Genomic DNA, 144,179 nt, shown 5'->3' with positions numbered 1-144,179 from the left:
TAAAGCCTTCTTCAGTATGACATAACAAATAACAGTAAAAAGACAGAAGAAAAATCCCTATATTTGTAAGTGTGGCAATCAAGCCTAATGTCAGTCACCTAAATTTCGTAAAGGTGCTTATTCAAACCTGGGGAAAACAGACCTCCTAATTTAATAATCCATTTTTTCTCCATTCAATTTAGAATCTCATGCCAACCAGCAGTTTTAGCTCTATTCTTTTTGATCTTATCTATAATTATAAAGAAAAAGCTGGCATTGGGGTGTTTAACTGTATGCTTATGTAAGGCATTAGTAAGATGTTTATGTCTGATATCACACAAGTGTTCTTCTATCCGAAACTTAATTGCCCTAGAAGTTTGTCCCACATAAAAAGCTGAGCAACTACATGTTGCCAGATGAACCACCCAATTGGTTTGACAATTCCCAAAGCAAGAAATAGCGTAAACCATGCTTGTATTACTACTACTAAAACTGGTAGATTTGTTAATGTTAATACAATGCATACAATGACCACACGGGAAACATCCCTTTAGGTGGTCCCCTAAAAGGGTAGATTGTATCATTGGGCTTAAAGGGCACTGTCCCCTTTTATAATGGTTGAAAATGGATCCCAGATTCCTGCCCTTCCTGTAGGAAAACAAGCATTTGTCATGCAGCAGTGTATTCAACCTATCATTTGCCTTGAGAATATCCCAATTATGTTGTACACTATTGATTAATCTAGCAGTATTATGTCCCTAAGTAGTAACAAAGTGAATTACCTGGTTGGTATTAATAGCTCTAGATTGATATTCAAGCAAGGGCTCTCGCTGTATGGAATCAGCCGTGTTCCTGCATGTAACACATGTCCTAACTTGTAACCTCTCTGTAAGAACCAGATGGTTAAATCATCCCTGAATTTTTTATAAGAGCTGTCATCTGAACAAATGCGTTTGACTCTCATATATTGAGATTTAGGAATGTTCTTACAAATATGTGGTGGATGATAGCTGGTGGCATGGAGGAATTAATTATATTGGGGGTACGTATGGTAAACTTCAGATTTGAGAGTGTTGAACAATTGTTTGGTAACTAATACATCAGAAAAGTAATCTGATCAAAACTGTAGTTAGCCGTAAAGTAAATTCCCCATTTGTTTTCATTAAGATAATTCACAAACTCCTGAAGGTATTCGGAATCCGACCACCATACCAACCAGCAATCATTAAGGTAATGCCTCCATATGTCCATGTCCTGTAGAAAAATGTTGTGTGAACTGTCATATATTAATTGCTCTTTAATGTAAGCCATGAATAAGTCGGCATATATGGGGGCAAATGATGCCCCCATCGCCGTACCTTTAATCTGTAAGTAATTAGAATCACGATAGAGAAAAACATTTTTCGTCAGTGCATGTTCAGCTAAGCCAATTAATAAGGTGTTAAATCCAGGGGGATAAAGTTCAGATCTATCAAGCCAATATTTTAAGGCCTCAATACTGGCCCAATGTGGGATGTTGGTCTACAAACTTGTAACATCTAAACTACATAATAACCAGCCTGGTTCAAGCTGGGACTCAGAAATGATCTTCAAGAATTCAGTGGCATCCTGAATTCTAGAACGTATATACTTCAACAAAGGTTTTAGGTACTTAGTCAAAAACTGTTACAATGGTTCGGTCAGGGAATCACAGCCGGAAACTATTGGCCTGCCTTGTGGATTTTGTAAATTTTTATGTATCTTGGGCAGGAAATAAATGTATTGTGGAACAGGATCATAGACAGTCAGATGATGTAATGTTTTATTAGAAATAATGCCCTCTTGTTCAGCCAGAGCCAGAAACTCATCTATTTGTTTCTTGAAGGTGGGTGTAGGATCAAAAGGTAAAGATGTATAGTGGCAAACATTAGAAAGTTGCCACAAAGCTTCAATATATTTAGCCCAATCTTGAACCACCACTGCTCCACCTTTATTGGCAGATAAAATAACCAACTCATGGTTTAACGCAAGTTCTTTAATACAATCAGATTGGATCTTTGAGAAATTGTCAGGGCCAACATGATGTTCCCTAGAGAAAAAGTGAATATCTTTAAGAACACTTTTCTGAAACAACATGACATTGGGGTTCATCGGGGGGTTGGAAGGTGGATTTGTGATAATAAAATTAATCCTGGGAATCAGTAGAAACCTTATCATGGAAAAATAAACGTAAATTAAAAAGTCTACAGAAAGATATAACATCTTTGGCAAAATCATCTTCAGCAACATAAAAAACAGGAATGAATGATAATCTTTTATTGAGTATATCAGTATGTGTAGATGACAAGAGAAAAGAAGAAATGTTTAAAACATTCATATTCATTATTTCTGGGCAAACATGCGTAGTAGACTTTCCATATCGTATACCCCATTTGTGTTTCCTTCCTCCCCTCTTTTGTGAAGGTCTAAATGGATGTTGTTCCTTTTGGCTATGGGTGAATCTGTGGTGCCCTGCACATCTGATTCAATAACAGAGGAAGAATCCTCAGCTGAAGTATCATTACCCGAGGCAGATTTTTTTCAAAATAGAGCATGGTATGCTTTTTTCTAGAAACGAATTTGGGTGACTGCTGAAATCTAACATGCTTGGCTGTGTTCTTAGAGAAAGGATCTCCACTAGTGTAATCCACTAAAATCTCTATGGAACTTTTTTCTTTTTCCTTTCTTTCAATAATTCATGTATCATAAGCTCTCGGGTAAGTTTTTTAAAATTTGGAGAAAATTGGGGTTCTCCCTCAGAAAGTTTAATGGAATCAACCATTTTAGTGATTTCCAGTAAATCATGGTCAATGGTTCTTTCATAATGGCCCGCCAGGACCTCAACAAAGTCCATGCTTGCTTTATGTTGGGCCACCCCCCAAGCTTTCATCAATAAATTATCACTGTTGTGAACTAAGGGCTGTACCCTAACTCTCAAACCTCTGGGCATAATGTCTTTGTGCATGTAAGCTTTGAATAGCCTTAAATGCCATATATTACTTCATAATAATTTCATACTCTTGCCAAGTTGTATAAATTGTGTTGTTAAAGAATTATCATTTGGTGTAGATGTACAAACATTTTCACCCGGGTTATTACTATCCAAACCAAAAACTGTTAGATCATTCCAGTCAGAAGCTAGTCCTTTAAGTAAATTGTTAAGATCCATATTAAATAGCTGCCAGTGTAGCTCCAACAAAAGGAAATAATTAAATCCCAATATTGAGAAATAATATTAATCAAAGCCACCCAAAAATGAGTTGGATACCTTCAGCATTCATAGAAATAGATAAATATCAATGTCTATATGTCCATTATAATCATAAGAACCAATTCTTAACAGTGGACACAAAAAACGCAGATATTAATCGAACTGAAGTTATTAACCAAATAGCTGAGCTGAGTCCTAAATCAAAAAAACAGACAATATCAGCCTTCAGCTAATGTCTGTGTCCAGTTATATATAACTTGGGCAGCATCTACAAGCTTCCTCTCACTAAGAGAGACATAGTTGCTTGATCAGATGTTAGATATAGGTACTTGACCACCATTGGTGTGAATGGTGCTCATGTATAAACTTATTTGAGGGCTGTTACACAAAGTGGCAGTCGTTGTGCTCTTCATCCTATACTTATTTGTTCCGCTTTATGGATGAAAATCATGACTTTTTCATTAGGGTCCTTGAATCAGGTCATGTGTTTTGGTGTATATAGCTGAGGTAGCCATTAGTCCTCCAGTTACCTTTACATTCATAAATATCTTTAACTCACCATGCTTAGACACATGGGGTTTGCAGGTGGGGGCTATTTTTTGAGATTTTTTTCTGGCATACAACATCTTTCCTCTGCAAACCAAAAGCATTGTGTTATCACAGAATATATTTCTCATTGATTATCTGTTTGCCTATAAAACACATTGACTGATAATTGCTGTGTTTTATTCACACATATAATTGTGTTTCCATTGCAGTTTGTAGAATTTGGACTTCATTCTGTTGTTCCCTATTTATTGCAATGCCCACAATCTCCCCCATGGAGATGATACTCACCATTATATATTTTCTTCTTTTCAAGCAAGCATGCCTCCAATATATATATATATTGGGGACATCCACAGTCTAATCCCTGGATATCAACATCACCATTGCGTGTCTTGCTCTTCACAAAACAACATGGCCACAGTGAGCCAGGCTTACTTCTGGCACCTGATCATAGGCCCTCCATATTGCAATGTAACAACTACATGGCACACCTCCTTGTATGAAACACAAATATCTTCATTTCTTCTCTTCTCCCGCATCTATTATAAGGTTACTTTCCAAACAGTATACACTGCCACGTTCCTTATATGTTTGCTATTTCCTCAGGCTGAGATTACACACAGTGGATGCTGTAAATACAGCAATGTACTCTAATGTAAGCATTTCAGCAGTGACTGCTTCTTTTCTATATGGGTACCTACCACATCTCACTTAGACCACAGATGTGAACAGAGGCTTATCTAGGACCCAGTGACACTGCTTGATCTGGTGGCCCTTACCTCTATGTTGAGAATCAAACAAAAAATAAAAGCCCCACTCTTCAAACTCCTGATCTGGGGCTCTTTACCTCTCTCCTAAGATGCACCTGTTCCAATGTTTCTCTCTACTTAGTGCAACAAAAGAAAAAAAAAGTCTTCTTAAAAAAAAGTAATAAACAGCTTGTTAAAGGTAATACCATTCACGAAGCATTGAAGCAAGTGCTTCAGTCCTGACTACAAAAGCAATATTCCCAGACCAGCATTCAGAAATGCCAATATAGAAATGAATGAATGAGCGACTGATCAACATCTACCGATTGCAACCACTAACACGTTGCACTTGGAGCTGTGGGCCCCTTCAACCGATTGCAACCACTAACACGTTGCACTTGGAGCTGTGCCCCCTTCACCCCCACTCTAGCTAGACTTGCAGACGTGACATTAGAACAGTTTTCAAGTCCCCGAAATGTAGTCCTGCTTCCAGGTTATCCATTTCATCTCTGTTTCACAGAGTCCTTTCACATTCTCACATCTGTACCTAATGCTTATCCCTGGCAAAAGTCCTTTCAATTCTTTTTGGATTTTTGCAGAGTGGTTTACCTTTTTTCCCTTTTTGTTCATTGGTGAAAACTGGTTACTGGATAAAGTTAATGTAATGCTTTCACTGTCGAATGCATTTTTTTAAAGAATATGCAAGTTGTGAAAGCATTATGATCAAGCTGTTCAGACTAAAATTCACTGTTTTCATTTTAAATATCATTAAATTGTTTAGGCATCATTTCAGGAAATTAAATGTCAGATATTCTCTATATCATTAAACACATTTTATTAACAGTTTTGCCTTAATAGTTTGCTATCAATGAGAAATGAAATGGTTAGATTCACATATCAAGCTTTCCGAAACATTCACTCTGTATATCAGTATGGTGAAAGTAAAAGACTGACATGTGACATTTTGCTAAAAAATAATATTAGTGTGTTCTACACTGTGGGTAATAAAATTAGCCTTTGTAATGGCTCACGTCTTGAGCCATACAGACTTTTAATAGAGTCCCTAACCTGTTCTAGTGAATCAATACTCATACATAAAAGAACCATATTTGTGTCCTGCATTCTATGAATTGTAACACAAGAAATCAGAATTTGTATTCCTCGTTTCCAACCTCTGCGCTGTCTCTTAACTGTTCTTGCTCCGCAGGCCATTGTGCATAATCTGGATTGTTATATATTGAAGGTTTGGTGCACAGGTTTCACTAATTACTTTCCTGATCACTGCAGAAAGGTTTCAGAATGAGAAAAAAAGTATTATTTTCAATCTGTACAATGTCAAAATGATATCTACATTTTAGCAGTCTACAATTATCAAGAACAGATTTAATATTTCTGCTCGAAAATATATTTGTTATAGGCTGCTATGTCATTCTAAAAGGGTTAATTAATCTTTATGAGAGTACAATTACATAACTCCAGTAAAATGTGAATTATGACATTGTAAATGTATTACAATGCAAATAAAAATGTCTAGTTCTTGGACTTATTACAAAAGCTCATGTTTGCTTCTGATTTAAACATCTGTAGCAGTAGGACATCACAGAAAAAGGCAGATCTAGTTGTTATGTAATGTTGGTCTAATCCTGCTAAACAAAATCATATGGTGAAAGACCTTTAAAATATTGATCCATTCAAGAAGGAGAATTATTACTTTCACACATTGTTTTCTTGTCTTTTTATATATGTTCTCATTTTCTTAGGTACTTGCTTGGCTATTCATCTGTGTGGATCATAAAAAGCCTAATCTTACATTCCAGGGGCGTTTTTTAACCCTAAAGTGTTGAATACAAATACCCAGATATGAGCTGAAGAAGAGGACATTTAAATGTTTCACCTGTCCATGAGGTTGAGAGTTGTTAAACCAGGGTGAATTTGTGGTCACCCATCCATTCATCCAAAATATATTTGAACAGAGCATGAATAGAACTTTGCTTTATGTGGAGTGGAAGATGATTCCACAGAAATTATATTCTTTGTGATCTGTACCTCTCCCTTCCACATGTTCTAGATCATTCCTAGAGAAAAGTTATAGGTTGTCATCCAATTATCAAGGTTTAATTTGAAGGATGGTAGACTTTCAGTTTATTTAATCTGCAGGGGGAAGTTTTTTTTTTTTAAGATGTGAGGTAAATGACATAATTTTGTTGCTCTATCATGCTTTATTTATGTATTCATGGATATTAAAGTTCCAACCTCTAGTATTCATAAAAGAAACATTACCAGATATGATTTTCTATGAGAAACGCTATCAATGAGGTAAAACCCATTCACTTTATATTAAACCAAAGTTAGGGAAGACACACATCAGTGTATGCAGTTAAACAGAATAGAAGTTGGAACATGTTGACTGATGCCTGGAAGTTAAACCTTCTCATACTTGAAATTATTAGTGACATGACTGTAATTTGATGTTTTCACACCACATTCTCATATACACTGCACAATGAGAGAGGGAAGCAGAGAGGGAGAAACAGAGATAGGGTGAGAAAAAGAGAAGGAGGGGCAAGACAGAGTTTTAGTTTAAATCGAGGCATGTGATTGGGTCTTGATTTGTAAGGATCTTCACTTTATTCCATTCATTGTTTTTCCCATCAGCTGAGCTACTCCCAATGGGTAGCTTGCATACATAAGCAAACAGGCCTAAAATGATTTTTACTCCCTGCTGTTTGCATTTTGCACCATTGGATTTCTGTCTTAGGAACATGTATTTATAACGTTTTATAGGTTCTTATGTTCATAGGTAAGTACTAGTTAGACATTCAGCAGACCATTACAAACCTGCTTTATATTCTGGTTATATGATTTGCTCCTGGCCTCAGCATCATAAACATGCAGTGCTTCTAATATGCAACAAACTAGAGGAAAAAATAGTATTTATAATACCCAAGCAGAAGTATATAGCTTTATAGTTAGTTAACTTTTCTACATATAGAAGAAAATAAATATATTCATTATAGACAGTATTCATTTATTTATTTATTGTTTGTCTATCAGGCTGTATGTTTGTTCCATCATGCTTTGCCACAGTAATCATTCCTGTCCATTCAGAAGCAAATGTCTATATACTCTCTCCACCCCCCCCACCACCACCACACACACACACAAACACACACAAGTAGGAACTGTAGCTTTAAAATAATTATCATTGATGCATATCAACATTATATATTTCTATGTTTAGGATATTCCTGATCATCGATTGCTATGTTAAAATCATGTGTGCAAAGCTTGCTGTCAGCAGGTCATCTTGAATCATGAGCTATACTCTCTTCCACATCATTAAATATATGCCACATTATACTACACTACATAATTATAGCATATATTAGTAGCTGGCAACATGTTCCCTTAACCCCTGTTCTTCTTTTTAATGTATATATAATATGATATAACACACACACACACACACAAATATATATATATATATATATATATATATATATATATATATATATATATATATATATATAAACTGATTTGTCACATAAACAGTCAATGATATTGCAGTATTGAAAGGGGAAAGAAGTTAAGAGGGGTGGCATTCTTCAGATAACCATTATCAATAAAATTACTATTTATGGCAGTTTACCTGTAAGTTATCTGATGTTTTTTCAACAAATATTGTGATTCAACTGGATGCCCCTCTTTTTAAAGTTACTACTGTTAGACTAATAAATGGTGAGGTGGATATGAAGATAAGGGCAGTGGTATACCTCAATCAGATAAATGATGGTGGTATTTCATTACTGCAATTTAAACATAAATAACCTAACACATTATAAGCACACTAACTGACTACATTTCCCTCGCTTGCTCAATGAGGTATTTTTCAAATGTGAGCACATATCTAAATGGGTAAGCTTAAGCTTTAGTCATCAGTGTGCCTACATGTCTGTTTCAGCACTTTTCCAATCCAGTGTAATATGAAAAAATGTTTATCAAAAATTGAATATATTACTTATAACACGTCATTTAAAAAATAGCAAATTTTCTCAAAACATATTATTTTCTCATTTCTATTTATTAAATATTGACTGCTATTCTTTATATTTGCTTTAATCACCCCCCCAAAATGTGCATTATTACTTATGTGGTAGAAATGTTAAATTGTGGCGTCTATCATATACATAAAAATAAACAGCAAAGGAAAGTACATATATACCTGTGCAAAAATCAAGCAAAGTAGCAGAGCCTTCCTTATGAAAAAATATCTATTGATGTTGGGCAGACAGTATATCAACTAACTGTAAAATGTCTTTAAGTGGTATACAAATTCAGTAAGAAGAACAAATTAAATGTTAAAAAGAAATCAAAAGAAAATTTGACATTTATTTAAAATTCATATTAAATGAACCTTTGAACTCTGTACAATGAAGAACACATGAAGTATTTCACCTGCTGCTTTATGAAGATGGGAAGCAAAATCATAAAAACTATATAATAGTCAGATATAATTTGCCAACCAAAATCAGTAAAAAAAAAAAAAAAAAACAGGCTTTTTATGTGCCTTTCTGACATCACAAAGTAAACTCTTAACAGGCAGTAGTCCTTTTAATTTAGCATCATGATTAAACTGGACACCTTCCTGAAATATAAGAAATGTTGTTGTGTTTGACAGATAAATTGGTTACTATGTGATCCATCAATTCAGAAACAGACTCATAATGTTGAATATACTGCTGATGTCTCAAATGCCAAGAGAGCTAATTGTCTGGCCACGCCGCAGCACAAGTTAATAGTAAATATTTCCAAAGGTTCATGTTCATATTTCAGCTGAACGTAGCTGTATCTGCTCATCTTTGCAAGGAGAGCCAAGTTCTGGAAAGTTCTGTCACAATAAATTAAAAGCCCTCTTTTTCTGCTATGATTTACAATATAGTTACTGCCTGCTTAGGCATTGTTCCTAGTCAGCAGTGTTGGAGTCAGCAAGGACAATCCATAACTGTAAAGATTTCATGATTATATCGCCACTGTTTTTCTCCGTTGTAGTATTTATCAATAAATATTCAATTAATGTTTCCATACGATAAAGATCTATGACTGTCTGATAGGAATATACCAGCAGGATGAATGACACTAGTTTGCTTGAAGTTAATACTATGCAGCCAGTTATTGTCTTTTGCCAAATGATTTTTGCAGAATTGCCTTTTCAGCTGTTTTTCTTACATATCTGAAAATAAAAATATATAAGCAAAATAATATCACCTGCCTACTTGCTGATTGCCTTTGTAAGAAAATGAAAAGTTAGAGCAGAATGTATTCTTCATTTCCTGTCATTGTTTTGCTTTCTGATAATAGGAGAAATACAATTTAGAACCAAATGAAGCCATATTTGTATCCATTCCTAACAGAATGAAAGGTGAAAGAGATGACATTTAGCTACAAAACTAACATAAATGTAAAATACAAAATACACTGTAGTGTAAACTATGGATCGTGAATTTTCAATTCAGTAAGGCAGTATGAAAAGGTAGCTGTTTATCTACAATGTAATTTGAAAATGTATATAGTTTTAAGACTTTTAAAAAAGAGGAAGTGTCGATGATTATATTTCTCCTATACTGAAAATCGCAGTCAAAACTAAAAGCCTAATAACATCTGGGATCATTCAATAAAATGCACAATTATATGCTTGTATGCCAGATTTTGTTTTTCTTGTTGTGCATTCAGTACAACTACACATAGAAGACAAAAATAACATACTTGTATAATTACCAGCTGATGCGTGCATAAACTACAGGAAGAGTTTCAAAAAGAGCAAACTGTAGGGATAAAGTGAGTCAGATTGTAGCATGTCAGGGCAATCTGTCACAAAAACTAAACTTTTATCTCTAGATTGTGTTCTGTATGGCATCTATATTGGTGTTTTAGTGAAGGTTCCAGAAAGCATTCCATATTTCCCTCCTGACAGTACAAGCCTCTGCAGAAGTATAACACTTTAGAGAGAGAGAGAGAGAGAAAGAGTGCAAGAAAACTATAACTAATTTAAAAAAGGATGTAGTAGAGGTCAGGGATCCCGATACTAGTTTACAGTACAAATATGTACCTGTAGAAGAGAGCCAGATATTGATTTAAGGAGTCAGACTTCCTGACTTCAATGTGCACTTTGTGTGATCACACGTGGTCTTAATAGTAGAACGTACATGGCTTTTGCAAATAAAAAAATCGCTAAGAAAGTGTATTGTCAGGAAAGGAGCCACCTGTACCCCCAAATGGGCATTTATACTCCCCACCTCCTGCTACTTCTAGATACCAGCCCCAACATTGTTGCAAACTGGGGAAAGAAGAAATCCTTAAGAACTCACAATCTAGGTCTTTAAAGGTGTATCCAGAATTTCATATCACCGACTATACATTAGAATGTCAGTTATTAGTTTCTCACTTAAAGTCTTGGCTCCATAGTTGCTATCTTCTCCAGCTGAAGAGATGAAGCATTTTTTTAGCATGAAAATAAGGAAGAAGTTGTTAGTGGTGATACATTAATTATCATGTATTTTCTTAAGTTGGAGGAGAAAGAATAGAACAATATGGTTATCTGCTGCGCCTTTTTTAGTAAGTGAAAGTACAACTGCACAACAGGTTCACTGAAACATCCTAGCTGAGTATAATATAATTGTAAGCAAGCAAGTCAGCTATAATTTAAATAGGCATGTGTTGGTAGCTGAAACAGAGGAAGTGGTTCAATATACTGCTGGATCTTAACCAAAAACCCATTGTATGAACTTATAGTAACAGTATGGCATGGGTAGGTATGAGCAGTACTTAGATAGCTAGCGCGGTTAGACATTGAGGCAAAAGTAGAAGAACCCTACAGCCTTTGTTGGGATTATCACAATACTATGTTCTGCAGTCGAACCCTCAAGTTTTCTGAAATGCAGAGTTGCAGTGCTCACTTAAACAGAATGCATCAAACCAGATTTTCATTGCCTGTTTTCTGTAACCCTCAACACCCCTTTAATTGACTTGGCTTCTACACCTGTATATTAAATACTACTACTGTAACCTCTGTCTTCACAAATGAGAGCTAACCCCATTTCATTTTAAATGAATGGCTCAGAGCAAAAATAATTCATATAAGCAAAAAATCACAAAAAAGAGAAAAAAATCATATTATCATCAAGTACAACCCATACCTAACCTAGTCTTCTTATATGTGTCTTTCAACCCACAGCAACAGATGGAATTATTTTTTACAAAAGTCCATTTATTGTTATGGGATGAAAGTGGTCAACTCTTTTTTGGAATAAACCACATTTTCTTGTGAAGACCAGTGGAAGAGTTCCTTTAGTACATGGTACCTGTTACTGAATTTGCCTCATATTTTTACGTTTTCCCGGTCCCCTTCAATAATACACATCACAACAAATGACATTTGATGACCTTTATTAAATTTCCATAACATAGCTTTAATCACCAACTTTATTGATCACAACTATTCATGATATTATTCTAAATACAGCATAACATCCTTGTAATGTTAATCTGGGCAGTGTACCTACTGCCCCAGTAAGCAGCGTCCATACCTCTACTCACCTGCATTACTTATGAAGCAGCATCCCATCTCACTTCATACATGAATCATTGTAATGGTAATCAGGGCAGTGTACCTACTCACCCTGCCCAACAAGCAGGGTCCATACCTCTGCTCGCCTACTTTACTTATGAAGCAGCATCCCAACTCACCTCATACACCATCCATTGAATTTACCTTCCACTAAATAGACACCATCCTTACCTTAGCTTGCTTATCTATTCAGCAAGCTTCCTCCAACTACTCACTTCCTTTCCCCAGATCCTTGAAATGAACATCCAGACATCTGAGGGGGAACAGAAGAGGTCAAGCCTATCCCTCTTCTTCGCCTCCCCCCACTGATAAATAACCCTAATCCCCAACAATGAAAAGAGGGAGGGTGGGTGGGTAGCAAGTTCACGCCAAATGTGATTGCTTGACCCAACTACACTAGACTAAACCTCTTAAGCCCCTCCCCTTCATTATCTCATTTCCTCCCAACCATCCCTGCCTCCACTTAACCCTTTCAGCTCCCCAAACCACTTAATTCCCCCTAATATTAACCTAATGTCCCAGTACACCCACTCCACATTCCTGGAAACACTGGGAAACATAAAGGTCCTTCCAAACACCCTGATATTGGGTGATTTAATTACCCAAACATTAACTGGGAGAACTACTTAAGTACGAACTCCCTTGCCCAACATTTCCTAGAATTTATAAACTCAAACACCCTGGATCAATTGGTCAACAGCCCCACCAGAGGTAACAACATATTGGACCTGGTCATCACCAACATGGGCAACCGGTGTTCCACACCGGGGGCCAACCCCTCGCTGGTTAGATCTGACCATAAACCAATCACTCTGGATATCCACATTCCGCTACCACCCCTGGTCAAAGAAACCACTGTGAAAAACTTTTCAAAAGCAAACTTCACGTTACTTAAGACCGAGGTGGGAAGTTTCAAAGCCCCCATGCTAAAGGATAACGCTGTCCAAGCTGCAAAATCCTTTACTAATGCACTCTATGGGCACCTACAAGAATGCATGGATCGTGCTATCCCAACCAAAACCAAGACTCACTCCTCCAAGAAAAGGAAACCAGTCTGGTGGACCCCTGCCATAAACAGGCTGTACAATAGAAGGAGGAAACTAGTACAGGAAAGAGTAAAATCCCAAGAAGGGAAGACATCCCTGATCAGTATCAGTAAGAATCTATGTTCTCTCATAAAATCATCCAAGGCTAGCTTCAAAAGAAAAATTGCCATGGACTCCAAAGATAACCACAAGTCATTCTTTAGCTATGTCAAGAATCTAAGTGGCAATTCTAAGATCTGCTCGGAGTTAGTGCAGAATGGCACAAAATACACTGAACCGACTGATATAGCCAACATCCTGGCAGACAAGTTCAGTGAAAACTTCACCCCCCTCTCACCCCCAAAAGGGCCCATAACTATACTAGAAGAATGTATTGCCCCTGAAATTACAGACACACAGGTTAAAACAGCTCTCTCCAAAGCCAAAAACACAGCATCAATGGGACCAGACGGTGTCCCAGGCTGCATCCTACACAAGCTCAAAGATGAACTAACCCCTCACCTAAACAAACTGTTTAAACTCAGCCTCTCCACAGGCTACATGCCCACTGAGTGACGCACAGCAACGGTTATTCTGCTCCATAAAGATGGAGCCACAACGGACCCTGGGAACTATCGCCCTATAAGCCTGACTAGCTTGGTCTGCAAATCTATGGAGCACATCATCATGGATCTCATTAACAGAGTTGTTGGAAACCTCCAAACACTGGCCCCTACCCAGTTCCACTTTGTTAAGGGCAGATCATGCCTCCTAAACCTGGTGGACTTCTTTGAGACAGTTACCAAGGCTATAGATGAGGAAAAGGTGGTCCACACAGCCTACGTAGACCTCGAAAAGGCATTCAACACCATTCCCCACTCAGGTATTATAGACAAGCTCACCAGCCTGACCATAAACCCCTATGTCATGAGATGGGTTGCCAAGTGACTCATGGACAGAACCCACAAGGTAAGAGTTGCAGGAGCTAGGTCTGATTTTAAACCGGTTACAAGTGGCATTCCGCAGGGCTCAGTCCTTGGACCCCTCCTGTTCGGCATATACATCTCAGAGGTACAGGCAAGCACAGGAGGACTATGGCTGACCAAGTTCACAGACGACTGCAAACTAGGGGCTATAATTGACTCTCTGGCTGACACAGACATCCTCCAAAAGGGTCTCACTGAGACAGATACCTGGTGTCAAAACCATGGCCTCAAGCTAAATGCCAAAAAGTGCATAGTCATCCCCTTTGGAAAAAACAAAGTACCCACAAACTACCACATAGGTGGTAGCCCCATACATATGGAAGAAGTAACAAGGGATCTGGGGAACCAAGTAGATAGTAACCTCTCCTTTAATAATCACATTGTCAAAGTGGTTAAGAAAATCCTTCTATATGGCCCACCTAATCACAAAAGGGTTCGCATCCAGATCGAAAGAGGTCATTTGGCCCCTCTACGCATCACTCATCAGACCCATCATAGAGTACAATGCCCCATTTGGGATGTACCTTACAAGACACCTACAACAACTGGAAAGACCACAGAAGTTCCTTACCAAGAGGATCACTGGCCTCAAGCAGATGCCCTATGCAGCTCGACTGAAGAAACTCCAGCTGTACTTGATTGCATACCGCTTACTCAGAGGTGATCTCTGCCTGACATACAAGGCCATGTCCAACCTAGAATTGATGGACATGCTCCACCTAAAGAAAACCATATCCCCTCATGCCACATGCTCCAGTGATCTAAACCTCACCACAACAATAAATAGGACATGCTGGAGGGAAAGATTCCTGTCCCAGAGACTTCCCATGCTCTGGAACAAGATTCCAATCTACATTAGGCAGAGCTCTTCGCTAACCCTCTTCAAGAGAATCCTTGACGAGTGGATGGGAAACAGAAAGTTTACCCCAGGGATCACTTCAATGGATCTGCTGGACAGAGGCACAGGGAACTAATCTGAGGGGGCAGTGAAAGCCAATACATTCTGGCTAGGCTTATAAATGCCTTCGGGCAGATAGCCTACTACCTATCTATGAACCTATGAACCTATGAACCTAACCCTCCCCCCATGAAGCTGTCCCAGGACAACTTAGTTTGTTGCCAAAATTCATTTGTCCCAGTCCCCTTCAATAATACACATCACACCAAATGACATTTGACGATCTTTATTAAATTTTCATAACATAGCTTTGATCACCAACTTTATTAATTATAACTATTCATGATATGATTCTAAATACAGCATAACATCCTGGTAATGTTAATCAGGGCAGCGTACCTACTCACCCTGCCCCAGTAAGCAGCGTTCATACCTCTACTCACTTACTTTACTTATGAAGCAGCATCCCATCTTACTTCATACACCAATCATTGTAATGTTAATCAGGGCAGCATACCTACTCACCCTGCCCAACAAGCAGGGTCCATACATCTGCTCACTTACTTTACTTATGAAGCAGCATCCCAACTAACTTCATACACCATCCATTGAATTTACCTTCCTCCAAATAGGCACCATCCTTACCTCAGCTTGCTTATCTATTCAGCAAGCTTCCTCCAACCACTCATTTCCTTTCCCCAGATCCTTGAAATGAACATCCAGACATGAGAGGGGAACAGAAGAGGGCAAGCCTATCCCTCTTCTCCACCAACCAGCCTGACCAGGCTGTTCCCCCTCCCTTCTACCCAAAATCATTCAGTCCACTTCCCATAAAGGGAAGGGTCAAGCCAAACATCATTTGGTGTACCCATCATCTGTAAAGCACCTTGGAATCCCGTCATAAACACTTTTGCCATACCATCACTGAAACACACCCTAATGAAACTAAATAAAGTAGGATTACTGTGACCCCGTTGTAACACCGGAACATCCACACCAAAAGAGCACATACCCTTTTATAAATTCTGCAGTCCTATGAATGTCATGACTACTCATTCCGTGGGATCCCCCCACTCCCCCCAACTGTCCCTACCCATTACCCCCTTGGCCACCCCCCACCTACCTCTTCCTTACTTGCCCCTTATACCAATACAATAATCGGCTCCCACTAATTGACCCAAAGCTCTATGTCTTAATAAGGTGATTACTCAGACCCACTTTGAGTTCCATTCAGGTGGCAAAACATCCAACCTATCAAAACGTTGCCTTTCAGATCCCCTTTTCAAGCCACCACATGATGTTTTCTGCCCTTCAGCAATTTCTGTCAATAGCTGCTGCCACCTTGAGCTCCCCATGTGTAGCCTCTTCGCTCACTACTGCTTCCATCATCTGCAAATTCACTGTGTATCGCCACCCCTGGTACTCGGCACACCACCATCTACCATGAAAAGGAGAAGAGTAAACCCTCTAATATGTAACAAAAAGGCACCATCTTATACCCACTTATTCCAAAGTACAATCGCAGCATTCCAAGACCCCATCTGCAAGAAAGAAAAGACATGTAAATCATCCAAAATACATAACCCCCATTCCAAGACATCTTCAAGGACAACCTATCCCACCAACACGGGACAGAATGTGCCACTGCCACTCACATCTATGACAAAGCAGCCATAAATTAAGCTATGCTTCCAAAGACCCTAGCAAAAACCCCAGATACAGTTAACTACCAGTCGAGTATGTTAAACCAACCCCCACTCATGAAGGGACCTAGCAATATCCACACCCTGGGTAACCTTCAAAACTCGGGGACACCTTTAAATGTTAGTGCTGTCAACTTGGGACATTGACAAATCAGAGCATATGAATTAATATACACTTACTGAAGTAAAACACCCTATAACTCTTATTTATTGAGTGCAACTCACCACCTTCCTCCAGAATTCACTAGCTTTAAAAGTGACTAAGAAGTCAGGAACAGTGAGGAATATGCTTGAGAGACAGAAACGGAATACTGAATGACATACCTGGGTATGCTTCTTTAAGGCAGTTTTGCAACGCAGCACATATAACAGCCATAATAATTAAATTGTATTGTTAAATCTTTCACTGATGAGTTGACAGGATTTTATAGTGCTTACATTTTAGATCAGGAAAATAAACATACAGTTTCCGAAATCATGTTATTTTAACCTAAGCCCATGAAAATTTAACAATGTTTACTGTAATAAAATAGAACTCTGTGTCTGATTTGGAAGATTATGTGAATTTTTTAGTTCCTTTCCGTAATATCTATTTACAAATTGTAATGTAAGGTAAACTATGGCCTTCTGGAATCCTGGCTATTGTATACTGAGATCTTGGGCTATTGTATATTGAGATCTTAAGTAAAGATTGTGATTTTACATATTAATTTATCATCGTCTTCTTTCGGCTCTTCCTGTTAGGGGTCACCACAGCGGATCATCTGTTTTCATTTTTGCCTGTCCTCTGCATCTTGCTCTGTCACACCAACCACCTGCATGTCCTCTCTCACCACATCCATAAACCTTATTTTAGGCCTTCCTCTTTTCCTGTTACCTGGTAGCTTCATCCTTAGCATATTTTTCCCAATATACTCAGCATCCCTCCTCAGCACATGTCCAAACCAATGTAATCTTGCCTCTCTGGCTTTGTCTCCTAACCTTCCAACTTGGGCTGACCATCTAATATACTTATTCCTGATCCTGTCCACCCTCGACACACCCAGTGCAAATTTTAACATCTTTAACTCTGCCACATCCAGCTCTAACTTCTGCCTTTTTGTCAATGCTGCTGTCTCCAACCCATATAACATAGCTGGTCTCACTACCCTCTTGTAGACCTTCCCTTTCACTCTTACTGGTACTCGTCTGTCACAAATCACTCCTGACACTCTTCTCCACTCACTTCATCCTGCCTGTACTCTCTTCTTCACCTCTCTTCCGCACTCACTGTTACTTTGAACTATTGATCCCAAGTATTTAAACTCATCCACCTTCGCCACCTCTACTCCTTGCATCCTCCCATTCCTCTATCCTCCCTCTCATTCACACATAATTTATACTAAATCTAAATAACATGATTAGGGAGTACTTAATTTGCCAGAGAACCACATAGCTATGAAAGCAGAGCAAATTTTTGTAGCAAAATCCAGACATGCAAAGTTTCCCATTACTACACCCTGTCAATGAAGAAAGCGCGCAACCCCCCCTTCCTATAAGTGTCTGTGTGCACTGCATGACCGAAAACTGAGAATCATGACCTGCTCCCAACAAAGAAACCCACTTGCCATATATTTCCTCATTTCCCCACCTCCTTTCTCCAAATGTCTGTTTGTCCTACTCCCATCACTCCGTGCGCATGCCACAGCATCACACCCAACTTTGCTCAAGTACTACCCCAGAGGTAGAGTAACTGCTGAAAGCCATAGTGCCATTACTTAGGGGCCTCATGGTCTATAAGGCACATGAAAGAGTCGTAACTTAAAGGTCTTACCACCTGAACAGGTTTCCATCAGCCTGAAACTCAGTTAACAGTCTTTACTTCTAACATTACCTTTAGTAGTCTGCCAATAATATGCCAGTCAACAACTGTACGAAAACGAACCACCATACACAGTAAAATCTGGACATTCTGCAAGAATCTGGAGAGATGAGATACTGCCAGGTCCCCACTTCACACAGAAATCACCTTTCCTGCCACTTCGGCAGCTCTTGTGACACACCGCCATATTGATAACTATTCTGAACTTTAATCGCACTTTGACTCATGAATAGCATGATTCCAGTTGTCCCACAGAGTATCAGTGTCAAATTATGCTGACCTGACATTAGCTTGCCCTGCCTCCCCAAATGTACTTAATCAGTATATATTCAAATATCCTGCCTTTCATCAGTTTGATCCAGGCTATCTACCAGTCAGCAAACCCACATAGCTCCACCCACCGAGGCAACAGATCAGATGCAAGTCACCCACGGACCTGTGGCTCACAGCAACATCAACCCAAATGTTGAGCACTGCCAGCCCTCCAGGAAAAGTATTTTTTTTTATTTTTTATTTTCTTTTTTTTATATTTATCTGATGTCCCTCTGACAATGAAGCATGTACTACCTGGAACAAACACAGTCAAACCTGACAACCACACCATCCCTTCTTGTGCCTATATTCCGCCGTTGATACTTGTACTAAAATTTCCAATGCTAATGTATATATGATCCCTCCACCAAATATTAAACTCTCAATGAACCTGCCAAATTAAAGCACATCAATAAGTATGCACAATACACATGATACTTGGCAAAGAAAACACTCAAGCAAATGACAGTGCTCCCCCCCTGCCCAACGCATCGTCCCTCCAACCAAGCCAATCTCCACAAATGGAATGCCTCTCTCAAGACAAAATGTCCTCCCCAACAACCAGTGACACAAAAGCCCAAAAAAGATGTGAACCACCAAGAAAAACCAAAGCAGAATGCCACCCTCCAAATCTGCTTGCAATGAAAACACACCTGACCATGATTACCGACAACCCTTTAGACAATCTATTTAGCATTGTTGATTCAAAGCAAGTATTTACCAACTGACAAAAAAAATTCACACATACCTTCATTTTTATTTATTTCAGTGACAGAAACTACTGATTCAGCACTGTATGCTTCTGCTGTCAACCACAAGAAAGAAAAAAAACAGAACAAGTCACACCAGTCACAACAGCAATCACTTTCCTGCCTCCAAATGCAGTCCCCACACTCTTCACAGCACACATGCTGAATCCACCATTATGTGTGCTTCTGCTGTCAGCCACAAGAAAGAAAAACAGAACAAGCAGCAACACACCATTATTCAGGGGCATCTCCCACCACCCAGCTCATCCAACTCAACGGCCGGCACCACTCCCGAGACTGTCAACCCCCCCTGCCATCCCGGCGCCACCAATGAACTGCCAGACCATTTATTAACCAAACAGTGATGGTGAAAAGGGCCAGCGCAATTCTCCAAGCAAAGAGAATCACGCCACCAAAGTAACAAACCCCAATCATTGACATGCAGCAGGATAGATTTAACTGCTGAATAAACAAAAGGAAATCAGGAAATGGAAAGGACCAAAAGAAACCATCTTCACTGCAAATTTTTTTTTTCGATAATATACCCTCAACATGCAACTTATGGCAACAGGCCATCTCATTCTGCCCACCAAGAACTAGGGGAAAACCAGCCAGAAACCCCACGCTGCTGTACCTAAACCAAAAGAATCCAAATGACACGCACACCCAAACGACCCCAGCAGATCAATACTACACCACCTACCGAACAAAGCATGAGGTAACTGCCATGAGAAACCACTACAGAAAGCATCTGTTCCACCCCTCCTCGCCAATGGCTATCGTCAATCCTTGGCTCTGCCCACTCCAAACAAATGCCACGACCCCTTAAGTGCTTTCCTCCAACAGGTCCTCCTAGTACCAGGATTTTTTTTTTTTGACAAAATTGAGACACTGTGGCAACTACACATCCCCACCTTGCAAGTGACACAAAAAACACAGTCATCCAACTCACCATGCATTACCTATCAATCCACAGCCAGATTACTGTCATTCAACTCACCATACATTACCCACCAGTCTACGGCCTACTTGTACCCCACAGGTCGTCGCGGACGTAGTACTTGCAGTAGCAAGTTCACGCCAAATGTGATTGTTTGACCCAACTACACTAGCCTAAACCTCTTAAGCCCCTCCCCATCATTATCTCATTTCCTCCCAGCCATCCCTGCCTCCACTTAACCCTTTCTCCTCAACCCACTTAACTCCCCCTAATATTAACCTAACTCTCCCCTCATGAAGATGTCCCATGACAACTTAGTTTGTTGCCAAACTTCATTTGTCCTTCATACTTTTTTGTTATGTTACTTAGGTTTACAATTAGTCACTGGTGCCAGACATTAAATGTTTTATACTTCATTTTGTGCACAAAATTAATTTTGATATAAAACCATTTTTACAAGTGAACTAGTACAATGTTTAAAAACTGTCCCTGTTTTGGACCTTTGCCCCCCACACCATTATTTTTGGCTTTGTCCATATTTCTTGAGAAAAGAAGTTGACAGTTATGTTGATATGCACAGTATATAAATGCAGTTATTTACATTTATTAATAATACATAGCTACCTAAATTAGATTGTCATGTCTTCTTTACCAAAAATATTGTAGGGAAATCCAATATGGTATCATGAAGGTGAAAATATCTTCTCTAAAACTATAATTTCTGTAACCCATTATTTTGTTCAATGCAGTTGTAGTATTGGTTTACTGTAGCAAAAGTGAGTATATTGTTGCATGTGAAATGACCATAAGTCAGTAGCAATTGAACAAAAGTTAACTCTAAAGTATGCTCCAACTTTATATTCTTTCCATTCTGCAGTTTACTAATTTATGAGATGGTCACAGAGTGGGATATGGTAGCTAATTTTCTTTTGGCAAGTAAGAAAGAGACAGCGAGAGAGAGTAGGAGAACTATGCAATGAAACTATGCAGTATGTTTGATTGTGGTATGCTTGTTTTTGTCTAAAAGTCACTTTGGATGTTTACCTGCATAAGCTCTTGCATGCTAAAAGTTTTTGACAGTACTGGCAATAATGATCTATTTTCTCCTTTTTTTATGAAAATAATGTTAACTCGCAGATTCCCTCCTGGTCTGCCTGTAGCCTGATAATCATTATATGAAAGGCTGCTATATGCAAATAACACTACAGGATGTAAGCTTATGTTAAACATTTACAGATTTTTTTATCATTTCTATATTGTAAAGAAGAGAAAAGATAATTTCATTTCTGAGTCGTGATGAATCTTTGCAGTTTACAAAAAAATAAATCATGGTATGCAGTAACACCAAGCAAAGAAACAGAAACATGTAAAGAAACTAGTGAATGTAATTACTGACAATGTGTAAGTTTTGGTTAAATTTGTTCCTAGAAAGGGCATACCCCCATATGACACCAGATAATTAACTTTGCCTGTTTAGCCAACCCACTACAGTGTTTTTTCTCTGTTGTGTCCCACTCTTGGAAGTACAAACCACATCTGTTGTTGCTGTGAGTGACATGTATCTGGAGGTTTTTATAAATGTTACACTGGTTAGGCACTGAAATTTTATACTTAAGTACAAAAAGGCAAGGAACTTCATGTGTATCAGTACATTAAGATAGTCATATGATTTATAGGTTTACTCAGGAGGGTATAAAAATATATGCATTTTAATAAAGTAAGTTTTATTAAAGTGAATAACTCCTTTATACCAATTTCTGTGCAAATGTCTAGGATTATTATAATTCTGTTATAGCTAAGAGCATTACAGCTTTAGACTTGCATGTCTCTTTGTCTCAGAGATTATACTTGGAAAGAGGGTATTGCATTTTATAAAAGATTTTTATGCATTTTTTTGTTAAAACATTTAATTACCCTCGGGGAATATATACCACAAACATGGACACTGAAGGGCTTCAGCAGACTTGAGCACCAATGCAATATTGATGTTCAGAAACTGAATGCTGGTACTGCTGATTCTGATCCCTGACACCTTGAACCTAGGCGGCTGCCTCTTTTGACCCACCCTAGCTATGCTTCTTGGGCAAACTGTTAAACAGGACTGCATAACCCCAAAGATTAGTTAAGATCCAGGTGATGGAGGGGTTTAATATGACAATGACAAGTGCAAGTTCAGCAAAAACAAGAATTTTGAACCTCATTTGGTTGATTTCCTTATCACTGACCTGCAGTACTGTGAGTGTTCAGTGTAGCCAATGCCAGTGTGCATTCGCACATATGTGATTGATATTATGGTGACAGATCGCTGTACACCATTATGGTATTTTAGTTTGCTGGTTGGGATATTTTGGAGACACCCTATTGGTTATCGCTATCAGTTGGGTAAAACAACCCTGTATTTCTAAAGTATTGTAGCCAAACATTCCATTGTGCTGCGCTAATGATGCTATAAGAAGGCTGAAACATACATGCCCACAGCTAGTGGGGTTTGGCTTTATTGGCCTGAATTTGGGCAAAAATTGACTATAAAAAAGTCATGGATGTTCAGAATTGCCAAGTAGCTGAAACACCTAATGTCCTTAAAGGGTCATTTCCATATATGCCATGGTGCCTCTAATAGAAGAGGTTTAAGGAATCACACAGTGGAAAGTCTAGCCTTGCTAAATTTTTCTTTTAGTTTGTACTGATTGGGTTTGTCTGTCTGACCATTTTACTAATTGCTTTACTTTGCAGTACTGCACATGGAAGAAGATGACAGTGTTCCCATTTTCCTCCATTGCCAACGCAGGAACACTTCTAAATAAAAGCAAATTCAAGACTGGTTCTAGTGCAGTATCACTGTCCCCTTTTGCTTATAGAAACCTAGAGTAAAACAGGTCTCCCTAATACTTGGGACCAAAAATACTTGTGAGTGAAGTATGCACGGAAGAAGATAAAAGTCCTAGGAGATCATGATAACAATCTAAGCCCACACGTAACCAAAAACAAATGGAAGAGAGAGTGTTACAAGCACTACTTGGAAGGATGCATAAAACTTACATTGAATGTAGTGATGGTTACAAATGGCACTATCTCCATTGAATGTAGTTATGGTTACAAATGGCACTATCTCCATTGAATGTAGTGATGGTTACAAATGGCACTATCTCCATTGAATCTAGTTACGGTTACAAATGGCACTATCTCCATTGAATGTAGTGGTGATGGTTACAAATGGCACTGTCTCCACTAAATGTAGTGATGGTTACAAATGGCACTATCTCCATTGAATGTAATGATGGTTACAAATGGCACTATCTTCATTGAATGTAATGATGGTTACAAATGGCACTATCTCCACTGAATGTAGTGATGGTTACAAATGGCACTGTCTCCATTGAATGAAGTGATGGTTACAAATGGCACTGTCTCCATTGAATGTAGTGATTGTTACAAATGGCACCATCTCCATTGAATGTGGTGATGAATACAAATGGCACTACATTGAGTGTAGTGATGGTTACAAATGGCACTGTCTCTATTGAATGTAGTGATGGATACAAATGGCACTACACTGAATGTAGTGATAGTGCCACTGTCTCCATTGAATGTAGTTATGGTAACAAATGGCACTATCTCCATTCAATGTAGTGAAGGTTACAAATGGCACTATATCCATTGAATGTAGTGATGGTTACAAATGGCACTATCTCCATTGAATGTAGTGATGGCTACAAATGGCACTGTCTCCATTGAATGTAGTGATGGTTACAAATGGCACTATCTCCATTGAATGTGGTGATGGTTACAAATGGCACTACATTGAATGTAGTGATGGTTACAAATGGCACTGTCTCCATCAAATGTAGTGATGGTTACAAATGGCAATATCTCCATTGAATGTAGTGATAGTTACAAATGGCACTATCTCCACTGAATGTAGTGATGGTTACAAATGGCACTATCTCCATTGAATGTAATGATGGTTACAAATGGCACTATCTCCATTGAATGTAACGATGGTTACAAATGGCACTATCTCTATTGAATGTAGTGATGGTTACAAATGGCACTATCTCTACTGAATGTAGTGATGGTTACAAATGACACTATCTCAATTGAATGTAATGATGGTTACAAATTGCACTATCTCCATTGAATATAGTGATAGTTACAAATGGCACGATCTCCATTGAATGTAGTTATGGTTACAAATGACACTATCTCCATTGAATGTAGTGATGGTTACAAATGGCACTACATTGAATGTAGTGATGGTTACAAATGGCACTATCTCCATTAAATGTAGTGATGGTTACAAATGGCACAATCTCCACTGAATGTAGTGATGGTTACAAATGGCATTACATTGAATGTAGTGATGGTTACAAATGGCACTATCTCCATTGAATGTAGTGATGGTTACAAATGGCACTGTCTCCATTGAATGTAGTGATGATTACAAATGGCACTATCTTCATTGAATGCAATGATGGTTACAAATGGCACTATCTCCATTGAATGCAGTGATAGCTACAAATAGCACTATCTCCATTGAATGTAGTTATGGTTACAAATGGCACTATCCCCATTGAATGTAGTGATGGTTACAAATGGCACTACATTGAATGTAGTGATGGTTACAAATTGCACTATCTCTATTGAATGTGGTGATGGTTACAAATGGCACTACATTGAATGTAGTGATGGTTACAAATGGCACTGTCTCCATTGAATGTAGTGATGGTTACAAATGGCACTATCTCCATTGAATGTAATGATGGTTACAAATGCACTATCTCCATTGAATGTAATGATGGTTACAAATGGCACTGTCTCTATTGAATGTAATGATGGTTACAAATGTCATTATCTCCATTGAATGTAATGATGGTTACAAATGGCACTATCTCCATTGAATGTAGTGATGGTTACAAATGGCTCTATCTCCATTGAATGTAGTGATGGTTACAAATGGCTCTATCTCCATTGAATGTAGTGATGGTTACAAATGACACTGCATTGAATGGAGTGATGGTTACAAATGGCACTATCTCCACTGAATGTAGTGATGGTTACACATGGCACTATCTCCATAATTCTCAATGGCCAGCCTGGAAACATGACCAAGTTTGTCAGCCACCATTAAGGCAGATGCTTTTCTGATAGCAGTGAGCACTGTGCTAAAGTACTGAAACAGGAAGTTAAAAATGATATTAACTCTGTACCTAGTGATACCCAGTGATATGCCTTACCTTCAGTTATATTGCTACTTTTGCTTAAATGTTTGTATCAATGTCAAAGAAATTATTCTGGCTCATCCTAATGTGTTTAGAAGAAGAGTTCCCCATCAAGGGTAAGTAGATGTTTTTCATTATATTTACCCTGTTCTCTGTATATTTGATATGATAACACTGAGTGTAGGATATCTGCTCAGGGTTTTAAAGTGCAACAATGATGTATGCAGGTCTGTATGAATGTCTGTCTGTCTGTATGTCTGTCTTACAGATTACCATTTCCCTTTTTATACTGTTCTGCACTAGCAGCACACTGTACTCCTCCTAACTTCTGAGTGCACACTATCTGTTCAGGGTTATGGTATGCTTAAGGTATGTATGTATATATCTATATCTATATCTGTATATGTATATATATATATATATATATATATATATATATATATATATATAGTTATATATATATATATATATATATATAGTTATATATATATATATATAAATATATATATATATATAATTGCTGATTATAATTTACATATCTGCATGGATGTACATCTCTTCATCTGTTTGCCTGAATATGGCTCGCGATAACAAGGGGAGGGTTGACCCATGGGAAGAAAACAGTTTAGGTTCAGCATGCATTTAATCTGTCACTGATTAAGATAAACAATCTGTATAACAAATTGAAATGCATTATGTTTAAAATGTTTCTTATTGGTATTAAGAAAATCAAAAATTCTGTAAACTGCAAGATTAAAGTGATTATATAAAGTGAGCATTGTGATATTCTCTCTTTAGCGAGAATAGCTGTGTCATGTATCTGTTTTTACTGGTATTTGTGTTACTGTTGAACTGTAGCACATCCTGGCATCAGAAATATGTTGTGTAATGGTTTTCTAAAATTAACTGTGCATGACAAGTTCTCGCTTTGTATCCTGATACAGCAGAAATCTTGAAAGGTGCTCTGAATGACACATGCCAGGTTCTGGCACTACTGTGAAAAAACAATCTTGCTTTAATCGACAAGTTACAACTGAGGCTAGGCAAACATTTTCATCAAAAATTTTAGAAGCTTGTATTAAATAGCTTAGACAGATGAAGTAAGGAATCACCTTCTTGGTGGCTTTCCTCAGAATGTGGGCAGATTAAGCCTGCATACTGATACTAAAGTACAGAATTAGTCTCGGGCGACTGCTTTATCCCGCACTATGTCACTTCCTGGCAGGTGATAACGATGCATCTATATGTCTTCAGCTGCAAAGTGAAAAATGTCTACTGCTCCCACAAGCAGCTGAAAAGTAGTCTGCATTCTTGTTTCAGAAAGAAAGCAAGAGTATCTATTGAACAGAAAAGATTCTCACTCCAGATTCCTGTCCCTTTCATCTTGCTGCAGTGTTTTTCAAAATCATTTAGACATAGCAGCACTTATCTCATTCCTGCATTTCTTTTGCATATGACAGTGAGAGAATACCCAAAGATAAAAGAACATTTATTAAGAAATTTCTAAAAACAATATTTTTTTGTCATTTTCTAAAGGGAAGACAGCTTGGGGAAGTTAAAAGAATATCTTGAAATCATTATCAGTGTAAGAAAAGTAACTCATTCACAGCAAACAGTCAGTATTCTCAGTGAGTTATGTTTCAAAAGTTTAAACATTACATTGTGACATTATGCTCTGCTTCCTACTGAATAACTCGTACCAGCAAGAATAATATAGTGGAATTATACTAGAAAAATAAAAGAAAAACTCATTAAATGGTCATTAAGAATACAGACTGACTTGCAACCTATAAAATGAAGCATGAAAATAGTCAGCTGGCAGGATTCAGAAAAAATTATTTCTTCCCCACTGTCTGGGCAACTCCATAGTGGCCAATAGTGTAACAGTGATAAGTCTGCAGTTAGTGTTCTGGTACACCAACCAACCTGCACGTGCTCATGCAAATATACACACACACACACACACACACACACACACACACACACACACACACACACACACACACACACACACACACACACACACACACACACATGGCTTCAAAGTACTTACTTGCTGTGGGGCTAACGACCTTGCTTTTATTACAGAAGTGAATGAGGTCACACTGTCAAATGATGTCGTACACTGTTTTCACGTCCCTGCCTAAACAGTGCATTAGACTTAATCTTTGAATCATTCTAGTCTTCTATTCCAAAGCTGAATAAGTGGCTGGGGAAGAACACATGGGTATTTTGCATAAGCCACACCCCTGTACAGCTAGTTTGCATGCGGTGTTTGCATGTCACATCAATGTAAATATAACAGCCTGTGCCTTCATAACACCATTATAGAATGGCTATCTCTGAATCATTCAGGCATAACTGAAAACCTGTGTAGGACAAAACCGTGTAGTGCCTTACCTTTCTAAATCCAAGGCTATAAATCACTAGTGAGTCATTATATCCTGATTCTTACAAATTACTTTGGGGGGGTGATACCTGCTGATCTATAATAAAATATGAGATGCAGTTGTGGAATTCACCACTGGGATAAACAAGATGAGACTGAGGTACCTAATACTAAAAACGAGTATCAATATTAGAAATAAAATGTGACACATAACACTGCACAGTGACTTCCACAATTATGGAATATGCATCCCTTTGTTATCAGAAGAAGGTAGTCATTAACTTCCTACAGAAATAATCTTGATGTATAGATACATTGCTAGCTAGATAGATAAATATACACACACACACACACACACACACACACACACACACACACACACACACACACACACACACACACACACACACACACACACACACACACACACACACACACACACACACACACACACACATCACTGTTTATTTGTACTAATTCTGGGATTGCACAGTATTGGTAATTGTGCCTATTCCCCAAACATGAAAACTGTCTGATCTCAAATTCTTGTCATCAACTATCTGCTCAGTCAACCAAATTCTGTCTACTAAACAGATGTTTAATAAACCAATGTTCAGCAAATATCTGTCTATCTATCTATATGGGTCCACTATGTAATCTCGAAATACTGAAATCCCAAATTTAAGTATTTTGAAATTACATAGTTAAAAACTCAAAGTTCCAAACCGGCAGAAGTGCGAAATTCAAAATCCCAAAGCACAGAGATGTTGAATTTCTGTTTCCGCTGGTGCGTTGTGTGGATGGATGGGTAAAATTTTAGGTAAGTATGTATGTGTAAGTGTGTTGGTTAGGGGCTTTAGTGTGTGTTGTGACTATGATGTGTGTGTATGAGGGACTGTAAAATGTGTGGGTGTGAGTTTCGTTTGTGAGTCTGTGCGATCTCGGAGTTAGAATATACAAGTAGGAGAGGTGTGGGGGGGTGCAGTGGGGCTTGCTCCCTTGCTTATCTGTAGTGTAGAATCATTTATATGACTGTAGGGTGGGAGTTGTGTGTATGTTTATGGTGTGGTGCATGTGTAGCGTAACTTCGAGATTTTGAATTTCGCGGTTATGCGGTTTTGGCAATGTGTGTTGTGTTTGGGTTTTCAGCTATGTCATTTTGACATACTGAAATTCGGGATTTCAGTATTTCGAGATTAAATAGTGGACCTATATATATATATATATATATATATATATATATATATATATATATATTTATATATACATTTATTTATTTTATTTATTTAACCTTTTTTTACAGGAAAAGTCCGACTTGGAACAAAGCCAATTTTCAGCAGAAGCCTGGGGAGAAACGCTCCAGACGCATGCCTTTGTAATATATATATACACACACACACATATATATATATATATATGCCTGTGTGTGTATGCATGCAAGAATCCAGATCCTTGTAGTGAGGTACAATGATTTTCCATCCTTAGGGGGTAAGATTTCTCCCAGCCTTAAGAAAACCATTAAACTACAGGGAAAACTGGACTTTTTGACCATCAAAGTTGCTGGCTGAGACTCCATAAAAACAAGAAAAAGAACCACTAACTGCTGTTAATCTCACTTGAGACTCCAGAGTAATCAAGGACATAAATTATTTACAAATTGATACCGTTATTAAAAATAAAAATAAATAACTAGAGGAGCACTTTTGCATTTAGCAGATCTTCATCAGATCTGGTAGGTGAGAATAGAGTAACGCTAGCAAATAAAATGACCTTACATTTACGATAGGAGGGGATCATTGCATGAGAATGGAGCACTATGTCAGCACATAAACAGACGATATACTAAGGTCAGGGGGGGTACTGTGTTGATGATATGTATTATGAGCACTTAAAAGTATAGAAGGTTTGGAACATGAGGAGGACATTAGCTATGAGAATGTGTTTCATTTAAAGAGGACTGAAGGTGGGAAGTGAACCTCTCTAAACTTATGTATATACTTTCCAAAAGATACGAGGTAAGAAAGAGGCTATGCTAGGTAAGAGCATTTACTTTCACAGTCCACAGGGGGTAATGAGCTTAGCCTAAACATGAGCATATATTTTTATTTTGCAGGGGAGGCAGGAAAAAGGGTGATTTTGTTTTTTAGGATCCCAAAAGAGTGAATATAGGAGTACAACTACCATACATATGCATTTTTAAATTTATGCTGCCTATTAAGCAAAGGAAAGCATAGGATGCACATGCAGTGTATGAGATGATCCATGGCAAGTCTGCATTGCAACTTGCTCTGATGATGGATTAAACCAGAATCATTAACCAGAATAATGATTTCTGTTACAATACCAGGACCCTAATATTTTTTACACTGTCAGCAACCTGCGCTGCCTAAAAAGACCCATGACAAGTATACATAAAATAGCTTAAGCTGTATATTTTTATGTTATTTTTTATTTATATCACCAACTGTTTAAGTCCACAGATATATAAAAAAGTGTCATTTTATTTATTTTTTTATTTTATTTAACATTTGTTGACCGGGAAAGTCCGACTAGGTTCCACAGATCCTGTTTTCAGCGGAGGCCCGGGGAGAGAAAAGTGGGAGGTAGGTGTTAAAATATATAAAAAATATGTAGAATACCAAATATTTATAGAAACAGTGATCTTATATTTAGTATAAGATAAAATACATTACATATCTGTTTTATTAGCCATTCTTTGGCACAGATGACTGAAACCCTGATAAAAAATCGAATGGCCTGGGATTCTGTAATGGATCTGGGCACTAGAAAGCTGTCTGGTGGGGAGGGTATAAGGCTCTAGTGTCAGTTTTCCCATTGCAGGAAGAGGGTTGTGATTTGTTTCTACTAGCAGAGGCCAGAGAATATCAGATTTGTCAGACAGTTGAGAGACAATCATTATGGCCTGCTACAAAGTACAATGCACTGAAGCCCATAGTGGTGCACTGAAGCACTCAACCACTACTGGTGTAATTGGCCTTGCCATAGCACTGGACATGTTGCCATACCATCATGGAAAGAGATCTGCTGCAAAAGTATAATGCATAATGCCCCATGGATGACAAAGATGGTGTCACACACTCATTAATCTCTAAGCTTCTTTTTTATGTCTGTGAAATTAGAGCTTTCCTGTTCAACATTATCGCTATATCCCAGGTTTGCTCCAGTCTGGTGGATAATTTTCAGAATTGAAGGGGATGGAATGCATGGTTGCAAGCCAACAATACATGCACAAAAGCATCTGCATTGTTGGTAATTGTGCCTAATATCCTAGTGAATATTTCTGAAAGAAAGTAAAGGTTAATTCTTGGTGACTTCAAAATTATTTAGCAAGGAACACGTGGCTGTTGTAAAGGAACTCATTTCTCTCTCCATTACTTTCATGCAGTGTGACAGGAGTTTAATACAGTTATACTGTCCACAGTTGTAAATGCCATTTTTGTTCTTGTACACTGGCACTAGTATACTTATTCTCCAGTCACCTGAGATTTGTCTTTGTGTCTATACTACTAAGAGTACTTTATGGAGACATTTCTCTCCTAACTCACACAACAGCCTAATCCCATCTGTTCATATCTGTCTTAACTTTATCTCAGTAGCGGCTGGTGACTTCAAATCAAAGGGGGGCTGCAGGAGATTGCTGAATGGGTGTGGTTAATAGGAAGGGGTGCAGCCAACTAGAAAGGGGAGGAGCTATGCTCAAAAACCACAAAAACTGTAACTTTAATTAAATACGCTGCCCTGGGTGCCAAACTGTCATTATGAGAGTCCAATCAAGACAAAATGAAGTGCAGAAGAAAAAAAATATTTCAATGCATTGGCTGCATGACAGCTTACTTAATATCTAGATGGAAACAAAAAGGTTGTGAGGCATGAAAAAATGAATTACTTTTTAAATACATTACTGGAATGCCAGTCATAGGTTCAAAGGTTGGTACTAGGCTATCGGCCCTAGGGCCTATACAAGCCTAGCCATAACAATTCCCTGGCTATTTCTTCAAAATCAAGTATAAGAAAAGCACGCAGCACTCAACTCAAACCACTTCTCCTTGCACTGCAGTTCTAATTATAATTTATATTCAGCTTTATAAAAGTACCAAGTAGCATGCTGAAAGTAGCAGTCTTTGTGATACCCCCAATTGTAAAAATGTATCTTATCCAAAAAAGACCTGCTGACTGACAACAACTATCTACTTGTTTAATGGGAAAACATGATCAGAGTAAAAAGTGAACAGCAAACAAGAAACAGGTTCAAGATAAATGGCTTAAAGGATTACTGCACAGATTGTGGACCACACATGACAGATTGGCATTCTGTTTAGTTTATGGGTAAAGTTTATGGGTAAAGCCTGCAAGGATGACTGCAAGTCTCCAACAAAGGTAATGAGCTTCTTAAAATACTGTAATACTGTCCTTTATTACAAATGCTATTTTATGCATTTCAATACCCGAGGTTTATACATTATCAATTTATGTAAATATTCTCTGCCTGGCAACAACAGAAAGGCTTTTAATGTTGGCAGTTCTTTAACAGTATGCTTATTAAAGCTTACTTGCATCTTACAATCTCAGACAAGCTTACCTGATGGTCATTAAAGCATTGCTACTTAAACACAGAGCAATAGGCACTTTCAGAATAATAATAAGCATAAATCAACATTATACAAATATGACAGAAACCAGAACATTCTGCAAAATTAAGGACAGATGAAAAGCCACTGTGGTAGTACTTGTGTCTACCTTGGATGGGGGGATGCTCTGCACATATAAACTGCATAACCGCTCCATGCCTTGCTTGCACACATCTAGAGTCACTACATGGGGGAGTAGGGTGCAAAAAGTATGTCACAATTTGAAATGTCTCTGGCTGACTGTGATGGCCCTTACACATTTGTCATACCGCTCAACCTCAGAGCAAGAAATCTGGACAAAGCCATACATAGAAATGGGACAAAGGCCCAACAATAAGGACAATTTTTGAATATTGCACTTATAAACTTAGAAAGATAATACATTAGTATGAATTTTCTAAAGGGTATGAAATCTGAAACTCAAATGTCTGTCATTATTTTCTAACTTAAGTCTTAAATGATTTGCCACTAATTTGACAAAAAACACAATTATATGAAAAACAGACCAAAAATGTGATGCAAAAACATAAAATGACCACATAATACACAACTGGGAACCTGTCAAAGAAGGGGCACTTTTTTTAATATTAGTACTGCTAACTTGAGCAGCTGATAAAATAAAAGAATCTATATGCATTTCTGAAATAAAAGTAATCTATAACTCTGATTATTACAGTTATTTATTAGTTGTAAACCCTCCACATTGTCTTCCAAAATTGCCATTTTGTGTAGGGATTATTAGGGGAAGAGCAACATTTTGAGCCAAAATTGGGGACAGTTGATAGGTTTGGATATGCCTAATTCTATAAAGCAATTTATTTGCATGCACTTCTCAACCTGTTAATGAAGGAAATATGGTCAAGGCCAAATATATTGGGGGAACATATAAACAGTACTAAAAATTGCTCTTGTGTAAACTGAGCCAGATGATAGATTAACAGGTCTTGCTTTCGCATGCATTTTTCTGAAGGTTATGAAGTCTGAAACTCAGTGTCTCTCATTATTTAGTGACTTAATTCCTAAATGATTTGCCAGAAAACCACAAATTTTATGAGGAACAAACCAAAAATAAGAAGCAATAATTTGGACAGTTGAGAGGTATAGTTCACCCGGAGCTGTCTTTGAGTTTGCCGCCCTTCCCCCTCAAAAAATCATGGTCGAATAGAGCCTCCTCCCTGCAGCCATTCCAGTGAACCATTACTTGGCTATTTCACTCCATTTACCATAAACACTAATGTGCATACTGCTTTATTTCTGCGATGATTTGGATTTCATTTGAAAGTTTTATTTTGCATTTTACATCGCAAACACCAATAGATATCTGCTAAACAAATCAATGCAGTCTCACAATGAAAACAGACTTAGCATTAAAACGTCTCTGCCCTTGAAACTCACATTAATTGAAACAGCATTGAAACCCACATTCAAAGAAAATACATTTTGCCAGTGGCAGATAAAGATTAACTTTGGGTATGGGCTGTTTTCAAATTATAGGCCCCTTGTACACGAAACATACACATGCTCTTTCTTACACCTTCATGATTGTATTAAATTATATTCCTTGTACAATACAGTACAGTTTTAGAGGGCATTTTAAATTTATTGTTTTGAGCATTTTTCCAGTAAACAATGAAACAAAATGCATGCACCAATAATGACAAAACAGCCCAATTCAGAACATTGTCATCATAAAAGTCTGCTCAAACTTCTACAATCCACCAGTATCAGTAAATATGCACAATCTCTGAAGAAGTAAAAGTCATCCAAATAATTCCACATTAAAGAGATCCGTAACTAATGAAGAGGTTACTGCTAGCAAACAACTTTATATTTCATTGTTTCATCTACAAATAAAGTGCCTGTTGCCCTTGAGGAATAAATTGCTTATGCTACACTAAAAACATGATACACTAGTAATATTGCAATAGGGAATGTATGGCAAACTGATAACAGGTTCATAGTTACTAGATATCTTCACCAAAAGGAGTGCACTATCCACCCCATTTGCAACACAGTATAGTATCAGCAATGCACCTACCTACTGTGGGAGTAGAACCCACAGCCTTCCGCATCAAAAGTAAGTACACTACCTGTTGTGCTATTAACAATCCAAGCAGACTCACCATAAGCAGCACTAAACTTTTGCTCCCCTGCAGCTCTCAGCTCCTTGTAAAATCTACTCAACAATCAGCTGTATCTCTGAACTTTGCAGCACAAGAAATCTGGAAAAAATCTGAAATGTATTGGGGGGGGGGGGCAAAAGCCCAAAAACCAGGGACACATTTTAAACACTGCTTGTACAATGTTGGAAAGTTGCTAGAATAAAATGCTGTGTTACCGCCATACATTTCACTGCCAAGACTTGAACCCAGGACCCTGTGCAAAAGAGTCAGACCAACATACCACTATGCCAAATCAGCTGTTTTGTGAAAGAGAGGAAGACTGAAACTTAAATGGCTACCATTTAGTGAATTCAGTTCTCACCATAGCTGTCAACCTCTTAGCACAAAACACCCGAGCAAAGCCAATAATGGGGAAATACAGCCCCCAAACATATTCAGTGAATTCAGTTCTTACCATAGCTCTCAACCTTAGCACACAAAACTTAGACGAAGCCACTAATGGGGGAATACAGTCTCAAAATAGGGGGGAATACAGTCCCAAAATAGGGACATATTTCAAATATACATCTTATAAACTTAAAAATTGCTAGAATAAATGGTTTTGTGTTACCATGTACTTTCTGAAGAATATGAAGTCTGAAATTCAAATGTTTGTCATTTTTATTTATTTAACAGTTGTTAACCAGGAAAGTCTGACTTGGAACAAAAGCCAGTTTTCAGCAGAGGCCCAGGGAGTAACACTCCAGACACATGTCTTTGTAAGACGGGAGGACACCAGAGCACACCCACAAAAACACAGGAAGGACATGCAGACTCCACACAGAAGGCACCCTAGCCAAGAATCAAACCTGTAGCTGTCAGGCAGCAATGCTACAATTGCTCCATTGCACTACTGACTTTGTAAGGACACAAAAATACAGAAACCACAGATTTTATGAGGAACAGAACAGAACAAATATGAGGGAAAAATCTGCATTTTTTTTTTTTTACAAATGGTGGTGGGTAGGGAATCCAGGCTCTTGACACCTGGGCCCAAGGTACAGGGTTCAAGCCTGTTGTCTACCTACCACCCTATAGCACCTGGGGCATTATACCCCCCCCCCCCCCCCCCACACACACACACACACACACACACACGTATTCCTTCCTTCATTTCCTCAAAGTTAAGTCTGTAACCTTGTAGTATCCAAGCAAGCATGTCTGAAGTCTATACAATGCATCCACATAATATCGAAGCAAAGCCTGTACAATGAATGCTTATCTTCTGTAAAATGCATCCACCTTGTAGCAAGCAAGTCCTTCCATCCAAAGTCCGCAACGACAAGATGTCCTTCCTGCAAGAGCAGGCTGGGTGCTACCCAGCCTGTGGACATTGCAGTCTGATCCCCCTTCAAGTCTATGCAGTTGTAACTGCATAGACCTCTGGGATAGTGCTGCCGAATGCTCTCTTCATAATCCGGACTGCTGGTGAGACAGTCTGGATTCTGTGCGCATGCTCCATACTGGTTCACCAGCAGTCTGGAAATGCTGTGAGTGTGCATGCGGGGTTCTGTGACTCGTTTTATTTTATTTTATTTTTTGTTTTTGTTTTTCTTTTTTGTTTACGAGCTGCCCCTGCCTTATCTGAGCCTGCGGCTTTCCCAGACTTCATTTTCCTATAGTTTATAAAGGCTGAACCTTTCAAATCTTATAAAAGTAGCTGAGGAGATTATTGATCTTCATTGGATTTAAATGCTTCCTAAAGCCAAACCTTTCTGGTCTCACATATGAAGTATAACACTGGCCTCCATAACCACATGGTTAATACTTTAGCCATTATGCCAACCCCTCCCCCTCACAGGCAAGTACTAGTCTAACTGCCCCTGTGGGCCATTTTAAGCCTAGCCAGTTTCCCTTTTATAAACATCAAGCCCTGTATTTTGTGTCTGTGGATTAAACACTTTTTGTATTATTTTACCTATTATCCTGTTTATTGTTATCTTTATTCAATGATTTCACTGTACTTGTGCATAGGCCATATTTTTTAATGTATCTTTTGTTGATCAGGTTATTTGCACTAGGGTTATGCAGTGTTTTTAAGGGAAATGTGAGGAAACATTTCGATAATTTTATCATACCAGTGCTTAGTAAACAACAGCTGCGTGTCTTCTTTAATACTATTTGCTTAAGTTAAACTTGCTGATTTCTCAGAATGCAATTCTTCTAGCATTCTGCTCAGCTATTACTTGTATTTATATTTAGCATCTACTTAAAGAAGCATGTTGAACTTGATATTAAGGAAATGCATTTTATCTGAAAACTAGTGGAACATTAATATTGTGCAAAAAGTTATGCAAGTATGGAATAAAATGGCAAGTATGGAATAAAATGGCAGAAATGTTCAAATGTTTTTTGCTTTTTTATGAGTTGCTTTAGATTTCTATCACTCACTATCACAGACAAATACCAGCCATATGAACACTGTATATAATGCAGACTGTTTATGAAAGTAAGACCATAATTAAGTTCCCCACAGACTTAAATGAACACATTCTGTTGCTTGCCAGGGCTGTATTTTAATATAGTCAAAGTTATAGGTTCCAGCTGTACTGATTCCAGTGTCCACAAACTACACGCTGGTTTCAGCATTTAATTTCCTATGAGCAAGACCTTATTGATTTCATTCTGCCTGTTTGATGTTTATGAATATTCTGTATAAAATATGTGACAGCAACAGAGACCAGCATTAAACATGCAGCAGTAAGTTAAATGTCTAACGACCATGACTTTTGCTGTTGTGGACCAAGAACAACTATGCCAAATGTAGTTTCTTTGCTTATGGCATATTTTTTCACCTGAAATTATGTTTTGTTACAACATGCCATTCCTAATCAATGCATTTGCTTCCAGACACTAAATTCTGTGGCTGTTTCAGCATTTAATTTTGTAAGAGAGCTGCCATACATTTAGATTCCTAAGTGCCTGTCACTTCAACTGCGGAACCTACTGAATTAAAGTAACAATCATGCAGTCTATTGTAATTTCACAAAATTCTATTGCTGTATTACGAAACAGTCATGCTTTAAATAAATATGAAGATATTTTAATGGCAGGTAAGGCATACAGTAAATATTGGTTAAAGTAAATTTTTATTCATTTATCTTATGAGATGAATGAAATCCCTACTTTTCACTTGTCATAAAGGCTACTTTGTAGATAAAAATTTAGTGGCAAAACATATAAAGTAAAAGAAGCAAACAAGACAGAAATTGTCACAATTGCCAGAGAGCCTCACCTTGTCTCTTACATTCATGTTGCTAACTTCATAGCTAGATGGTAAAATTCCAGATTTTGGTCTTGATGCCCTGGGATTGAATGTTGATCATTGATCGAAGATTGAACATTGCCAAACCTGACTGGGAGAGACAGAACAGTCATTTGACAGAGCTTTCTGTGGCCTGTCTCTGGGGCAGTGTAGGGAACCTTTGTTACAGGTCCAATGTGATTGGAAAGCAAGGTAGAGCTTTTGAGAGGTTACATTTATTTTTCTTTTGTTTATTTATTTGTTAACTTAGCAAGTCTACTGGATGGATGTCTCTCTTCAGGATGACCCAAGAGCACTATCTATTTAAATGATTGCTCAAAGTCAAATATTTTGTCAGTAGAAATTGAAAGAATCAGAGCCATGTCTACCTGATCCCTCACAAAACAGAAGACAGGCCCTTGGCATACCTATCAGGCTCTTAGAGCAAGAAATCTGGACATAGCCACAAATAATGCGGAGACAAAAACACAAAAATAGGAACACTTTTTAAATATTGCTCTTGCAAACTTAGAAAGTTGATAGAATAACAGGTTTTGCAATAGAATGAATTTTCTGAAGGATATGAAGTCTGAAAATCAAATGTCTGCTATTATTTTCTGACTTCAATCCTCACATGATTTGCCAGTGATTTGCCAGAAAACTTGAATTTTATGAGAAACGGACCAAAAATATGAGTCAAAAATCTAGATATCCTGTGCAAATCTGGACAGTTGAGAGCTATGCTCCTTCAAAATGCCCATTTTATTTCCATCTCTTCAGTTTTTATGGGCATATACAGAGAACAGGAACATAAGAACTATATGACAATTAGCCCTGGTTGATAGAAAGAGTCAATATGGCCTCTAGGCATCACAAGCTGAGTCATGAGCAAAAAGAAAGAAATAAAATTATATATATATATATATAGAGAGAGAGAGAGAGAGATAGAGATGTTTTTTGTACTTTGACAAATGTATGAATATTCTACAAAAATGCCTTCATTATGTCATGTCATATAGCTCCCTCGTTAGACAAAGAAGTGGACTGGTTTAGTGAAACAGCCCATAATGCATAGGTAGATGTGGGAAGTGGAGCAGACTGACATATTTTGTTTAAGATTTATGAGATGTAGTCAGGTAGAATACCTAGCAATGTGAATGATTAATGCTATTTACCATGAACACCCAACTTAGAAGTCCAACATTAAGGAAACCATTTAATCTGCTGCATCTTTGTAGCATAGTGTGGCCACAGTATCATAACTACATCATTAAGATGAAAGACAGATTCAATCACATTTAACTGTAACTTTGTAGTAATAGCTGAAAAAAAGCTTCTTAAACCTTACATTTATTTTTCATGACTGATGTGCAAGTTATTGCTCTTGACCATTTTTTGTCAGGATTCAGTGTTTGCTGCCAGAGAAGGATATATATCAGAGATGATCTATGAATGAGAGTGAATTTACAAAGGCTGTGGAACCCATTCAACCGTTTGAAAGTCTTGGAAGAAGTGATAACAGCAAAGCAGCACGTGGAGAGCATTTTATAAAACACAAAAATGTTAAGGCATTGCCATAACTTGGAGATTTTAGATTGGGGATAAAAATGAGATAAAACAATGAAATGCTGCAACTCTGATTGCCAGACAGAACATATTTAATGAGGACACATACTAAGATTTCTGCGGCATTGCATCTAGGATTTTGTTCCACTACGAGACTTTGTTTTATTTCTTTTATTTTGTTCAAAGGTCATGCCCAACTGTTGCATGTCTTCTGTCACACAATCCATCCTTCTGTTTTCTAGATGCCTACTTTTCCTGTCTTCCTGCTTGTCACAAATCTTCACCAGAATGTCTTCTGCTTATTAGTACATGTGTCGAGGCCCCAAACAACTGTCATCTGTTCTTTTTTTACTTTTTCTGCAATTGACGCTAATTTGGATACTGCTCTAATGTCCTGATTACTTCATCAGCTCCACAATGCACATTCTACTACCCATCTCAGGCACTTTATCTCCATCACCTCTAGTTTTTTCAAATGCTTTGCTTTTACTGTCCAGATTTCTATACTATATCGTAGTACTGGTCACAACATTGTTTGTGTACCTTACTTTTCAGCTTTTTTGGCATTTTTCTGTCATAAATGGCCTCTGACACTTTCTAGCACTTGGCTGCAAACCCTCTGATTCTAGCATTGACCTCCTCATTAAGACTTCCCTTCTTTTCAACCATCCCGCCTAGATACTTGAAGCTATTAACCTGTTCTACTATCTTCCCTTCTGTCTCAATTCTCAGCTTCTACTAATTTTTCACATTTGCTGCCATTACAATTGTTTTAACTGTACTCAGTTTCATCCCACATGCCTTCAGTTTTGCATTCCGTTCCCCTGTCCTTTGCTGAATTTCTTGCTTAGGGTCTGCTTGTAATGTCAAATCACCTGCATGCAACAGCTCTGTTAATCTGTCCCTCTGACTCATTTGCTAATGAAGTCCATCACCAGTATGAACAACAGTGGACTCAGAGCTGAATCCTGATGCACACCCACTCCCACTGGGAACCTCTCTGTGAGCCCAAACACTCTTTGTACTTGAGTCATTGGGTCCATGTACATAGCCTGCATTTATTCTACCCATGCATCTGGGTATTCAAACCATTACAGGACTGCCCACATCAGCTTTCTAGGGACTTTGTCATATGCTTTCTCCAAGTCAAGGAATGCCCAGTTGGATTTTTTCCTGATCTCTAAAATCTTGTCAACTATCTTTCTGTATCACTGCAAACATTGGGTCAGTTGTGCTGCATACTGATCTGAAACTGAACTGCTCCTTTCCCATCTTACATTGTACTACTCTGCGTATCCATTTATCAATCACCATCTCCAGAACTTTCATGCAATGTGATAGGAGTTTGATGCCTCTGCACTGCCTACAGTTGTAGATGTCCCCTTTGTTCGTGTACACACTGGCATGAGTATGCTTATTCTCCAGTCATCTGGGATATGCCTTAATCTCCACACTGCTATGAGTACCCTCAGCAGCCATTTCCTCCCTATCTCAACCCATACCTTTATCATATCTGCTGTGACCTCATCTGAGCCTGCTGCTTTCCCTGGTTTCATTGTCCTTAGTGCTGATCTTACTTCAGTGACTCCATTGTCATTATGTGTTCCCAAAGTTTATATGGCTTTGGGATTTCCTTCATGTTTTAAACATTTTGACTTGTGGTATGTAGGCAGTTACAGTTATTGCAACATGTTCAGGAAATATGTGAATTTAATTGTATATTTCCTGTAAAGGACGCCAAACTTAATTGATAAGTTCAGCTGTACTCTTTTGCCATACTAGAAACACAATATTCCTCCTTTGGGTGAAACGTATGTATGTATGCATTCAGAAATAAATCTAGTGTGTGTGCAGTCTGGGCCATAAAATTAACTTTATAAATAAATAATGCCAGTTAAATGATATGCAAACGGAAAGTATTAATTATCTATTTCACTGTCTTCATCTGATACTTGGTAGAAATAATGTCATTATTTTTATACCTTTTCAAAAAGCAGTTGAAAATCTGCACTGACTAAATAATAAATTATCATGGTTAACATGCTCTCAGTAAGCTGAAAAAAATGAATGGCAAAGGTGAATATATCACATTTAGGAAAATGATAAGATCTAATAAAATTGCATATTTATTTTGGAAAAGTGACTGCTGATATGACTTGTTCATATGTTCAGGTGGGTAAAAAATTGTAATGATGACAAAAGGATTTATTTGTGGCTAACACATGAAATGACTGAGTTTTTTTTTCCAGGCTGTGAGTAATGACAAATCATAACAGTCTCATGCAGCTTGTTACATGCATGTGGATCCTAAAAGTTTTTTAATTATTTATTCACTGTCTGATGACCAAGTTAGTGTACTTGTCCATATAGACCTTTTCCAGTCAGGAACAAAGAATACATTACAAAAAAGAAATATGTACAGTTTTTTTAGAATGCATTGCTGTACAACTGCATAGAATATATTGAGCTCTAAGTTGTCCATATACATTGCGTTTGCCTTAGCACTTATTGCCTGGGTGACTCACTAACCTGATTAAGAAATGAATAAATTAGTATTTAAATTAAGTGGCAGGATTCACAAAGAGCTCAGCCATGACTGGTAAACTGTGGCAAAAAGGGCCCTTACATGCAGTCAGAAAAAAGAGTAATCCAGGGCCACATTAACTGCAATAAGAAAAAAACTCCTCTGGGATTCACTGATGACTATACTACACTGTTCTGAGTGAACGGACAACACAAGCATAACTCACCTTCTTCCTCCTAATTTTAGTTTTCCTACTGATTTTCTTGTAGCCTTAAAGATCGAGGGGATTTGTAAAGGTTACAACAAAGTGCAGACTACATGTGCACTTAGTGTAAGTTTTCTGAGTGACAAGGAAGAACAAAAATGTGGTAGGAATGTTGGTGAATACGTAGCATGTACACTTAGTGTACACTTAGTGTGGGCATGCAAGGAAAACACCTTAGAACTGCAGAACCAAACAGGCACAGTATGACACAGCAGCTGGAGAGTACAAAATCTAATAACAGTTAAGCACTTTTTCCCTCTTCAAGGGACTTCCTCAGAACAAAAGATACATCCCCAAGCAGCCCTTAAATAGCATGCGAATTAAAACAATTATCCAATAAGTTAGTTAACCACAAAGCCACATCATTTAAAGGAATATATGTACAACTACAACAAATATATATGTACAATTACATAAAATACAAAAAATATTGTGTTAAAAACGAATACTTGATGCTAAAATTCATGAGGAATGTAAATAATCTATCCTATAATATTCTTCAATTTTAACACACGTGTAATGGCAGTACACTCATTAATGCCCGGGTACTCAGTTGCATTTAGATGCAATTGTCATTTTAACTCACAAATATCTAGATGAATGTCCATATTCCTACACTGGGGATCTTTTGCCACTTGTTGTTTGGCCAAAATCTTAAACTTGTGTTCACTAAACTCCTTTATATGTCTACTCAAAGCATTAGTCAACCTACCATGCCTGATGTCTAATAGGTGTTCAGCAGCTCTATTTTTAAAGTGCCTGCTGCTTTTCCCCACAAAGAATATGGGGCATTGCTGACATTTTATCACACAGATACTACATTGAGGCTACAACAGTTGAAATGCCCATTAATAAATATGGAAGCGTTGTTTAACTTAAACTGGTCACCAGTTTCCAATACATGACGGCAAAAAGTGCACATTCCACACTTTAAATTCCCTTTATTTCTATGCTTGGACAGATTGTTGGCATAACCAGCTATCTCCAAAATATTCTTAAAGGATTTGTCCATCTTGTAGACAATTTTTGGCATTTTGCCAGCTCACTGTCCTGCATTGTACTCATATTTCAAAATTTCCCAGTTGTTTTGAATTATACCCACCACATTATCTGTGTCCAAATTAAAAGTTGTAATAAAGCTCACGGAATAGTTATTTTCCATACCTCATTCCCTACTCTACAGGCTTACACTTAATCCATTTCCATCTGCTAGAATTGGCTTGTAAAGGCCAATTTTACATTTATATTGGACTTCATCACTTATTTTGTTTAGCATTTCTTGTGGGTACCCTCTCTTACAAAACAACTGTTTGATAAAGGACAATTCACTAATAAATTCATTTTCTATGGTCACCATCCTGGCAGCCCATACCATCTGCCCTTTCACAACTAATTTTTTCTGATATAGCGGGTGCCAGCTGTTAAATTCCAGGTAGGAATTGGAAAAGGTAGGCTTCCTATAAATGATCAATTTCAGTTTCTTGTTTGCTTTACTAAATGTCAAATCCACATCTAAATAAGTGATGTGTGTTTCACTATAACTATATGTAAATTTCAAAAAAAAATCACTGTGGTGTTGATATATTCAATAAATTGTTTACGTTCAAATTCAGTACCCTTTTAAACAAAGAAAAAATTGTCCAAAAATCTAGTATAATACTGAATTTTACTGTAATATGCCCCTTCCATTATGTATTGTTGTTCCCAGAAGAACATAACATAGTTAGCAAAAATGGGGGCACATGTCACCCCCATTGCAACTCCTGTTACCTGTCTATAATATTGTAATTCAAAATAAATATAATTGTTTTTTTTAAAACAACTTCCATCAAGGTAACAAACTAATTTATGTCATCCTGGTCATATATTCCAGTCTTAAATAACTGGGTCTCTAACCATTCACAACCTTCATGATGGGGAATCACAGAAAATAGATTACAAACATCAGTAGTAAAGTACAGTTTTGTACCTACCATAAATGTAGATGTTCGAGTGTTCACACTGCTGCAGTCATCACACTTGGATTATCCTGCCATTAGGCAGTCACGCAGTCGGCCAGAGTTCCAAAGTCTTGGTCCGGCGTCGGTTGCTGTCGCTTTTTCCCTGACGTCAGTGTGCCAGGGGTATATAAGTGGCATCCAATGCCATTTTCTTCAGTTTTTCTTGCCCCAGATGTCAGGTGCCCCCAAGTAGGTGGGCAATACATATTGCCAATAAAACATGTAAAGGAAATACAAGGAATATCTTCAGTTACAAGCAAATACACCACAAAGGTTGTACCAGATGGAAAGGTATTGAAAAGTTCAGCTAGGTCAGAGGGGATGGAGGGAGGGTAACCTGGACTGCAGCAGTCTGAACACTCAAACATCTACATTTATGGTAGGTACAAAACTGTACTATGTTCATCGTGTTACATTGATGCAGTCATCACACTTGGGTAGAATCCCAAAGCTAAGAATGGGCGGTGGAATTAAACAGGGTTTGGAGAAGCTAGCAGGCCCTGCAGAACTGCAGTGGCAAAGCCAGCTCTGGTTTTACAGTATAGAGGTAAGTGGTAGTGCTTCGTGAAGGTGTACACTGAACTCCAAGTTGCAGCCTCCAAAATATCCTTGGTTGGTACCCCCATGAGAAAGGCAGTTAATGTAGCTGTAGCCCTGGTGGAATGGGACCTAATGCTAGTAGGTACCAGTTTCCCATGATGTGTGTAGCAGAAATGGATACAATGTCCTATCCATTTTGAGATGGTCTGTTTTGAGATAGCTTTTCCTTGTGATCCTGCAGCATAGGATACAAAAAGCTGGTCAGATTTTCTGAAATCCTTAGTTTTATCCAAGTAGTAACGTAATTGCCTATGAATGTCCAAAGAGTGCAGGAGCCTTTCTCCTTTGTTCTGGGGATTTGGGAAAAAGGTGGACAAATGAATGGTTTGGTTTAGGGCCACACTGGAAACCATCTTTGGCATAAAGGTAGGGTTAGTTCGTAGAGCGACTCTGTCTTGATGAAAAATGAGGAAAGGCTCCACTGCCATTAGGGCCTATAGCTCTGAGACTCTTCGTGCTGAAGTTATTGCTAGCAGCAGGGCAGTTTTAAATGATAGAAACTATAAATCAGCTGTAAAAGCTGGTTCAAAGGGTGGTAGTGTAAGCTTTTCCAGAACAAAGTTGAGATCCCAAGTTGGTGTTTGTGCTCTCCTGGGTGGTCTTATGTTCTTAGCCCCTCGGAGGTACTGTCTTAGCAGTGGATGTGAAAATATAGGAGGATCCGTGTTGTAGTGAGCTGAAATTGCTGAGGCGTGGATCTTAATAGATGAAAAAGAAAGTCCTTTGTGTAACAACTCAGTTAAATATTGTAGAATCTGAGGAATGTTTGGAACAAGGGGAATTTGGCCTTTAGCCTGGTTTCAGGCGCAAAATCTTTTCCATTTGTCTGAATAGGCTTTACTGGTACTGGGCCTCCTGGCCTCCAGAATGACATCCATAACAGCTTTAGAGAGAAGTGTTGGCTGGTTGCTTAGGTAATTTGCCATGCAGCCAGATTTAAAGTCTTGAGCTGACTGTGTAGAATCTGATTGTTTTGCTGCGTGAGCAGGTGAGGAATTTGAGGCAAAATCCATGGTGGGCCATGAGCCATGATGTCCTTCATGGATGCATCTGCAGTCATAACAAGTGGGTTGTCCTGTCGTCAGGCAGCCCTGCAGTCGGCCGGATTCCAAAGTCCGGGTCCGGCTTCGGCTGATGTCGCACTCCACCCGACGTCATCTCTGGTCGTCTTCGGGTATAAAAGCATCAGCCGACGCCATTTTCCTCAGTCTTTCTTGCCGCGTGGCGCCCGAAGCAGAAGCTGTTCGCAAGTGCCGGTCGGTCGGATCCAGAGATTACTTCTACCGAATACTACTTCGAAGACTTCTAAAGCTAAGTACCCCGTTGGGGACTCTTTCTTGCCTCAGCCGATGTCAGAAAAAGTTAACAATTGTTTAACCTGTGGGAAACAAATACCTCATAAAGATTTCCACTCTTACTGTTTGCCTTGTTTAGGCCCAGCCCACGACGTAGCAGCCTGTTCGGCCTGTGCCTCTTTCAACCGACGAACGCTTAGGCGTTGGTCGGAGTTTGCAGAACAGTTTTTCGGTTCTGATTTTGCGTATATTATGCCGTTGGATCCTCCGACTACCCAATCTACCAAAAAACGCAAAGATAAAGACCGACACTCGCGGTCCGCGGTTTCGACCGAAACCACGGTAAAGCAAATCATGAGTGCCTCGGTTTCGGCCGAAACCGAGAAAACTGATCAAAGTACAGCTGAAACTATTCTTACAACTGAGGCCCCTGCTACAACTCTTGAATCGACCTCAGAATCTTTACCCACTATGGTGGTTGACTTATCAGACACCATCCCCTTGGATGTCTCTACCCCAGCACGTGGTGCTGCTAGGCCTCCAGCAGCCATGTCCATTAAGGCCTTCGCCAGGGCTAAAGCAGCCAAGACTACTAAAACAGGGCCTGTTAAACCCCCCACATCCAGGCCCTCTTCTAGTTCTCAAATGCTTACTTTGGCAGAAGATTTAATTTCTTTAATTAGAGGATCTCAATCTCACCCAGACAGGGCCTCTCAGCCCCCAGAGAAGAGACCTAGGGCAGAGCCCCCTGAGCCAGTGTCTTCTGATGATTCTGCTGATGAATCAGACATAACTGACCAGCCAGAGGCTCCCTTCTCCAATTTTGAAGATTCTGATGCTGAAGAATCCATTCCAGCTGCTTCCCCACCAGAAGAATTCTCCTTTGGGGAAACCTTGCATGCCATGCGAGAACAGTTCCAATGGCAGCAACAGGATTTTTCAGACTCCAGAAAAGACTTAGGACCTTTCTGCACCTCCCACAGCACAGGCCCTTAGCTATACCTCCTGTTCTCTCTGTGGTGGATGATGCTTTCAATGATGTTTGCTCCGCTCCAGATTCTTTACCCCAGCCCCTGCCAAACCAGACAGATTTTACAGGGTGCCAGATACTCATCACCACCTTTACAAGGCCCCTCTTGCAGACCCAGAAACTATATCCCAGGGTCCCAAGGCAGTAGCAGCGACCACAGCTAAAACCCTATTCCCTCTGAAAGGCAAGCAAGGTCTTTAGACAGATGGGGTAACAAGGTCTACACTTCAGCTACTCTCTCAGCTAGAGCTTCAAACTGTCAGTTTCACATGATACAATACCAAGAGTTTATGCTTGATCAGTTAACTAAAAAACTAACCACTGATGAATCTCTTGATAAGAAATATGTATTAGAGATGGTAAATAACATACAACAGGTTAGCAACCATTCCTTAAAATGTGGCTATGATGCACTGGAGGCTTCATTTAGATCAGCCATGACAGGCACAGTGATAAGAAGGCATGCATGGCTAAAGGAACAAGCTTTACCGGATCATGTTAAAGCTAAGTTGCTGGATGCTCCTATGGACAAGACAAGTTTGTTTGGTACACCTGCCCAGCAGGTTATGAAGAAAATGGAAGAAAAGGCAAAATCTGTACAAACTGTTAAAGATTTCCTGCAGGTTCAACCCCCAAGGTTTAGCAGGAACTGGCCTGCCAAAAATTGGTCCTTTCCTGACTCCACAAAATTTCAAAGGGGCAGGAATAGACGTTCCAGAGGCAGAAACCAATCCAGAGGAGGTGCCTACAGAGGACGACAGTGGCAAGGTAACAACAGAGGCACAGACACAGCCACTGCCACTACATCAGCACAACCACAGTGACTTAATCCTAAATCCGCCTACCAGGGAACTATTAGCAGCTCCTCTAGGCGGAAAGTTAACCTTATTTTCAAAGAACTGGCACTACATAACAAAAGACAAGTGGATTTTACAAACCATAGATCAAGGTTACCGGTTTCACTTCCACACTTTACCAGTAAAAAGGGGAATGCCAAATCTACCTCCAAATCAAAAAACAGAGGCTCTACGCCAGATAATGGAGTTAGCAAACATGAGAGCTGTGGAAAGAGTGCCAACAGCAGAACAAGGAAAGGGGTTCTATTCCAGACTATTCCTAGTTCCAAGAAAGGAAAAAAGTTGGAGACCAATTCTCGACCTGTCCACCTTAAATACTTACATCATTGTCCCAAAATTCAAAATGCTGACCCTACAGCAACTTCTTCCCATGCTGGGCAAGGAGTCTTGGCTGGTAACTCTAGATCTCAAGGAGGCATACCTGCACGTCCCCATTCGACCAATCTGCAGAAGATACCTCAGATTTCTTGCAGGATCAGAGCACTATCAATTCTCAGCATTGCCCTTTGGCTTATCTACTGCGCCCAGAGTATTCACAAAATGTCTGGCATCAGTAATCGCCCATTGCAGACTACAGGGAATTCAAATTTACCCATACCTGGACGACTGCCTGCTACAAGGGGACAACAAAAGCAAGCTGACAACAGATTTACAAAGGGTCATTCACTTGCTACAAGGACTGGGATACACAGTCAACCTACAAAAGTCAAGGCTGATACCATCCCAAACAAGGACATTCTTGGGCGCGGAATTGGACACAGTACAACAAATGGCATTCCTGACTACAGAAAAACAAAAGAACTTCCTCTTTACTTCTTGGCACTAACAAAACTGAACAAGTTAACAGCAAGAAAAGTTCTGCAGGCTTTGGGCTTCATGGCATCATGCATAATCTTGGTCCCATTTGCCAGACTACATATGAGGAAACTACAATGGTACCTAAAGAATTTATGGTCCCAACACAGACACAGCCTAGAAACAGAAATCCCACTAATTCCATGCTTAAAACAGGAGTTCCTATGGTGGGCTCAGGCATGCCAGTCAAACCCAGGCCTACCCTTTCGCAGATGTCAACCAAGCCAGACCATCACAACAGACGCTTCAGACCTAGGATGGGGGCACACATGCTGGACAAATGCGTGCAAGGATTGTGGACACAGGATCAACTTCACCTGCACATCAATCTAAAAGAAATGCTGGCAGTAAAACTGGCAATCCAAAACTTCAAACCATTTCTCAAAGAGGGCCAGTTGATGATAAGGACAGACAACACCACAGTCATGTGGTACATCAACAAACAGGGAGGCACTCATTCATACCCCTATGCAGAATGACCTTGGAGCTGTGGACCCTGGCACTCAGCTACAACATTCAGTTACAGGCAATATTTGTACCGGGGAAAGACAATACTCTAGCAGACATATTAAGCAGAACCACTTCGGATGCCCACGAATGGAAGCTGCACCCGGACATCTTCAAGACCATCTCAAAGAAATGGGGAATGCCACAGATAGACCTATTCGCATCACCTCTCAATCACCAGCTCAAAAATTCTGCACAAGGACATTCCACCCACTAGCATGGAAAGTGGACTCACTCTCCTTCAACTGGAAAGGCCTAACAGCATATGCATTCCCACCTCTTCCCTTGATACACAAGGTACTACTAAAAATCAAGGAAGAACGTCCAAGGATAATCCTGATAGCTCCAAACTGGCCAAGACAACACTGGTACCCACTACTGAAGAGCATGTCTCGGAACAATATGTGGCCAATACCCTGATGCCTTTGATGTTAACTCAGAACAACTACAGCATCATACATCCGAACCTAAAAACCCTGCAACTGACTGCATGGAACATCACATAGCAGCAGCTAATCCAGAACTTTCCCAAAGAGTTAAAGACATTATTCTTGAAGCACGCAGACCTTCAACAAGAAGGAACTATGCTGGAAAATGGAAAAGGTTTGTCATTTGGAGTACGGAAAGAGGAAAAGATGTGTCAAACATAGATATGCCTAACATTCTGGAGTATCTGGCCGAACTTCTTCATTCAGGCCTGTCCTACTCCTCCATCAAGATACATGCATCAGCTATTTCAGCAGAATACAGCTTTGATCCACCTGTTTTTCGCACCCTTTGCTCAGGCAGTTCCTCAGAGGAATTAAGAGTGTAAAACCTCCAAGGAAACCACCATTACCAGCTTGGGATTTAAACTTTGTGCTAGAAAAGTTGACACTATCACCCTTTGAACCAGCAGCAACTGCAGACCTACAACACCTGTCATGGAAAACTGCTTTCCTACTGGCAATTACTTCAGCAAGGAGGGTTTCAGAACTACAGGCCTTAATGGCAGTGCAACCCTTCCTAATCTTCCACCAAGATAGAGTGTCCATGAGGACTAATCCTACATTTATGCCCAAGGTGGTATCCAGAGTGTCTTTAAACCAGGCAATCCACCTACCTACCTTCTTTCCCAACCCACAAAACAGAGGGAAAGAATACTGCATACCTTGGATGTACATAGACAGCTACGCTACTACTTGGACAGAACAAAAATAGCAGAAAGACTGACCAACTTTTTGTAGCCTATGCAACAGGAAGGGAAGGAAAAGCTATTTCCAAACAGACAATCTCCAAATGGATAGGAAATTGCATACGATACTGTTACTCCTTCCATGGAAAACCAATTCCACAGAACATAAGACCTCATTCTACAAGGGCAACAGCCACTACCACAGCCTTCTTACGAGGAGTGGCAACCAAAGACATTATTGAGGCGGCTACTTGGACCTCCGTGCATACATTTGCCAAGCATTATAATTTGCCTCTATATTCCAGATCCCGAGCAGGGTTTGCCACTGCTGTACTGCAAGGGATCCTAAACACACCATAATCTACTTTTATCCTCCTCCCTAGTTGGCTATGGTATTCTACCCACTTGTTATGACTGCAGATGCATCCATGAAGGACATAGTATAGTTTTGTACCTACCATAAATGTAGATGTCCGAACTGGATAGCATCTGCAGTCAGGATTACCCTCCCTCCTTCCCTCTGTGGTACTCCTAGGGTGTTTACCCTCCTAATAGCTAGCTGTTGGGGGGGAGTCTTTTATGGTGTATTTGTTTGTATATATGTACATACATGCTTATTGTTGTGTTTACCTCTATCTATTTGGAAACATTGGCATCTATCCAAATTTTAGCCTGCAAGAGGGCTACTGGCATCTGGGGCAAGAAACACTGAGGAAAATGGCGTCGGCTGATGCTTTTATACCCGAAGACGACCAGAGATGACGTCGGGTGGAGTGCGACATCAGCCGAAGCCGGACCCGGACTTTGGAATCCGGCCGACTGCAGGGCTGCCTGACGACAGGACAACCCACTTGTTATGACTGCAGATGCTATCCAGTTCGGACATCTACATTTATGGTAGGTACAAAACTGTACTTTCCTTAGTATTGGAAACCAGTGTTGGCATGGCCAGTCTGGAGCAATGAGTATCATTTGTGGCCTCTCTAATCTGACTTTCAGCAGCACCTTTGCTAGAAGAGGCAGTGGAGGGAAGGCATACACTGTTAATGTTTTCCAACTGAATGAGAGGGCGTCCACTTTCCAAGCTAGTGGGTGGAATGTCCTTGTGCAAAATTTCCGAAGTTGGTAGTTTTGGGGGTTGGCAAACAGATCTATGTCTGGGCTTCCCCATTTTTGAGTTATCATTGCAAATACTTGTGGATCTAGTTTCCACTCGTGAGGATCCATGATGTTTCTGCTTAGATTGTCTGCCAATGTGTTTTTTCTTTCCTGGCAGGAATTGTGCTTGTAGTTGAACTTGGTAGGTCAGTGCTGTGTTCCACAAGGTCATTGCTTGCCTGCATAGGGGGTAGGAGTGTGTGCCTCCTTGCTTGTTTATGTACCACATTACTGTGGTGTTGTCCGTTATTATTAGTAGTTGTCCTGGATGTAAGAGGTCCTTGAAAGCTGTTAGGGCATTTTGTACAGCTAGCATTTATTTTTGATTGATATGCAGATGCCTTTGATCTGTAGACCATTTGCCCTGAATACACTGTCCTGCCATGTGTGCTCCCCATGCATAATCCGATGCATCTGTTGTTATAGTTTGCCTGACTGTGGGTGGGGTAAAAGGTTGACCCTTGTTGAGGTGACATGCCTGAGCCCACCATAGAAACTCCTGTTGAAGGCAGGGAATGAGTGGTATTATTGTTTCCAAACTGTGGCTGTGCTGACTCCATACGCTTTTCAGGTACCATTGTAATTTCCCCATATGCAGTTTTGCAAATGGTATTAGTAGTATGCAAGATGCCATGAACCCCAAGGTCTGCAGAATTTTTCTTGCAGGGAGTTGGGTCTTTGTTGACAACATTTTGAAGTATTGAGTCAGCTGTTCTTGCTTGTCTGGCATGAGGTAAGCCATCTGGGCCATTGTATTTAAGCTGGCACCCAGGAATATTATGTTTTGAGAGGGCACTAGTTTTGATTTCTTTTCATTTACTGTGTAATCTAGGCAACTTAATAGGTGTTTGACAAATGCCAGATGCTTTAAAAGAATGTCCTTGCTTTCTGCTTGAATAAGGCAGTCATCCAGGTATGGATATATTTGAGTTCCTCTTTGTCTGCAGTACGCAATTACTGGTGCCAGGCATTTTGTGAAGACCCTGGGCACAGTAGATAAGCCAAAGGGCAGTGCAGAGAATTGATAATGAGTTGAACCTGCAATAAATCGGAAGTATCTTCTGCAATTTTGTCTGATAGGGACATGCAGGTATACCTCCTTGAGATCCAACGTTACTAGACAAGCCTTCTTGCCCAGCATGGGAAGAAGCTGTTGTAGTGTTAGCATCTTGAATTTGGGTACTTGCAGATAAGTGTTTAGAATGGAATGGTCCAGAATAGGTCTCCAGGCTTTGTCCTTTCTGGGAACTAGAAAGAGTCGTGAGTAAAATCCTTGTCCTTGCTCTTGTGTAGGTACCTGTTGAATGGCTCTCATGTCCATGAGAGCTATAATTTGTTTTTGAGCCTCTGCCCATTGATTTGGTGGCAGGTTTGGCATTCCTTTTATCCTTGGCAAAGTGTGAAATTTGGAATCTGTATCCTTGTGAGACAGTATTTAGGACCCATTTTTCTTTTGCGATGATGTGCCAGTTGTCTGCAAAAAGTGCTAGTTTTCCTCCCAAGGGAGCTGCCAAGAGAGATTTGCTTGGCAGTCTGAGGGTTGAGTCATTGTGTTTGTCTTCTGACAGCTTGGGGCCTGTCTTCTCCTCCTTTCTGGGTTGCGGTACCCCATTGTCGAGACTTGTAAGGGCCTTGTGACTGACCTCTGCCCCTTGGGCGTCTGTATTTGCCCCGATGTGGTCTGTCAGAAGCTGGAAAGGACCAGTTTTTTGTTGGCCAATTTCTGCTGAAACGAGGGGGTTGAACCTGTAGAAAATCCTTGACCGTCTGCATAGATTTTGCCTTAGCCTCCATTTTCTTTAAAACCTCTTCTGCTTTTACACCAAATAAAACATCCTGCTGTAAAGATGCATCCAATAACTTTGCTTTAACATGATCAGGTAGGGTTTGTTCTTTTAACCAAGCATGTCTACGTATGACAGACCCAGTCGCTGCTACTTTACAGGAAGCCTTCAATGAATCAAATCCACATTGTAAAGTATGTTTTCCCACTTGTTCAGCTGCATGCAACAAATCTTGCATTTCTTTGAAATTAGGCTGCTCTGAATGAGTGATCATTTTTTGTTTTAATTGAGACATCAGGTATTGCTGATATTTCAGCATGTGAAACTGGCAATTTAAGGCCCTCATAGCTAGAGTAGCTGAGGTATATACTTTCTTTCCCCATCTGTCTAGTGCTCTGGAATCCCTTTCAGAGGGTACAGGATTTTTAGCAATAGAGGCCTTAACCCCTTTGGGACCCTGGGAAATGGTTTCCAGATCAGCAACAGGGCTTTTATATAGGAATTTGTATGAGTCAGGAACTCTGTAGTATCTGTCTGGTTTGGCTGGTGCAGGAGGTAGAGAGTCTGGGTTAAGGCTAGATTCTAGGTAAACATCATCCACAATGTCTAACATGGGAGGGATAGCAAGAGGTCTGTGCTGGGGTAGTAAAAGGAACTCATGTAGCCTTTTCTTAGAATCAGAGTAATCCTGGCCTTCCTAGTGGATATGTTCCCTCATGGTATGTAAAGTTTCCCCAAAAGAGTAGTCTTCTGGGGGAGATGCTGAGAGAATAGACACTTCAGCATCAGAGTCTTCATAAGGGGGAAAAGAGTATTCCTGTTCCTCAGAAGAATCTGAGGAAATTGAGACCTAGTCAGAGGACGCATAATCCTCCTCCTGTCTTGGCCTTTTATCAGGAGGGGGATGGGAACCCCTGATTAGGGTAATTAAATCTTCAGCCATCTTAAGCATCTGTTTCTTAGGCATGGGGCCTTGTACTGGAGACTGCTGTACAGTCGTTTTTGTTTTTAAAGGAGTTTTCAGCTTTGCATAAGATTTGATGGTGAGTGTAGTCGGTCTGAAGACACCTTCTGCAACTGAAGGCGTTTCAGCTGCACCGGAATCTCCTTCTGCTCTGGAGTCAGAAAGGGCTAAAGATGAAGGCTGCGGTGGCCTAGTAATCTCTGCTTGGGAATCGGAAGCAGTCTGAGGTTCCAAATTATCGGTTGTCAGGGGCTGCGTAGGTGCCTCACTGAAAACTGGAGAACCATCAAATGGCCCAGCAGAGGCTTCGGAGTCTGGTTTGGGTCTCGGCTGCCTGTCCTTATCCTTGCATTTTTTATGCATGTCGGTCATCGGTTGTTCTGATGGCATGGTATAATTAAATTTCCTACCAAAGTAATGTTGGGTGAAATCAAAACGACATTTAATAGTTCGTTTATTAAACCTAGCACAAAACCGACAACCTGTGACGTCGTGGTCTGGGCCTAGGCAAGGAATACAATAAGAATGAAAGTCCTTATGAGGTATTTGCTTCCCCCAAAAAATGCAATTGTTAAGTTTTTCTGACATCGGACTGAGGCAAGGAAAGGTTCCCCAATGGGGTACTTAGCTTTATTGAAGACTTCGGTCTGAAATTCGAATTGAAAATCTCAGGAGTCGGCCGACCAGCACTTGCGAACTGCTTCGGCTTCGGGCACCGTGCAGCAAGAAAGACTGAAGAAAATGTCGCCGGGTGCCTCTTATATATCCCTGGTGCACTGACGTTAGGGAAGAAGCAACAGCAACCAACGCCGGACCAAGACTTTGGAACTCTGGCCGACTGCGGGACCGCCTGATGGCAGGATAACCCAAGTGTGATGCAGCAGTGTAACATGATGAACATCCATAATTATATTCCCATCTAGTATCAACTTATCCAGCCTTTCCAGGAATTGCCAGGAATCCTTTGTTATATATGGAAAAACAGTCATCCCTTTTTGTAGGTAAAAATCCAAATACCTGCTAATAAAGCAGGTTTTGGATCTCTTACCATCCACTATTGGTCTGAACTTCGGGTTATTTAAGCCTTTATGAATTTTGGATATTCCAAATATATTTGAAACCATGGAGTGTTCGTTTATCATATAATTAAGTTCATCTTCATTTATCTGCCCTTAATATAGCATATCATCCAAATATAAATCTATCCTTATATATGATATATGTATTTCATTTAAAGACACCTCTTCATATGTTCCATCCATTAAAATATTATTCATATAATATCAAATATTAAACGAAATACATATATCATATAAAAGGATAGATTTATGTTTGGATGATATGCTACATCAAGGGCAGATAAATGAAGGTGAACCTAATTATATGATAAACAAACACCCTATGGTTTCAAACAAATTTGAGATACCCAAAATCCATAAAAGGCTTAAATAACCCAAAGTTCAGACTAATAGTGGATGGTAAGAGATCCAAAACCTGCTTTATTAGCAGGTATTTGGATTTTTACCTACAAAAAGGGATGACTGTTTTTCCATATATAACAAAGGATTCCTTGCAATTCCTGGAAAGGTTGGATAAGTTGACACTAGATGGGAATATAATTATGGTTACTATTGATGTTTCTAATCTATTTTCTGTGATTCACCACCATGCAGGTAGTGAATGGTTAGAGACCCGGTTAATTAGGACTGTAATATATGACCAGGATGACATAAATTAGTTTGTTACCTTGATGGAAGTTGTTTTAAAAAACAATTATATTTATTTTGAAGGACAATATTATAGACAGTTAACAGGAGTGCAATGGGGGCAGCATGTGCCCCAATTTTTGCTAACTATGTTATGTCCTTCTGGGAATAACAATACAAAATGGAAGGGGCTTATTCTAGTAAAATTCAGTATTACACTAGATTTTTGGACGATTTATTAGTTGTTTGGAAGGGTACTGAATTTGAACTTAAACAATTTCTTGAATATATCAACACCACAGTGAATTTTTTGAAATTTATATATAGTTATATTGAAACACACATCACTTATTTAGATGTGGATTTGACATTTAATAAAGAAAACAAGAAATTGATCTACTACCTTTTCCAATTCCTACCTGGAATTTAACAGTTGGCACCCGGTACATCAGAAAAAATCAATTGTGAAAGGGCAGATGGTACGGGCTGCCAGGATAGTGACCATAGAAAATTAATTTATTAATAAATTGTCCTTTATCAAACAGTTGTTTTGTAAGAGAGGGTACACACAAGAAATGCTAAACAAAAATAAGTAATGAAGTCCAATATAAACATAAAATTGGTCTTTAAAAGCCAATTCTAGCAGGTGGAAATGGATTAAGTGTAAGCCTGCAGAATAGGAAAGGAGGTATAGAAAATAACTATTCTGTGAGTTTTATTACAACTTTTAATTTGAACACTGATAATGTGGTGGGTATAATTCAAAACAACTGGGACATTTTGAAATATAAGTATAAGTAGGACAGAGAGTTGATAAACTGCCAAAATATGTCTATAAAAAGGACAAATCCTTTAAGAATATTTTGGAGACAGCTGATTATGCCAACAATCTATCCAAGCATAGAAATAAAGGGAATTTAAGTGTGGAATGTACACTTTTTGCCCTCATATATTGGAAACTGGTGACCAGTTTAAGTTAAACAACACTTCCATATATATTAATGGGCATTTCAACTGTTGTAGCCTCAATGTAGTATATGTGGCAAAATATCAGCAATGCCCCATATTCTATGTGGGGAAAACCAGCAGGCACTTTAAAAATAGAGTTGCTGAACACTTATTAGACATCAGGCATGGTTGGTTGACTAATGCTTTGAGTAGACATATAAAGGAGTTTAGTGAACACAAGTTTAAGATTTTGTCCATACAACAAGTGGCAAAAGATCCCCAGGCTAGGAGTTTGGATATTCATGTAGATATTTGTGAGTTAAAATGGCAATTGCATCTAAACACAACTTTGTACTTGTACCTATATTTCTTTAAATGATGTGGCTTTGTGGTTAACTAATTTATTAGATAATTATTTTAATTGACATGCTATCTAAGGACAGCTTGGGATGTATATTTTGTTCTGAGAAAGTCCCTTGAAGAGGGAAAAAGCACTTAACTGTTATTAAAGTTTGTACTCTCCAGCTGCTGTGTCATACTGTGCTTGTTTGCTTCTGCAGTTCAGACTTGGTTGAGAAGAAGTTCGTACCTTAGAACTAAAAACATCTATTTTTTTCACGTCTGTTTTCTGAGCTATTTAAATACCCGAAAATCACTCTGACTTCTTCTTATAGAATTTTAGTATGTTTTCTGCAAAATGGTTGCTAATATGGCTTGGCATAGAAATGTGATTTTATTTTTTTCTTCAAGCCTTTCTCTTTCAGATAATCCATTTCAAGCCTACTTTATATGAGTCATGCTAGACATAAGGAAGTACTGTTGTATTTCCATGCCATTGACATATAATGGGATTAAGGTCAGGAACTGTAATTTTATATACCTTGTACAAAAACACTGCCTCTTTTGTTTCTTGAATGGCCTCATTTATGTGTGTCTCGTGGCTTGCATTACAGTATACTAAGGAGTTATACAGCTGCAGCCAGAAAAGTAGTTAAATTGCAGGCCTTTGTTCAAAGTATCTTTTTGTAGTCCAAGATGAATTGACACTCCCCTCCCCCAACACATTTCCCTCAGGTGTCAAAACTATCACTGTTCTGAGATCCATGCTGTTTCGTTTGATGCTATTGGGAAGGAAGACATTTGAAAGTAATTCTGTTCCCCAGTGCCAGCAGGCAAAAGATGTTTATTTTCATTCATTCATTTATTTACACAGATAGCAAGTTAAAGTATTGTGGCTTTCCCTTTCCCGGTGTTTTAATGAAAGGGCATATAGCACATGTAAGCTAACGCAAATTCAGCTGTGTATCATCGTTGCTGTCAATTGCTGCATTTCCATTATTGATAGAAAATGCTTGTGCACACCACTTGTGTAAGGGCTGACTCAAAGTCGATGCAAGACGTCTCTTTGTAAGGATCTGTGTACCAGATATGCATCCTCTTCTGGAAGGATGTCACAAGCAAATATAAAAGACCTTCTTATAATCAGTAACAGTGCAAGTAGTTGATAGTGTTGTCACCTGTCTCACTTCCTGCAGAAAAGTCCTGATTTGCGCAGTTTTGTCCTATTGTGGTGTCAGGGCAGAAAAATGGCAAGTGTTGATACTTTAAAAAAAATTACAAAAATATATATATATATATATATATATATATATATATATATATATATATCTTTTGACTTTTCTCTAAATATCACTGACATCTTTGATACTATGTTTAAGTCATCTTAAGATGTATAGTAGTATGAAGAGCAAACATTTAAAGTTTGAAGCTTAACATTTCAATACTGTGATGCTGCTTATGTAATTCTGTCAAAAGAGGTAACGACACTGACTGATCTAATTGCTCTGTTTTGCTATGAAAGGTATTGCTGCATTAGAGACATCTGTGAATCAGTGTGAGTTCTCTTCCAATCTACAATAAAGACAATAGAAAAGAGTTTCACACCTCTCTTGTCTTTTTTGCAGCAGCTGTTGTGCTTCTGACATCAACAGGACCAAATTTCCTCCACAAATTACTAAATGCCCATATGATTGTCAGCAGTACCTGACAGGTAAACTACAGATTTCTTTGTGTCTGTGTATGTCAGGCAGGTGTAGACAAATTTCTCTGCAAATTACTTGAGATGTTAAGCTTACAAAAGTGGGAGGTCTTTCGATTCTTTTGATTTCAAGGCAAGGAATTGAAAGTTTTAAAAAGTAAAAACAATTTTCTGGTACCTATACAGTACTGACACCATATTGTAGGGAGAAGAGTTGAGATAAATGGTAGGAGAAGCTGGAGATTTCCTTTAATGAATCTAGCCCCACTTTATTGGCTAATTTGAATATCTCTGAATCACTTGATGATTACTGCAGGCACTAACAAGCACTTTTCCATGGAAATTACTGCTCTTAGCTGATGCATCATGTTGGCACTGGCAACCACATCATTCATTCACATACACACGGACTCATACAAACACACACACTCATGGGCACATCTTTATACACTCACCTGCTAATGGCAGGCAGTTATTCTTCATAGTTGTTATTGCTCAGCATGTGGCCCATGCTGGAGAACTTGTTCCAGTTACTTTTAAGTTGTGTAACAGCAGCATTTCACAGTCTCTCATGTCTAGTGCCCCACTCCAAGTATGACAGTCTTTGCTTCTTAATCTATGGAACAGCTCCCCCCCAGACAACCACACGCACATTCACAGATAGACAAATACACACACGCGCGCGCACACACACGCATGCACACACACACACGCACACACACACACACACACACACACACACACACACACACACACACACACGGACATATAACACAAACACACACGGACACCCACAGACACACACAAACACACACACACACACACACACACACACACACATACACACACACACACACACACACACACACACACACACACACACACGGACATATAACACAAACACACATGGACACCCACAGACACACACAAACACCCCCACACACACACACACACACACACACACACACACACATGGACACATACATGCACATACACACACTTACTTGAGACCAGTCATGTCTCTGCATACACTCACACACAGTATCTTGCACATACATACACATACATAAACACTGTCTACTACCTGTGCTCTAAACTCCTTGGCACTTACCTGCAATCATTATCTCCCACTGAAAGTAATGGGTGAAGGCAAACTTTTGACAGAGTTAATTAACATGGCTGGTGAAGCTGATTTACACAACTGAGTGGTTCATTGTACTGCTTAGTTGTATAAAACACTTATCACAAGCATTTATGGGGGAGAATACATGCCTAATTATAATATGCTGATCCCTTTGAATGCCTCACCAACATTCACAGTGAGATAGAAAGGAAAGCCCACTTCAGTACTTCAACAGATGATGTAGATGAGTCCTGAACTGAAAATGGCTACGACCACTGATAAACTCTATTTACCATTGGGATTCACCTTTCTGGATTCTGAGAAAGACTTTAAACCAGTCTGTGGTCAAGTTACACAAAACGCTGTTCAATGCAGTGAATGAAAATGGTGTTTGACGATTTAAAACGTATAAAGGTTGAGTCATATATTTATGCTATAGCTGTGACACAAATCTGTGTTTTTTCAAATGTTCTCATTATGGCTCTACACTATATAGTTAACGAGCAACTGGATTCCTATACTCATAAAATGAATGAGTTTTCCTTGTAATATTTATTATTTATTTGTTTATTTGACATTTGTTAACTGAGATAGTCCAACTGGGTCACATAACCTGTTTTTAGAGGATGCTTGGGGAGAAAAGCTCCACATTTAGACATTTAGGTACATGCACAGATAGATTACAATTTTTATAACAATAATGTTAGTTAAGACTTAACACAATGTATTTAGGTACTTACACTGATAAAATATAATTTTTAAAGCAATAATGTTAGAAAGACTTTACACAATCCATTACAAGCAGATCATAGTTGTAGAAATTGAAAACTGGCCAGTTGCTTAGAGTTTGCTTAAAATTTAACTTAACCTCTAAGATATTGGAATGTATTAACAATAGATTTACTTGAGAAGAGAATGGTTAATGTACATAGAATCAAGCTAATATAAGAATACGTTTATACTAGATCATATAAATAGCTTTACTTAGAGATGTGGAGAAATAAAGAAGATTTCAGAAATTATAAATTTACAGATCTACTTGAGTAGACCAAAAAACTGTTAAACTGAAACTTACTTGATAGAGATGAGTAGGCTGAATCCACAGTTTAATGAACATTCACATCACTAGAAATTTAATCACGGAAAGAAGCCAGTTGGCCAACATGGGGAAATTTGCTCTTTTTCCCACCATAGTGTGATCTTGGAGTTTGTATATTTAGTTATGTGGGGTATGGGGGTGGGTGAAGCCCCCCATGTGGATGGGTTTGACATGCTTTGCTGTTTTTCTTTTTACTGTTAGCCAACTTGTTTCTTTCCCAGATTAAATTTCCGGTCATGTGAAAGTTCGTTAAAGTGAGGATTCAGAGCACTCTTCTCAATCGAGTAAGTATCAATTTATTGGCTTTTCGGTCTACTCAAGTAGATCCAAATCTAAATGGGTTTTGAGAGACAGAAAGAAGAAGGTAGACTAAGGTTAGGGTGAGGGGAGGAGAATTCTTGGTGAGGTTTCATAGGTAACAGTGGGTAAGAGAGACTGCAGAGAAAAAGGAAGATGGGCAGAGGAAGCAGAGGTAGAGGGGAATTAATTTGGAGTTAAACATGTGCAGAGCAATTACTTAATTAGATGTGCTTTTAGAGAGGCTTTAAATAGTGGCAGCCTGGGAGTTGATCTGTTGGTTGAAGGGAGAAAATTCCATAGTTTAGAAATGGAGTGCAAGTAAAGACACTGGCCTAGTCATTTAAAAGGTTTGGAGATTTCTAACAAGTTTTTGTCTTCTGATCTGAGTGATCTGCGTGGTATGTAGTGTTTGACAAGCTTATCCAGGGCAGGACATCAGTGAGTTTGTAAATTAAGTTACTTATAGTAGACAGTTGGATATATGTTAGTTGGTTGGAGAGTTCAAGCCAATTTAGTTCCCGTAGTAGTTTACAGTGGGCATATGGTATTTGGAGTTTGTGGCGAACTTTGTGATTTTATTTTAGTATTGTTCCATTTTTGTCTTAGTGGAGTTTTTCAGGTTGGTGAGTATACAAGAACTGTAAAATAGGGAGGGGAAAAAGAAAGTTTTTGCTAGGGTAGTCTTGGTTGTTGTTATAAGGAATCGCCTATTTTTGTAGGGAAGTCCAAGTTTTTTGTGGGTTTTGTTTATGTTTTTGCTAGATATGAAGTACAAAGGTGAGATTTTCAGTAATTACTCCAAGTAATTTTGTTTCTTGTACTCTTCCAATGATAGTGTTGTCGACTGATTGGATGTTAAATTGGTTAGAGCTGAGGGTGGTAATTCTGGGGTGAAAGACTATAAGTTTGTTTCTTTTTGGGATTGAGAAAAAGTTGGGCATCTGTGAACCATGATTCAATAGCAGTGAATGATTTTTGAGTATTACTGAGTAGTTCTGGGTGAGTGAGAGAGGTGCATATTATGGTGAAATCATCTGATTACTGAATAAGCATTCCAGGGTAAGAGGAGGGATGTAAATTATTGGTGAATATATTAACCAGCAGGGGACCTAGCATGGAGATTTCAGGGACTCCTGTAGGGTTATGGAGAGAGGGGGAAGTTGGTTAGACCATTTAGCAGCTTGCTTCCAGTCTTGTAGATAGCTTTGAAACCACTGTACTGTGGTAGGGTAGCAACCTAGATTGTACAGGCTATCAGGGAGTAAGGGGTGCAAGACCATGTCAAAGGCTTTAAACAGGGCCATCAACACTGAGGATACAAGGTATTCTTCCTCTTTGACCCTATTTACAGTGTTTGTAAAGGATAGAAGAGCTGTAGGTGTGCTGTGTCCAGGCTGGAAGCCCTGCTGAGTCTGAGTAAGTAAGTTGTGTTGCAGTAGGTATTTCATTAGCTGCTGGTGGATACACCTTTCAGAAATTTTGGATGTAGGAGATAATATGGATATGAGACAAAGTTGGATATTTTGGTGGAGTTTCCTCCTTTAGAATTGGGGTTATATCCAATAACTTCCATATGCCAGGGACTACCGATTCAGACAGAGATCTATTTATGAAGATGCTAATTGGATAAGTGACATAGTCACTGGCGAGCTCAGGTATTGTGGTAAGGGGTTATCTGCAGATCCGCAGCATTGTTTTAATTTGAGCAGTATTTTTTTTTATTGTTGAAGTGAGTATGGGCTGAAAGGAGAAAGAGCTCTGGTTACCTTTGCATGGTTATGTGTACCATTGTTGGTATGGCCTGAGTTAGATGGTGAGGAATTTTTGTTGTTAGAGTTAAGAGTATAAGTGGGTGGGTCTTGTGTTGGTGGTAGTAGCCAGCAGGCCAGCTACGGATGTTATGAAGTGTTTATTACATTCTTCTGTTATTCGTGATGGAAGGCATTGGATGAAGGGGAGTGCTGTTTGTCTGTGCCTGAATCGAGAAATGTAGGTATTAAGATCCAGAATTTTGGGGGGGGGGTCGCATTTACGTTGTAGCTGAAGGTGTGCATAGTAGGATTTTTTTTGCTTTTGTTGACTAATTTAGTTATGCTATTGCAGAGTGTTTTGAAAGAGAGTAGATTTTGTACAGTTTTATTTAGTTTCCATATGTTCCAAGGTAGGTCTTTTTGTTTCATCAGGTTAATTCAGTCTTTGGTTATCCACGAGTTTGTATTTTTTTACCCTTTTTGTTTGTATAGGTGCTACGGTATTGAGTATTTTTAGGAAGGTAGAATTGAAATATTGGACTGCATCATTAAGAGGCAGTAGTTTTAGGGGTGTCCAGTTTATTTTATGGAGTAAATCATTAAATATTTGTTGACTGAATTTAGTTGTGTTTCTACCTGATTTCAGTGAGGGTATTTTTGAATGGTGGGTACTGGCTCTGATGGCATGTGTGACAAGATGGTCACTGAGTGAGACTGAGAGTGTAACTGAGGAGAAGAAGTTTGTTGGATGATAGATTAGAATCCAGTCCAAAGTAGAATGGCATGCAAATTCTCTACTGTGTCATTTTGGGCTTGTGATTAGTTGTGTAAAGCTGTACAGGTTAATGCTATTGGTGGGAGAGTCAGTTGTGATTGAGTGCCAGTCGATATTCATGCCACCTAGGGAGACTGTTTCTCATTTGATATTTTGTGATGTCCAAGAAAATATATCTTCCAGGACAGGTATGTTGTTTCCTGGTGTAATTTATACCACAATGATACAGACTCTTTTTGCATGATTAAGGTTCAGGGAGGCTATTAGGATCTCAGTGTTGGAAAAGGTGGCTATACTGTTTGAGTAGGGTGTAATGTTGCGAGTATGGAAGGATATAGAAAGGCTATCCCTCCACCTTTCTTCTTTGATCTATCTACTCACTAAATGGCATAGTTAGGAGGTGTAATTTCTGTATCATTTATTTTAGGGTGTGACCAAGTTTCTATTAAGGCTATTATATCTGGTTTGTTTTGTTCTATCCAGGCATGCGGAGGGGTTATTTTGTTGCATATACTTCCTACATTCAAAGTAATTAAATTTAAGTTTTTAGTGTCTTTCTTTTGTTAGCATTTATGTTTGGCCCTGGATTAGGGTGTACATCTCCTCTCTGTTGTAGGATGAAGATTAGATATGTACAATGAGTCATATTTTGTGCTGTTGGTTAGAGCTGAGGGTATAAAATGGAGTTTGAGCGATATAGTAGTTACTGTATGGGGGCTAGAGATATATGGGAGGGTATAGTGAAATAGGTGAGGAGAGATGTTAAAGCAGTAGTTTTGTTTGTAAGGTAGGTTAGTGGTGGAGGTTACTGATGTATAACAATGTGTAGCAGTTTGATAGGATAAATTTTAGCGAAACTAAGGATTATTAGCAGTGAGGTTAGATGTGCAAAAAGTATCATGTTGGTGGAAATAAGTAACAGTGATATATAGAGGAATTGATTAAATGGTATTGAATAGTAGGGTCTGAAGTAAACATATGTTTCTATGGGTGGTGAAATGCTGATAGGTGAAGGTTTAGATTAATTGGTGCATTGTTAAATTATGTTGAGGGAGGTAGTATAGTGTGGAGGTATTTGACAGGTCACTGTGGATTGTGGGTGGAGTGTATGTGGGTATTAATGTAGGAGTAGTGGTGGTGTGTGGCAAAGGGGGTAGGGTAAGGGAAAGAAGTGAGCCCGAGTGCAGCGAAGGTGAATGGAGTGGGTTGAGCTGCCAAAGCTGCAATAGCACAGAATTAAACTATCAATAAGTCAGTGTATTTGTCAATTTCTTTTAGAACAGAAACATTTTTGTGGACACTTTTTGGAAGGTTCTAAATAAAGAATACTGTAATAAATGCTTGCTGTGGACACTTTTAAGGAGAGAAGGTTCTAAGTTGTATTATATGTTGCACAGTTTAGTAGGTTCAGTTACTGGCTTATATTAATATGTATGTAAGCACATTGGTAGTTTCAGAGTAAAGCTTATAGTTAAAACACTTAGGAAAGCTCTAAATTGTCTTGCAATTATAAGTACTGGTTGAGTGCAATTTAGAGTAGATGCTAGACTGGGAAATAATTCAGTCATTACTTTATTGGGGGGGGGGGGGTTGCTGGCCACAGATGTGAGTACACATTTTATTAATTTATGCCAAAAAGGAGTGTAGGGGGTGACGAGTTACATGCAATATAATTTCTTGCTGTGGAGTAGGGCTGTGCCTTATGTATATAAGATCCAGGTTGTACAATTTAGGAGAAGCAGAAAAAAACGACAATTAAAAAGTCATCATTTTGATGAATTATGGACACAGTGAGTCCAACGTCATAGGTTCACAGGTTCATACTAGGCTAGCTGCCCTTGAAGGCCATTTTAAGCCTAGCCAATATTCCTTTCAAAGGTTATAATCAAACGTTGTACATTTTGTCTGTGAGGAAAGCATCATAATCATTATGTCAATCTCCAAAAATATTAAGACTGAGTCTGTAGACTGTTACAAGCCTACTATTAACTGGAGGACAGAATCAAAACCTGCACCTTGCATCTACAGGTTAAGACCTTAACCATTATGCCAACCCTCCGTTTTTATGCCAACCTTCTTTCCAATGAAGTATTAGGTCTCCGTAGTAAATACATTAACTGCAGATGCAGGAATATTCATTGACAACATGGACTGGTGGGCAGTAAATACATTTTGAGCAAAATCATCACTTGCTTTCATACATACTTGATTTAAGTGTTTACACTTTAAACATCAAAGTTTTCTTTCTTTTTCTGATGCCACTACTGTCTGTGTTTTCTGTGAGTCTATATTAGACCTCTTAACATTACTTAGTTTGAAGATTCATACCTATTTAGGTTTAATTTACTCCCTTTCATGATTTTTGGAGGTTTATTTATGTTTTCAAGCATGACTTACCCACTTCATATAATTTTTCTGAGTAATTCCAAATCACACACATCAGAGATCCAGCATGTGATCAGAGAGGAGTTTGGGGAGTTAATAGCAGTGTGGGTAGGGTTATGTGATACAAGGGCATAACCAGGTATTACGAAGATGCGATTTGAGGGGGGTTTTGAATATGGAGGTGGAGGGGGCAGTGGACACTGATAGGGGAAAAGAGTTCCAATTTCTGGCAACGGTGTGGGAGTAGAGCACTTTCGCTGCATTATTGTTAGCCTTGGTGATGGAGAGGAAAGATTTTTTTACTAGATCTGAGGTACCAGTTTGCAGTATAGACAGTAAGTAGATTGGATATTGAGGGTTTTTTTCAGGGTATTTGAGAATATTGTAGGCTGTACCCAGCTGGTGATAGTTAAGTAGCTGTGGTAACTCAAGCCATTTTAGTTCTTTTAGTGCAGTACAGTGATGAGTTCTATAGGTTGAGTTAGTAGCAAACTTGGTTATTTTATTGTAGCATGATTCTAGTTTGTCTAGGTCACATTGTCTGATTTGGGTAAGGATTGGTGCTGCGTATAATAGAGTTGAGAGGAGGTGGCTTTGTGCAAGAGTGACTCTTGCTTTTTGTGAGAGAAAGGTCTTATGCCTGAATAGGTCTACTTTACCTGATGAAAATACCACTTACCCGACTTTCTAAACACTGAGACAAAAGTGCTGAAAGTTCACTTAAATGAACACTTGCATCACTGACAAAAAACTCCAGGTAAGTAACCGCCTGACCACTATGGTAAACATTATACCTTTCCCCACTGTAGTGCGATCTAGGAGTTAGTATATTTAATTAGGCAGGGTGTGGGGGGTGCGTCGCCCCACATGGCTGGGTTTAATGTGGTTCAGTTTTTGTGTTTCATTGTGGTGTGGCCAAGTGGTTACTTACCTGGAGTTTTTCATAAGTGATGCAAGTGTTCGTTTAAGTGAATTTTTGGTGCTTAGAAAGTCAGGTAAGTGGCATTTTGATCATCTCAGTAGACCCATATTTGTAATGGCTTGTCTTGATTATTTTTTTATATTTTGTTAAAGGCAGCATGCAACTTTTTGACAGGTGTCTAGATATTCAAAAACTTGTGGATTCTATACTATAATTTAATGAACAGTGCTTCATAGATTCATAGACAGCCTATTTATGTTTCATGATTATAAGTTTTTCAAAGCTATGTAGTATGTGTATTGGACCTCCCAGGTGGCATGCATAGCCACAAAGATCCATCACAAAGTCCAGCACTACCACAATGTTATGACCTGCAACAAATTAACTGGTGATAACTTCAGCCACAAAAATAAAAGCGTCATCAAACCAGTATCAGTGACACAGCATCTCCATCAATGTTGAAACTGATTTCATCATTCCATTAAGTCTAGTCTCTGATGTTGTTCTGGAACATACTAGCTTTTCATCCCAAAACACATAAATACACAGATAATATTTTGGTATCACTGGACTTATTCTTCTTTCATTTTTATATATTTTTATAAAACCAGATAGTATGCTGGTCTGTGTTATAAACAGTACTTTATGATATACTTAATTTATTATTCTTAGTTTGTCAAATAGTGAATATAAGGAATGTGCTACTGTTTTTCTGTAGAAAGTTGCAAAGTTCTGTTGTTAATGATGATGTTTTAGCTTAAAAATTCTTTGTATTCTGTTTAGCAATGACATGTGTAATCACCTCAGTCTATATAAATCAAAATTAGACAAACAAAAGAGCTTTCCTTAACAAGATGAAAAAAAAAATGTAGAAAAGCCTTTCCAGAACAGTTAAAGAAAGCAAAGCTATAAGTCTATAAATAATAATTACTGTTTTGTATGTTTATGTATATGATTTGATCATAGAAGTTAAAGAAACATCAATTAATTATACCGTTTAAGTTATCATGTTTCAGATGTGGTTGTAGCACCCACTTGAACATTTTTCATAGACTGAAGGTAGAAACCTTGTTTGCAGTCACACTTTTTAGTAGCATTACTATTTAGGACTTTTGATAAACATAGTTGCCATGTTTTTCCCACTGTAAATGACAGAACAAAGTTGCTTGTTGGTAGTCCTGTTGTTGTGTTCCTTACCTCATGGATCTAGAGTTCAGTCCTGGTCTCTAATGTCTATCTGGAGTTAACATTTTTTCTGCAACTTTTTTGAGAGTTTTCTCTGAATACTCCATTTCTGTCCTCTTTTAAAACATGCTGTTTGACCGGCTTGCTTAAACTATCCACATGCATTGTATTTTGGCCATGGTTGAAATAGCACCATAATAACTACATTTCCTACTTGGTACCAGATTAATACATAAAAAATAAATAATAATTAATAATGCTAATTAATGGTGCAACTGAATGAATAATTCTATGTATCTCTTTTCAAATTACTTTATCTCTCCAGAAAAATACCACGTCATGAATGAAACCAAAACACAGACATCTGTACAAGCTAGTGAGGCACTGTTTGTGCCTTCTGAAAAAAGAAATAAACTTCATTTACATTAGCGCTAAGGAACAAGACCTTTGCCTGGCTTACAGAGCCATGTCTGACTTGACCCTGATGGAAATTCTACACATTTGTAAATCAAACTCCAGGACGGTCACTCGACCCAGAGATATTAACCTAGCCTCTGACATGAAAAGGTCATCCTGGATAGGCAGACCGATACTTCTTCCAGAGACTGCCACTTCTCTGGAACAAGCTTCCAATTTGCATGAAACAGACTTCCTCCTTGACCCCCTTTAAATGCAAGTTAGATTAATGGATGGGTGACTGCAAATTCTCTCCTGGGTTGGTGCCCATGTTCCTCCTGGATAGAGGAAGTTAGTATTAACTACCATAGACTCTTACCTCTGTGAACTTCACTCATGTAACCACAGACAACTGGGGCAACTCAGGATAAATATGGCTAGACATGTAAGGGTTCAATGGCCATTAGCCTAGTAACCTTCACTGAACCTATGAACATGCATATTTCTTGCTACCTGCTTATGGTTGGTTCTTCTGATTTACAGAGGCTTTCCGTGCACTACTCTAACCCTATTTCAAGCAATACTGTGATGATTGATATCCAGCTGTCCACAAGACTCAGATGATTGCATGTCTCAATTTTCTGCAAACTCCCATATATACAATGGAATTATTAGTTTTTCTCCATTTTTATATATATGTATATATATATATATATATATATATATATATATATATATATATATATATCTTCATTATTTGTATATATACTTTCCCATATGAAGATTACAAAAGGGTATTTTTTTCTGATTTTACCATGCTGTCTTGTAGTAAACAGTGTGGAGAATCACAGTGCCACCTTTAGTCTTTGTTATGATTTCCAGTGTCACAGAATAAATCTTTGCTAGACGTACCCATGAATTTTGATGACATTTACCTGAAGTAACATACAGTACGTATGCTTTACCAACCTCATCACATGTGACTTTCTAATCCCTTAGCTTATTCCTTTTGCCACCTGTGTAGTGCACAATGTTGCTTATATGTTAGCAAGCCATGGTTAACTGCAGCTCTCAAAAAGAGAATGCTGACAAAGGCAATCTTAGTACCTTCAGCCTTCACAGAGCTTGCAAGCTCTTCAATTTGTTAGATAATAACCTCTTACTTCAAGTACTCACTGCTTTAGGAATAAGCCAAAAGCAAAGTGTAACCTCTAAAATTAGGTAGAAATCTGTCACCTAGCACTCTTGTCACTGTCAGTATGTCTCAGTTCTCCATTTTATCACTTTTGTTCTCTTATTTTTTCATTAACAAACTTTTCACAAAACTTCAACAACTTCTGCTCATTCTATATGCATATGATGCAGCTGTTTGTTGATCAAGCCTCCTGTATAAAACCACTAAAAAGATCAAGAAAAATACGTTTGTACTTTCCAAAGGGCTAAAGAAAATGTGCATACTATCAAACACACACACAAACAGAAACTCAGGTGCTTGTGTACATGTAGAAACACACAGACACACACACACACACACACGCACGCACGCACACACACACACACACACACACACACACACACACACACACACACACACACTAATGAGACTTGCCTCAATGACTGCAGTTATAATGAGGCTATTGGAGATATTTCTTTATTTGTTGATTTAGCTATTGTCTGAGGATGCATAGTAAGAAATCTTTTGATTATTGGCTGAACTTTTAAAAGCTACATTTTGGTCAGTGCTGGATTGATTTATATTAAACATATATTTATTAAATGCCAGTTCTTTCTAACACCTAAACTTCTATTAATAACAACTCAAAGTCTCTGCTGTCATATCTGGAGATGTTTGTCTTATTGTCCTTGTTTTCTGAGAATATAGGGGGATCAGGGGGAATACAAGATTTTGGCTTTGACTGATTCCTGGGTAGTAAAATGTTTCATTTGGTTATGCCTGAATCAGTTATATTGCTTTGATTTACACCATTATAAACCAACACACCAGAATACACTTTCCCTATATCACTGCAATCACAACAGTAAACAGAAGCAGACCTTTTCTAAACGAAGCATCATAACAGGAGCAAACTTTGCAAACTTTGCAAACTTTACAGAAATTTAAGAATTCTTGGTATAACACAGTTATTAATATGCATATATATGTATATGTAAATATATATATATATATTTATATATATGAAAATGTGCAGACATAAATGTTCTTTCTTTCAAAAATAGGATTAATTACTACTTATAATGACATTCATCTTACTTTTGGAAACAGATCTTATAATGGTTTATCATAACTAAGTGATGATTTGTTAAGATTTCAGACTTGTTCCAGTATTGAAGCATAACATACTGAAATAATTAACATTTAGCCAACATGTTATTTATAGTTCACCCTTTCCACACGACTAGACATAGTAGTTAATGAACAATTTCATTTAATGTGGCATGGATATGGTATGAAAATGAATGGAATTGGTTCCAGATTAACGTTATAGTATTACACCACATTCCAAACATGGCGGGCACCTTGGTAGACACGCTTGTTACTTTTATTGCTGTATTATTATTGCTGTATTAAGTAGATAAATGCTGCCTTTACTTCCCTGCAGTTCAATGGAAGCCATATTTAACTGCATTTAGGTCATGTTAGGTTGTTTTATACTCATGAACAGAGTGGAAGAAGACAGTAAGTAGGGAAACAGCTCTAGCAATCATGTCAGACTATGCAAAGAATATTATTCCAGCCTTTGTTACAGGTTAGCTTCCTGACTTTTCCTACTCACAGCACTTGTTGTATGATGCTGAAATCTTAAGGTTCTAATAATATAACACATGACTACAATCAGTAAGTCTGACCACTTTGTACAATCAGCATGTCAACAAAGACTTTGGTTCTTACTGTAACAGTGTAAGGCATTAAATATAGTTTAATTTGCTGCCCTGACCTAGTAGGACGTACAGCACCACTAGCAGACTTTCTCTCTGATCTAACCATGTATTTTTGACACAAAACACATCAAGCAACAAAATAAGATGCTATTCAGATAATTCAAATCATGTTGCATTTTTTCAGCCAATTGTTTATAGGTTTACTTTCTCAGTTAAGAGTACAGAGATGGGAAATTTGCTTAAAGATTACTGTGCAGCTGCTCCTGTTGGGGATCTGTTTCATAAAATTCATCTTTATATATATTACTTCTTTGTATATCTAAATGGTTTCCTGGTGGCACTCATTGTTCATACCCCTAAACCCTAACACAGAACATTTTGTACTGCATTCAGTCACCTTCACGCTTCTACATTTTCTCTATGGAGAACATGACTGCATCAAGATGGACTCCATGCCCAGTTCTCTGTAGCAATACCATAGTTTGCCTATAAGGTCCACTTTACTGAATGTTCTGCCTTTTCCTTAGGGCTTGCACATCTTTATTTCCTTTCCATTAGACCTTCTTTACCTTTATATTTTGAAAAGTTAGCAATACCTCTCAAGCAAGACACTGTGATCCACACTCCCAAACTTGGCAACCTTCCTTTATCATTTGTTGATGTCTCTTTTTCCATAAATACCCAACCATAATTTTGGAACTACAGATAGGTAGATAGATAGACTAAATGGCTGCCTCACCTCTGCTATTGAACTGGAAGTCATGTCTTGCTTCAAGGAGCTGGCTTATGCATTGATATATCCTTTTTCTAATTAATGTTCTAGCAATCCCAATAATGTTACACAAATAGTTTTGACAATCACCTGCAGTTGCTGTGGTCATAAATGACATGTTGTTCATATGTGTAATAGACTACACTCTTGTGGGATTCTGTTATGCATATACATGTACATTGCATGATTGTAATCTGAAAGTAGAGTGAAAGGAGAAGTCAGATATTTTTATTACTGCAGAGATGGAAGCAAAGACCCATGATTGGAACATCAGAGACATAACTCAAGAGCCTTAAGCAGTAGTTGTGTCAGTAGCCAAGGTAAGGTGACACAAATGTTTCTTCATTGCTGAGGCCATCATCACAATAGTGAAGGTAAAATAACACAAACATTTTTATGATGTTAAAAAGAACTCTAGGGAAAATAAAGTGGTTCATTTCAGAGAAAATGAGATGGTATAAATAAGAGAGACTTGGCTAGTCCTTTAAAAACAGCAGCTGAGCACATTCCGCTCTGCGGTATTTATATGTAGCTATATCTATAGCTTAATTATTCTTAACTTAAAGAGTGACAAGTAGTTTGAAGAAAAAGAAAGACTGCAGTGACAAACTCCTCAGTTTACAAGCCATGTCTCAGTCCAAGACATTAATGCTGTTTTTTTTTTTTTTTGTGTTTGTTTGTTTTTGACTTCTTCATTTGAAAGGCACTTTAGCAAATAAAACAGGTACATCTGTTTAAGATAATCTCTGACAATGCCCTTGCAACCAATAAGATATTTCTATTATTTGTAATAACACAAGGGACTAATTCAGGCTGCTCTTTTATTAATCCTTCTTGTCATGGGCTCATAAACGAATTTGCATTTCCCTTGATTCAGGCTGATACAAAATATATTTCATTTACTATACCGAATGCCCTTCTTCAGGTTTTTGTTGCTACCTCCACATTTTATAGCTTAGAAAACCTGCAGGTAAATTCATATAATGCAGATCAGAGAAGAGCAGATGTACGCAAAGTGTGGTCTCAGCAGATGCTCTCCTTTTGCCCTTTAATATGCAATATTAGAGCAGCCTATTATCCAGACTGTTAAGTTTAAAGACACAGCAGTAAATAGTACCCAAGCATGCAGCATCAAGGACTATTAAAATGCAACTGCGACCAAATATTGCCTAACAATGTGCAAGAAAGGGCAGAGCCCAATAATATTGCATCACAATTTTTCTTTGTTTTTTTTCTTTTTCTTTCTTTCTTTGTCTTTCTTTTCTTTTTTTTTTCTTTTATTGATTTTGAGATAAAAAGGTAAAAGCTGTGGGGTGAACAGGGCAAATTATCCATCAAAAAGTTTAACTTAAATTATTCTTTGTTAACATTGAAAGAAACAGCAATGTAATTTCAATACAACATTATTTCCTATATCATAGCATGTAAATATATTATACATCCCAGTAATCTCTGCTGATTTGATATTGCTACAAATCACTGTTGTTATTAAAAATATATAGTTTCCTCTGAGTTGCTAAAGCTGTGTTCACTTCATCTTCATTTTATTGAGCTGTATTTGTACAAGTTTATGTTTTTTCAGCAGGCTGCTAACTCCATATAGAGGTTTGGAAATAAGTGATATAGCATTCTCTTATAATGAAGGGTAGTGGAATAAAAAAAGAATATTACTTCCCTGGTTTTGGAATGATTTGCATTTGTCTGAGATGTAGCAACACCAGAAGTGAAAAATAAATAAATTATGTCAGTATGAAGATGCCCCTCCACCCCCATGGTGGAGGTCTAGGAGGGCTTCCCACCTTCAAAAACATTTTTATTGATATTGCTCATTTGAATAAACAACCAGTGAATTTAAGTGCATTAGTGTACTTTATATGTGTACTTGTATTAATAGATTTCATAAGGTAACATAGAGGACCCATGCAATGCACCCACTCATTAACCCAACCAGTGATCTTTCTCAACAAGAAACTTTTAGGTAATGGTATCTCAGATGACAAAGAAGGCTAAATCCCTCACTTTTGGACCATCATCCTGGATTTGACTTTGAGGAGATAAGGTGAGGTGACAGTAGTGTAAATTGTCAGCTTATCAATGAGAGAAATTGCAGACTGCGCTACACGAGGACCCAGAAAATTGTGTTTAAATAATGCAGAGCAATTCATACTGGGTGAGAAGAGTTAGGCATATGATGAAGTAAACATTCTGGCAAGCATTAATGGAAGTTGCCCATGGCAAGGGAGGAGACAGTGGAGCCCATGTAATAGAAAAGCATGACAAAAATTACCTTGGAAAATATAAAAATAAGGTTTAATAAATCGGCATTATTTTGATTTTTTTTTAAAGACCTTAGTATTCCGTTTTGTTTAACAGAAAAGGCTTTGAGAAAAAATGATAGCTCTATTCTTGATGTTCAAAGTTTGCTTCTCAGAGCAACAGTGAGATAGCAGACTCTTGCCTTGAGAAGAATAAATGGTTCACATGAGTGAATGAGGAGGAATCATGAATGCCATTGTGGGGTGGGGGCAGAACAAAATTAGGGAGAGAACGGCTTTTTCAGAGAGGAGTAGTGAACCAGCAGACTCGTCTTACCTTGAGAGGAAAGAACAGGCTGCTAGGTGAAAGAGAGAAAAATGTGAATATTATTATTGGGTAGGAGTTGCACAGAATTACAAACAAAAATGATACAGGGAGCTATGGAATATGTATGCAGGCTGCAGATACATTTTTCAGATGCCAGCTAAGTATAGGGTGGATCCACATTTGGTAGTCAATGCAGTGCTGTTGTGTCTGGCATTTGTAACAGCACAAGTCTCAGTGCCCCTAAAACAGTGTATTTTGCATATATTTCAACCTTCTGTCTCTAAAATATGGAATCTTACCTCTCATAGTCCTGAAGAAAGGGTGTAATACTTGCTAACAGCTCACTAACAACTTCAACTAGGAAACTCAAAATGATGGTTAAAGTATGTTGCTTTATACTTATAAAGTTCTTTTGATGAATTAATATGATTCAGTGTTACTTACCATGGATACCATTGCAAAAAAAAAAAATTAATACCGAATGCATGACAGACCCTTTCACTGTGGAACTGCAAAGTGCATTAACTTTCTAGGACTCAAAATGATGAACATTTTGCATAAGAAATGAGGTGCACTTGAAGGGTAATGTATGTGGTAGAGTTAAAATTACAAAAAAAAAAAAAACTTGACAGACAAAGGGTATTCTTATTATAACATTTTCAAGTCTCCAGGTCTGTAATATACACTGTTTTCAATTTTAATTCTGTTTTATAACAATTCTAAAATAAACTTATTGTATTTTATACTTCAACATGCCTTCTTGATTTGGAGTCATGTTTACATTCTACCGTGAGTCATATAAATGATTTTAATACATTTTCAACATTTAAAGCATTTACAAGATCAATGCCACCATGTGACCAAGCATGAGAATTAATTTTAAAATTATACAAACCTAGACAGCTAAGTAAACAGCAAAGATATTTTTTTTCTTTATAAATTGATACATGCATAAAAGTGATCTTAAAATTCTACATAACAGAATAAGTGAAAGTGGCATCACTTTGGTACAACTCTGATTCACAAGTTGGTGATCTTTACAAAACAATGCTTTGTTTTGCATCTTATTGATATCGACCAGATTGTAATTGCTGAATCATGTTGCATTTCTTCTCTACTGAAATAGGCAAGAGAGTTTTACTGCTTGTTGGCCTATTTTTCTTTTCTGGATAAGAAAGAGTACCAATTTGGTATATGAAATAAATAATGGAGAAATATTCTCTGGATTTTAAAATGGTGGATATTTTAACATATAAATCTACATGGCAAAAATACAGCAACCAAGGAAAACAATTCATACCAGTTTTATTGTAATATAAAGCGCTTTTCATCCTGTTGATTCTCAGAACTTCTTCAGATAAAATCAAACATGTAGAGCTTCATTAAAATACACATTCTCTTAGTAATGTGAGATAGAATTAATCAGTGACACCCTTCTTTTCTCATTGAAAAATAAGGTAAAAAATTAACCCCTTAGTTACCTTATTTAAAACCAAGTCCATGGCGCTAATCGAACATAATCTTAATATTAATTAAAAACTATAAACTATATATAATACAGGAAACACATAAGTGCTTAAGTGTTTAAATATTCACTATCTTCTAAGACTTATGAGTTTAAGAACACATAAAATCCAACAAATTGTATTTAGTCCTGGATATTGACAGGATTCTAAATGTAATTGCCACAGCAACCCCTTAGTTGCTGTCTTTTTGTCAAACAGTGGTACAAATTGTTTTACTTGGTTGCTGTCTTTTTGCCGTGTGGATTTACTAGTTCTAAGTGTTGCTTTCCTAGTTTAGGGCCATTTTAACATGGTTAGTATTTTACATGTGTAGGCTTCTTCCTAGGTCTACAGCTCATATATCCCAGTCTTAATTTTAGTGAAGTTTTCGTAGTTTTGGTCTAACTGTATGAGTGGTAGCAGATATTCCATGCCTAATTTTATATATATATATATATATATATATATATATATATATATATATATACACACACACAGTGGATATAAAAAGTTTACACACCCATGTTAAAATGTCAGGTTTTTGTGATATAAATAATGAGACCACAATAAATCATCTCAAAACTTTTCTCACCTTTAATGTGACCTATAACCTGTAAAATTCAATTGAAAAACAAACAAATCTGTTAGGGGAAAAATATAAAAAATAAAAAATGTACTATAAGCTGGTTGCATAAGTGTGCACACCCTTGAACTAATACTTTGTTGAAGCACCTTTTGATTTAATTACAATATTCAGTCTTCTTGGGTAGGAGTCTGTCAGCATGGCACATCTTGACTTTGCAATATTTGCCCACTCTTCTTTGCAAAAGCACTCCAAATCTGTCAGATTGTGATGGCATATCTTGTGCACAGCCCTCTTAATTTTCTATTGGATTTAGGTCTGGGCTCTGGCTGGGCCATTCCAAAACTTAAATTTTCTTCTGGTGAAGCCATTCTTTTGTTGATTTGGATGCATGTTTGGGGTCATTGTCGTGCTGAAAGGTGAAATTGCTCTTTATCTTCAGCTTTCTAGCAGATGCCTGAAGGTTTTGGGACAAAAGTGACTGGTATTTGGAACTGTTCTTAATTCCCTCCACCTTGACTAAAGCCCCAGTTCCAGCTGAAGAAAAACAACCTCAGAGCATGATACTGCCACCACCATGCTTCACTGTGGGGATGGTATTCTTTTGGTGATAAGAAGTGTTGGTTTTGCACCAAACGTGCCTTTTAGAATTGGGGCCAAAAAGTTCAACCTTGGTCTCATCACACCATAACACATTTTCCCACATGCTTTTATGAAACTTAATGTATTGTTTTGCAAATTTTAGCCAGGCCTGGATGTTTTTCTGTGTAAGAAAAGGCTTCCGTCTTGCCACCCTACCCTATAGTCCAGACATATGGAGAATACGGGAGATTGTTGTCACATGTAGTACACAAACAGTACCTGCCAGAAATTCCTGCAGCTCCTTCAGTGTTGCTGTAGGTCTCTTGGCAGCCTCCCTGACTGTTTTTTGTCTTGTTTTTTTCATCAGTCTTAGAGGGCCATCCAATTCTTTGCAACATCACTGTTGTCCCATATTTTCTTCACTTTTTGATAACTGTCCTCACTGTCTTCCATGGTATATCCAATTCTATGGAAATTTTTTTGTACCCTTCTCCTGCCTGATACCTTCCAACAATGAGATCCCTTTGATGCTTTGTAAACTCTCTGTGAACCATGGCTTTTGCTGTAGCAGGCAAGTGAGTAAATGTCAGAAAAATCCTACTAGGCAGCTGAACTTCATTTGGGGTTAATCAGAGTCTCTTTAATTGATGGTACGTGTGTACCCAAGAATACTGAATGTTGTAATTAAATCAAAAGGTGCTTCAACAAAGTATTAGTTTAAGGGTGTGCACACACAACAAAGTATTACTAGAAGGGTGTGCACACTTATGCAACCAGTTTATTGTACGTTTTTTTATTTTTTATATTTTTCACCTAACAGATTTGTTTGTTTGTTTTTTCAATTGAATTATGCAAGTTGTAGGTCACATTAAAGGTGGGAAAAGTTTTGAAATTATTTATTGTGGTCTCATTTTTTATATCACAAAAGCCTGTCATTTTAACTGGGGTGTGTAAGCTTTTTATATCCACTATGTATGTATGTGTGTGCATACATATATATATATATATATATATATATATATATATATATATATATGTATGTATATAAAATCTTATATATATAATCTGTTACAAAGCATCTGTTTATTGTAGATGCTTCTTTTAACCACTATTTCCTGCAAACTCATTTGTTTGTGTTAGTTTCCAGAAGAAAACAAAAATCTATATCTTGGTATCTTTTCCCCAATATCAGCCATCATTGGTTGAATCCCAGTAACATTTTTTAATTCATAAATAAGGAAAAGTGGACTTCCATTATCTTCCCTCCTTTAACGTGGATGCCTTTTACTACCTTATACTTTCATTAGTTTGCTAAAGTTTCAGCTGAAACTGTTATTCTGATTTTTGCATTTAGTCTACAAAAGATTCACTTAAATCTTAACAATAATACTGTGGTATACACAAAGTTTTTCCAGGCCAAATGACAACAACTCCTTTCTGATAGAGATTCAGAAATGCTAAAGTAACATAAAGGAGAAATGGAGGGATTCAAGTCTTCAAGGGAGAGCCATAGCGGAATATCATGGGAAGGAAAATAAGAAGCCCAAGGGCAGTGACGCACCTCTCAGAGAACCATGGGATTGAGGAGTCTATTTGATGGCATTTGCACAATATCCAGTTGTTGGATTGTGCAACATCTAGAAAATTTTAATGAAGAAAAATATTTTGTATGACAATGCAGCATGCAGTATCTGGCTGATAATCTTGTAGTATCATGCTTGATGATGCTTTCTGTGACTAGTCCTATATAAATGCTAAAACATTTGTTGTGCTAGGTTCTTACCATTAATGCTCATCCTCTCCTTACTTCCACAAAAGGCCAACATCAGCTCACCTCAGATGCATGAACCAATAATTGAATCCAGGTCATGTGGGATAATAGAGGCTTATCTTGCTTTGCCACAGCGTTGGTGTCTTTTACTTTTTAGCACCTTTACACATTCCTGTGTATGCTTTCCAAATTTGCACTGTCTGCCATTTCAGAATGTGATTTAATTTGTGCTTGTGTATTTTTACAAACGTTCTTTTGCTTCTGGATTTGTTATGATCTTTTGTCTTCATACAGAGGTTTGACATTTTCTTTAAAAAACATGGTCGATATAAATGTTTCCATAAATTGTTGGTGGCGATTACGTCATGAAGATGGAATAAGATAGCTGAAAGTTAATGTCTTTGTGTGCTTAATGAATCTGTGTACCTATAGTCGTAGAATCTGCCTAGCACCTTCATCATGCTCAGATAAGAAATAATTAACTTAACCAACACCCCAGGACCTCTAATACTGTGCATATCTTGTTGTGAATAACACATTCTTGTAGTGTGCCATTTATATAGCTTATTGTGGCATCTCATCATTTAAAATAAAGTTTATTTGGAAGGTGATGTAATGACTATGGAAATAATGTAATCGTATCTAACGTACCACAAAAAGTAAGGTTAGAAAGAAAACCTAATAAAAGCTGCTTTAAATCTGTAGTCATGCTCTACTACTATTTCTGTCTTCAATTATTATAAGAAATTTACATGGCAGCTTTAATTCTAAACATACCGCCCAAGCCATCAGTGCACCCTGTCAAAGGTCATTGCCATGTTTTTACATGCCCTTCTGCTAAACTTTGTTTCACGCCTGGCCTTTTCACTCATTGCTGTAGGTTAAATGTCTTACTGACTCACTAGCAGCAGCACAAATGGGGAACATTTGTTCATCCAGTAAGAGAATATCTATAAATGTCAGAGACTCATCCCGATGATGCATTTGCTCTGTGCACATGCTTTTTTTCTTCTTGACTTTATTAATGACCTTCTTTGTATCTGCAAACAGCAGTTGTTGCCCTGCACTGATAAAACCATTATATATAATCATCAGGCAGTCACTAGTCTCAGTCTTTGTCCTACTTATATTTGATTTCACACCAGCAGGAACTGATTGCATGACTGTGATCAGGACATTATCCAAAAAAAAAAAAGAAAAAAAAATGAAAACTATTTTCTTTGTTTCTTCCTAGCAAAATAAGAAAAAACAGTTTCTTCTATTTTGCGTGACCTGAACAGCTCAGGTAAGATTTGCATTCTATCAAGATCTTTTTTTTCCAGTTTGTACTATTTGTTAGCAACTACCTAAGTTTAGTTGTTCTTTTCTAGGGCCTCTTCAATCATGCCCTTAGCCACAAGGACAGGGCAAAATGCAATATAAAGGACACTTCAGAGTACTCAATCAACCAAAAGTTTGAAATCTTAAAGACTGCGTTATGTGACTGAAAGTCCTGAAAACAGGAAGTGAACATGTAGATTCCACAGAGTAATAAGACTTGAGGACTGAGCCTCATATTGTTGAGGTATGAGGCAGACATGTCAATCACTATGTCTCCATGAAATCTGCTCAACTTCAGCTAGCTGTTCGTAGTTTAGTATACCGTACTTGCATAAGGAGCTGCTTCATTCAAGCGTGTTTTCAGATTAGCTCTCCTTTGAACAGTATGCCATAGATCCTTATCACCATTTATTGCACTGAAGAAGGTCACTGCCAGCTGCACTGTAAAAAGGGACTACAATTTAATAACTATACTGTTCCTGTGTAAATAAGCCATAGTCATAATATGTACCCTAGCTGCTGCAGGCTTCTTCTCTGTCTTATCCAGTACTATATGTCCACTTATGCCATACCTGAGGATTGCACTTTACATATTCTTACACAAACTATGTTAATTTTATATGTTTCTGAATGCCACAGTCTTCTCAGAACAACCCCCAAATCTTTGTCTTTACCCAGATTAAGGGTGTGAAATAGTGATACAAAAATGTAAACATTATCTCCATGGCAACCAAATGCAGTGTACAGGATGTTCTCTTCTGCCCAATGACCCCTTAATATTAAGCTGTTGGTTGCATCTAGACTTCAAAACAATGTATGCTCAGAATAAGGCACTTTTCCATTCTCACAAATGTTCAAAAAACATAGGTAGTTCCAAAAAGAAGTTTTGCAAAGTTTATCCAATAACACAATGCACTAAACAAACCAAAATACTTTATACAAGGTTTCATTCCTCAATCCACAGCTTACATCTGGATTCCCATAAAATAAGTCCATGTGACAGCTATGCACACTAGTATGTAGCTGAAACTGAGGTGTGCCCTTGTGGGTTCATTTGCATATAACCCATGAACCTCCAATAATACTTCACGTCATGGCTTAACATTTGGATGGAAAAGGTATAATATGTGAACTGGTCTAAATTCAGTTACAAACGTGAGAAGTATCATGATGGTTAGGATTTAAATTTGCATGTTGGTCCTTTCCTTAAATCTTGAATGAGGTTTACTCTGAATTTCTTATTTAAGTCCTTAATACTTTTAATATTTGTTATGACATCACTTCACATTACATAACTTGAACTAGAAGGAGAGGTAGATAGCTGTTATTTTATTTTATTTTATTTTACATTTGTTTACCGGGAAAGTCCGACTGGACACTGTCCTTTTTCAGCAAAGGTCCGGGGAGAAAAGCTCCAATTAATACATAGTGTTTACAAAGAATCATAAATCACTTGAGAATAGCAGACAAACAGTATAATGCAATTATTAATTAAAATAGTATCAATATGAAATGAAAAAGAACATAGTATAACACATAGAAAAATGAAACAGAAATGCAATGGCACATGGAAATAATGATCAACCAGAGTACATGCTTTCAAGCATCCTGTCTGGTGGACCTCAGCCATTAACAAATTGTATAACAAAAGAAGGAAGCTACTGCACATCAGAGCAAAATCCCATAAAGGGAAGACATCTCTGATCAACATTAGCAGAAAACTACATTCTCTCATAAAAACATCCAAGGCCAACTTTGAGAGAAAAATCGCTAAGGACACTAAAGATAACCACAAAGCCTTCTTCAGCTATGTTAGAAACCTGGCCGGAAACCCTCAGATATGCTCAGAGTTAGTTCACAACAACAAAAAATACACTGAACCCACAGATATTACCAACTGGCTGACAGGTTCAGTGCAAATTTCTCCCCTTCTCACCCCAAAAAGAAGAAATACTTATCCCATCTGAATGTAATCTCCCTGTCATCTCAGATGTCCAAGTAAGAACTGCACTCAACAAAGCTAAAAACACAGCATCAATGGGACCTGACGGTATCCCGGGTTGCGTGCTACGTGAACTCCAAGAGGAGCTAAACCCGCACATAAAAATGCTATTTAACCTTAGCCTTACTACAGGATATGTACCTGAACACTGGCGTACAGCAACAGTGGTTCCACTCCACAAAGGGGGTACCTCTACAGACCCTGGGAACTACCGCCCCATAAGCTTAACCAGCCTGGTCTGCAAAGCTATGGAAAGAATCATTATGGAACTCATAAACAGAGACATAGGGGACCTACAGACACTTGACCCCACCCAGTTTGGCTTTTTAAAGGGCAGATCCTGCCTTTTGAACCTGGTTGACTTTTTCGAAACAGTCACTAGAGCCATTGATGAGGGCAAAGCAGTCCATACAGCCTACCTGGACATGGATAAGGCCTTCGACACAATACCCCATTCAGGCATCATAGATAAGCTCAACAGCTTAAACGTAAACCCTTATGTCACTAGATGGGTTGCAAACTGGCTAAAGGACAGAACCCATAAAGTTAAAATCACTGGAGCAATGTCAGACTCAAAGCCAGTCTCAAGTGGTGTCCCACAGGGATCTGTCCTGGGACCCCTCTTGTTCAGCATTTATTTCTCAGATGTTAAAGCAAACATGGGAGGGTTGTGGCTGACAAAGTTCGCAGATGACTGCAAATTAGGCGCCATAGTCGATACACCAGAGGACACATACATCATACAAAAAGGCCTCACAGAAATGGACAACTGGTGCTGGAGTCATGGCCTTAAACTAAATGCCAAAAAATGTATAGTCATCCCCTTTGGGAAAAACAAAGTACCCACAAATTATCACATAGACAGCAACCCACTGAGTACGGAAAAAGTAATCAGAGACCTAGGGACCCAAGTCGGCAGCGACCTCTCATTTGACACCCACGTTGCCAAAGTGGTTAGAAAAACATTCTACCTTGCACACCTCATCATAAAGGGATTCACATCCAGATCCAAGGATGTCATTGTACCCCTATACCCCTCCCTCATCAGACCCATGATTGAGTACAATGCCCCATTTGGTATGTACCTCACCCGGCATTTGCAACAGCTGGAGAGACCACAAAAGTACCTCACCAAGAGGATCAAGGGTCTCCAACATATGTCTTATTCTGCCAGACTAAAGAAACTTCAGCTCTGTTCAGTAACATACCTCCTGCTCAGAGGTGATCTCTGCCTGACATACAAGGCCATGTCCAATCAGGATCTGATGGACATGCTCCACCTCAAAAAATCCAAATTCATCAGGACCACGAGAGCTAAGGACTTAAACCTCGGCACAAGTATGAATAGGACATGCTGGAGGGATAGATTCATAACCCAGAGGCTTCCCATGCTTTGGAACAAGATCCCAGTTCATATTAGGCAGAGCCCCTCACTGACTCTCTTCAAGAGAAATCTTGATGAGTGGATGGGAGATCGTAAGTTTACCCCAGGGGTCACATCTGTGTCACTGCTAGACAGGAGCACAGTAAACTAATTCTATTATATAAGGGGACCTTCATTGTGTCACTACTAGACAGAGGCACAGTATTCTAAATTTATTCTGTACATTTTTGTACCATTTTATGGGGTGGCAAAAGCTACATCACTATGGCTAGGCTTACAAATGCCCCAGGGCAGATAGCCTAGTACTAAACTATGAAACTATGAAACTATGTAGGTTATTATCCATCATGCATAAATGCACTGGGAAAGAATTTTCAGCATGTAGAAAATGTCTGAGTTTGGTGCCTTCTGCATGTTTTGTGCAGCAGGCAACACATTTTGTTCTGGAGGACTTGAAAAAGAAATGCCTTTAGTCTGAAAAACTAACATTTGTCTCATACTAAAAATTCAGCAATTTCTAAGGCATTGCTGAAAAGTAAAATAAAACTTCAGATATTGTCTTATTTTTTATTTATTTTATTTTATTTTACATTTGTTTACTGGGAAAGTCCGACTGGACACAGGTCCATTTTTAGTGGAGGCCCGGGGAGAAAAGCTCCGAATACCAATACAGTACAAAGGAGACAAAATGGCAACATATAAGAAAACATAACATCATACATATTAAGAACACAATCGAGCATACATAGCAGAGATTAACAATTTCTAAATTTCTGATAGTAAGTCATTTCCATACAAATATGAATAGATGAGAGTCATGTTATGTTTTTAAGTTTTGTGAGAAACTTCCAAAATTTTACATTTGGTTTTATTCCTTAGTATTTCAAATAAATTTGGTGCTTCAGACTAACCAGCATTTTCCAGATATCAGCTATACAGGCTGACATATGCTTTGTGTGAACCAATACAATACTACTTAAAGTTAATTCAAAATCTGTAGTCCAAACACCCCTTCAGGCCTTTCCTTTTAAACATATCTTCATAGAAACATGCCTGTAATCTTTGACTTATTTATTCAAAATGCATATGTAAAAGACATCCTATGGCATTCATTTTTTGCAAATATTTTGTGACTAAGCAAAAATGTTTATTGCATTTCTTTATTATTCTATCAAGTGCTTGTCACTTTGCAAATAAGTGATTATTTTCTGCTAATGATTATGTTTTATTTGGCATTTGGAACTATTATTATTATTATAATTATTATTATTATTATTATTACTATTACTGACAAATAATATTGTAAAGTTGTGCAGAATGTCCGATAATATAATACAGATCATTAAGAGTTGAATAAACCAGAATACTATATATCAAGTAAAATTCATTGTGTTTGACTGTTCCCCTTTAAATAGCATTGTTCTTCTAGACAAATAGCATTCCTGAAAAAAAAAACACCATACCTCCTGGTAGCATATGAGAAAAATGCCAAAAGAAAAATGAATGCTGTGATACCAAATCTGTCGATGACAGATCCCTTACACAATGTTGGATAGGGACAGGGGCTACAGACAATGTGTAGACCATTAAAAAAATGCAGTCCGATAATCAGATACAGACACATTAGTTCATTAACTGTGTTTATGTGTGTGTGTGTGTGTGTGTGTGTGTGTGTGTGTGTGTGTGTGTGTGTGTGTGTACATGTGTACACAGTTATGGAGAGACACTTCTTGATACTCAGTGACCCACTTTGGAATTCATGCCTAGGTTTGTTCAGTACAACTTAAAACATACACCTGCTCAGGCATCTGAGCCTTCCTGAACAGCAGGAGTTCATATGCTGAAGAATCAGGTGACAGATGAAAATGTAGTGTCGACAGTTTATTCTAAAAACAAGAAAGCACAGAAACATTCTCAGCACTAGTAACAGCTTTAGCCCTATGATGCTTTATTTTCGTTTTCCAATAATGCTGTCTTTAAAATGCATAACAGTAAAACATGGCTTTTAGGAACAGATTAGGACTTGCTTGGATAGTTGGTCATATTTGTTTGTTTCCTTATAGCACTAATTAATGTAGTATGCACATTTTCATGCCATATAATTGTTATCTGTTCACCAATATTTGAAAATAAAGAACATGACCTGTTTGAACAAAGAGTACATTTGAGCACCACTTCTAACCCTGGACAATTTCAGTGTAGTACAGTTATGTAGTCGGAACGTACTGTCAACAATGTGCATTCATCACTTGTTTCTTCTGCAAATGAAATCGCTATTGAGGAAGGCTCAGATGTCTGTTTTTATTATTTGTCATTATGTCTTACTACTCTATCCTTTAGACAGACTTGTACCTGCCTCTCTCTATATGTGTGTGTCTGTGTGTGTACACTAATATATAAACCTGTGTTATCTGCACAAATGATGTTCTTCGTCTCACATTGCTGCAGTCATAACCTGTGGGGTAGTCCGCTGTCCTCGGTCGGCCCGAATACCAAAGAGTTAGGCTGGCATCGGTCATGGATGCCCGGAGCTGACGTCAGTACGTAGTGGTACTTAAGCGCATGACCGACGCCATATCCTCAGTCTTTCTTGCCACGTGGTCCGAAGCAGAAGCAGCGTTTGCAAGTGCCGTTCGGCGTTCTGAAATTTTCAATTATCGAGTTTCAGACCGAAGACCAAGTTGGGCTAAGTACCCCATTGGGGAAAATTTTTGTCTTTTCTTGCCTCAGTTAATCCGGATGTCAGAAAAAGTTAATAATTGTATTTCTTGTGGGAAACAGATACCTCATAGGGACTATCATTCTCTCTGTATTCCTTGCTTGGGGCCTGAACACGACGTAGTCGGGTGTCGCTTTTGCGCTAGATTTAATAAGCGCACCATTAAACGAAGATTAGACTGTGCCAGGCTTGTTTTCGGTAAGCGGTGTAACTACAACATGCCGTCGGATCCTCCAACGCCCGCTACCGCTAAAAAACGTAAAGATAAATCTTTAAGGTCTAAACCGGATGAGTCGTCCATTGCGGACGCCGGTTCTATGGAACCTTTGGTTGAATCTGTGGATCCGGCCGAGGTCTCGGCTGAATCCCAGGGGGAACCTTTACTTTTGCAGGAGTTGGCCTCTCAGGAGTTAGGCCAGGCCGAGGGTGCTTCTCAGGTATCTGTAGTTCCATCCTTACAAAAGGTTATTAGGCCATCTACCTCAGTGGCTAAAGGCCATGCTAAGGCTAAACCTGGTCTTACTGGTACTGGCCATAGCCCTAGTTCTTCAGCTTCTGTTCCTAAAAAACATATGTTGAAAATGGCAGAGGATTTGATTAATTTGATCAGGGGATCTTTGCCCCCCCCCAGAGAAGAGGCCTAGGGTGGAGACAGATTTAGAGGGAATGGAGCATTCTTCAGACTACTCTGAGTCCTCAGCTGAGGATATTCAGGATTACCCTCCTATTCAGATTCGGATGCAGAGGATTCCTGTCCTTCTGCTTCTCCTCCAGAGGATTTTTCCTTTTCTGAAACTTTACATTCCATGAGGGAACATTTCAAGTGGGAAGGTCAGGATTTTCAGATTCTCGAAAAGGCTTAGGGAATTTTGTTTTTACCACAACATAGGCCTTTGGCTATTCCCCCTGTCTTAGATGTTGTTCAGGATGTTTTTTCTGAAGCTTCACTTAATCCTGATTCTTTACCCCCTGCCCCTGTCAAGCCAGACAGATATTACAGAGTTCCAGAAGCACATAAATATTTGTATAAGAGTCCTAGAGCTGACCCAGAAACTATTATTCAAGGGCCAAAGGGTGTCAGGGCTTCTGTGGTTAAGAATCCAGTTCCTTTGGATAAAGATTCTAGAGCGTTGGATAGGTGGGGGAAAAAGTGTACACCTCTTCTACGTTAGCTATGAGGGCTTTAAATTGCCAGTTTCATATGCTGAAGTATCAGAACTTTTTGTTAGGCCAATTGAAATCTAAGGTGGATGCTTTATCTGAGGGTATAGAGTGTAAGGAATTGCAGGAGTTGGTTCATGCTTCAGATCAAGTTGGAAAACATTCTTTGCAGTGTGGTTTCGATGCTCTTCAGACTTCATCCAGGGTGGCTGCTACTGGTTCAGTTATTCGTAGACATGCCTGGCTTAAGGATCAAAATTTGTCAGAGCATGTTAAAGCTCGGATTTTGGATGCTCCTCTTCAATCTGAAGTTCTTTTGGTTCTCCTGTGGAGTCAGTTTTGAAAAAGATGGAAGATAAAGCTAAGTCTATGCAGACGGTCAAGGATTTTTTGCAGGTGCAGCCCCCTAAGTTTAGCAGGAATTGGCCTGCTAGAGGATGGTCCTACCCTTCTTGGATTTTCAGTCTAAGGGCAGGTCTAGACGTGGTAGAGGCAGGGCTCACACTCAGGGTTCTTTCAGACCTAGGACTTGGAGTTCTCCTGCACAGTCTTCTGGTGAGGGCAGGGGTCAGCCTTTCGTAAACAGACCCAATGACCTGTATCTTCAGCTGCCAGATCCTTCTTTTCTGGCAGCTCCTCTAGGAGGAAAGTTGGCACTTTTCAAACAAAACTGGCATTTGGTCACCCAGGACAAATGGGTGTTGGAAATAATAAATCAAGGTTACAAGTTTTACTTTCACACTTTTCCTCCTTTCAAAGGCATGCCGGATGTGCCTCCTCAGCAAAGGCTGGAGGCTCAGGAGCAAATTTCTTTGCTTTTACAGATGGGAGCTATCCAGGTGGTACCTCCGTCAGAAGTAGGCCTAGGGTTTTATTCCCGTCTATTCCTAGTGCCAAAGAAAGGAAACACTTGGAGGCCAATTCTGGATTTGTCCATTCTCAATACCTACCTAGACATTCCAAAGTTCAAGATGTTAACATTACAACAACTTCTGCCTATGCTAGGCAAAGATCACTGGATGGTAACCCTGGATCTCAAAGAGGCCTATCTTCACATTCCTATCAGGCCAGCTGCAGGAGATTCCTGCGATTTCGGGCTGGTACTTCTCATTATCAGTTCTCTGCATTGCCCTTTGGTTTATCTACTGCACCCAGGGTGTTCACAAAAGTTCTGGCTCCTGTAATAGCTTTCTTCAGACAGAGGGGAATACAAATTTATCCTTATCTGGACGATTGCCTGATTCTTGCTCAAGACAAAGACAAGTTACTTCAACATCTGCAGTATGTAATGGCAGTTTTAAGGTGCCTAGGGTATTCTGTGAATGAAATAAAGTCCAGTCTAGTACCCTCTCAGGACATGTGCTTTCTGGGTGTGAGACTGAATACAGCTTCTCAGATGGCTTTTCTGACCCCGGACAAACAAAGAACTCTTCACCTATACTTCCAGCAGTTATCAGTACTGTCCAGGCTGACTGCAAGGACAGTCCTTCAAGCCTTGGGGTTCATGGCATCTTGCATTCTAGTACTTCCCAATGCCAAACTGCATATGAGGAAGCTACAATGGTATCGCAAAACTGTATGGACTCAACACTGCCACGATTTGGACACTGTCATTCGGATAATACCTTGCATCCAGAAGGAATTCTTGTGGTGGGCGCAGGAATGTCACCTAAACAAGGGACTCTCTGTGACCCGACCAGAGGCGAGTCAGATCATAACGACGGATGCCTCGGACTTGGCTTGGGGAGCACACTTCAATGGGAAATGGATACAAGACATGTGGCCTCCCAAACTACTACATTTGCATATCAACATGAAGGAGATGTTAGCAGTCCAATTTGCCCTGATGGCCTTCAAGGACCTACTTCAACGGGGACAGGTGTTGATTCAAACAGACAACACAACAGTCGTGGTACATCAACAAGCAGGGGGGAACCCATTCTTACCCTCTTTGCAGACAAGCAATGATATTGTGGGAGACTGCTCTGAGTTTGCACATCAATCTTCAAGCACGGTTTCTGCCAGGAGCACAGAACTCCCTAGCAGATGTATTGAGCAGACAAATTGTGGACCCCCATGAGTGGAAATTGGATCCTCAGGTATTCCAACAGTTGACAGTGGCTTGGGGAACTCCAGACATAGATCTGTTCGCTTCTCCACTAAATTCCCAACTACCAAAATTTTGCACAAAGATGTTTCACCCAAAAGCTTGGAAAGTGGATGCTCAATCTTTCAGTTGGAACAACCTTCACGTCTATGCTTTCCCTCCTCTGCCTCTCCTTCCCAAGGTACTCTTGAAAGTCAGGTGGGACAAGCCTTGCATGATTCTAATAGCACCAGATTGGCCACGTCAGCACTGGTATCCTCTGCTGAGGAGTTTAATTCAGGAGCCTCCTTGGCCTTTGCCACAGATTCCTCACTTGTTGTCCCAGTCAAGCAATCATTTGCTCAATGTCAGGGTGCAGTCCCTGCATCTAACAGCCTGGCGTATTCTGTTTTAAAGCCTGTGGGGTCTCAGCTTCCTCAACAGGTTTTAGATGTCATTTTGGAAGCCAGGCGGCCCAGTACTAGAAAAGTTTATGCTGATAAATAGAGGAGATTTTTTCTTTGGAGCACAGCAAAGGGCTTTGATGTCTCAGTACCTAATTTGAGTTTTACGCTACAGTATCTTACTGAATTACTAGACAAGGGTTTGTCATTTTCCTCTGTGAAGGTTCATGCTGCAGCCATTTCTGCTCACTATGATTGTGACCCTCCTTTATTTTCTCATCCTTTGTTTAAGCAATTTCTTAGAGGGGCAAAAAATATAAGACCCCCATGAGCTCCTACTCCTTCCTGGGATCTCAATTTTGTGTTGGAGAAGCTTAATTTACCTCCTTTCGAACCTGCAGCTACGTCTGAGCTGAAGTTTTTGTCTTGGAAAATTGCTTTTTTGTTGGCCATTACCTCTGCTAGGAGGGTCTCTGAAATGCAGGCACTCATGGCAGTTGAACCTTTTCTGGTATTCCATAAGGATAGGGTGTCTTTGCGTACTAACCCTACTTTTATGCCTAAAGTGATTTCTAATGTGGCCTTGAACCAGTCTATTCATTTGCCTACTTTTTATGCTGATCCCCAAAATAAGGGGGAAAAAGTCTTGCATTCTTTGGACATTCACAGGCAGCTACATTATTATTTGAGCAGAACTAAAGAGTTCAGGCAGACTCAACAGTTATTTATTTCTTTTGCTCTGGCTTCTCAAGGGAAAGCTGTTTCAAAGCAAACTATTTCTAAGTGGATTGGTTATTGTATTGCTTTTTGTTATTCTCATCATGGGAAGAATGTTCCTGCTGGGATCAGACCTCATTCCACTAGGGCTACTGCCACATCTACTCCTTTTTGAGGGGGGTAGCTACTAAGGATATTTTGGAAGCAGCTACTTGGAGTTCAGTACACACTTTTACTAAGCATTACCATCTCCCTCTTTATTCCAAGTCTAGGGCTGGGTTTGCCACTGCAGTTTTACAGGGCATGTTAGCAGCTCCTAATGCTTTTTAGTTTGACAGCCTCCCTTTTCCTTTGCTTTGGGATTCTACCCACAGGTTATGACTGCAGCAATGTGAGACGAAGAACATAGTACAGTTTTGTACCTACCATAAATGTAGATGTTCGAGGATCCACATTGCTGCAGTCCTATTTTCCCTCCCTCCTTCCCCTCTATTGTTTGGGGTTGCTGTTTTTTCCTTTGGGATAATTGTTATTTTCTCACTTGTGGTTGTTGGGTATTTACTATTTTGGCTCTGGCCTTTCCTTTTTAAGGCCTTCTGACATCTGGGGCAAGAAAGACTGAGGATATGGCGTCGGTCATGCGCTTAAGTACTACTACGTACTGACGTCAGCTCCGGGCGTCCATGACCGACACCAGCGTAACTCTTTGGTATTCGGGCCGACCGAGGACAGCGGACTACCCCACAGGTTATGACTGCAGCAATATGGATCCTCGAACATCTACATTTATGGTAGGTACAAAACTGTACTTTATTAATGCTCTGATCTGGGAGCTTGGATGCAGATGTTTTTGTGATTTTATCATGTTTCTCTTGGCTATCTCCATAGTGACCATATGTACTTGAATGATTATTTCTTTGAATTTATGCTCGACATTAATCCCTTATACTTTATGCTGGTCAGCCTCCGAAGTATCTTCATTACTATTTCAACTGTCAGCTGTGCTGTCGTACATCTAGAATCATCCTTTAGATTTTGTCTCTGTCTTTTGCTCTACTCTTCTTTCTTACTCAGTTTGTAGCACTACATCTTTGATTCTGCTAGTATTATTTTACTGTTAATTTACAACTGTTTCATTATCTTGTCATAATTTGACTGAAATCTATCTGCCCTATGCATTAAAGTAGTTTTTACAACTTTCCCAAATCTTTGTTTGTCCCTTGTTGAGAGAGAGGATGCTCTACATTATAAGTCCCTCGACTAGTCATTCCATAAGCCACCTGTTTCTACGTCCTGAGCAGTATCATGTTTTCTTTAGTCCCAAGTGGAAGGAGTACATTTTGCAGAACCACACTCTACAGAAGCATGTCAGTAAACACATTTAATCAAAAACTGCTGATTTAACAACTTTGAGTCAAGCAAACATTTATTAAGACAAAATGTAAATTCTTAGGGTCTGCCAAAAACAAAAAAAATATATTTCCTTTCCTCTAGAAGGAGACGCATTATTAATAAAGGAATAATAGGTGTGAAGGTTGACCCTGAATCCCATAATCCGATATAGAGAATGCAAATAGCATGCCTTCTGTATTAAATTAAACTGTATAATCATATACCTGCTTTTTCAGAAAATATCACAGGGATGGTTAAGTAAATGTATTCACAGAATTATGCCTCATTTAATGCTTATTTGGAGAAATGTGATTGGAATTCATTCACACCTTACTGTTTGTCCTGGTCCCCTTCAATAAACACACCATGCCAAATGGCATTTGACAATCTTTATTAAACTTCCATGAACATAACTTTATTGAACAACATTTCAGTTTATTGAACACAGCATGAACATCCATATAACCATTTACTAGGCAGCGTAACTCCACTCAACCTAACCAAATAAGCAGCATCCTCACATCTCTGTCTTACGTTTAATTTATCAAGCAGCGCCCTCACCTCCACTCACTTACTTTTTCTTATCAAGCAGCATCCCATCACTCACTTTCATTCCCCAACTCACTGAATTACTTTTACTTATTAAGCAGAATCCCATAATTTACTTTCCTTCCCAACTCATTGAATTAAACATCCAACACCAGAGGGAGAACAGAAGAGGAACAAGCCTGCCCCTTTTCTTTGCATAAACACCAGATCTATGACATAACTTCACAATCCTTAATGTTTCTAAAAGAGAGAGGGAGGGCAGATAGCAAGTTCACTCTAAAATCTGATCCCATACAGTTACACTCACACAAAACCAGTTAAGCCCCTTCTTTCACTTACCTCATTTCCTCTCAACCCTCCTACTTTCCAAATTTAAACCTTCCATCCCCACCACTTCAACTACCCTCTTAATTCCCATTATTATTCCTACCTGACCCTCAGCCGAAGATGTCCCTGGACAAATTTGTTTCTTCCCAAACCTCATTTATTATGACTGTTCATATGCCTTAAATTATTTTGATGATCCATTATTTATTTGTGGATGAAATATGACTGTAAATTACAGTTGATCCAGTCTTCGCTTATAATATTTTGTGACAGTCGATGTTTTTCTTTATTAAGTGAAATATGCAAAATGAATTACAAGTCATTCTCAAGATAACTTTGTTCATTAAACCTTTCCACATGATCCATGATAATTACCAGAATGAAGTGATAACCTCTTTAACCAGCTTTTCATCCAGTTTGGAAACTAAAAACAAAGTAGATGAGGACTGTTGGTGTAAGACAATAAATGTGGATGAGGTCTGTGGATATAATTTCATGGGTTCTGGACTATTGTAACTCTGTGCTAGAGTTCTACAATTGTTGCTTCCAGAATTTCTGTGAATCACAGTGCTTCAAATCTTTTACCTTCATGAAAGCAGATACTAATTACAAGTGCAGGAGCACAATTTATATTGCACAGATAAGACAAGATGCACTGTCCTGGTATTTTGTGATTCATTCATTTCTTCTACAGCTACGTGTAATAAAATGAGAAGTCTACATGACACTGAAGCAAACATCTGGGCAGTTTGAACAGCTGCACGTTTGAGTGCCTTAAAATCCTCTGCTAGTTAGTAGCTCAGGCTTCGAGTAAGTACTAGACATGTACACAAACACACACACACACACACATGCACACACACACACACACACACACACACACACACACACACACACACACACACACACACACACACACACACAAACACACACAGAAAGGCAACGGCAGTAAAGCACAAATAACCAATAAAAAAGGAACACTTTGGATGTTCAAATTAGTCCCAATTGTCAAAAATCATTCACATATAAACAAAGCAAGCAGGGACTAAACGGTCTAAAATTTATTAAATGCAGAAAAAACAATAAAAAGCAGCAAAGCTTTTGAGTATAAGCAACTTATCAGTGTTAAAGCACAATATCAGTTCTGCTCACATTCAATTTATATTAGAAGCCAACACCTTCAATTTAATCACATAATCAATAATTAATTACCCTAAGACAATTAACTCATTCATAACATAACACAATGCCTGGTAAATCATATTTCATAAAAATTCCCTCAAGTTTTACAATAGGTTTGATACTAGTTTTTGTAAAAGTTGGTAAAATAAAATGTTTCTTACTAAAAGAAAATGAAAATGAGGGGAATGACTAGTTTCCCTGGCAGTAATGAGAAACGGAGTTTAGAAACACCATGATGTCTGAATGTCTACCTAAGTGTAATGACTCAGTCTGTGATTTAGACAGTTTCTCCACTTCATCTTCTATTAATAACAACATTAATACTAATAAAAATGATGATGCTAAAGGAAGTTAGTTGGGAGGGTGGCCTAATGGTTAAGGTGTTTGCCTTACAAACACAAGGTGCAGGGTTCAAGTCTCATAAGGGATAATTGGCTAGGCATAAAATGGCTCGCAAGTGCAGTTAGATTAGTACTAACCTATGAAGTATGAGAAGTAGGACTGTTAATAATGTAACACCCCCTAAAGTGTTTGGAGTGGAATGTTCCACTTCCCCTTGTCATAAAACTGGTTGTGTTTCGAACCAAGATAGTTTTTTTAAGGGTCTCTGAAAATATCACTTCAACTTCCGATCGAAATAAGACAACAATTGCGAGGGTGGAGCATCACCAGAAGAAGAAAAAATAAGGGGAGAAAAGAAGTAATGGAATCTATGAATAAACATAATTACATATGTCAGCAAAGGTATGACAAACAACCAGAGGCAAAATGATGACCAAGTAGTAGTTGGTTCTACTGTTTGTAATCTTTCTAAATATGTACTTTCATTTAATGAACTTAGACTTTTAAATAAAGGACTTACATTTAAACCTTCAGCACGGTAATATTAGTGATACTTTAACAGACTTGAGATTATTTATATGCAATATTGAACTAAAAATGTTAAAAAAATGAAAGCAATAGTGATGATCAGTTGAAAAGGAAAAGTGTGTCTGTGCCTTTAAATGCTCCAGTGGTTAAAGCATGGTATGATATGTGTGAAGATGAGTTTTATAAGATCTTTTTTGCAAAACCATGTGACAGATATTATAACTTGACTTTAGAGGAAAAGGAAGCCTTGCGTGATCTTTGTAACAATCACAACATTATTATAAAACTGTCTGACAAAGGTGCTAAGACTGTAGTTATTGACAATATTATTGTTGGATGTGTGTGTGAAGATAGGTAAAGGCTGCCAGTCTAGCCAGATAGAATTTTGTAGATAATTCTGTCATTTGTAAATATTAATGTAAGCCACAGGCTTGTTCTCTTAAATGTGAAAAGACTGCATTGGATGTTGAACTGCAAAAAATGTAACAACAGTGCACTCTGCTGTAACAAAGCTGATAAATCAATTATTTGATGTCAAAATTCAGAGCCGATATGTCTAGAGGGAGGCATCCTGCCTATTGTTTTTAGACCAGAGATAATGGCTAAAATTTGCATGTATAAATGACCTTTATCGCTCTGGTTTCTGACCAGGTGTAAAGAATGTAAATGTAGTTTCTGTTAGCCTGGGAGCACCAGAGAAGTGTGAAGAATGATGCCATGTGAAGCAGCTCTGTGTTATCAGTTTAAAGAGAGAGAATCAGAGAGCTCAGAGCATTTGTCTTGAGAACATCCAACATCACCAGCACTGCCTGTTTCCATATGTAAGTAATTTAGAACTGTGTATTCTCTTAGAAGTATCTAAGAATTAGGAATATTATTCAAGTATTTTTCTGTATTGATGTTAGAAATTTTCTACTGTATTATTTTAAGTAATTCTCTGTGATCTCTGAACTCTTGACTAGCACTGTGTAGTAAGAAGTATTGTCTTGTGTTTTTATTTATTATTAAATATTTTAAACCTTTCAGCTGTGGCTGTTTTATGTAGAGTTAATTGCATGTATCTAGTGATACTGTACCAAGTCACTCTAATAAGCCTTGACTGTTCAGTCACACCATTTGGATAATAATATTGCACAGTAATAATTGTACATCCTTTCAGAAGGGCCTCTGAGTAGCTAATATTAGTGGTTGGTGGCAGCTAGTACTACCTTTTAGACTGAGCAGAAAAGGGGCACAGGTGGAGAACATGTGCCAGCCTTCCCCAGGAGTGTCTGTGTGGTTGCACAAACTCTTATCTCAAAGCATGTGTGTGTCAGCTACTTGGGCAGGGACACAAAGCACTGGTTGGACAGAGAGGGTGCTGGAGGTTTTAGCTTGCCCACTAGGCTGAGATCTGGACTCTATAGCTGTGCCAGTGAGGAGTCTTATTGGGGACCTAGAGAGAAAGGGAGAAACCAGCCCAAGACTGACTGTGATCTCTGTGAGCTCTTAAGGGAACTTGTACTTTACTGTGTGTAATTATTATCCTTTCCCTATATGGACGCCCCTCACTGGTGTTAGTGCTGAGGATTGAGGCTCCTTGATTGCTGGGCTACTGCACGGGCATCCCATATTAACTGTTTGGCAGTGGTGGGATATCCGCACCACATATTAATTGGTTGGCAAATACTAACTGGCTTGTAGTGGTGTGCATAGAGTGAATTCCTGTAACTTATGTACAGTGATCACTGAAGGTGTTTTTTACTCTAAATCAGCCATGCAGTGAATAATCAGAGTTCAGATCACAACTGTTTTATTTCTTTTGTTAGCTTAGTTAGTCAGGGAGAGCAGGCAGCATGTCAGCAGAGGAGTATGAAAAGCTGACATGGAGCCAGCTGGCTGAGATGTGCCAGGCTAGGGGACTGGTGCTTGAAAACCTGACTAAGGCAGACTTGATTGCAGCTTTGGTCACAGCTGCATCAGAAAACAGAAACCAGGTGGATGATCAGACTGGCAGTGGAGATGTACCACCCTCAGAGAGTGGACAGCTCAGCCTTTCTGCAGAGGATGTAAAAATCCATCTGCAGCCAAAAAGACTTGAGTTGGAGGCCAGGCATTTGGAAATAGAAGCAGCTGAGAAACTGAGACATCTGCAGGCTGAGGAGAACGAGAAACTGCTATGCCTGGAAGCTGAGGAAAAAGAGAGGCAGAGGCAGCATGAGAAGGAGATGCTGACTCTTTGCCAGACTCATGGAGGTAATGGGCAAGGGAGTAACTGGTCACCAGAAGCACAAAAGGTCAGTAAATTTCTTCCGCAGTTTAAAGAGGGGGATAATTGTGATAGTTTCATTCATATGTTTGAGAGGGTATGTAAACAGTATGATGTTGACCAAAGGCTCTGGGTACAGTTCCTGACCCCCTTACTCCATGGTAAAGCTGTAACTGTGTTGTCTAAAATGTCTGACATTGACTGTTTTAATTACACTGTTGTTAAGCATTGCTTGTTTGAATGTTTTAAGCTAACACCTAAAACTTATAGGAAAAAGTTTTGTGAGCATAGATGCAAGGCAGATGAAAGTGTGTGTGAATATGTTGCTGAACTGAACACTTATTTTTCATAGGTAGGTGAGTGAATGCCAGGTCACCACTTTTGAAGGGCTGGCAGACCTTTTGGTGAGGGAACAAGTCTTTAGCACTTTGCCTGAGGACATGAGGATCTGGTTAGCTGATAGACAATGTGCTACTTCAGATAAGTTGGGGAAGAAGGGAGACCTATACCTAGCAAGTAGGGCATCCCTGCTCAAGAAAAGGAACCCCATACTGCTCATGGGCCTAAAGGAATCCATGGTGGGCAGCACAGACTGCCACAATAGAATCTGCCAGTAGGAGGGGAAGCCACTAGTCCAGGTACATGTCCAGGACCTAGGGTTAAATGTTTTGAATGCCACCAGTGGGGCCATGTGGCATACAGATGTCCATGGAGGCAAGGTGGGGAACAAAAGGTGAGAGAGCCAGTAAGTGGGAATGAAAAAATGCCAATAGTAGGTTGTCTTGAGACAACAAGGGTACCAAACTACCATCCTCCAGATGACCTAATAGGGAAGGATTTGGATGAGCCAGTACCAAGTGCTTATGTAGTTACACGCAATCAGGCTAGGAGACAAGCATGTGGATCTGGTAGCCTGGGCTAGACCCAGACAGACTGCATACTTGCAGCCAGGACTGGTGAGGTGGTTACTTCAGGGAGGGCACAACTCTGTAGCAGTGTGACTGAATGTGAGCCACAGCTGCTTGTGGGTACTGATGTTCCCTTGGAGAGAGTGACTACAAAGGTAGAGGTAAGTAGCAGTATCCAGGCTGACAGTGAGCCCCCAGTGTTAGAGGATGCCAGACTTCCTGTTGAAGGGGAGTTGGGAAGGGTTACAAAGAGAGAGTTGAGACAGGCTCATCTCTCAGACCCTACTTTGCAAGGCCTAAGGCAGGTAGCTAGGGAGGCACCATTCTCAAAGGAAGGGGGAATCTGTATACTGGGACAAAGGGTTACAGTATAGAGAGTGGACCCCTGAGAGAGGGCTTAAAGGTGAGAAAATACAGCAGTTGGTAGTACCTAGAGCCTACCATCTGGCGCTTGTAGCCATAGCCCCATGATGTTCCCTTTGCAGGTCATATGGGCATAAAACGTACAGAGACATATTATGCAGAACTTCTATTAGCCTGGAATTTCCAGAGAGGTAACAGGGTACTGCAGCACCAGTGAGCAATGCCAAAAGGTAGGCAAGGCAGGAGAAAAGGTGAGAGCTCCATTGATGCTTTTGCCTGTGATTGAGGAGCCATTTCAGATGATAGCTATGAATATTGTGGGGCCTCTGAGTAACCCAAGTTCCACAGGGAAAAAGAATATCCTAGTGGTAGTGGATTATGCTACATGATACCCTGAGGCAGTGGCTCTCTCCTCCATTGAGGCAGAAAAGGTGGCAAATGCTTTGTTAGAGATTTTCAGCAGTGTAGGCTTCCCAAAAGAAATATTGGCTGGCAGAAGAGGTGCCAATTTCATGTCAGACCTGCTGGATTGTCTGTGGAAGTCCTGTGGGGTGAAGCACATGAAGACCACCCCCTACTATCGTCAGACCAATGGTCTTGTTGAGAGGTTAAACTTTACAATCAAGTCCATGCTACGGGCATTTACAGACCAGTTTAAGAGGAAATAGGATAAATATTTGCCCCATCTGTTGTTTGCTTACAGAGAGGTTCCCCCAGAATCCACAAGGTTTTCACCCTTTGAGTTGTTGTATGGCATTGGGTGAGGGGACCTCTAGATTTAATTCATGATGAGTGGGAAGATGAGTGTGAACCTCATAAGGAGTCTGTTGTGGTATATGTCCTAAACTTCAGGGCAAGGCTCAAGGAACTCATGAGCTTGGCCCAGGAGAACCTGGCAGAAGCCCAATAACAGAAAAAGATATGGTACGGCAGGAATGCTTGAGCAAGAGAGTATGCTGTAGGGCAGCAGGCAGTGGTTCTCATTCCTGTCAGACACAACAAGCTGCAAGCAGCTTGAGAGGAACCCTACAAGATGGTAAGAAAGGTAAGTGATGTTAACTACATGGTGGAACTGCTAGGCAGGAGTCAGGGGCACAAATTGTACCATGTTAACATGATGAAACCTTACCATATTAGGGAGGCCCTTGTGCTGAGCATTTGCAGTGGATTGCAGGAGGAGTGTGAAGGAGATCTGATGAATGATCTCCTCAGTGAGGCTCGGACTGACACCTCAGTGGAAGGGGTAGCAATGTCCCAGCAGCTATCTCCTACCCAAGTTCGAGAAATCCGAGCAGTGCTACAGGTGTTTGGGAACATGTTCACTGGGAAACCAGGATGCACCCACCTGGTGCTGCACCACATGGATACTGGACCCCAAAGGCCTATTAGGCAGGCCCCTTATAGGGTGCCTGAGAGAGTCAAACAGATTCTGAGGGAGGAGATACTGGAGATGTTGGAACTATGGGTGATTCAAGAGTCTATCAGCCCCTGGGCCCCCCAGTGGTGCTGGTGCCAAAGAAGGATGGCAGCACTAGGTTCTGTGTGGACTCAGAAAATTAAATAGTCACACAGAGTCAGATGCTTACCCTATGCCTAGGACAGATGAGGCCCTAGAACAGCTGTGTGGGGCTAAGTATATTACAACCATTGATCTTACCAAGGGTTACTGGCAGGCACCCTTGACTCTGAGTGCTAGAGAGAGGTCAGCCTTTGTCATTCCTTTTGGCTTGTATGAGTTCACAAAGATGCCTTTTCAGATAAAAAGTGCACCAGCAACTTTCCAGAGTCTGATAGATTATATCCTAGCAGGAGCAGGAGGGTTTGCCCTTGCTTACCTAGATGACATTGCCATCTACAGCCATTCCAGGCAAGAGCATCTTCAACATATCAGGGAGGTGCTGGGCAGACTACAGAGGGCAGGGTTGACCATTAAGCTGAGCAAATGTCAGGTGGGTATGGCAGTGGTCTCCTACGTTGGACATAGAGTGGGGAGTGGTAAGATCAGACTAGAACCTGCCAAAGTAGAAGCCATTCAGGCAAGGCCTGCACCTGTTACCAAAAAGCAGGTGAGGGCATTCCTAGGGATAGCAGGGTACTACAGAACGTTTGGCCCCAGTTATATAACCATAGCTGCTCCCCTCACAGACCGGACAAGGAAGAACAGGCCAGATAAGGTAGTGTGGACCCCAGCATGTGAGCAAGCATGGCAGGAGCTTAAGGAATCTTTGGGAGGACCCCCTGTGTTAGCCAGTCCAGATTACAGCAAATAATTTGTTGTGCAGGTGGATGCTTTGAGCCATGGGATGGGGGCTATACTTAGCTAGATTTTTTCAGAGGGAGAAGAGGACCCAGTGGTTTATCTCAGTCATAGGCTCCACCCCAGGGAGGAATGCTGTACAGCTGTAGAAAAGGAATGTGTAGCCATAGTGTGTGCACTGCAGAAACTTCAGCCTTATCTGTATAGAAGAAAATTCACTGTAGTGACAGATCACAACCCCCTAACATGGTTACACAGAGCCAGCCAGCAAAATGCTAACTTGCTAAGATGGAGCCTACAGTTGCAAGCATATGATATGTCAGTGCAGCACTGCAGTGGGTTTAGCAATGCCAATGCAGATGGGATCTCAAGACAGGGAATGGGGTAAGGTATACTCAGACAGACCTAACCCTCTCAAGCGACATTTCTCAAGGGTCACTTGAAAAACTAGCTTGAGTTCTCCAGGGGGGGGGGATGTGTGAAGATAGGTAAAGGCTGCAAGCCTAGCCAGATAGAACTTTGTAGATAATTCTGTCATTTGCAAATATTAATGTAAGACACAGGCTTGTTCTCTTAAATGTGAAAAGACTGCACTGGATATAGAACTGCAAAAATGTAACAACAGTGCACTCTGCTGTAACAAAGCTGATAAGTCAATTCTTTGATGTTAAAATCAGGAGCCGATATGTCTAGAGGGAGGCATCCTGCGTATTGTTTTAAGACCAGAGTTAATGGCTAGAATTTGCATGTATAAATGTCCTTTATTGCTCTGGTTTCTGACCAGCTGTAAAGAATGTAAATGTAGTTTTTGTTAGCATGGAAACACCAGAGAAGTGTGAATAATTATGTCATGTGAAGCAGCTTTGTGTTATCAATTTAAAGAGAGAGAATCAGAGAGCTCAGAGCATTTGTCTTGAGAAATCCAACATCACAAGCACTGCCTGTTTCTATATGTAAGTTATTTAGAATTGTGTTTTCTCTTAGACATAGATAGGAATTAGGAAGATTAGACTGTTTTTCTACGTTGCTGTTACAGCTTTTCTACTGTATTATTTTAAGTATTTCTTTGTGAACTCTTGACTAGCACTGTGTAGTAAGAAGTATTGTCTTTTATTTTTATTATTTATCATTAAATGTTTTTAAACCTTTCAACTGTGGCTATTTTATGTAGAGTTAATTTAAGCTCTAGAGTACATTGCATGCATATAATGATACTGCACCAAGTCTCTCTTATAAGCCTTGACTGTTCAGTCACACTTACCATTTGGATAATAATATTGCACAGTAATAATTGGACACCCTTTCAGAAGGGCCTTTGAGTAGCTGATATTAGTGAGTGGTGGCAGCTGGTACTACTTTATGACTGGGCAGAAAGGGGCACAGTTAGAGAATCTGTGCCAGCCTTCCCCAGGAGTATCAGTTTGGTTGTATAAACTCTTATATCAAAGCATATTTGTGTCAGCTACTTGGGCAAGAACACAAAGCACTGGTTGGACAGAGGGGGTGCTTGAGGTTTTAGCTTGCCCACCAGGCTGAGATCTGGACCTTATAGCTGTGCCAGTGAGGAGTCTTATTGAGGACCTGGAGATAAAGGGGGAAACCAGACCCAGACTGACTGTGATCTGTGTGAGCTCTTAAGGGAAATTGTACTTTACTGTGTGTGTATTTATTATCCTTTCCCTATATGGATGCCCCTCACTGGTTTTAGTGATGAGGACTGATGCTCCTTGATTGCTGGTTGATATATATATATATATATATATATATATATATATATATATATATATGTATGCATTCTACAGCTAAAGGCTTTTTTCCTAATTCTACATCTAATAAATATATATGTGCTACATCTAATAAATATATATGTGTGTATATATATATATATATATATATATATATATATATATATATATATATATATATATATATATCGGCCTAGGGCACGGGACCAAATGCCCTGACACACAGGTCAACAATATTTGGTCGACACAGACAGGGAGTTGACAGGTATGTGAGATCAACAACCCACATGTATTCTTGGGGATTCTGCAATCTTGGATTTAGTATAGATAATTAGCATGGTGTTTCCATTGTCAGTATCGGTACATTTGACATTTGGACATTGATCTGCAGGTGACAGGACACTGTATACTTGATACAGTGTGCTACACCCACAATATATATATATATATATATATATATATATATATATATATATATATATATATATATATATATGTATATAAAGAGAGAGAGAGAGAGTGAAGGAATCTAAGTTACCACATGCAGTTTTTGCCACTAAGATGTAAAAATCATAAATAAATATGTTCATACTATCAACAGCTCCATGTAACATCGAGTCCTGGATTATATTCTAACAGTTCTTACTGAATATTTTTGTTTATCATAACATTTGTATTATTTATTAAGCAACTGTGTTTCCTAGATAAACTTCTCTTTCTTCCTGCACACCACTGCATCCACTTCAATATTTAGCTATTCATACAGAGTTACTAAACATGTAGTCCAAGAGACCACTTAGGATCATAGCCTAATTTCCCCAGAGCCCTGTCTGGTAAACTGACTTGCTCAGTCTTACATGATAAGCAAAAATAGAATGGGAAATCAAATCCCAAGAGACAGTCAGCAACCTGATAATACTTTATAGCGTTAATCATCTGCACCCCCCCCCCCAAGTTTGTGCCAGTATTGATACATGTATGCATCTATCTCACACAAATAAACTCAGATGTTGCAGTGATATCATTTTACAATAGTGACAGTAAAACATTTGTTTTTTTTTTTTTTTTTTCCTTTCTTTGAATTTTGGTAGTATTAGTACTGTCAAAACTTGAGAAATTTACAAAGCAAAAAGTTAAACATTGGCAGAGACTGTACTAAAACATTACCTATCATAGGATGGAACTAATTCATATTAGGTCATTTTAATCATAACTTTTTTTATATTTGTTATACAGAACAAAATATACAATGTGATAAATTGTAAAAGAGTTGCCGTAAATGTAAGTCTGCCCTGATTCTGAAAGACTTGATCTTTTTTTAATTTCTCCAAGACTTTTGGGTTTCTAATATCATCTTAGGGATGGACCACATTCTTAAGTCAAAGTACGATTAAAGTTCATGAAATTAATATTGTTTCAATCTTTGACGTTAGCCAGAAGTGCTGTTCACAGCACCTGCAATGTGTCCAGTAATAACTCCTCCCATTCGTATGGAGTTACATGTATTGGTAGCATATCTAAATATGATTGTAGACTCTTCTTTATGAGGCCTTTTGCTACTACTACTATTGAAACTGTCAGGATATCTTTCTTCCACATTGCTCTCATTTCTGCCTGCAGATCCTGATATTTTATGACTTTGTGTCTCTCTGTATGCAGGACACTGTAGTCACTGGGTGTGGTGATTTCAATGATCAATGCTATGTCTGTCTTCTTTTCATGGACTACTATATCTGGTTTTCTAGCATCTGTCTTTTGAACTGGTTGGTAATGGATGATCCCATGTGATGTAGACATCTTCATTTTCTATGATGCTTTGTGGCTCATATTTCCAGTATTTTTCACCCACTTCAATACCATAATGTTTGCATAATCCCCAGTACAACAGTCTTGCCACATTATTATGCCTTTAATATACAGTTCTTCTGCTGTTAGTATGTCAGTACCAGCAACGAGGTATGCAACTGTTTCCAGTTCGGTTTTACAAAACCTACATTTGTCTGTTTCTCCCACATGTTCAATGGACTGTATAAATCAATGTGTACGCAGCCCACTATCTTGGGCCACCAGTATTAACCTTTCCTCTCATGGTTTGAATTCTCCTCTCCTCAACCATTCCTGCCTGAATTCCTGATCAACATGAGGTTCTTCCAGAAACTTTCTGTACTCGCAACTATATTCATGCATTTTCCACATTTCTTGCCTCCTCATCTGGTCCTTCACCTTATATTCTTTCTTTTGTTTTTTGCCACATTCAGTCACTGCCTGATTTTTATCTACTTCTGGTTTGATTTCCATTCCTGCTTGATGCCGATATGCTTCCGCTAGATTAAGCAGAGAAGTCATCTTAGATTTAGTCTCATCATGTTTCAAAACTTTCACTACATTTGGATCTTGTGAGGTCAGTAGATATGCGTGGAGTCCGAGGATTGCAGATCTATACATGTAATCAATTTCAAGGAAGCCCATCTCTCCTTTGGAACTGTGAATATATAATATTGGTATGCAAAGATTTATATAAATCATTTGATGAGCATGAACCATCCTTCTTGTTTTCCTATCTAATTTATCCAACAAGTTTTGGGGCCATTCAATCACTCCAAAACTGTAAGCTAAGACAGGAAGAACATATTGGTTTATAGCTTGGATTTTGTTCTTAGATGTCAGTGCTGTTTTCAGGTTAATTTAAGTCTTCTGAAGTATTCCTTACTAAATTTTATTCACATTTATTTATGTTTTCTTGTTGATCCTTCATCACTTCCCAAATATTTATACATTCCTTCTTGCTCAAGTTCTTTTATATCACATTCGTGTCCCAAACTGATGTTTTCCTGGTGTTGCAGTTTTCATGCTTTAAACGTTGCTTTTGCACATTTATCAAGACCAAATGACTTTCTTATATCATCTGAAAAAAGGTTTGATGACTTACAGTTGTGTTTTCAGTTCATCATCTGATGAGCTATAAAGTTTTAAATCATCGACATAGAGAAGATGAGAAGTCTTCACACTTTGTTGTTTTCTAGGAGCCAAATTATAGCCATGGTCTAAGCTGGTAAGTAGACAGCTTAATGGATTAAGGGCAAGGCAGAACAGCAGCGGTGACAAAGAGTCACCCTGGAAATCCCCCTTTGAATTTTTATCCCTGGGATAATAATTTGTCCTTTGTCATGTCTTAATTGCAAAGTGGTCTGCCATTGTTGCATGGTCATTGTGATGTAGTCAGCCAGTGTGGGGTGCATGTTATACATTTTAAGCACTCTTTTATCCATGAATGTGAGATAGTATAAAATGCCTTTTTGTAGTCAATCCATGCCATACTTAGATTCTTCCCCTTTTACAGTTCTCCACTATGACTTTATTTAACAACAAATGATCCTTTGTTCCGTATGACTTTCTTTTATTGATCTTTTGTTCTACTGCCATAATTGAGTTTTCTTCTAAATGACTATAAACTCTGTCGGCATCAATTCCTGTATAGAGTTTATATGTTGTCATAAGGCAAGTTATTGGTCTATAATTTTTAAGGTAGCTGGAAGGTTAACTCTTCTATAGGAGCATTGTTTTTCTGTTGTTAACCAGGTTGGTGTCTTTTCGGGTTGTGCATAAAAATAGTTCTTATTCATGGTTAAATCTTTGTGGAAAGTTAGGTACTGCATCTGGGCCTGGGGTTTTCCAATTAGAGGCTTTTCTTAACTTTGTTTCAATCTCTCTGGCTGTTACTTCATCCCATTTCATATCATGCACCTTTAAACCTCTTATTCTTTCTTTAACTCTTCTATCCATTTAGCATATTTGTTATATTCCACAGGATCTTCATAGATACTTCTCCAAAATGTATCTATTTCTTCTCTTTTTGGCTGTTGCTCAATTCCTTTTACCTTATTTCCCAATTCTCTATAAAACTATTTTGGGTCATCAATAAATTGCTTATTTTGTACTTTTCCTTTATATTTATCTTCGTATATTCTAAGTTTTTCAGCCTGTGCTGAAATTTTTAGTTTGTCATTTGCAACAGTACATGATAAATCCTGGTCTGTTCTAATATTGTGCATTGCCTTTATCACATCTATCGTTCTTAGTATTTTTGTTCATCTGTTCCCTCTTCTATAGTCTCTTAATAGTGACACTTCTTGTCATAACTGCTTTATAGTTTTCTCTATTCGATACTTTCATGACAGTATTCGATTTCTCCCCTTCCTTTCCCTCACTACCCTGTGTTCTTGTGGTAGAACTTTATCAGTTATTAATTTAGCTGCACAGTAATAAATCCTGTTTACTTTTGTTATATCGTATGGATCTCTATGGACAGTCGTAATTACTGTGTTCATTTGTTTTATCAGGCTTCAGACTTTTTGAGTTTTATTAACCTTCTGCAGTCTTTTTCTCTCATTGATGTTAATATATCTATCCATGTCTATTAAATCAAGCAATTTTTTTCTTAGCTCATTTTCTTCCAAACTGAGGGCAGATCCTTTGTTTTCCAGTTCCTGCCAGCATTCTACAGAAGGTACTATAGCATCTTCCTGTGGCACATTCTCTTCAATTTCATCCTGTGCCCTCTGTTGCTCTGTCATATGGGAACTTACTAGACAATCACTCATCAACATTAACTGCATTAGAGTTTGCAGTTTCTTGTTCCTTCCCTTGCTTTCTTGATCTCAGTGTAAGTGACTTATTTTGGTTTAAGACCTGTCACTAAACAGGTTAACATAGGGGGCAGATTAAAAAAATGCAAGTGGTCTCTCATACTGAGAACAATTATTTTGGAATTAGTCGTCATATCTTGTACAAAAGAGTCACAAGTTCTATCAGCTGAGCGGCACTAGTGAAGTTGTACAGTTCACTGTGGTTTGCTGTTTTAATGTACCAAGATTCTGTTATGTCACAGTATTTTACCTGTGAGCAGCACTCAATATTTTTATGGTCAGAATCTGAAAACAAAGTCAGTGGCACAACCTCATTTAATTATATATGAGTGACTGTTAAAAAATCAAAAAAAAAAAAAAAGATTAATAAATACTTTGCTTACTAATTGTCTAGTAGAGGATAAGTGTCAGTATAGAAAATGGAAAAACGGAGATTGATGATACAAAATGGAATACATTCTATATGTTGCAAACAACACTTAGTGTAATGTAAGTTTATTCCCAGAGAAAAAAATAGTTAACAAGTAAGAATTGCCCTTAGGAATATAAACAGAAAAAAATGCCATAAAGGCACTGGAAAATGCTTGCATGTCCAATATATAAACAAGCTGTCACACTAAGTAAAAAACATAAAGCAATATTTATAAGAATACATAAATTATTAATTCTTAAATATAAAATGCAAACTTTTTTATAAATACAGAATTGTCAGTTGGCCCTGGGTCTGAGATGCTCTGATGGCCCTTTCTTTGCCCTGTGGGGGCCTGGGAGATGGGATCATAGACCTACCTTCCCAGGGTGGCCCTTGGCCCAGCTGCACAGATGGGTAACTCCCATGGCTGGCACCAGGTCCAAGACACTACAATGGCCTTACCTCCTCTTTGCTAGGGGCCAGGGGGATGGGATCACAGATCTGCTTTTCTGGCCCCACCTGGCCAGCCCCAGGTCTGAGACACTGTGATGGCCCTGTCTTCACTTTGCTAGAGGCCTGGATCCCAGATCTGATTTCCTTGGAACATATTGTGCAGCTCAGAGGACTGTAAGATGTTACTACATTGTAATAGACTAGGAATCTCCAAGTGAATGTTGAATGGCTTAAGTAAAGGGGGGGATTATATCTGCATCATGCTTGTCTTTCTAAGGTAATATCAAACAAAGACTAAACCTGTAAACAATGGAAAAATCCACCAGTACAGTGGTAATGAAGAACTAGTGTACTGCTGTGTAAGCCCTTGTCTCTGTAACACTTGCATTCTCTTTTTTGTACGGGTGGTCACTGGGTGTTTTCTTGAAAAATCAATATTTTTCTGATGCCTTTCTGACACCATTATAAGCCTGGCACCCAAGTGCATCCAAGTCCATTCTGGGTCATCTAGATATCTCCTTTGCCCTGGACAACTCCAGTATTGCATGTGCCAGTTTTGGATCCTAAGGGCATTCCAGGGATTCAGTATGTCTCTGCATCCATCCGGGGGGGGGGGTACTTATGTTCTACCCACTTCACCCCAGGACAACATATTTACATTCAAGGCGGACATGTAATGTGGGCAAGTAATATATCACCCTACTCCGTGGCAACTCAGCAAGGTCTCTCTCTCACCTTTGTTGGACCACACCTCCTGCCACCAATGTTCTCAGCCTCCACCAAGGTTCATCTCAGACAGACTCCTCACGTACAACCCTCTCATGAGAAAAGTATGCCCATCCCTCCCTGCCCCTGCTGCTCTGTCTGTCATCTGAGTTGCTAATTGAACCCAAATTGCCTGGGATGTAGTCAGAGCTTTAGCCCTCTATGTCACATGAGCTGCAAAAATCAGTAGTTGGTCTATATTCCTAATATACAGCTGGAATAATATTTGAGAGAGCTCTTTGACATATGTACTGAGTATGAATGTGGGCCTGCATAGCTGAATGCCACCATTATTTATAAGATTCTAGAACTGCTTTCTGAGGACAGAAGCTCTCATTTAATATTTTGTAGATGAGCGTATTGTGGAAATAAGTAGCTCTAGTTGTAATGTGTAGCCAGCTGTTTTGAGCTGAGAACAATGTTGTGATGTTCATACTAGAACTAACTAGCTGAATTAATCTTTGCATTGTATTATTGGCTGACTAAAAGAGGGTAGTGTTGTGAACACAGAGAAGTGAAGTTACAGGGAGGCAGTTTTCCAGTATGGGGAGTAATACATGCCTAGCCTTAGTGGTCAACAATCTAGATATTTTGTGTAAGACATTAAGCTGAGTTAATACTTTGCTGATCTGAATTCCTGTGTGTTGGTGGTATGATAGTTATTAATCCAAAATTAGTCCTAGATACATATGTTGAATAGTGATAGCAAGAGGGTTACTTAGAGGATCTGTAATGCTGAAGTCAGTGATGTTACTTAGTTTTCTAATGGTGCCAAATAGCATCTGTGTGTGTGTTTTTGTGTGTGTGTGTGTGTGTGTGTGTGTGTGTGTGTGTGTGTGTGTGTGTGTGTGTGTGTGTGTGTGTGTGTGTGTATATATGTGTGTGTGTGTGTGTGTGTGTGTGTGTGTGTGTGTGTGTGTGTGTGTGTGTGTGTATATATATATGTGTGTGTGTGTGTGTGTGTGTGTGTGTGTGAGTGTGTGTGTGAGTGTGTGTGTGAGTGTGTGTGTGTGTGTGTGTGTGTGTGTGTGTGTGTGTGTGTGTGTGTGTGTGTGTGTGTGTGTGTGTGTGTGTGTGTGTGTGTGTGTGTGTGTGTGTGTGTGTGTGTGAGTGTGTGTGCCTGGGTGGATGTGGATCTTTCTGAAATTCGTTGTTCAGCGTGGATGACCTTTTGGTGGATGTGATCAGGAAAATATCATCTGCAGACACCATACAATTAATATAAGCCAGATTCTAGGGGAGAGTTACTATACAGTGAGAATAACAGAGGGCTCAGGCTTGAACCTTGCAGGATCATTCGTATTGCATTGTCAGTTTGAGTAGCTTTGTAAGATCCAGTGACTTGGAAGGTTATATTTTCAAAACCATTCTCAAAATATTATACCACTTCAATGGAGGAAGTTATGTCTTACATTTTATGCAGCAGCATTACATGGCCAATAGTTTCAAAACCCCTTAGAATCTAATGTGGTAAATAAAAAAAGTAATAATAACAGAGCACAAGCAAAGAAAGTGTGCATCCACAGCCATTGAATGTAAGCATCACAAATAAATGTAGAGCAGTTTATAGCACATCACATAATTTAATACCTGTACTGATTTTAAGTAGTATAAGGAATCATAAAATGCATGCCGTATATACTACCAGAATAGGAACTCAGGAAAATACCTCATGCTGGAGAGTACAAGGACTAAACAGCTGCAGGTGTCTCATTTAGCATGACAGATTCAGAAGTTTACTGTAGCCACTTTCAGCCCTGATAGCACTGTTAGCATTCACTTTCCAGATTGTATTTAAAATTTTTCTGTGTTCAATTGGTTATGATGTTTTTGCTGCTGTTCTTGTAGTACACGGTGTTACCCCCAGGTGGGTTTGAACCCATCCATTCCTTATAGTAGTATAAATATCTACAAGGCAGCATAGCTGTACATGGGTGGGATTTTTCTCCAAAGCTCTTGTTCCTTGGGATTGGTTCCTGGCTGGTCTCCCTACTTTGCAGAGAATGTATGCTCTTCCTGTGCCTTTGTGGGTTTTTGTCAGGTGCTTTGGTTTCCTGCCAAGTCTCAGACATGTTGTTATGTGAGCTGGTGATCACTTAAACTACTAGTAAGTGTCTGTGTAGTGTAATAGTGAGGGTGCGTGCCTTGTGATAGACTGGCATCCTGTCCAGGTGATCCTGAATATGATGAAGCTGATTACATTCCATCAAAATCCACCGCACGTCCCAAAGCCTTGTTTTGTGGCACCCTGTTGAAACATTAGCTTTTAAAATGCTGAGTGTCAAAAAGCCAAAAAAAGGATGAACAGCTTGAGAAGAGCAAATCTCGAAAATCACACTTCTCCTTAAAACTTGTTTTTACAGAGAGGGCCGTTCGGTCTCCGACATTTGAAATTGGAAATCATTTTTTCCTCTAAATTACTGTTTTGTAACTCTGCTGTATTTTGTCTCCAAAGCAGTGTTTTCAGCCACTTCAGTATGCTGTACTGTTCAGTTTTGTTTACCCTATAAGTACAGAAACACCTCACTAAGTTCTGAATGTATTGTTAACATTGAGTTTTATTTTTTTTAACTGTTTGATTATACTGAATGAATACTATGTTTTATATGGCTTATTGACACAATTTTTAGTCATTCTTTGTATGGATTCTAGTCAAAAGCCCAAATGTATGATTTTTCTTGTATTCATTTGGCTGTCCTGAAGGTTGTCCATTCTGATCAAAACAAATTAAATAATGCCAGGGTGGGATATTGGAAACTTTTTTTTCGACTGTGTAATAACTGTAGCAGAAGGCCTGCTTGTGCAACGTGTGTTCAGTGGTCTGAAACATTCTCCTGAATCCCAGCAAGAAGACACAATAGATCGTCAAAATGTATCCTAAAGCACAGAAGAGGGAGTGAAGTATGTCAGACAGGTGCATGCTTCGACACGGCGATTACATTAGAGAAGAATAGCTTAGCTCTCAGGTTTGTGGCTATAACAGATTGCTTAGTTCAGACACTTATGACTACAGGCTTCTAAGGAGCATTTTTTTTTAACCTGGGTTTGGATATCTTACTTTCTTCTTGTTAAATGTATGATTTTAAGAAAATAATTTAACAGTACTATATTCCTGTGTCACTCCAGAAAAAAAGCTGCCTGTCCTATAAGTTTTAACTGGCAAACAAGTCAGTGAATATATATTTGTACATTTTACTGATGTGTAGAAATGCATATATCCTCCTAACAAAGTGTTTTTGTACAGTAACTTCAAAAAAGAAGCCCACATTAATACCCTTTTCAAAGCACTATCATTTACATTTGATATAAACAGATGTGCATTAGTGCATGGTTTATTTTTTATGACTTGAATCTTAAATCTCTCCTCTTTTTATTTGTGATTTAAATCCCATCACCACATGTTTTCGCATATGAGGTTTGGTAACCAACCAGTTTGTCCAGAGACATCTTCAGGTGGGAGTTAGGTACAAATAAACTTGACCAAAGTGCAAGAAAACGGAGCTTCGAGTAAACCACAAAAAACAGTTTTATTTCAGATCCAAGTGAATGCAAAAATGGACCAAATAATGACCAATGATCTGATGAAGTCTACGATACGAGAGACGAAAATGCTTGGTTTATGTGAAGGCATTCATGTGTGTTTCCTTATGTGTATTGCGAGTTATCTGGTCCATTTTTGTGTTCACTTGGATCCAAAATAAAACTGTTTTTTGTGGTTTACTCAAAGCTCCGTTTTCTTGCACTTTGGTCAAGTTTATTGGTTTTGTTTGTGCAGACTCTTACTTCTTGGAGTTAGGTACAAATACTAATGGGAATTAAAAAGGCAGGGGAAGAAAGCTAGTTGGGGGGGTTGAAAAGGTTAAATGGGAATGTAGGATGATTTGGAGGAAATGAGGTAAGTGTAGGGAGGGGCTTGATGGGGTTTATGCGATTGTAACTGGGTAAGGAATTACATTTTGGCATGAACTTGCTACCACCCTCCTTCCTGGTTTTTGGAACTTTGAGGATTGTGTTATTTTATAAGTTTGAGTAGGTGGAGAAGAGGGATGGCTTGTCCCTCTTCTGTCCCCCCTCTGTTGCTGGATGTTCATTTCAATGAGTTGGAAAATGAAAGTGAGTGGTTGAACGATGCTTGATAAGTAAAATAATTGAGCGGAGGTAAGTATGCTGCTTATTTGGTCAGGGTGAGTGAGGTCACATTGCCTTTGTTAACAGTTATACAGATGTTTATGCTGTGATTGGTCAGGGTGAGCAAGGTCATGTTGTCTTAGTTAACAGTTATATGGATGTGGATGCTGTGATTAGTAAATTAAAATATTGTTCAATAAAGTTATGTGTATGGAAGTTTAATAAAGGTCGTCAAACATCAATTGGTGTAATGTGTTTATTGAAGGGGACCAGGACAAAAGGACATTGCACAAACAGCACTGTGACTTGTAACAAACTGTTTGTGAAGTCTTCCTCAGCTTCTTTTCAAGTCAGCCTTTTCAACACACATCATCGAAGTTTTAATACCATAGTTTTGAAAGGGAAAGAAAACTTAATAAACCATGGTAAATGTATTAGTTACATTTGGTAGAGAGAATATCTTTTGCTGTTTATTTAGGAACATATCCTAATTACCCATCATCCATTTCTATGGGTTTTTGTAGGTTGACTTTCCCACACACAATGAATCAATAATAAATAATATGTGTGTGGTGTGTATGTATGTGTGTGTGTGTGTCTGTGCGTGTGTGTGTGTGTGTGTGTGTGAGCAACTCAATGCAAAATTAAAGATCTGATTGGGCAATGTGATGCTGTCCCCTCTCAGGAGAGAATAGTAACATTATAGTCCTCATGCTGACATCATCTAGTGTGCTCTTTCATTCTGCAGTTTTAATCTCAATCCAGTGATGACATTACAGATTCTGTAAGATTTCAGCAGTCATTATCATGCCTTCCATAGAAAGATTCATTATGCTGATATTTACATGCTGAAAACCTTCATAAATCATTTTCCTTCCTTCTATCCTTAAGTGTTTCATAGAATCTGGACATAAATGTCTTCCATACTTGCAGAGAAATATATTTCTTGTGTAGTATTGTACCATGTATTTTGTGCATTATCATTTTAATACATTTTCCCCTTAACGTTTGTATACACTGTAATATGTGTTCATTTGCCTTATTTGTGCAGACACCTCAGTCAAACTTCCAGACATCCACTATTATTATTAATTTGCCTATTGAAGTCTATAACATTTTTATTATTCCAGTTGTTATCTTTGCAAGTCAAAAAGCAGTGGAGCCATGTGGGTAAATCTTGAACCTTACTACCAAATTTTCAAAAAAAAAAATACAGGTAAGCTAGAAACCACTGAGGGAACCTTAATTCCCATAAAATGCATACCACACAGACATGTTACATGTTTATGTATCAGTAGGATTGCTAGAGATGAAGTCCTTAGGTTCACAGGTCGTTACTGGGGTATTGACCTGAAGGTCTTTATAAGCCTAACTGTGTGTACCCAATATAATATTAGAGAAACCCAATATAAAGGATCTTGCCTAAACTCGAGATCTTAGTTAGCAACAACCGACCAATATATGGGAGGGTCATAGGTGAAATCCCCAGCAGGAATTTATGGTTTCCCATCCTGTTTTCCAGGCTATGTTTAAACAGGGTCATAAAGGAGCTTGATAGGCTATTCCAGAGCAGTGGCAACCTCTAACAGATATATCTGTCTCTCCAGCTGGTCCTATTTTTGTTGCAGGCCAAGGTTAAGGTCCCAAGAGTGGGTGACTCTTGTCCCATCTGACTTGTAAATGTGCAGCATCATAGAGATTAATCCATAATGAGCTCAATCGCATACCAAAAGTGTAAATGGTCCTAAATTTACACCAGTAAACAGCAATTTAACAGAATAATAAGGAGGTGTGAGAGAAACAGAAAATGTTTCATTTATTGTCAGGGATGTACTTGTGTATACATGGCCAGACTTCTGAAAGGGTTGAGCGGGGAAATGTTTCATTTTGATGTCAGGGAAATGCTTGTGCATACATGGGCAGGCAAAGGGGTCATTGGTGGAAATGTTTTATTTTGATGTCAGGAAAAGGCTTATGCATACATGGGTGGACTAATGAAGAGATCATTGGGGAAAATGTTTCATTTTGATGTCAGGGGCATGCTTATGCATACATGGGTGGACTAATGATGAAATCATTGGAGGAAATTTTTAATTTTGATGCGTGTACATAATTGGACATATTGCTGAAGGGATCAGTGGGAGAAGTGCTTCATTTTGGTGCTTGTGCATACTTGGACAAACTACTGAAAGGATGGCTGGGAGCAAGTTTGTGGACTGTAACTCTAATATAAAAAGTGAAGCACCTCATTTAAATAGGGATATCCTTACAACATGGATACTGGACTATGTTGCATACTTAAGCCTTTTGCATTAGTGTAAATGGCCTCTACGAATCTTGCTTTTGCTACACTCATTCATAAACATTAGGGATACCCCTGTCACATTTGTCTCCCAGAGGTTACCATACCTTTGGAACAGACTGTCACTTCATGTAAAACAGAGCACGTCACTGGCCCTCTTCAAACATAATCTGGAAGATTGGATGGGCAACCGTAAATTCACCCCAGGGGTTCCACCTGTGGCCTTCTTGGATGCGGGCATTAAGTGCTGACTATGAAAATAGGGTAGAACTTGGCTAGGCTTGCATTAGCCTAGTAGCTTCCTATGATCCTATGGTCATATGAAATGCAAGAACACCTCATTAGCTTACGCCACATTACAAAACTTCTCATTTGCATCTCATTATAGTTATGAATTTCACATTAGTGTAAATGGCCTCTATGAATCTTGCCTTTGCTACACTCATTCATAAACATTAGGGATACCCCTGTCGCATTTGCAAAAATGACTATGAGCACCAGCCACCATGTTTTAGCTGATGAAAGTGGATGTAATTTAGAATGGTTAGAACGCATCAGCATTGAGTTCTTCATGATGGAAAGCCAGTAGCCAGTGTTACTGCTAAGAGTGTTTGCAAGATGCTTTCCCATCCAATAATTTTTGGTAATCACCTACATCTTAAATGAAAAATGCTACATTTATAAAACAAAAATATATTAAAAGTTCTCATGCTTGCAGCTAACAATGCAGTCATAAATGAAATGGAGAAAATAGTCTAGGAATTACTTGATAATTATTTTTTACAGAAATTAAGAGTTTCTAGTAAACATGGTGTATTGTTTTCTGTTTATACTTGTATTAGACAAGTAATGCAGATTGTGAGAAAATGCATTCCATGTTTAACTTAATGAAATTAGATGTGCAGAAATGATATAAAAAATATCAGTAAATCAATGCAGGACAGCTGAGAAATTTTATCTTTGGTCTGAAAGTGCCATTGAGAATTTAAACAATGACAACCGGGCTAAAGCATTTCACAGACTTATTATTTTAAGGCATGATACCTGGTGAAGACACTCAACCCCTGAATTACCCAGAACTCCTAAAAACCTGATTCTTTATCATTGTTTCCTAGAGACTCCTACTGGGTGATCTGTGTATGGGCTATAAAGTTGTTAATGTCCCATTCCTGCTTGATGTACTAGATATCAGCAAAGCAGGTAGCAATACAAATGTATGATCATGTAATCTAAACCAGTATCGCAACAGAGGACCTCATGACATTAAAAGAATTCCCCACCCCACAAAAATCACTTCTGCTTACATAGTAACAAGCCAGTTCGTACATTTGCACCAACTGGTTTCCTAGTTCCTATTGCTGATCCATACAGCACCCCCCTCCCAGCTCTTTAATGAAGAACAAAAAAAAAACACTTTGACTTACACTGTAACAAACAAGCCAATTAAAGCATTTGTACCAGTCAGCTTGCTAATTATGGGAGGAGAGTGAAGTCTAATACTCACTCTTTTCTTGTATTTACAGCATTTTCTCTCTGCATTTCTGGACTCAGTTCAATAGGGAGTCTTTGAATATGCACTTTTTAAATTTTAAGAATTCTGGATCTGGACAGTACAATAAATATTAAGCAACCCATCTCTTTTCTGCTAATAAAGATGCCATCTCATAAATATGTTACTTTATTTGTTTTCTAAGTTGCGATTTGATCGATTGATAGGTATCACTGTTGATTTTTTTCCCCCTCTACGTCAGTTGTCAGTAGTGCCAATAAAACATTATTTCTTCAGTAATTATTATATAAATATATTACAGTATGTATCAAAGTGAGCATTTACAAGGAGATGGGATGGAATGAATCAATAGACAGAAAGAACAAGACACATAAAATGCTAGTATTAGAAGAAACACTGTCAGACCATCATTTTAATCATAGTTGTAATAAATTGAAACATACCAGAAAATTAACTGTGTGTGGAAATAAAATGACTAATTATATCATTTAAAATAAAGCTAACATATTGGCTTTGACAGCCTTCCATTTTAATGAAACACAGTCTAATTACCATTACATGAATGCAGGTTACACATTGAGAGTCACCTACACAAAACAAAGATCCAAAAATGAAAATGCTAGAAAATTCTAGAAACTTCCAGAAAGAAGGTACCAGAAAGTATCAGAAATTGCGTTAATAAAATAGTAGAGGGGGTATCTAAGAATATTTAAGAAAGTATTTTAAATACTAAATAATACATCCCATACGATAAATTAAAATCTATAAAAATACTATACTCATGCCTGTGTGTACATCACAGTATAATATATAGCAGCATAATGAAAAAGGGAAAAGAATTAATAAATAAATAATAGTAATTAAGCAAATAAAGAGTAATAGGGTAAAACAGTTATGCTAAATATTCTATGATTATGTTGTTATTCGTGATATATTTAGAAACTATCTCTGTACTTGTTCTGCATAGCTAACTAGAAGGTAAATGTGTGTGTGCTTATGCCTGCATCTGTTTGTGTAGGTCTGCATATGTTAGATAATGAATGTTTTGTTCTTCAGTATCATCATGGCTGCCAACTTCAGCTTACCACCTCAGTACCCACATACCTAATAGGTAGCATGAGAGTTTACTGCTCAGAGCATTTCCTTAGTGTTCTGTCCTGACCTATGGTCAACGTTTATGCAATTTTTGCATGCACTCACTGTATTTTAGTAGGCTTTATCTGGATACCACAGTTTCTTCCCAAAACTAGTTAAATAGTTAAACAAAACTGTCTATAGGAATACTGAACTTATTCTTTCACATGGAACACAGGTTTGTGGCTGAAAATGAAATACAGATCTGTCCACTAATCCTGACAAAATATGGTAAATTAGCAGATATGCATGAAACTGGTGATATCTTTGAATCTGCACATGGCTATGTGGTATAGGCTTTCTGTCTTATTAGTCTCCATTACATTATCCTTGGGCTAGTACATCATAATACTAAACTACTTAGTCTTTAAATTATTATAGTTTGTTAATTGAAAATTTTAGACCTGTTTTTGCATAGCCAGGAATGTGTGTGTGTGTGTGTGTGTGTGTGTGTGTGTGTGTGTGTGTGTGTGTGTGTATCTACATACATATATCTATCTATATATATATATATATATATATATATATATATATATATATATATATATATATATATACACACACATACACACACACACACACACACACACACACACACACGCTTTTAATGCCCCAGCTAAATATATCTACACTATCAACATTTCATCACAGATTTATTTACAATCTTTGCACTATTGTGGCTGAACAGTCAGGATCCTTTTCTCACAGTTCCAGGGTTTTAAGTTCAGTCCTGATCGTTTGTCACTCCACCCATGTAGTTGGCATGTTTCCCAATGTTTGAATAGGCTTCTTTCCATAACCAGCCCTGCATTTACCATTAGTCCTGTTTGTGAGTGAAATGAGGTTAAGGTCTAGTCAACAAATACATTAAATTAAATACTGGTGCATTATTGTCTACTAATAGTTCCACAAATTCTCAACTGAATTTTAAATAAAAGTTTACCCATTTCAGACATTAAGCTGTGATCGTAACTTCCCAACCCCCCCCCCCCAATTTAAACCCACAGTTAGTTTAACAAAAACATAGAACAGAATTTAAAAAAATAAATTAAACAAACCCAAACCATGTTTGTTCATTGAAAATGCCAAAAATCTACTCTTGTGTAATTCAGTACCAGAGAAAAAGGAAAAAAAATAAAAGAAAAACAAAAAAAGCAAAACAAGCCCAGACCACATTTCTTATTCATTAAAATGCATCCAAAAGAACAACATGTAATTTTATGCAATTCACACAAAAATCCATATGGACAACTGCCATAAAAAATGATACACACCTAAATCAACACCCCCCACTCTCACCCACCCCCTTTACTAATTAACTTATAGTTAACCTCAAACCACCACCCCCACTTCAATCAACCAGCCAGGTCTACCTCCCCTCTCCTCCCACACCTGCTAGCTCAACAGTGTTATTTATCCAACATACACACATATACTTAATTGTCTCTACAATTAGACTATTTAGTACCTCAACAAAGAGCAAAGTAATATATATACATACATTACTCACCCTACTATTACTGACCACCACATACGACTGCACCTCCTATCCCAATCAACAAATAATCAACTACCTCTCACCAACGTTTCCTCATTCCATTACTCACCCACCAACAATCACTAATATCATTATATCAGTGCAACTGTACAACACAAGCTCTTTAGAAGTTGTCACCTTTAGATATTCCCAAACACAAAAAACACAACACCTACTATGCAAAATATATAAATTGTCCTCTAAATCCCCCCGCCACCCCTCCTCAAACTAATGCAATTCAAACTAAGTGGTGACATACATCCCAACCCCAGCCCTTATACTACAAACCAAATAAGCCCCTCAACACCTAATACTCCCAACTTCCACAACCTATCCAATTACTTTTTTAACTTTCTCATTTTAAATATGAACCTTAGAAGTGTACTGAATAAAATCCATGATTACATGCAACCCTCACATTATCCTCTCCTGATTTAGTTATACTAACCAAGACTTGGCTCAAACCTCAGACACAAGACACAGGAATCCTCCCAACAGGGTACAACATTCTCAGATATGACCGACTACAAAAGCATGGTGGTGGAATCGCCATAATGTACAAAGATCCTTTAAAAATTATCCAGTTACATCATACACCCCCAGAATCCTCTACTACAGAAATATTAACTATCCATCTGCAACTTTACCCCCCAAAACACTTCACAGTTATTGCAGTCTATTTCCCAACAGGTGATAACCAGTCAAGGATTGAAAACCTCCTCTACTGGGCAGCCTCTATTTTTACTCAGGAAACTATCATTATGGAAGATTTCAATTTTGACTGGAACACCTGCTCATTAGTAAACTCATCCAACTTTATTAATATGTACGGATTTTCCCAAATGCTATCATCCCCAACAAGACTAGACAAAATAACTGGAAAACAAACCCTGCTTAACTGGATCCTAACAAATAAACATAATCTCTGTTAAAAATCTGTCTGTCTCCAAGACAGTCTTAAGTGATCATCAGTCCACCTACCTAATACGGCAAAGAACCAAGACCCAAAAAAATACCAACTACAAACTCATTAGACAAAAAAGAAACTTCTGTCCAGACCTCTTTAATACTGTTATGGAAAAAATGTAACTGGTCTCCACTTAAACAACTTCCCCTGGACTCTGCTAAAGAATTCTTTAATCCGAAATTTCTCAACATATTAAAACATATTAAATTCTCTGGCTCCGATAAGAACAATATGTACTAAATCAAAAGGGCTCAAAATAAACAAGGCAACTCCTCAAACTAAGGGACAAAGCTTGGTACCAATACCAAGCTACTAAAAGCATAATATCTCAGATCATGTATCTTAAACTTAGAAATCAGACCAAAACAGCAAATCAAAAATTACAAACATACTTACTTTTCAACACTTCAACAAAAGCATCAAAACAATCCCCAGAAATTTTGCAGTATAGTAAAACAGCTCCTCAACCCATGACAAAGTAACACTCCAGCTCCCACCACCAATAACACTTCTGATTCTATAGCCACACAACTTAACACCCACTTTATAAACTCTATACTAATACAAGTGAAACATGATAACTCCTCCTCACTAACAATTCCCCCGGGATCCCCAATAAACCCTAACTGTTATAAATTCATACCAGTAAACATAAACACCATCAGACAACTTCTAACTAAGCTAAAATCCACATCCCTTGCTGCTGACCAACTCCCCAATGAATACCTCAGAATTGCAGCAAATATCATACCATATCCCATTGCCATTTTAATTAATCATTCCATCCTTGAACAATATGTCCCCAAACTATAGAAACCTCATATATAATCCCACTACACAGTGACAGTCTCTCAACTGAACTCTCCAATTATAGACCAATTGCAATACCCCCCCAGCCAAAATCCTTGAGAAATACATAAACAAACAACTCCTACAGTACTTAAACAGTAACCTCCTTTCTAAGACAAACCATGGTTTTCAACATAAACACAGCACTACAACAGCATTAATGTGCTTCACTGATATAATTAACCAACTTAGAAACAGTCAATCCTTGGACCATTACTATTCTCTATATTCACTAACAAACTGTGCTCTGCTACAAATAATGCCACAATTATCCAATATACTGATGATTCCTCCCCCATATGCTCTGCCCTGCCCTCCCCAAGCTCCATGAAACAACACAAAGTGCATTTTTAGATGTCGAGAAATATCTCTCAAACTATCAACTAATACTTAACTCAAACAAAACAAAGCTTATAATCTTTACAAAAAGTTCAAACCGAGGAAGTCAACCACCATTTGCCATCTACTCCTCTAATAATATCAAAATACTGTCTGTTGAGCACACAAAACATTTAGGAGTCACTATTGATAACTCACTGACATTTGATACACGCACACGAAAAAAGGTCCACATTAAACTTGGTTGCCTCTACAGAGCCAAACCATTCCCCACCAATACCACCAGGCAAGTCATAGCCAGAACACACCTTCTCTCCACTCTCTAGTATGCCTCACCCATACTTATAAATCAGGCCCTTTATAACAAAATAGCTATGTTTGGCTCTTAATCTCCTGAACAGGACACATCACTGTACTGCCATATGTGAACTAAACTGGATTAAACTCCCCCATTTACTGTGTATAAACCAACTAACTGTTGCACACTCAGTTATATCTCAACCCAGAATCTGTCCAGCCATCCAAAACCTAGTACAACCATATAGTAGAAACAGCTCTGAGATCCTCTGAAAAACTGGTACTGCAAGTCAGTAAGGCAAATAATTCTTCAGGCGAGTCACTATACTCACATAAGATATCAAAAATCTGGAACACAATCCCTGAACATATTTTTAGCTCAAACAACTCTAAGAATTTTAAACTTCTCTTCATGGATCACTTCAGAAACAAATGGCTCTGCTCTTGTACTTCTCCTAGGTAAACCTTTTTCCCCTATCTCTTTCCTCTTATTATCATCCAAGGAAGATTCTATACCAACATACTCAATGTGACGACCTGTACACTGGACTTCTCGATATGTAGCACACTTACTCTGTAATTACCTATTTATGTATTCCTTACCAATACCTTGCACACTGTTCTGTATCACTCTACAATAACTGTTAACCAACTCATTTGCATCATTATGTTTCACATTGTCACTTTAAATCGTGTATCTTATTTCGACATATGTGTTTTATTATTATACCTTTATAACTATGCATAATGTTTGTACTCTGATGGTCTTGTAATTTTTGTAACTATATTGTAACTCAATTTAGCTTGTAAATTCTTGTTTTTGTCTGATATATTGTATGTGGAGCTTTTCTCCCCAGGCCTCCACTGACAATGGGCTTCTGGCCCAGTCGGATACTCCCGGTAAATAAATGTTAAATAAATAAATAAAACACCTGGAAATACAAGCTATTCACACAACAAAAAACTTCAAATAAAGCAATAAAGAGGAAAAAAAAAACAGACTGCATGAATTTCTAACTGTGGTGCTCATGAAGAAAAATTAATTACGAATTTATTTATAATTATGTTTCTTATTGCTTACACAAATGAATGTTTGATATCTTTTGATACTCAGAAAATGTTAGAATTTACGATGGGTGACCTATTATATATAAATCAATTTCTCTCAACTAATAAAATAAGTTCTGCAGACTATTTGATCAGCAGAAATAGTTTGCAAAATTGCAATTGGTTGGACATCCAAACTTGTAAGGATTTTATACATACTAAGCTCGTACCCACACTAGAGGCATACAATAACATCAGCTTAATAGTCTTTGATTTTTATCTTAGCAATTATTAATAGCTCACTTAAGAACACTTCATATATATCTGTTATTTATAAAATTCTCAGAAATTATTTTAGCAAAACAGATTTTTTTTTTTGAATTATTCAAGTAAAGTTAATAAACAAGTATTCTCAGAAAAAAAGATTAAAAAAAAACTTTGTTTACAGTAAAGCAATCCATATCTTCCCTGTTCTGGCATGTATAAACATGGAAATTTTTACATAGATGTTTTTTCACCACACATAGAGTGTTAATAATGTACAAGAAAGATGAAATGAAATGCTGGAGATGTGGACACCCTGATGCTGACTGGATACATATGGTTGTTAATTGCAAAATATTTTCCCCATTTTGGTTAAACTTTAAATATCTTTGTAAAGCTCTATGGAATGACGTGTATAATTTCTGACTCCTTTTCAGTGTTCCTGTTCCTGAGGTCATTCCTAAAAACTAAGCATTTTTACTATGGCCTATCCTGTCTATAGCAAGGAAAATTGTTACTAAAAATTATAAGTTCCAATCTACTCCTGTCTTAAAGTTGAGTTTATTCATCTTGTGAAATACATTTGTAAGAATGAGATTGCTACTATAAAAGCAAGGACTAACAACACAACTCATCATTTAATTGCTTGGACAAAATTGTCTAATCTGTTAGAGAAATATTGTTTTCTCCTATGTATATTGCTTTTTTAATTGTTGTGGACATTGTATATAGTTTATTTGTTTTTTCTTGTTACTATATTGTTAAGTTATTGTGTTATAAGATGAATAAAAACATTTTGGAAAAAAAAAAGAAATTTCTCAGGTGCATAAATGGATGTTGCACAGTATCTGCAGCACAGAGTCACATTTCTTGTTTCTGGAATGTACAGCAGGATGATCTGCGGAATACAAGGTAGTGGTCAGTAGTCCTATTTAAGCCAGCTGTCTGCTGTACAACATACCTTTGAAGGTAGCTATAGTAGCTAAAGGCATGCTGTATAATAACTATCTGTCTTAGTCAGTAGTGATGTGTTCTGCTGGCATGAATGACTATGACTTTGAATAAATCTCAGTTGTTAGATATTCAGGCCATGCTACGGGCATTACCATTTTGGTAATGATGGAAATCAGGTGGTTTGGATGTTCTCGGTGGTGCAAGCCTAACAACATCATAGTGCAGGGGTGGGTCAGGGTAGTGTGTGGTAGCAGGGCTGCTTACAGTGTATAGATCTGTATTTCAAGTAATGCATTTCCTGTTATTTTGGAACTGCTGTTTCTCATATCTGCATGCTGAGAGCTTACTGGTGGGGAGGGGTGACCACTGGCCTTCATGGGCTGGGATTATTAATTTAGGAGGTAGGAGGGTAGTGCACAATGGAGGTGTGTCACACACGACACCTTGCACTTTAGTGAGTCACTGCTTAAAATTGTTTTAATAATCAGATTGAGCTCAGTTTGCCATTTTACAGGATACAATACCATGCAATGTACCATGGCATATCCATGAATAGGTCCATAGTTATCTAAACTAACTGCAGATAAACTAGCCAAAACACAACTAAACTATAAAATAAACTCATCTTAGCATGATAGTCACAAAACATATAAAATAATATAAATATATAAAGAGTCACAAAATAAAATCAGAAACTATGCATAAAACTATAAAACAGAAACAGTGCATGTAATGAAGTTCATTTAAATGTTATAAATGAAAGCGCTTAATGAATATTGTTGTTGTTGTCTCCTGCTATGATTGTGTTTTCTGCTGTGTTTTTTTTTTTCCTACTTTAAAAAAAATGAAATTTACCTCAGAAACTACAAGAGAGAAACATTCATGAAACCATTTATTAATGCACCCCTTTGACAAAATACTTAAAACCTTATTCAGTAGACATTTAGGTGATCAAAACAGTTCTCTGTAGTGAAAGGGAAACACTACTGTGATAAAAGGCACAGAATTAAACACAAATGGACAATTCTGCTGTTAGTGATATGTGAATTATATTCTACTGAAAGATTAGGGAACTTGGATTGTGACACTGGATTTGTTGTACAATTGAAAAAGCATTACATAACATTAAAGTTATACATACATCACATGCCAGACTATCCCAAACACGCAACACATATTTTTCTTCCTCATGTGTGTTTATAAAGAGAACCAGAGTTTAGACACCAGAATCTTTTAAGAGGTAACAAAAAGTTGGAAGAACTCAAAATCTCTTCCTAAACAGTAAGTGGAGGTTAGGACTAAATCACAACTCCAGACCTAGAAGGCAGAAATCTTAAGCTGTGTATCACTGTACAGTCTACTAAACTTTTATGCCACACCATTCTTATTATTTTCCTGCAAATACATGTATATGTGCACGTGTGTGTGCATGTGTCTGTGTGTGCAAGCGCATGCACATACACCTGTCCTTGTATACTTGTGAGTGCTATGCCAGACCATTCTTATTATTTGCCTACATATACATTTATATATGCATGTGTGTGTGCATCTGTCTGTGTGTGCATGCACATGCACATACACCTGTCCTTGTATACTTGTGAGTGTTATGTGAGATCATTCTTATTTTCCTACAGAAACATTTATATGTGCAAGTGTATGTGTGTGTGTGTGTGTGTGTGTGTGTGTGTGTGTGTGTCTGTATGTGCATGCGCATGCACATACACCTGTCTGTATATGAGTGCTATGCCCGACCATGCTTATTATTTTCCTACAGATGCATATATATATATATATGCGCACATGTGTGTGCACCTGTCTGTGTGTACACGCACATGCACATACACCTGTCTGTGTATACTTGTGAGTGCTATGCCAGACTATGCTTATTATACTCCTACAGATACATGTATATACACATGTGTTTGTGTCTGTCTGTGTGTGCACGCGCATGCACATACACCTGTCCTTGTATACGTGTGAGTGCTATGCCAGACCCTTATTTTCCTACAGATACAGTTATATGTGCACGTCTGTGTGTGTGTGTGTGTGTGTGTGTGTGTGTGTGTGTGTGTGTGTGTGTGTGTGTGTGCATGCATGTCTGTGTGTGCATGTGTGTCTACATACATCTGTCTCTGTGTACTTGTGAGTGCTTTTCTCAGAAGCTAGAAACTTAATAATGCATATCTGGAAATTAAGAAAATGTAAGTGTAATTTCACACAAGTAACAGCAAACATCAAAACTCACTGCTGCACATTTAAAACATGTTTTCCATCTCCCAGCTTATCTATGCTTAATCACAAAGAGACTACTTTACTAGCTGAGAATATTCCAAAATACAGCAATTTTGGAATTAGTATGTATTTTCCCAGGAGATCAGTTAAATTCTCTTTTTTTTCTTAGACATGCAACAAGAACCCATCTGTGTGGTGTGTGTGTGTGTGTGTGTGTGTGTGTGTGTGTGTGTGTGTGTGTTTGTATCCATGTGTGTGTGTGTGTGTGTGTGTATCCATGTGTGTATGTGTGTGTGTGCGTGTGTGTGTGTGTGTGTGTGTGTGTGTGTGTGTGTGTGTGTGTGTGTGTGTGTGTGTTGTAGTATATGTGCAAATGAACATGTGTGCATGTGTGTCATAATGTCAATGAATTCCTAAAAAACTCTTTACTGTTTATTAACATATTATCATTGTGCAGTGCTGATATTGTTTAAAGGCACTTGTATTCATGAACTTTATTATTGGACTATGGAATATATAAGTTTCTTATGCCTCTTGACCAAGTCTCCCAAGATAAAGATTGCCCAAAGAGTATTGTAGAGTCTGCCTTAAATGTACAAAATTGTGATAAGGAAACCATGAAAGATAATCTGTCTAAAAATTGTGTCTTGGTAAGACCCCTATACCCTTGTTACTTTGTATAATCACTGTAAACTTTATCATTACTCAGGGAAAATTAAATGTTTGCTTTAAAAAAAATAATAATTTTAGTTGTTTTCGTTTCTTTTCTCAGTAAACTTATAACATCATTTTTAAAAAATTGTTTAATGAGTGTGATTGAGGAACTTGTGTTTCAGTAGAGGAAATAACACTCAGATGAAAATTGCTTATATGAAAATTGAGTTATTTATTCATCGGGATTTCTGTAATATAATAGCTGCACAGGTCTGTAGAGTGCTAGCCCTCACAAAATTCCCCACATTTATGACACAGGGAACTTTTGGAGGTGACTGAATATTTTCAGTCTGTGAGCACCTGCACTAACCTCTTGTGCAGGTAGCATAATAAAACAGTGAGCTAAGCAGGGTTCAATCAGCAGTCTGCTCACAGCAGAAATGGAAGTGCTTAATGAGAGGAAGGAAATTTCATTACATCATACAGACCTCTCAGTCCCTCCCTTCCTCCTCTGCCTTAGTCCTTATTACATTAATGAAGCTGAAACTAGGCCACAAACTGCAGGGATTTACTCTTCCCTTGCGGGCCAGAGCTATAAATGTCTCTGTCTGCATGCATGGAAAATGCAGCATCATTCCCAATAGGGATGTTATTCGGCAATTAGGGGAGCGACTGCTCCCTTCTGTGACCTAATTTAAGCTGTGTGCTGTCAGATTCTGTCACAGCTCCGCCACTCAGTATAATAATATGAATTAAGGTGGGCATTTCCCTGATGTGTTCCCTGTATTAAGAGCTGAATTTAGTTTTGTGGGGGTCAGCTTCTCTGCCGCATGCCTCTGTATATGTGTACTGTCACAATGGCATCTAACTTCCATTTGTTTTAGTTGACATTAGCAATAGGACAGTTTAAAACTTATCTTATCATCAGGGAATCTGGTTAAATGTTAGAGAAGTATAGGAGAGCGTCTCTTATTAATCAAACTCTAGATATAATACATGGAATTCTTTGTCTCTAGGCACCACACTATAAACCCTAATATTTAAATTGGGCTGGGAGAAAAGTGTGGATCCTCCCTTTGGATATAGCCTTTACACGTATTCATATATCATCTGATATTCTTGTCTGGCTCGATGTCTGTCTAACTACACACACACACACACACACACACACACACACACACACACACACACACACACACACACACACACACACACACACACATATATGCACACAGACACACACACAAACACACACACACATACACATCTCTCTCTCTGTATATATATATATATATATATATATATATATATATATATTTATATATATATATATAGAGAGAGAAAGATATCCATCTACATATTTGTGTCTCATATATATATATATATATCTATATCTCTCTCTCTCTATATATATATATATATATATATATATATATATATATATCGAGAGAGAGAGCAAGAAACATGAATACAGTTGTGAAAGACATTGCTGTTTATATTCTTTCTTAAGATAAAAATTTAAAAAAAAGGAACTAAATATCATACACTGCCAATTTTATGTAGTAAAACATTTTAGTCACTTTAATGGAGTCTAAGTTTTATGTATTAGTTTGACAAAGTGAGAAATCAACTGTATTCTCTAACTCTCAGCTTGTAAGTAGCCATGTTACACATTGTCAAAAGCTCCCTCTTGATGTTTAAAAATGTTGTGCAAAGAGCTAACATTTTCTTGTGATCTCCTAAGTAAAAATAGTAAAGTGTCATAAAGAGCTAAGTAACTATTGTGCTTATGTATGCAGGCATATATATATGTATTTATTTACGACTTAAAGTATTTACTTATTTGTTTGTTTTCACCGCTGAATGGTCATTTGTGGTACATTGGTAATTTCTGAACAACCTCAAAAGAGATATGATGCAGAGTTTAGTACATCATTTTTTTTTTGGTCTTATGGAGTGCCAAACAAGAAATCATAAGTCACAAAAGTGGGAATCTCAGTATTTAATTAGTATTGCTTATATACCCACATTACATACACTAACCAGACTCACACACCTAAAGTGAATAAGGGAGACTCAATCTAATAACATTATCATGCCTCCCATGCTCAGGATACATCAAATAGTGCATGGAAGACATTTGATTTCACTTATCTCTGTATTCTGAAATAAATGCCTGGCAGTTTGTGAGGTCAAGTCACCTTAATTTATCTTCTAGACTTAATCAGGATGCTAGCAGAAATTTGAAGGTGTGTTATGAGTATATTAAGTGAATGCTGTTTGTTACCTATACTTCTGCATTTAAACTAACAGGCATTGCTTGTTCACATTCTTGAGTCATAGTTTCTAAGATACTGGATGGTCTGCTTTTTCATATAATAGCTGCACATTTCTTATCCCTCTCAATAAATTTATACAGCCTTCCCCATGTGACCCTGGCTGGTGCTGAAGAGTCTCTTTTTTGTATTAGACCTTTAACCTAGTGTTAACAAATGAATAAATAAATAAACAGGGTAGTCTGTGTTCCATCAACTGATAGCTAAAAGTATTATTTCCTGTGGAAATTTAATTTATGACAATTAAAAGCTGTCATGTATTGGAGCTAAATAAATAATGGTCTGAATGAAAAATGTACTGCAATTCAAACAATAGTGATCATGAATAATTTAAAGAAAAAAAATTATGGATGCTTATTCATTTATTCAGTGGTTTATTTATATTTTGTTAATCTGTAAGTGGGCTTGTCCATGAACCATTTTCATTAACGACTAAGTGACAAGAGACAAGGATAATAACTGTACCTGTGTGTATGTGTGTGTGTGTAAATAGACTAAAGAAACCTGTTAAATTTCAGTGTATTGCTGAGATGTGTGAAAATTGGACTACGCAGAGAAAACAGCACAAACATAATGAAAATATGCAAACTCCTCATAATTATCATCTCAATGACAGGAAAAATATTTAGGTAAATGTTACTTGCAGAATGGAGCAGTATCTGCCTTGCCTCTGCTATAAACACTAAAGTGAATCTACATGGCAGAAGGTAGTTTTGTATTTTTCTCTCTTCTGCTGTAATGCCATGTGCATGCATGCATCTCAGCTCCTTAGAATTATCATGACTGTGATGCCCACCACAGCTACCAATATGTGTCATTCCCATGCTGGGCCAGTAATCAAGGAGTCTGAATCCTCACCACTGACACTGGAGAGGGACGTGTGCTTGGATTACAAATGGATACACTCAGTATTTCCAGATGCAGACCTCTCTGCATCAAGTACAATTTCCCTTAAGAGCACACAGGGAACACAGTCAGCCTGGGGTCTGGATGTCTCTATATCTGTCACTCCTGGTCCCCAGTAAGACTCCCCACTGGTACAGCTGTAGAGTTAGATCCTCAGCCAAGTGCCTAAGCCGAGTCCTCCAGCAACCTCTCAGTAAACCCAGTACTTCATGTCCCTGACCCAAGTAGCTGACACACACACCCTGAGAAATTTGATTTTTCACACACATGCACCTGGAAAAGGCTGGCACAGATGTACCTGCTGTGTCCCCTTCTGCCCTAAGGTAGTTATCACTGCCACCAGACACTTCACAATCAGCTACTCTAAGGCCCTTAATAAAGGGTATCCAATTATATGGTGCAATACTAATACTAAAACCAATGGTAGTAGTTCACCAAGAGAGCTAGGCCTTTTGGAGTCGCCCACACAGTGTCACCAAAGAAATATAAGTACTCTCAAAGGTTAAGTATTTTCTACAAGGGTCAACCACAATAAAAGTTTTAAATATATTTAATAATAAATGATAAGTGTACATGAAAATACTGACTATGCATTCACAGTAAACCACAGAGTTAAGATCACAGGAAATATTGAAAAGAACATTGATGGACAGACTCAAGCAAATAAAGAAAAACAATAGCTAAACAAAGCTTTACTATATTCCTGACTGAATCTTAGAGAATTTTACTGTTCCCTAGTTAAGTTACTTACTATGACAAGCCAAGAAGCCATGAGTGAGAGTCTTTCCTGTTAGGCTTCCAAAAAAAAATACTCAATGCTCTGAGATTTCTGTTTGTAATATCTAAAATATAATTTCCAAGAGGGCTGGCAGAATGACCTCATCTGGTCACCTGGCTCTAGGTTCTCATTGAATACCCCTTTGAAGCTGGGACAGGTAGCTAGCACAGATGGCCACAGTACACATCCAAATGTTTATGGCAGTGCCTAATACCCCCCCCCCTGTTTCCACTGAGCTAATGGACAAAGGCTCTTCCCCAGTCCCAGCGAATCGTGTGGTCCTATCCACCACTGTGGTGTGCCTTTTAATGACTTAACAGCTTATTTATTTTTCCCTTACTTTTTCTTAAAGTCAACCTCTGCTGTGCCTGTATCCTCTATTACAACATATACATTTAATTCAGTTACAATAATACCTGTACATTTTGATTCATTTCAACAGGGTGCACTGTTGATACATTTCAACACAAGTAAAGCTCACAAATACATTTTCAGCCCAAGCATCTGTATAAAATCAGTTTGATATACAAATGGCATACAGTTTTAATACATGTGTAACACAAGCATCTTGTATAAATCAGTTTGATATTCAAAGAACATATCATTGTTTACAAAACTACAGCTGCCTATGCTGGCAGTTGCCCATATCAGCACAATGACTACAACCACTAATGCATAATACTTGTTCCAAATATGACAAACCTGGCATTAAGACACCAAAAAGCTTGTCAAAACTTTGTGCTTAAGTTCAAGGGGTAACTATAGTTTTAGGTAAGGGCAGCAATTAATGACCATTTGTGGCTCAGAGTCTTTGGGCATTGAGCATAAGCAGCTTACTCATGGTTAGTAACCATTAGCTACTCATCTTGGGATCTACAAAACATATTACCGATGCAGGGGTTCGTCAGCCTTGAAGTTCAGCAATGCTTACTGAGATTTATCGTACTCTAAAGCATTTTTGTGCACTCACTGCAAGGATGGCAGAGTTTGCTGTGCTGCTGATATTTCCCTCTTTAAATTCACAAAATTGCTGTGTGCCTTTTTCAGCAGTACTTTTATTCTCTTTGCCTTGCCTGACCATGTCCGTGATGTCCCCATTACTGCATTTCTAACATGTCATCAATTCAGAGTCCGGTCAATGTGATCTTTAGCCATGAAATCTCAGTTTAGGGCCCTTTCTGTAAATCAGACATTATGGTTAAGTATATGTCAGACAGCTAATGCTAAGCTGCTTAGTTTGCTTTCTGTATTTCATTGTAAAACCTATCTGTTGATAAACATAAATAGGCAATTGCTTCTAATGTAAGGAGTGAATTGTATTTTACATGCTAACTCTGATTTTAAACCATGCTTTAACTGTTCCTACCTATATATATTATAGAAAGTTAGGCCTGGCCTGGGTCATGTTTGAAAATGGTCTGTCGGCCGGACAACCCACTCAATTATAATAAATAAATAAGTAAACGTGTATAGTTATTATGAAAGGTCCCTGTACATTACTGAGAGAAATTGAAGAGGGGAGAGAAGGACAGACTGACTGCATTTGTACTGTAATTAAACTGAAAATTACAACATAACCAGAGCAGGAGGTGCATGAGAAAAGAAAGCATGATGAGCCTTACAAAAAAGCATCAGTAGCATTGCTTGGAAACATCGATGCTGCAGTTAAAGAATTAAAGACAGTGTAGAAAGAGCAAGAAATATATGAATAGTTACTAAGTTTAACAAACAGGCTGAGATAGCATGGTTTACAAAATGGCAATGTGTTTACTGCCTGTACCACAAATGTCAGTTTCCACAGGCCTGACATTTTTTGCCTAATCTGTTTCCAGTTAGGCATATCTCTACAGGCTTGTTGAAGACTATTCTTGATAGGTAGCCCAAACTTGAGGAAGACCTTTCACAACAATATATTGAGCAGTTAGACCTCTTAAAACAGCAGACCTCTTCTTTTTGGGACCTCACGTCTTAATGTGAAGCAGTATGAGAGCAATTACAGCCTGCTTATACGAAAGTTTGTGCAAACGTGAAGCCAAAAAATATTAACAGAGAGCTGCTTAACTTTAGTATGGATAAAATAAGGTTCTTCCTGATGTTCAGAAATCAGTATGAGCTAGCATATCCTAATTAGGGAGGTTTATTGTCATCATTGACTGAATCTGACACCAGTGGAGGTGGAGTATATTGCTGTTTTAAAATAAAAGAATTAAGAAGCCAGGAGACCTTGTAGGATGATGTTATTTAAGAACAGGACTTAACCCAAATGATAAGTACATTATTTATAATAAACAAGAGCCTAAAATATCAAACTAGATGTTTGTATATTTGTGTCACTCAATCTGGGTCTTAGGAATATTGCTGGACTTTTGAATTTATCTCTTAACTGAGTAAGTAAACTGGGTCTTCTTGAATGCATTTCAGCCACAACCAAGTTCAGCAATGCAAGTGTAAATAATACATATATCATAACAACTGATTACAGCTAATCAAGCAGCACGTTTTTGGGAGAAAAACATCCTCTGTAACATGGGAAGATGATGCTGATCATACACAGATGTAAAATAGTGTTATTATTAAATAGAAGACCCTGAAGCTATGAAGCAAGAAACCTCCAAGCTGCTCATAAGCTAATACCTACTAAAAGTATATATAATAATTCTATATGCTAACATTGTGGTTAACTCAAGATATAGCACTGAATTACCAGTGCCGTAATTTATGTTTTATTGAAAAAAACAGATCTAAAGGCAATGCTCGACAACACTAGATTGACTAGGTCACAGGCAACTGAAATCCTTGCATTTTGCTGTTGCGGCACTTTCCCTTTCTAATACAGTTCACAAAACTTTGTTTTTTCAAGGTCCATACTCAGCAGGGCTTATTTGATTTTGTTGAACTGTGTTGTTTGATATTTTTGATAAGCATTGCTTGTTTTTTATTTATATATTTTGTTCCCAATTCCACCTCTGCAATTCAAAGAATCTGTGCTTCTAGATTTTGTGATCACCTGGAAGGATACATTAAAGTAAGAGGCCACAACCAACACCCAATAAGGGTCTAGCAGGCATTGTAGATATTTTAGATCCTCCAGTTACCCCTCCTACTGTCAGTCAATCAGTGCAATGTGATTCCTGCTATTAAATTCAGACAGCACAGGCATCTGTATCCTCCCACTGCATACCTGGCCAGCAAGTAATCATCTACATCTTCAGACTCTGTGTACTGAAATATAAAGTAACAACTTAGTGAATTCCACCTCCACCACAAACCTTGAAAAAGGGTGATTAACTCTTAAAATATACCACACAGAACCAGAAAAAAGAGAAAATGGAACTCGGCAAACTACGGTCTGTAAAATGAAGTTTGCCTGCAAGTTGGAGGCATTGTATGTTTCCCAGTCAATAGACTGGTAATTAAAGTCTCCTATGAAAAGAGAGCTTGGTTGGATGGAGAGTGCCACTAACAGGACTAGATAAGAGTTGTGGGATTCTTGTGACATAGTTGAGGAACTGTAGCTTGCTAAGATATGTTACATGAAAATCCATGTGATTTTTCAGCAAAACAATTCAGGCAATACAGTCTTTGGGAATAGGGGTTTTGCTTAAGTACTCTACTGCATTCAGCAATCAGTAACTATTTTAATTCTGTAACATGATCATTAACTCACACACATCCATTTTCTTTCTTTCTTACTCTGTTCCTTCATATTACTAAGCTTTTAATCCTTCCCATATGAGATGCCACTGTTCCGTATCTTGGATACATTTGCAAATGATTTCATATGCTTTTTGATAAGAAGCCAGCAGGGTACTAACACTAGCTGACAAGTGTACAGGGAGCCTTTTCTCTGGGTGAAATCAGCAAAAGTGAAATAGAAAAAAAAAAGCAGGCCCAGATTAGAATACCTGACAGAAAAGAATGTGTAAAGAGATATGTGCAATGACAGTACTTCACAACCAGTCACACTCATTACTTGTAACTACAGAGTAAAAAGTTTCATTGGTTAATAAAATGGGGTGCCATGGAGAGAAAGTGGCCAGGTCTGGTTCTTCATGGCTCTTTGTCATGTGGATTGTCCCTAAAAAGGGTGACTTTTGCATGGAGTTTGCCCCTTCTTTCTGTATCCATATGGACATTTGTATTCATGTTTATATACATATGTATGTATTTATTTATTTATTACACTTGTAATGATCCTTTTGGACCACTAAGGCCTATTTTCTGCAGTAGCATGCCTGGAAAGAAATGTTCCACAACAAGAAAAAAAGTAATTATAATTTTCTATCTTATGTATGCAGTTCTTACAACCTCCATTACAGAATTACATAATGGGAAAAATTTCAGTAAGCTTAATAGTTACATAATATGTGCAAAATTGAAAAGTACTTAAATAGTAAGATACAAACGTGTAGAAGAATGCAAATTGCACAGGATGTCACACTGATAGAAGCACAGTTGCAGTTACTACTTGCACAATATACAGTTTTGTGATATACGTCAGGTGTATAGCTGGATAGGCAGGTGGACAGGTAGTTAAACAGAAGAGCAAGAGCAGAGCCATGACTTAATTAGAAAATATTTGAGGTGATGGCCACTCATTTTAGATAAAGAGGGATGCAATTCTACATTTTTACCACATAGAAAGTGAATAGAAACTTAGAGTTAGAGTTGTTGGATTTGGTTATGGAGTCTCTTTTTTAATTTCAACAAGTCTTTTGGGTTTCTAATACCATAACAGGAATGGAGTCTATTCCTAAGTCAAATTATGGTTAAAGTCCATGAAACTAATATTGTTTCATTTTTTGATGTTTGATGTGTTCTTTGCAGCACCCGCAATGTGCCTAGTAATGACACCTTTTGCAATTTGTATGGAGTTACATGTATAATCAATGCAAATAAAAATAAACCTTCAGTAATCCACCACGGCAAGAATTCCACTTACAATAAAATAGGCAAATTTAATAAAACATGGATTAAAAACAAAAGAAATGATAGAATCCAGCCCTCTAGAGTCCAATAAGTGCTTTCAGCAATTAGCCTTCTTCAGATCGTATATCTGGGAATGCTGTTTCCTTCTTTTCAAGCAAAATATGTCAAATGCCTTATTAGTTCACAGGGACACGTTAGATTCAAGCCAATCATGTGCAAGTCCTCCCTTTACAAAGAAAACTCCGTTAGATAACCATGATATGGGCAGTGCCTTCATATTGCAACCAATTATACTTCCTAAAGGAGGACAGTCCTCCTGATGTTGCCACTAGTGCTGCTTCAGGCTTGAGTACCGGTAAAGTGAGGAGCAAAAGGCCCACATATTCATATCCATACGTCCATAGCTCTTATTACTTTCTGAAAAATGTTTCCAATCACTGATTAAACCTTCCCCAATTACATAACATTTTTGAATGTGAAGTCGTATAGACACATGATTAATATAGGGTAAACAAATAGCGCCTCCATGATTAGATCAGTCACGATTTTCAATGCCTTTCACCAATAGTGTGAGGGAACAGGATTAAATAACAGTCACGAAGGTGCATAAAGTTTCTATCACTTGTCAGTTACAGAGCCTTAGCATTTAAATCAGTCACAGTTTACAATGGTTCATCAATAGTACGTATGGAATCAGGAGTAAATGACAGGATTAGAGTACTGATAATAGTAATAGATATGGTTAGAATCCAGATGTTTCTGTCCATTAGCCCTTGATTAAGAATCTCCGTTCTAGTAAGTGAAAAGCATCTACATGTTCAATCACAATTGCTGAGTAAGTCAACCCCCTTTTTTCTATTAGCCAATGGTATGTCCACTGGACAGGGTATGAAAAAAGTCAGGACTGAATATTAAAAACAGCTAAGTCAAAATTCATGTATAGAGTTTCAGTTAATTTTCAAAAGTGAATAACTCCTTTTAGGAGACAAATTCCTAAACAGAAGCATGGCTAAAAATTCTAATCTGTTCAATGACACCTAAGGATCATATTCTCAATGCAGATAGTAACTTAGATTCTCGGCCAATCACGATCAATGAATGGAACCAATCCTCCTAACCATAACCAATGGTATTCCTTCTGGCCTTAAGTATAGGTTTTAACGTAACTAAGCTATTAAGTCCTGGGGGTCGAGTGTACATTTTTTTATATAAGACCTGTTGCTCCTAGTACTGTTGAAACTGTCTGGGTATTCTTCTTCCACAATGCTCTCATTTCTGCCTGAAAATCCTAACTTTGTGTCTCTCTCTTCGTTAAGACACTGCAGTCACTGGGTGTAGCAATTTCAGTGATCAATGTTACTTTTGTCTTCTTTTCATGGACTGCTATATCTGTTTTTCTCGCATCTATTTTTTGAAATTTTGGTAATTGGTGATCCCATGTGTTATAAACTTCATCATTTCCTATAATGCTTTGTAGCTCATGTTTCAATGTTTTTCAGCTCCTTCAATATTATAATGTTTGCACATGCCTTTGCATGCAACAGTATTGCCACATTATTATGCCTTTTGGTATACAGCCCTTCTGCCATTAGTATATCGCAACCAGCAACAAGATGTGTGACTGTTTACAATTCTGATTTACAAAACCAACATTTGAGTCTGTTTCTCCCACATGTTCAATAGACTTTGTAAACCAATGTGTACATAGTCCAGTATCTTGGGCTGCCAATATTAACAGTTCATCTTCTGGTTTAAATTCACCGCTTCTTAACCATTCCTGTGATCGATTCTGATCAACATGAGGGTGTTCGAAGAGTTTTTTATACTTGCAACTATATTTATGCATTTTCCAGATTTTCGCCTTCTCATTTGATCCTTCACCTTTTATACTTTCTTTGTTTTATTTTTTGTTTTTTTTGTTTTTTTTTTTTTGTCACATTCAGTAGCTGCCTGACTTTTATCTACTTCTGGTTTGATTTCCATTCCTGCTTCACGCCAATATGCTTCTGCTAAACTAAGCAGGGAAGTCATCTTACACTTATTCTCCTCATATTTCAAAACTTTCACTATGTTTGAATCTTGGGAGGTGAGCAGATATGCATGCAGTCCCATGATTGCAGATCTATATATGTAATCAAATTTGAGGAGGTCCATACCTCCTTTAGAATGGGGTATATATAATCTTGGTATGCACTGATTTTTATAAATAATTTTATGAGCATGAAGGATCCTTCTTGTTTTCCTGTCCAACCTATCCAACACCTTTTAGGGCCAGTCATTCACTCCAAAACTGTAAGTTAGGACAGAAAGAGCAAATTGTTTTATAGCTTGAACTTTGTTCCTACATGTCAACGTTATTTTTAGTATTAATTTAAATCTTCTAAAATATTCCTTACTAAGTTTTATTCGCATTTGTTCATGTTTTATTGTTCATAGTTTCATAGGTGTTTACTAGGCTAAGGACCACAAGGGCCTTTTTAAGACTAACCATGCATCCCAAATCTCTGGCAAGTTCTGATACCCTTGATAAGTGTAATAGGGGCTTGGGAGATGAAACATTTACAAGCAGGGGCCTGGGAGATGAGCCATTTACAGCTTGCCTGTGTCTACTACAGACATAGGTGCCAAACGAGGGGTGAATTTCCTGTTCCCTATCCAATTGTCCAAGTTGCATTTGAATTGGGTTAGGGAGGAAGCCTATTCCTGAGATGGTGTAGTCTCTGGGATACATACCTGTCTGTCTAGCATTTTATATTTATATCACAAGCAAGTTTAAGTCTATAGAATGGGTAATTCTGGTATTGTTTGTTTTGTGGGTATGCAGGAGGTCCATCAGATTGTCTGACAATGCCCTGTATGTCAGGCATAGATCTCCCCTCAAAAGCCTGTAGGGGACAGAATACAAGTATAGAGCCTTGAGGAGTTCTGCGTAGGACATTTTACTTATTCACTGTATTCTTTTAGTGAGGAACATCTATGGATGTTGCAGTTGTTGGATATGCCTGGTTTGGTACATACCAAAGGGGGGCATTGTCCTCAGTGATGGGTCTGATGAATGCCAAATTCAGTGGAACAATGACTTTCTTGAACTTAGATGCCATGCCTTTGCTTAAAGTTGCACAGCATAGAATGATTTCCTCACTACTGTGGACACATGATGGTAAAAGTCTAGACTGCTGTCTATATGCGTCCCTAAGTCAATTACTACTGGGTCAACTCTAAGAGGTATGTTGTCAATATGATACTTATCTGGGGTGGATGACTTCCCAAAGGATACGATTAAGCATTTCTTGGCACTTACTTTTAGTTCATGGCTCTGACACCAGATGTTTGTCTGTGTCAGCCCTTCCTCGGAACATTTGTGTCAGTGTGGGATTCATTGACAGCTGCTAATTTGCAATCATTTGTAAATTTAGTCAACCAGAGTCCATTGACACTGGCCTTGACTTCAGAGAAGTAAATACCAAAAAGGAGCAGTCCAAGGACTGATCCCTGAGGGATTCAACTTGTGACTAGCCTCTTTGTAGAGGTGGACTCCCCGATTCTAACTTCCTGGGTCCTGTGTGCGACCCAGTTGGCTAGCCACAGGGTGACATTTAGATTTGTACCTAACATTTTTAGTTGTCTGAGTGGGGTTTTGTGTCAAATGCCTTGGCCAGGTCAAGGTAGGCAGTGGGAACAATTTTACCCTCATCAATTCCTTTGGTGACCTTCTCAAAGAAGTCCACCAGGTTGAGTAGGCATGGCCTGCTCTTGATGAAACCAAACTAGGTTGGGTCTAGTATCTGGAGGTTTACTGTCGCACTGTTGATGATTTCCATGATAATTCTCTCAATGGCTTTACATATAAGACTAATGAGACTTATGGGTCTGTAGTTTCCAGAATCTGTAGATTGCCCACCTTTGTGCAGAGGGATGACTGTTGCTGTTCTCCATTCATGAGGCACGAAGCCAGTTTGGAGGCTACAGTTAAATATCAATTCTAAAGGGCCTATTAAGTCATGTTTGGTGCTATTTAGAAGCCATCCTGGGATATTGTCTGGGCCCATTGATGCAATGTTCTTGGACTTAGAGAGACCATTAAGGACCTATTCCCTAGTGATAGCAGGGGAGCTATATTTGATGGTATTTCTTGAGAGAAGGTTGAGGGGGAGAGAGGAATAAAATTGGAGCTGAATTTGTTGGTCAGTAGGTCTGCTATATCTTCTGGCTCAGGTTTAGGTGGCTCCATTTACAATGAGCTCTGCACACAATTGAATATTGCCTTTGAGGTTGTGGACATAGCTAAATAATGCTTTGTGGTTGCTCTTGTCCTAACAGCCCAAATTTACCTCAGATTTGGCTTTGGTAGACTTTATTTGTCCTCTGAGTTGTTTGCTTATTTTGGTGAGACTGCTTTTACCCTGCTGGGTACTGCACCTCCTAATTTTTGCCATGATTTTGTTCCTTCTCTCTTATACAGCCCATTGATATTGTGATTCCACCAGGGTGGCTTGTTTTTTGAGTTAATTCTTACTTCTTTCCAATGAGTACAGTTGCCTGTATGTAGCTGCTAACATGCTTATACAGGGTTTCTGTGATGAGTTCTGCTTAGGCAGCAGTGTTCTCAGGATTTATGGGGGCTTGAAATGTTGCTAGGTTATCACTTAATAGCAAGAAGTTAGCCTTAGAGTAGTTCCTGAATATTCCAGGTTTAGCCGGGGTGTACATTTTATTTTTACTTCAAAGGAGACCATTTTATGGTCTGGTCTTACCAGGGAAGGCATTAAGGTAGGGGGTGTGCAGCACTTTCCTGTATTAGTGAGGACCAGATCCAGTATGGTTGCACCCCAGTTGGTATATTGACTATCTGGTCCAGGGAGTTTGTTTTTACAAAATCCAGGAATCTCTGTGCCTTATCCTTCATCAGTTCCCAAATGTTTATACAGTCCCTCTTGCTCAAGTTCTTTTAAATCACATTTCTGTCCCAAACTGATGTTTTCTTGGTGCTGCAGCTTTCCTGCTTTAAAGGTTGCTTTTGAACATTAACATGACCAACTTACATTCTTTTATCATCTGAAAATGTTTTGACCACTTGCAGTTGTCTTTTAGTTCATCATCTGATGAATTATACAGTTTTAAATCATCTACAAAAATAAGATGAGAAGTCTTTACAGTTTGCTGTTTTCTGGGAGCCAGATTTAGCCATGACCTAATCTCTTAAGTAGACAGCTTAATAGGTTAAGAGCATGACAAAAGAGCAGAAGTGACAGAGTGTCACCTTGGAATATCCCCCTTTGAATTTATACCCCTGAAATAATAAGTTGTCATTTATCATGGCTTAACTGTGAAGTGGTTTGCCACTGTTTCATGGTTGCTGTAATGCAATCGATCAATGTAGGATGCATCTATACATTTTTAAGCACTCTTTTGTCCGTGAATGTAAGATACCATCAAATGCTTTTTTGCAGTGCATCCATGCCATACTTTCTTCCCCTTTTCACAGTTCTTCATTATGACTTTATTTAACAACAAATGATCCTTTGTTTAATATGACTTTCTTTTCTTACCCTTTTGTTCTATTGCCATAATTGAGTTTTCTTCTAAATGACTATAAACTCTGTCGGTAATAATTCCAGTGTATAGATTATAAGTCATCGGAAGGCAAGTTTTTAGTCTATAGTTTTAGGATAGCTTGCAGGTTTGCTGTTAAGTAGGACTATTGTTTTCCCTTTTGGTAACCAGGCTGATGTCTATTCAGGGTGTGCATATAAATAGTTCTTACTCAACATAAATCTTCATGTCAAGATGTTAATAGTTTTAGCCAGAAGTTAGGTACTGCATCTGAGCCTGGGGTTTCCAGTTAGGAGCTTTTCTTAACTTTGTTTCAGTCTGTCTGGCTGTTATTTCATCTCATTTCATATCCTCTACATTTGAACTTCTTATTCTTTCTTTTACTTCTTCTATCCATTTAGCATCTTTGTTATGTTCCACAGGATCTTAATATATATTACTCCAAAATGTATCTATTTCTTCTTTTTTGGAGGTGTTTCAATTCCTTTTACCTTGTTTCCAAATTCTCTATAAAACATTTTGGGTCTTCAATGAATTGCTTATTTTGTACTTTTCCTTAATATTTATCTGTGCTGATAGTTTTGTTTATTAGTTGTGATAGTGAACTATAGCTGCTGATCTGTTCTGATACCGCACATTGCTTTCATCACGTCTACCTTTCTGAGTATTTTTGTTGATCTGTTCCTTCTTCTGTATTCTTCTAACAGTGACACTCCTTGTCTTAATTGCTTTATAGTTTTCTCTATTCAATACTTCCATAATGGCATTCGATTTCACCCCTTTCATTCCCTTAATACCCTTTGTTTTTGTGGTAAAACTTTATCTGTTATTAGTTTAGCTGCACAGTAATATATCCTGTTTACTTTTGTGATATCATACGAATCTCTATGGACAGACAATTACTGTGTTCATTTCTTTTCTCAAACTAGTAACTTGTTGGGTTTTATTGATTTTCTGTAGTCTGTTTCTTTTATTGATCTTAATATATCTATCCTTTTCCATTAAATCAAGCAACTCTTCTCTTAGATCATTTTCTCCTAAGCTGAGGGCACATTCTGTGTTCTCCATTTCCTGATGGTATTCTATAGAAAGTTCCAGGGTATCTTCCTGTGCCACATTCTCTTCAGTTTATTCTTGTGCCATCCATTGCTTTTTCATATGGGAACCACACTTGGCTGTCACTCCACAATATTGACTGCGTCAGAGTTTCCACATTTTCCTGTTCCTTCCCTTGCTGTGCAATTCCACCTGAACATTTGTACTGGTTTCCTATTAAAGGCTCCAAAGTATCTTCATGTGGCAACTGATCAGATGTTTCCTTCTCCACTGGTTTCTCCTTAATTTGGGGATTCATCGCTCTGCCCTGCTGTGATGTTATCGGA

Source organism: Protopterus annectens, chromosome 1.part1, assembly GCF_019279795.1.
Source record: "Protopterus annectens isolate FY-2018-M chromosome 1.part1, PAN1.0, whole genome shotgun sequence".
NCBI classification, from domain to species: Eukaryota; Metazoa; Chordata; order Ceratodontiformes; family Protopteridae; genus Protopterus; species Protopterus annectens.
The sequence above is the reverse complement of the archived record's forward strand: the minus strand, read 5'-3'. Positions refer to the sequence as shown.